The sequence below is a fragment of the Phoxinus phoxinus genome (genome assembly GCF_949152265.1).
Source record: "Phoxinus phoxinus genome assembly, chromosome: 5".
NCBI lineage: Eukaryota > Metazoa > Chordata > Actinopteri > Cypriniformes > Leuciscidae > Phoxinus > Phoxinus phoxinus.
The window spans coordinates 12,144,777-12,266,672 of record NC_136880.1 but is presented as its reverse complement, the minus strand read 5'-3'; the positions used below and the strand labels follow the sequence as shown (position 1 = coordinate 12,266,672).

General features: G+C 41.0%; 6 protein-coding genes across 7 annotated transcripts; 4 read left to right on the top strand and 2 right to left on the bottom strand.

The window, feature by feature from the left end:
• The first annotated feature begins 301 nt into the window (after positions 1-301).
• LOC306998197 (uncharacterized protein) lies at positions 302-12,884 on the top strand. The gene is made up of 2 exons (XM_079612073.1): positions 302-712; positions 8,292-12,884. Exons 1-2 carry the CDS (start codon positions 592-594, stop codon positions 9,524-9,526), a joined length of 1,356 nt encoding a protein of 451 aa, XP_079468199.1. The 5' UTR covers positions 302-591; the 3' UTR covers positions 9,527-12,884.
• Positions 12,885-19,761: 6,877 nt separating this feature from the next.
• LOC306998830 (uncharacterized protein) lies at positions 19,762-21,655 on the top strand. Its single transcript, XM_079613174.1, has 2 exons — positions 19,762-20,269; positions 20,402-21,655. The coding sequence occupies exons 1-2, from the start codon at positions 19,894-19,896 to the stop codon at positions 21,397-21,399; spliced, it is 1,374 nt and encodes a 457-aa protein (XP_079469300.1). The 5' UTR covers positions 19,762-19,893; the 3' UTR covers positions 21,400-21,655.
• A 948-nt stretch (positions 21,656-22,603) lies between these two features.
• On the bottom strand, positions 22,604-24,696 carry LOC306998954 (uncharacterized protein; the record flags this gene model as incomplete). Its single annotated transcript, XM_079613353.1, has 2 exons — positions 24,259-24,696; positions 22,604-23,413 (listed from the first exon to the last, which is right to left on the bottom strand). The coding sequence occupies exons 1-2, from the start codon at positions 24,679-24,681 to the stop codon at positions 22,604-22,606; spliced, it is 1,233 nt and encodes a 410-aa protein (XP_079469479.1). The 5' UTR covers positions 24,682-24,696.
• Positions 24,697-43,879: 19,183 nt separating this feature from the next.
• On the top strand, positions 43,880-45,522 carry LOC306998910 (uncharacterized protein). The gene is made up of 4 exons (XM_079613312.1): positions 43,880-44,200; positions 44,329-44,589; positions 44,699-44,791; positions 45,161-45,522. The coding sequence occupies exons 1-4, from the start codon at positions 44,071-44,073 to the stop codon at positions 45,421-45,423; spliced, it is 747 nt and encodes a 248-aa protein (XP_079469438.1). The 5' UTR covers positions 43,880-44,070; the 3' UTR covers positions 45,424-45,522.
• Positions 45,523-47,716: 2,194 nt separating this feature from the next.
• LOC306998261 (uncharacterized protein) lies at positions 47,717-49,715 on the bottom strand. The gene is made up of 2 exons (XM_079612183.1): positions 49,334-49,715; positions 47,717-48,732 (listed from the first exon to the last, which is right to left on the bottom strand). Exons 1-2 carry the CDS (start codon positions 49,642-49,644, stop codon positions 47,835-47,837), a joined length of 1,209 nt encoding a protein of 402 aa, XP_079468309.1. The 5' UTR covers positions 49,645-49,715; the 3' UTR covers positions 47,717-47,834.
• Positions 49,716-66,494: 16,779 nt separating this feature from the next.
• On the top strand, positions 66,495-82,737 carry LOC306999128 (uncharacterized protein). Of its 2 annotated transcripts, XR_013797740.1 has the most exons (4): positions 66,495-66,678; positions 78,890-80,254; positions 80,577-81,746; positions 82,211-82,737. XR_013797740.1 is itself a non-coding variant. In XM_079613611.1 (2 exons), the coding sequence occupies exons 1-2, from the start codon at positions 66,627-66,629 to the stop codon at positions 80,152-80,154; spliced, it is 1,317 nt and encodes a 438-aa protein (XP_079469737.1). In that variant the 5' UTR covers positions 66,548-66,626; the 3' UTR covers positions 80,155-80,270. The 2 variants fall into 2 exon arrangements, 1 of the variants encoding a protein (XP_079469737.1); XM_079613611.1 differs by lacking the exons at positions 80,577-81,746; positions 82,211-82,737 and having other exon boundaries at positions 66,548-66,678; positions 78,890-80,270.
• The last annotated feature ends 39,159 nt before the right edge of the window (positions 82,738-121,896 follow it).

Sequence of the window (121,896 nt, the reverse complement as noted above, 5' to 3'; positions counted from 1 at the left end):
TTCCCTCTGCTTGTTAATGTTTTTGTTTTCTTATTAATTTATTATTATTTAACATTAGCTAATTTTTTTAGATTAAATAAAAATTTATTTTATTTTCATTCGTTTTCTTAATTTGTTTATTTTGCTTGTGTTTACCCTTTTTGTGTATTTGTTTCTCTTGTCTGATGTGAACATAAAAAAGAAAGAAAGAAAGAAAATTATATATATATATATAAAACATGGCGCTACTAACTTTCCGGTTGGCCTACGTCATCACGCCTTCTTCTTCTTCTTCTCACTCCAGTCTCCAGGTCAGTAGGCAGCGATAAAGCAACAAACACTGAAACTCGAGAAGAAGAAACGCCGTTGCCATCTTGTTGCGCTAGCGTTATCTTCAGTGAGTGTATCGCTCAACAACAGCGCACTTTATAGTGGACAGCAGCAGTAAAAATATATCTTACCACGCCTGACTTTGGATATTCTCAGAAAGACGCGTGTATCCAGTGAATAGTTGCAGTTATGCGAATCGGATAACAATATCTCATATATTACTGTTGCTCTGAACGTGAAGACCCGCGTTTGAACAGGCCCAAATAACTCAAGCTTTATTAAATGATGTCTTCGACACACACCATTGTAAAGATGGACTTTATAAAAGAGGAGATTGAAGAAGTGACGATTCCAGAGCCATGGCAAGGGAAAATTGAGCAAACAGAAACAGACGAACAAAGAGGTTTGCTTCTTCATTATTTACTGCGTCCGGTAATAAAGCTTCACTGCTAGTTTTGGTGGCTGTGAAATAACAGTTTTGTGCCAGGTCTGACGGCAATAATTACATAATTGATCGAGAAAGTACCATGTGATTCAGTAAAATCAATTTCTAAAGGCACACGATAGGATTTGGCGGAAAACATATCATCTAATAAAAAATAATAATAATTGACCGTTCATGAGAGTAACGTTAGCAGTTCTCGGCGACGCGCCTAGGAAAAGCCCCACGCGCACCATTTTGATCAAATAAGATTAATGAACCTGCTGAAAAAAAAAGACAATAGAAACCCTTATAGAATTTGTTATTGGTTTAATGGTTATAATGGGAATTTGGTTTAGATGGAAACTGTAATAGTCCATGTGTGTCTCTGCTGGTTATTTTTTGCCTTCTGTTGGTGGCATGTAAAAAACAACAACGAAAAAAAAAAAACCCATTAAATCCTAATGGAATATGGCCCAAAACACACAACAGGACGAGGGTCTTCTTCTTCTTCTTGTTGTAGGATTCCGGCAGTGTAGACTGGCAGTCACACCGCCCTCCACAGGTCAAAGTTTGAACTAAACTCTTAAATGCAGTCGGTGTCATGCAAGAACTGAAGAACCGCCTCGGAGATCAGTTTATGCCTCGTCACTGTGTCCAGACAAAGATACAAACGAAAAAGCCTTAACTCCAAGTCCTGCCATTTTAACAAAGAATACATGTATTTCTCCCCTATACGTTCTGCATTCTGGGAAAACATGTCCTACTGTCAGTGTCTCAAGACTCCCACATTAACACAAGCTAGACACATGCTTTCCTACAATGCACAAATAATAATGTAAGTTAACCCACATTGCCCCAACCTCAATCCACACATTTATCTGAGTAGTAAATATTCCTACTGGAATATTGCCCAAAACACACAACCTTTGGTTGCCAGGTATGGAGTTTCTTTTGTGTCTTTTTTATTCAATCAAACATACTGTGTTTACGGTTGCACTAATCGATATTCCACCAAGGGGCTTAAAGATTGTGTAGGTAAGAATTGTCTAAAGAACTTTTTTTCAAATTGGCTTAAACTGTCTTTATATACCAATACATAATTCAAATGTAAGTACTTTGAAAAAGAAAGTATAAAAATTGAATGACTCTAGTGTATTTAATCTTCAAAAAACACAGCTCATTAATTCCTACCGGGACGAAAGTGATTGGCTTGCGCGACTGTCACTCTCCGTCGCCATGACTACCGCCGCTATTACTGGCTCTGCGCGCAGTCGCGCACCCGTTTTTAGGTGGGAGTGAATGGAATTAATGAGCTGTGTTTATTGAAGATTAAATACACTAGAGCCACTCAGTTTTTTATACTCTCTATTTCAGAGTACTTGCATTTTAATTATGTATTGGTATATAAAGACAGTTTAAACAAATTTGAATAAAAGTTTTTTTAGACAATTCTGACCTACCCTACCTTTAAGTTTTATAGGATTCCGACAGGATCACGGCCGTTTCAGTAGAACCGGCAGCGCCTGTGGCTGCAGGCGATTAAACGTGTCGATTGGAGCGAAAGACATAATAAAAAATGCTCGCGTCTGCAGCACCCACTTGACACTCTGCTGATTCTCGCCATACTTCCGTTGCCAATATGCGCGCGCATACGTTGCTACGTCATCATTGTGTACAAACAGTAAAAGGGTCTATACACAAAGGTAACTCCATAGCCCGGTCTGTGTAACTAACAAAACCGGACCAAAGAAGTGTCGCCCCGCCCACACCCAATTTCACTGGTTTATAATACAGCAATCTTATTGGCGTAGCCGCTTGAGGCGTGAGCATGCGCATTGCTTTATGCGAGTCTATGAATGATCTACTGCAGTAGAAATGTTTGGCCGTACTACAGAAATATGTAAGCAATAATGTGCGAGAGGCTGTATCGTGAGTAAGTCACGGCTGAAGGGCGTTGTTAGGCACGACGCAAAGCGGATTAGGCGGTTTATTTTTCATAAACTTTCATGAAGTAAAATCACTAAAAGCCTTCCGCTGGAAATAATAGTCCCTGACCGTAAACAGCAACACAAGTTACATTATTTTGCCAATAGATGGCGCAAAAACGGTCTCTGTACACTGAAAAAAAAACAATAAGTAAAATTTACTTAGCCTAATTTTTCTTTGGCAATATAATAATAATTTTCTTTTCACACGCATATTTTTAAAGTAAGTTTTCACATATGAAATTAAGTAAACTCTACTTAACTAAGTTCAGTGAAAGTAATGAAGAAAGGAAGTAATTTTAACTTGGCTAGTAAAAGGTTGAGTAATGTCTATTTATTTGAAGTTTCCTTTGCAATACATTTCACTCAGACAATATAACATTGAAATAAACCACACTTTTAAAGTGTATGCTTTACTTAGAAACATCAAAGTATTTAATACAATAGATATAATGTGTGTGGTACCATATCTATATTTCAGAAGTTATGTGTGTGTGAACGCAGAGACCTCAATACTTGGTAGACAATACACAATGACGGTAACATTTGATAGATCGTTTTTGTGTTTGAATGTGTCATTTTGATTAGAAAATTTCCTCCAAATGTCACAAAATGGGTCCAATTTGGTTAATTTGCAAAAAAAAGAAAAGAAAGGCCAATCCAAAAGTAGCCCAAACCAAGCCCGGTGAGTCCCTATGGTATCAAAACTCAACATACACTGTTGTTGTTCTAAAGTTTGGGATCAGTAAGATGTTGTTAAAAGACGTATCTTATGCTCACCAAGGGTGCATTTATTTGATTAAAAATACAACAATTCATGTAACCATGGTGAAAGTTTTTGATCCACTTCCAATGTTGACTATCTTAAAATATAATTTATTCCTGTGATGCAACGCTGAATTTTCAGCATCATTACTCCAGTCTTCAGTGTCACATGATCGTTCAGAAATCATTTTAATACTGATGTGATGCTCATGAAACATTCCTGATTATCAATGTTGAAAACAGTTACAGCCTATAATGTAAAAAAAAAAGGATTCTTTGATGAATGGAAAGTTCTTTTGAATATTCACAACTGTTTTCAACATTTATAATATGGAAAAAAAAATCAGATAATCATATTAGACGGATTTCTGAAGGATCATGTGACCCTGAAGACTGGAGTAATGATGCTGAAAATTCAGCTTTTATCACAGGAATAAATTATATTTTCCTATATTCGCAACAGTTATTCTAAATTGTCATATTTCACAATATTACTGTTGTTTTTTGTATTTTTAATCAAATAACTGCAGCCTTCTTTTAAAGTCAGCGTGAACCGGAAGTTGCAAACGACTTTTCTCCAGTGTTGTGACGTATTTCCCAGTGAAAGGGAATATTGAACAGAGGGTTTTACTTCAGCGCTCCTCCTCTCCATCTCTGCTCATAGCAGACTAACGGTTAGGTCAAGGTTAAGCGTTTTCAATACAAGCTGTCAATCCGACGTCATCAGAAAAGGAACGAGGACCACAATGGAAATAAGTCCTGGACTTTATTGTGTTTTTATCCTCGATTGTATTTGATGCCTTTGATTTTTTATTTTATTTTAATTTTTTTATGTTTCATGTGTAAGGTCTTTTGGATACAATTAAATAAATCAAATCAAATCAAAAACGCCATTCCAGACCTGAAGTAACTTTTCAGACTTTGATTAAAGATTACCACGGATTTTTTTTTTCTTTGTATTAACTTGCACAGATTAATTGTTCACCACAAGACTAGTAATATGCGCTAACAAAGTAAATAGGGTACATTTTTATTTAATGTCGACTTTAAAAACATTCAAAATCTTACCGATCCGATTAATCCCATACCTAAAATACATAGGCCTACCTTTCAGTCACTGTTATGTGTTATAAATCATTTAATCTTGAAAATCACTAGGGCTGATCCGAATACCATTTTTTGAGCTTCGAAGCTTCGGTGGTAATGAGCATTGAATATTCGAAGCTTCGGAGAGAGGGGGCTAAATATATTATCTCTAATAAAAGCAAGAATCTCTATGTGTCTGTCTGTTTGTTTGCATTTTGATTATTTTGAGAACCTTTCATCCAAACAAATTCACAAGGGAGTGCAGTGTCATATTTGGTGCAATATAGATAGACCAGACACATTTAGAATTAATTAACTTTTAATAAACACAGAACAGCGCGAGGAAGCGCGCGCATCGGCATCACATATGAGGGCTTAATAACGCCCCGAGTATGGAGACTTCACTAATGATATAAAACACACACACACACAGATCTGTTATCTTAAGAAATATTTTTAATAAGGTAGTCTATATTTTTTATCACAACAAATTACCGACACAGGGTAGATTAGATTTAAATTAAAAATTATTAAATTGAAATAAAGAGAAACGAAATAGAAATAAAGATAAACTAAATTTAAATATAGAAAAACGAAAAATAACTAAATAAACTGTAACAAAGAACATGGTAGCAGCAAATAATAACAATTTCAAGCATCACACATTAAAATTAACAGTTTAATTAAAATAAAATAAATTCCCTTTTATCGAATAAAACAAACACACAGTAGGGTAGATTTAAATAAAGAGAAATGAAATTTCAATAAATTAAAACGAAATTCAAATAAAGAAAAACATAATAATGACCAAACTGTAATAAATAAAGAACGGTTGAACAACCATTTTAAGCACCACACATTTTGATTATTGAACTGTTTAAATAAAATAAAATTACCTTATAGAATAGCCTAAAAAAAACTGTGAACAGAACAAGGTTTTAAATTAGGCTATTAATGCGGCTGGCGCGCAGCTCACTTTTCAATAAACAGAAAAAGTCAAACTTTCAAATAAATCACAATAAGGACAGGTTGCAGACAGTCTATCTACCTACACTCTCTTCAAGTTGTGTGCGAGGAAGATGAGTTTGTCCACATTTTCAGGTAAAAGCGAACTTCGGGTCTTATTCACGACGTAGCCAGCTTTTGAAAAAATCCGCTCTGATGGAGTTGAAGTGGCCGGAACGCAAAGGAGATGTTTGGCTGCAAATGCCAGTTTAGGGTAGCGATCCATGTTTTGTTTCCACCAAGCAAGTGGGCCCGACTGTACTTTAGTAGTGTCTTTCAAATATTGCTCCATCTCGTTCTTAGCGCTGTCTCCATGTTCTTCTTCCTCTTCGTCATCATCGGACTGCATCAGCATTGAAATCTCCCGCTGTTTTGTTTTTTTTGGTGGCGGCTCGGCAGTCTCCTCTTCTCCATGGCTTGCTGACAGCTCTTCCATCTCTGGAACGGTCTGTTGCTGCTGGTGCAGATGTTCAGCCAGGCGGACAACCTTAAAACCCAATAGCATTTTCTAGTCAGATCTAGCGTAGCGTTATGCACAAAATAAAGTAGCCTAATGTGGTAATAATATAATAATAATCTATTTACATTTAAATTATTTATTAATTTAAATATAAAATATCAGTCTAACCTCAATGTAGACCAGGTCCTTCTTCTCGTTCGTGAGAAATTTAAGGTGCTTGAATCGCTGGTCTAGTGCCGAGGAAAGGAGATCGATGCTGCCGGGTTCCAAACTTAACAGTTGCCATCTGCTGTCGATCTCCGTGACGAGGGTTTTCTTCATTTCTCTGATGGCAGGGCTGTCATCCTCCTCAGGTGACAGGTGGCGTTTCTTCAGGTTGAAGAGCATTGGCACTGTTGCAGACACCGATAAGTTTGCCTCCTGTGAAAGTTCAGTTAGTGTTATTAGGGGCCCAAGTACTTCTGCTGTCTCCTGTGCCAGTTTCCACTGGTCTGCGGTCAAATCAAGGGTGCGATCTCCTTTCTTTGTGATGCTGGGATCTGACAAAACAGCTGTCACTGGCCATCGTTGCTCCACCAGTCGTTTGAGCATTTCACAGGTAGAGTTCCACCGTGTAGCGACATCTTGAATTAGTTTGTGCTCTTCCACATTCTGCTGCGTTTGTTTCTCTTTCAAAGTAGCTGTCGCTTTTGCACTTTTTTTGAAGTGTCCTACGAGATTCCTGGCAGCCGCAACTGTGCGACGTATTCTGTCCTGTTTTAGAGCTGCATTTATGCACAGCTGTAGCGTGTGTCCTGAGCAGCAGACCCCTTGAACGTTGCCCCATTTCTCCGGCTCTTTCTTCAGCATATCGGTGCACAGCTTCATATTGCTGGCATTGTTGTGAACAAAGGCTACTCGCTTATAATTTGGAATAGCGAAGGCGTCTGCCGCATCTCCAAGCTGTTGTGCAATGTTGATTCCAGTATGGCTTTGCTCAAATGCTTTGGTTTCCAAAACAAAGTCAGAGAGTTCCCACTCCTGATTGATAAAGTGACAGGTGACAGCCATGTACGCCTCCATACTAACCGATGTCCAAATGTCCATTGTGAAACTCAACGCTGTTGATGTAGCAATGATAGCAGAAATTTGGCCTCGCAGATCGCTGTACTTTAGAGACAGGGCGTTTGAAATACTGGAGCGGTTTGGGACAGTGTAGTCGGGGCTCCATCTTCTTAATTAATTGTCTAAAGCCTTTGCCTTGAACTACGTTGATGGGTCTCATATCCATTGCGATGAACTCTACTATGGCGTCTGTTATTTCTCTCTTTCTTTTTTCCGTTATTGGTTTTCGGAACTGTAGAAGCTGCTGTGAAGTTTTTGGTGTGGTTGAGGATGTTGATTGCTGCGAACGCGATACTTGGGGATGTACCTATATAGACAAATTATTATTAGGCTGGGTATTTTTTGCAAGTGACATTAATTATAAGAAAAGTAAGTGCACATTTTTATCACGTGTAAAATGGCGGATAAAAGCAGCGCATGGAAGCCTATACTTACAGAACTCAGGTGATTCTTCAAGCTTGATGTGCTGTTATGGTAGGCCAGTTTCAAATCGCATATTTGACACACTGCCTTTGTTTTGTCCTCACTTAATTTAAAGTTCTCCCACACAGATGAAGTCTTCAGCATTTTTGTCTTCTTTTCGCTGTGACGGTAGTAATGAAATTCAACATGTACGGGCGCATCGCTGCGTCGCGCATGACGTGACATGACGCGACATGACCTGATGTCCCAGTAAAATCTCTAAGTCTCCTATATTTTGAATTTGCAGTAGATTGATTTAGATTGATAATAATAACAGGTAAAAAAAGATTATAAGAGAGTATTATATTTTGAACACATTCAAGCGCAAATGCGTTTTGAGGGGGATGCCAGGTAGTGCAAAAAAAAAAAAAAACGAATATTCGATTTTCAACTTTTCAAATCGAATGCCAATCCACCGAACGAATATTCGAATATTCGGGTTCAGCCCTAAAAATCACTAGTAGTAATCAATAACAGTCGGTTTACAAGGAGCTCAAAGGCCCTTTCTCACAGAATTGCATTTTACGTGCCTCACTGTTAAAAGTAAAGTAGTGACCGGTGGATATTACTCTTGCACGTCAGATTCTGTCGTTTTCTTGTACTGAGCATTGAATATTCCTTAATTTTATTTCCCTTATCTTGACAATCATCAGTTTGTGATTTTAACCGTTTCTTCTTATGTCCACATTAGGGCTGACAGAAGTGAAAGAGGAAAGTGAAGAGACGCATGTGGACGAGAAACATCAGAATGAGCAGCCTCAGATTGTCCTCACTGGACAGCAGGTGTTAAGTTGCTCCGAGTCTGGGAGAAGGTTTGGGCACAAAAGATCTCACAGAAGTGGATTTTTCTTCTCCTGTCTCGAATGCAAGAGGAACTTTGAGTCGAAAGAGCACCTGATGGATCACTTCAGGACTCACTCTGGAGAAAATTGCTCCGAGACTACAGCAAACGTGTTTCCAGTGCGACCTGGAGCTCAAAAATCTGTCAATATGCCCTTCACCTGCCAACAGTGTCAGAAAAACTTTTTGTGTAAGGAACACCTGATGGAGCACTACAGACTTCACACTGTAGATAAGCCTTTCCCATGTGACCAGTGTGGGAAGAGTTTCATTCACAAGCAAAGCCTTAAGAATCACTTAAGAGTTCACACTGGCTTGAGGCCGTACGTATGCCAGCTGTGCGGGAAGAGTTACATCCATAAAGATAATCTTACCGATCACATGAGGATTCACACGGGAGAGAAGCCTTTTGCGTGTGATCAGTGTGGGAAGAGTTTCACACACAAAGGTAGCCTTCTGCATCACATGAAAATTCACACCGGACTGAAGCCTTTCACTTGCCGTCAGTGTGGAAGGCATTTCACACACAAAGGAAACCTGAAGATTCACATAAGACTTCACACCGGAGAGAGACCTTTCATATGCCCTCAGTGCGGGAAGAGCTTCATCTATCATGGAAACCTCGTAGGTCACATGAAAAAGCATTCAGGAGAGAAGTTATACCACTGTTCTCAGTGTGGAAAGAGCTTCATTGAGGCTCGACATCTCCAGAAGCACGAGAAAACTCATGAGACCGTGAGGCCCTTTGTTTGCTCTGAGTGTGGCAGAGGTTTTCTATGGCTCCACAATTTTAAGGAGCACCAGAAAATCCACACCGGCGAGAAACCTCACGTGTGCTTCGACTGCGGCAAAGCCTTTACGAGAATCATATACTTGAAAAGGCACCAAAGAATTCACACCGGCGAGAAACCTTACAAGTGCGCGCAATGTGGGTTGTGTTTCACGGTGTCTGATTCCCTGAAAGCCCACGAGCGAGTGCACACCGGAGAGAAGCCGTACAAGTGCCCGTCGTGCGAGAAGTGCTTCGGCCGGTTGAGTACTCTGCTGACTCATAAGAAAAAGCATTGTCCAAATTTGTCAAAGTAAAGGTTGTGATTTGTTTGCAGGGATGCTTTTTTTATTATTATTATTTTTGGGGACTAGCAGTATCTATATCTGCATTAATATGCTTAAACACATACTTTATCATATTTGTTGTAAGGTGATGCATGGAAAGAATGGTGTTGGAAGCTTTAATAGTTGGTTTCCGAAAAACTGGGAACTTTCTCACAAACCTGAGACTTTCCTAGTTGTTATTTGCTGTACATTTTCTTCTCTGCTGTAGCGCTCAAAACTCTCGTAATCGCTGTCCTTGGGAGTATGGCATGTCACACCAGGTTTGGCATCAGAGATGTCACGAATGTCATTGGTTCTCGCATGTCTCGTAAAATAATGGCACAGCTGGTGTGTTTTTAAAAACAATGGATTAACTATTTCTTCAATCCTTGTGCTGAAAATCATTTAGCTAATTTGGTGTTCCCGGTCAAAAGTGACTTTGGAATTGCCTGCAAATTTGGTCATTAAAGGTTGTATCAGCGATTGTGGGTGACGTCACTTCTGTTTGAGTTTGAAGCGAGATCCCAAACAAACCAAGTTAGCTCGCCCCTCCCTCCCGTTTCGTGCATCATGAAAAAAAACGATCATGCACGCGCATTTCTTAGCTAGAGCTACCCAAGTTTAGTCTCATATTATTTCAAGAAGGATATATTCACACACCGTTCACATCCAAACAAGTCAGCACTAGCAGCTACTCACCTGTCCAGAAGAAACAGTGCAACCTCGACGTCCGATTTAAAAAAAAATAATATATTTTTTAACTTTAATTTCTTTCCACCGTTCAAAAGCCTTCCCGATAACTATACGTGTCTTGGAATAAACACGATGGTATTCCCTCGCCCTAATCCTCCTCCTCTTCCTCTTGGGGATTGAGCCATGTTCAATTTCTCTTGTTGATAGACGCTGGCTTCCTCTTCAGCTCCGACTTCGCGTGCAGCCGTCACCGTGCACGAGCGCAAAACCTCACAACACCAGCCCCTGTCAGTGATTGGTTGGAACACTGTTTATTTTGGTTTTGAGGGGTTGGTGAAACCATTTGTTTTTGTGTGCAGATCTCAGAGCCTAGGCTGCCAACAGAGATGTGTTTTTTTGACAGCTTGCTTATATGGGGCGGGCAGCCAGCTAGCGGATCGTTAGGAAAGATTAGATGATGTGATCATTTATGTTTGGGCCTGAAATCGGCGATACAACCGTTAAAGTATTTTTTTTTTTTTTTTGGATCTGATTGATTCACAACTTTGGATGGAAACATAGCTAGTGATCTGCCCTCATGCAGTTTTTTTTTGTTTTTTTTAATACTCTTGAGTGAACTTTTTCATTCAAAAATTGAGGTCAGATCATTGAGCCCTATGATCAGTGGCTGTGTTTACACTGGCACAACAAATCTGATCTTTTACTCACATCTGACACAGATCGGAATTGGTTGCCCAAGTAAACAACAAAATCCGCATGAGATCCGATTTTTTCTCGTCCGATCTGAGCCACTTCCATGGTTTTCCATGGTTTATGGTTTTAAATCAGATACATATCCGATATCTGGACATCCGACTCGCTTCTAAACACGCATATCCGATTCCCCTTTGAATTCCAAGCCAATACAAGGCTAGGACGACACGTTTATTCACAAAGATAACTTTTTAATGTTCATTATGAGGCAGACGTGCCTGTATGAGCACGCTCGCAGCTTCTTATTGAGGTGGAAACTTTATATTTATCTTTGTGAAGAAGAAAAATTGCGCGAACACTTCAGGAGCTGGTTTTCAACCTCTGCCCGTGACTTTTATAAACAAAACAGCTTCACTACTAAAAGCTACATTATTTATATTGGGCTTCTTTATTTCACTTTATTTCTTTCTAGATCTGTGCTGTAGACAAATGAAAAAATTATCCGGACTATCTGTTTCGTCAGATTTTGCGCTGCACAACATTCACGAGTCATTTCGTCATTTATCTTGTCCATGCTTAGCCTGGGTTTCCCCATGCTGCCTTTATTCACGCTGCTAGGCAGTTTGTTTATATCTATGGATCCAACATGGCAGCAGACGCGAAGTTACCTTTCGATGCAGCCTTAGATACTGTTCCAGCCTGGTAATTCGGGAGGAGCAACGCTGGCAGGATCTTGATTGCTCTGACTCCTGTGCGACTGTCACCCCTAATAACGCTAACCTCTCGGATAAACTCGATGTTTTGTTTTGGTAAAAACATGTCTGTAGAGTGTCCATATATACCTTCTACCCTCATGTTTGTCTTGCACAAATGGCAATAGTCGCTGAACGCCATCATGTACACATAAATCTATGACCCATCGTCTTCTTCCTCGTCGAATTTCTGTCGCTCTACATACGTCATCTGGTATAATTTAAACGACTGGCTATGAGCTACGTACAGGCGCATTTGATAGACATTCGTAGCGCCCAATAAACGGCTCTGGGCATTCGTAAACCACGCCTCAAATACGAGAAAATGAACATGTGGTTCCCAGACCACGTCTCAATGAGACGAGGTCTGACGTTAGGCAGGCTAGTCCATGCTGGCAAACTGTTATATCGTGCAAAAGTTAATTTACTTCAGGAATTCAACTTAAAAGGTGAAACTAATATATAATATAGACTCATTACATTTATTTGTTATAATTTTGATGATTATGGTTTACAGCTTATGAAAACCTTTTCACAATATACTAATTTTAAATTTGGGGTTTCCTTAAGCTGTAAGCCATAATCATCAAAATGATAACAAATAAAGGCTTGAAATATCTCACTTTGCATGTAATGAGTCTCTATAATATATTAGTTTCACCCTTTAAGTTGAATTACTGAAATAAATGAACTTTTGCACGATATTCAAAATTTTCGAGTTTCACCTGTAATCATGACCACCCGACATGAACTATGTAAATAATTTTTAATATCACGGCCATTCAAAACCAGGGTCTACCATGTGTGGATAGTAAAACGATCACCGCAAATCATGTTGGGGGGTAATTAATGTAAACGCAGATATCAGATGCTAGTCCTGTCTAAAGTGAGTGCAAACAGTCGGGCCGAAAGATCGGATCTGTGCATCAAGACTTGCAGAGTAAATGCAGCCAGTCAGATCCAAAGAAATACAGAACATGTACTAATTGAAAGAAATGGTTCAAAATGAACACAACATATTACTAATAAAATAGGGTTGTTTTGGGCATACTAGTATTCACACTGTTGGATAACAAAGATCAGTCAAGCCCAGATGTGTGTGACTTTATGTTTGGATAGGGTGCATTAATAACATTATTTAGGTGTATTATAACCCAGGCCACAAATATGTAGTGTGCAAACTGTACATAATGAAGTTAATAGAAATAAAAAGAAGCAAAATCATCTTGTGTGTGTTTGTAATATTTATGAAACAGTGGGTGTGAAATAGTTGTGTATACTCTTTTTGATTATAAATCATAGGTTTTTGGTAATTATTTTGCAAACTTATATTGTGTATATTATTTTGCAAACTTATCAAAATGTGTAACTGATTTTTTTTCAGGCAAGATAAAACTTGAAATGATTTATTGCACCAAAAGTTACTAAGGAGATAACATGTACATATAATAATTTGAGGAAGGGGAGAAGGAAAAATTACAGGGAAAACAAATATTTATTCATATTTTATTCAAAGAATGCTGATTGTGAATGAAAATAAGTCACTTATCACCTAGATTCATTTCTTTGTGAACTGATACTAATATTTCACTGGAAACTGCATCAAATGCATTATTTTACATTTCATATGCTTTTATGCCATAACACTTTCATTGTATGGGATACATTTTTTATATTTATTTATTACCCATATGAATGTGGGTTATGAATTTGCCAAAGCTAAAGGATGTGCCCTGAAATGGACATGGACAATAAAATAAACAACCTCCTCCATAGTAGTTTAGTGGTAACATAATGCAATAGTAATCAATAATAATGCTATATAGTTATCCAAAAGGCCATTTAAAATTTTTGTTTATAATATAGACATTTAATAAAAATATTAGACATACCTGTCTTTGAATCGTGGGTCTAAAAGAGTGGCAACTGCATACACGGGTTTCTGTGCAACGTCATCACGTAGATGCGCGCGCATCTAAGAGGCAGAAAGCAACAGTCTTTACGGCTATATCTAGCAGAAGCAGAGATGACGCGGAGCTGTTGTGCTGTAAACTAGCCTAAATGCATAGGGTATGTCATGTTTTTATGATTCGCAAACTTAGTTGGACAATTTCATACTAGTCAACTAACTAACTTTTTACATAATGTTATATTAATATGCAAATGAAACACAAGCAAAGAGATTCAACTCTGAAATTGCAGTTTATTATTGAGTCAACAAGAATTTACAAACAATGCGAAATCTACGTTAATTACAATGTTCTTTTACAGAACTCAGCATAACATATAGCGGTCTTGCCTCTTGGATGCGCGCGCATCCGGTATTGTTTGTATACAAGAAACCTGTGTATACAGGGCTCATTCTCGATGGTCTTGAGTCTTTTCTGGACAGCCTCAAGAAGGGTTGTTTTCATGGTTTTTATACCCGTGTCCCCCTCGTTGTCCCGAGCAAGCAGGCGTTTCTGCACTGTGACTGAGGGGATGACTTCAGCTGCAGAAGAGGTGGAGGAGCTAATCTGTCTGGTCAGTTCTTCAAATGGTGCCAGAACAGTGATTATTTTCTCCAGTAAAGCCCACTGGTTGGCCGTAAGGGTCACTGGCAGGTCGTGGTCATCTCCATATGCTGAAATTGACCGCTTCTGCTCCAGTAAACTCGACCATATATTAGGTACTGTTCCACCACGTTGCTACGTCTTGGTGCAGACGTTTGGTGGGCATTTGGAGATATTTTTGAATATCCTCCAGACGTGTAGTAGCCAGTGTTGAGTGTTTGAAATGCCCGACTATCTTCCTACCATTCGCCAGTGCATCACTCACACTTCTCTGTGACAGTAGCCCTTACAGAAAAACACATGAATTTCACATGTGCAAAAACATGATTTTTCACATGTGAAATTTAACATGTTAAAAGCACATGTGAAATATGTGGATCACATGTGGATTACGTGGGAAATGTGTGCTTTTGGAACATTTACACATGTGAAGCTCATGTGATCACATGTGAAACAAATGTAAAATTCCCATGTGAAACCCATGAGATCACATTGGAATAACATTTGAAACCCATAAACAATCTATGTTAAACCTACACCCCATGTAAACCTTTAACTTCCAGTGAAACCCATGTAAAAATCTTTAAGCAATATACCACAGAAAACAGTAGGCCTACCATGTTCTTCTGTAGGACCTATAGCCATGTTTCCCAACATTACAACAAATAATTCAAATTGAGCTTTTTATTTCATTGTAAAATTTGCAATACAAATTAATTTTTAAAACAAACAAAGCAAAACCAAAGTAAAAATAATCATAAAAGGGCATGTGTGTATTGTCTCAGTCCTCTGTGTGTCCTTCAGCAGGCATCCTGTTTTGGGATAGAAAAACAATCAAAGATTAGGGCAGTGCAAACACAAGTCTATCCTGATAGAGTAAAATTTTACTGATAAAGTAACATTTTCTTTCTTTTCTTTCTAATGTCTTAGATCTCTCAGTGGTTATAATGTCAAGTTATGGGGTCCACCTCCTTCAAGTCCCAAAAATGTGCATGCATCCTTCACAAAAGTAATCAATTAATTTTATCGTAAAAATATACATATTTAAAACTCTATAAATGAAAATAACTGGCTTCCGGCAACGGTCGACGCACGTTCACAGGAGATGGATGCCGGCGTATGACGTAGGACAAACGCGACAGCGCAATAAAATATATATATTTAGAGTTTTGTTTTGCTCTGCTCTCTGGCTGCGCTGTATATTATATGTATATTTTTACGACAAAACCGCACGGATTACCCTCAGAAGGCTTTCGTTTATCCCCCTGGAGCCGGATGGATTACTTTTGTGATGCATGCACATTTTTGGGACTTGAAGGAGGTGGACCCCATAACTTGACATTATAACCACTGAGAGATCTAAGACATTTTTAAAAATAACTGAAAATGTGTTCGTCTGAAAAATGATTGACAAATACATCTCGAACGGGTTGAGGGTGGTGGTGGATCAGACCACATGGGGATCACACTTGAATGTTGGATTATCTGAAGATTACCTTTCTGCTCGTCGTCTCAGATCTTTCAGTTTCTGTGCCATGCAGACCTTGATCTCAGTGTCTCCGGTGCCTTGGTGTGTCTTTTTGACATGGTCTGTAAGAAATTAGATCGATTACATTAAAATTTGAAAACAAGTTACAGATCACGGTTCTATTGTTGTTTTCAATGATGAGTACATATCTGTTTTAACCTCTCAAAAAAAGTTTTTTAGGGTTTCATGACAAATGAATGAACCCATTAAAGAGCTGATACAATAATATTTTGTTCAACGCAAAATAAATATTCAGACATGCTTACCAATTACTAGCTGCACCTTTTGTAGGTCAAGGCTCTTTCTTTTTTCACCGACAACTCCCTTTTTCCCGGTGACAGAGCATGTTGCCATCTCCTCGAAAGAGAAGATGAGGTCCATAAGGGATCTGGTCAGCTTTTTGTAACCCTCACATCTTAGAGAGCATGATCTAAAGCAACTGGGTTCATCTAGTTAGTCACAGACTTGTTCTGCAAAGCAAAAATAAAATAGAATACATTCACAGACTTGTCAACATTGTGTTAAATTAAAAATTAAAATTAATTATATTATTATAATTATTATTAATATTAAAATTAAAATAATCACCCAAAAATCTCAATTTTGTCATCACTTACTCACCCTCAAGCTGTTCCAAACCTCTTGTGTTTAACAGATGAAAAAAAATTTAAACAGGTTTGTAACAACTTGAGGGTGAATTTTTGGGTGCACATTTCTTGAAATTACCACCACAAAATCAGTCATTTTGATCACCAAACTCACTAGGAGTAAAGGATTTTTTTTTTGCAAAAAAATTACAGTACTGGTGGAACTGTAAAATCGAAATGGGTTAAAAGTTACTGCAATGGCTCCCCTTACCCTCTTGCATTTGAAAGTTTAATCTTCGCAAACGCCTTATCCTTGGTTTTTACCCTCTCCTCAAGCTCCTTTACGTCATTTTTGTAGTCTCTCTATCAGTGTAGAAAGAGGAAAAGTGTACAAGAGATAGAAAATGGAGAAAGTCTTAAATGAAAAAACTTCCAAGTAGTGCTGGACAACTTTCTAGATTGTGGAAGTCCTTGCCCTCTGAGATTAGGAATGCACAATCCCTTAGTGTTTTTAAATCGCCCCTTAAAACGTACTTTTTTAGGGCAGCTTTTATGTGATTCATGTGATTACTTTGTTCTTTGGCTTTTTATTTATACTGTTTTTATGGCCTGCACTGTTATGTGTATCTTTTATTCATTTTCATGCAAAGTGCTTTGAGATGCAACTGTTAAAGGCGCTATATAAAGTCAGGGGTCAAGAGTAGGGCTGGACCTGAATATTTGAATATTATGAGATTTTTATGGAGTAACTCCTGTAAAACACGGCTTCGCAGGGCTTATTGCTTTAATTTAGTGTGCCTCCTCTATTTTAAAACCTATAATAATCAGTTAATTATATTTAACTAAATTAAAATAAAAGGCCGTTGAACAGAAAGAGACTAGATGAACGTGTTTGGACAACATATCTGCACCTGATGTTGAGGAGCCTCATCTTCCTCATCGGAGTGAGTAACGTTAGGCCAATCTTCCTCAATGTCAATTGTAGTCTGACAAAACAGCAAGTGTGTTGCAAAGACATAAGAGAATTAACGTTACAACTTACTTAAGACAAGGGTAATAGAAAGGAGGCGAAATTAGAGAAATTGCGAATTAAGGTTTAACATTTTAGAATTAACTAGTATAGAGGCCATATCTCTCAATGATAGTGTAACATACCTTTGGTTTTGATGGAGTCACCATTTTGTGCGTCTCTATCCACTGATGCTCAGCCTTTTTTATTTCCCTAAGGCTATCTATATTCAAACAAAGCAAACGTGTTGAGCAGAATCTTGAACATATTAAAAACCGTGAGGAAAATAACGAATAAAAAGCACGTAATGTTAAGTATTTCTTATTACATGGCTAGGTTGAATTCTAATGTAGAATGCGAAGTATAACAGACCGTTGCCATGAAAAACAGAGCGTTGCCATGGACGCAGGATTCTAACCGTAGAGACGGTTAGGGACTATTTTCTTTAGCGGAAGCAATATAAATTGTTTTTAAATCAATAAACTCCTTTTTAAATTAATATTTTGTGTCAAATTATTGATTTATTTAGTAGGTAGCCATGTAATAAGCGGGATAATGTGTGTATATATATATATATATATACAATGTATATGTAATGAATCTACAAAATCGATGTCTGAAGCTATAAGTAACAATGAACTGGGCATCATTGACCATAAAAATGATAGCGACCATAAAAATGTATTTATTGATATAAATATTAATTGATTCACTTACCGTTTACTACGAGAATTTGGGCCGGAAAAGCTTTCCAGCCGCATTTAGGTGGCTTTACTCCAACCTCTCCGTTTTCCACCAGGCCAATCATCTTTGGGCCATTTAACATTTTTTTGTCCTTCACATATTTATCTAAGCCTACACTTACTTGGTTTTCTTTCACCCATTTTACGAGAACATACATGGCTGCAGATTTCTTTACTTTTATCTCTTATAGCCTACTATCTCTAGTACGTACGTTTCTACTTTGATTTGCCTCAGCAACGGGCAGCAAAAAAGAGCGCCAATCGTAGCCAATCAGAACAGTCGAATAAAAAACTCGTCATTTTTGTCGTTTGGCGCTCCCACACACACTGAAGGAAGAGTTGAAGGACTTTAAAATGGAGCCGTCTGAGAAAAGAAGCAGGTACGTTAACGTTAAATATATATATCTGTAACGTGAAGTCCTGTGAAGTCCTGAAGTCCTGGTCTTACGTGATGTTTAGGGTGATCTCTCAGAGCCAAGACAGAAGACACGAGTTGTGCTTATGAAGCTAAATATAAAGTTGTTTTTATCAAATGTTTTTTCAGCAACCCAGTGGGCACGCTGTGGATGACAGTGATGAGGAAGAGTGGAGACTGAATGATGAACCTGAAGTAGGTTAACTCACTACTTTTTTATCCATATCTAACTCTTATAATAATTGAGATTAAGCTCCGCTTTAAATCGAGTAAGAAATTGAGGAGGGGACAGAAAAGCAGAAAGCCAGAAGACCAAATTTCAAATCCTGGCCACAGGATGTGTAAAGCACCAGTGATTGTTGGTTCTGATATGAGTTATTTGTAAAATAAATGTCAATATATAATTTTTAGTCTTTGTGCTCCCTTAATTTTTAGTGGGTGCTCCTAAATTTTTGCTGGTGCTCCTAACTTTTTGAAGTTTTAACTTAAACTGAAGACCGCTGTGATGGCCCCGATGCAGCCACACATCAGTGACTGGTGATGTTGCGCACGCACATACCTACAAACACCCATTACTCATATGTTCTTGTAATTTATCCTGCACATTCTTTAGTATTTTATTCTCTCAAAAGTTTCTGTTTATATATTTATTTGGCAATAAGACTTAGACACTGTTTATTTATCATTAAGATATTTATTTGAGTTGCAGTACATCCCTGACTGGTTGAAGTGCACACAATCTAGTTGGTGTTGTGCAGTACACACATTTATTAATATTGCTTTCTTTGAGTCCAAGTTACCGCTGTGTTGCTGAAGAGTGGATGACTGGAGCTTTGGATGGTGATCGGCTGGTTCCGTTTGTGGTCCGCACGAATTAAGGGCCGGCATGCCGCTTCACCTGCTATTTTAGTTCCGCTTGCCGCTACCAACCAGCAGATTAACTGTGGGGGGGTTCTCGAATGGTTGTGTTGGTATTTTCCTTTCCTAATTGCTTGTTCTTTTTCCAAGATTGATTATTTGTGTTAGAATATGCACTTAATTATAGTGTAAATGTTTAACTAGCTTTGGGATTGATTTTGTCGTTGTATTAGTGAAGTTGTTGTTTTTGTCTTCCCTTATGTGTTATTGTGGACTAGTCCATTTGTATAAATGTGTCCTTGATGTTTAGCTGGGCAGATCAGTTCAGTTTGTCTTTACATGTACTCAGTTGTTTGAGTTTAGTTTGTTCTGTTGATCTCTTTTATAGACAAGTTTCCTGAGTGAAATAGGCGGGCCGCCATTAGCCTTTCACTCTGCCAACGACTTCCGGTTGTGTCTGCCAAGCACTTCCGGTTAGCGAGTTAGCGTCTTTTACTGTCTTTGGTTAGCGTTCAGAAAAAGTAAACTATGGATGGTGTTACACGACGACACGGCTCCGGGACATATTGTGCTGTTCGCGGTTGTAACAACTCGTGGCGATTGCTGAATGTTTGGTCGGAAGGAGAATGTTTCGACCATCAACCATCTACAAGGCGCCAATGTGGATGTGCTCCCCCGTATGCGTTGTATGAGAAGCCGAAACCAGATGTTGAATCTCGGAAGTGGCTAGCGGCTTTGAAGTTGAAGAATCCGCCCAAAAGACTGTTTGTTTGTTCTTATCACTTCATTGACAAAAAGCCCACAGAGGAAAACCCTTTCCCGGAACTTTGGTTGGGATACGAGCGACCTCCCCAGCAAAAGAGGCGTAAACTCGACAGAAACACAAGTGACACGCAATCGGATGGTAAGTGTATCTTGATATTTTTCTGGTTAGCTAAAGTTTGCAGCATAAGTTCGACTGTTGATATAGCCTATGTGTCTCTGTCCTGTGTAAGTAGGGTATAAACATTTATAGTTGATGCTGTTTGTCTTTTAGAAGTGTGCATCGAGCCGAAGTTTAAAGATGCTGCAACACAATGGGAGGACCTAACAAAAACTGACCACAGCTACGCGGCAAAGTTGGACCAGGTGAACAAATCGACGCAGACTGGGGGTCATGCTGTGGCTGATGATATGCTCCTGGATGATGATACCTCGCTGCTGTACACAGGACTGCGTCTATTATATTTTTTTACTTTGGTGAAAACGATGTTGCCATTTAGTAAACCATCATGTAGTATTCCTGTTGTTGACCAAATACTGATGACCCTCATGAAACTGAAACTGAACCTTGTGTTAGGGGATGTGGCAAAGCGCTTTAAAGTGTCTAAAGGTGAAGTAAGTAAGGTGATTGCTCACTGGATTGATAAATTGGGTGAGCAGCTTGAACCCATGGTTGCCTGGCTGCCAAGAAGTGTTATTCGTGCTAACATGCCACCATCCTTTAAAAAGAACCACCCCCAGACCACTTGCATCATCGATTGTGCTGAGACGGCTATTCAGAGAGCTACTAACCTTAACTGTAGGAGTGCCACTTTCAGTCATTACAAGGGAACCAATACTGCCAAATACCTTGTTGCTGTGTCACCTCATGGGCTGATAATGTTTATATCAGAGGCCTATGCTGGTAAAAGCAGTGATAAGTTCATCACTATAAACAGTGGGTTTCTGGAGGCCCTAAGGCCTGGTGATGAGGTAATGGCTGACAGGGGTTTCACGATTCGAGATGTACTACATGAAAGGAAGGTGAAATTGAATATTCCTGCCTTTACCCACAAGCGTGGTCAATTGACCAATGAGGAGGTAACGCGCACTAGACGAGTGGCCAATGTCCGTATACATGTGGAGAGGGCAATCCGAAGACTTAAAGTCTTCAAAATTCTGTCCCAAACTGTCCCCATCTCCATGGCCCCGAGGTTGGATAAGATTCTTATCATATGTGCTGCTTTAGCAAACATGAGGTCCAGACTCATCCGACTGCCACATGAGGTGTAAGTCCCTATGAAAAGTAAAACCTGGGTTACCTGCAGGCTTTTTTTTTTTAATTTTACATATTCCTTTTTATATATATATGGTAATACTTTATTTTAAGGATCAGAAATTAGACACTAATTAATGACTAATAACTGCATTTGTAAGTAACTAGTTATGTACTTGTATGCCTTTACAAGCTATTTATAAGGCCTTTATTGGCTGTTGTCTATTTCTGCTAGTAAGACAGTGTTTCTCTGCTAATTTAAATGTCTGTTGAAATGCCCATTCTATATTTATTTCATACTTATAAGCTACAACAGCCAATAAAGGCCTTATAAATAGCTTGTATATATATATATAAAAATTTCAGCTAGAAAAACCTTGTGTAAATGTATTATTGTACCCTTTCTGGTGTTGTGATTGATAAGCCAAAACAGAGTTTTAACTAAGAAAAACTTGTGTGAGTGCTATTCTTTTTCTTGTATTGTAAATATTGACACATGACAATAAATTTGTTTTTTGAGAAAAAATGAATACATTTTATTTACCCCATTTTCATAACAAAGGGACAATTTCATTAAGTTTAATTAATAACAAATAATTATATACAAGTTTTATAACAATTTTTATAATTAAATAAAAACAAAGTAAATACAGGAAAAAATCTCAAAATATTACAAAAAGAAAAAGACTGGAATAAAATAATACATAAAATAAATAAATAAAGATAAATGATAAGTGACTGATATAAAAATAAATAAGAGAATTAATTTAAAATTAATTAAATAAATCAGTTTGATAAAAAATAAATAAAAGCTAGAAAGGATGTGTCACCAATTTGTGACAACAGGGGACAAGGGGTTAAAAAAGGAATGACTAATCAACCCAGTACACATAAGCAGGTCATGCTGATTTGACAACATTCATGTATCTGGAGCACAACTCCAGCCTTCCATCATCGAAGTCATCGACAACTTTTGGCAACATGTGGGTGAAATAGAAGGAGTGCAGCCTTGAGATATGCCCCTCAACAAAGGTTTGGTTGTAGAGCACGTTGAGCTGCAGACATTCAGTGTTACTCCAAATCACCAACAAGGCTTGCCGTAGGCCTGTGCAGTGCATGCCCAGTTGCACCTGCATGTAATATCCCTTTGGCCCATTGAAGGACAGATGGAAGTCCCCTGTGGGCATGCGTTTGATCTCACTGCTTTTAGCAGCAAGTGCTTCAGTAAAGGGACTGGTTTTTGACTAAGACAGGGCACTTGATCTCCAGTAGTGTGTCTCTGTTCATGACACCATCCGGACTCGCAGCAAGCCATGGCTCACTCGGGCAAACCACCAAACCTTTCACATCGATGTCATGACCTTGGTCTTGCAGGTATTGCCTGGCGTGCTCTTCACCCTCTGCTCCTTGCCGGGTTGCCGCGTTACCGTGAAAGGTAGGATGGAGGTGTTCAGACAAGAATTTGTCTGGTGCTGTGGTAGCCCGAACTGGCACATTCTTGGCTGTGCTTGCTGTTATCCGTACCCGTCGCATGTCATGCCACAGTTGTTCCCTGCTCTGTTCTTTTGTGTGCTGCTCAATGTACATAAATTGGGTTGTGGTCATGTCAATGTATGTGGTGTAGAATGCCCTACATTTCTCACATTCAAGTTGTGTGTTGTGATCACCATGATGTAGGGGCAGTGGAGCTTTTGATGTCTCGGCAGACTGAGCAGGGAGGCTGGTGTTAAAAGTGAGCTGCATTAGTCCACTGCCAGGTGCAGTAAAAAGTGCCGCTATTGGTGTGGAGAGACAGTAATTTTGCCATTCTTCCAGTGTCTCATGGACTTTTACCTTGCGACTAGGTGTAGAGACTATGCTGGAGGAGGATGCCTGTGATGCTGGTTGGTATAGATTATTTCTGCTGTGTCTTCGGAAAGACACATCTCTGATTTTTTGCTGCCCAGTATTGCTTTTTGTCCCGGCATTCCAGCAATTCTGCACATCAGTGCAGGCAAGCCCTGTCTTCCCTTGCCTCACAGCATTTTCTACCTGCAGACAGATAGAAACAAAATCACACACTTTTTAAATAATGGTTTGAGCATCACAGCACAATTGACTTCTTTTAGAGACAACATTTTGTAAATCAAAATAACAAGGGTATGATGAAGGTAGAGCGTTTTTGTTACTTTTCAAAACAATTATTGAGCTGGGCCTGCAGCCATCAACATCAATGTTTAACCCCTTAATGCCTGAATTTATTTAGACTTATATAAAAAAAATCTGGAAAAATATGAAAAGAATAAAAGAATATATAATTAAATATTAAATAAATAAATAACATTTAATAAAGTGATAAATGATAAGTGAGTAATATAAATTTTTTTTTAAAAGCAAATAAATAAAATAAACAAGTTTGATAAAAATAAATAAAATAAACAAAAGCCAGAACGGTTTAAAAGTATCGTTCCTAGTGTTTGTTTTATATTGGTCTGTGATTGGTTCACACACCAACCGCATTATATATCATTAGATAGGCTAAAGTAACATTTCTCTGTTTTGCGGTAAAATGCTATAGATTTGCACTCAAATACGGAAGGCTTATCATTCGCGGAAGTCAACAGTCTACTCATTATTACGCAGACGAATGTCAGCTTTTTCATAGAAAAAAAAGTAAGTTAATACCTTTGTCCATTCCGAAGCTAATAATAGATATGTCAGGGGTGCGCACTTTGACGCTCTAGCGTCAGTCGACTTTAAAGGGTTAAAGCATGCTTTTAGTGCAGGCAGGCTAGAGGGGATTACTTTTTATTTTTATTAGTCTTCGTGTTCTGTTATAGATTAACACACGGATACATACAAACATCTTAATACAAGCATAAGATAGGCTAACGTACCTTCCAAAGCACGGCGGCTGCATGGCTACAGGAACGTCCAGGTCCGGCGATACAGGTACAGCCTGCAGTCTCCACATCTCCCGTCTTGGTAACCAAAACCCAGGCGTTATGCGCTGAATTATTAACGGACTGGCTTGGTTGAACATCGGCCTTTAGATAAATTAAACTGCCCATATCGTGTAAAAGTACACAGCCCACTTTGTCGGAATGGAGGTACTGAAACGCCTCTGAGCTTTTCAGGTTATTAATTGCATTCCCATCCACCGCCATGGAATCAATAAAATAAGAAAAAATCTTGGATGTTGTGATGCTGGGCCATATCGACATGTTGTCCGCCCATGATGTTACCTTACTTGGATGCGGAATGGTCAAAACACCATTTTTAACCAGATTTTCGGTTGAATGTTGCCATTCCAAAGCCATGTTTACACCACTACTCCGAACACTACCGGAAGTTCTTGGCAGAAACAGGAAGTAAACCGGAAGTGCCCGGGAAACTTGTCTATAGGCCTAACATTTGTTTTGATAATTTGGACTTTTGTTTCCTTTTTTTTTGTTGAAACTTTTTGGATATGATTTTTGACATTCAGTAAAGAATATATTTTTTGGGAACCTATTTCTCTGGCCCTCATTCCTTGACTGCTTGGTCCCTCACAACCGCATAGACTGAAATGGGTTCAAAAGAACATTTCATATAGCCCTAGAAAGAGGGTGGGAGTGTGCCTGCTCTTGCAGTCAAAATGGCAAATGGCTCGAACATATCTCCTACATTTTAACCACAAGTGCTATAACTTATTGGGATCCTGTTTTTTGTTCAAGGTTAATGATGACATGATGAGGTCCCCACTGTACAAAGGTACATTGGTTACTCTTGGACAAACCGTTCTACTTCTAATGGCCTTTGCTGGAACTGTGGGATTGACGCAAGATGGTTTGCAAACACTTCTGCAAATGTTGATTCTTATTCTACCACAAGATAGCCACTTGCCAGCCACAAAATACCTGTTAAAAACTTTTCAAAACAGGGAAATATGATTTTTATCTTTATTGCCCCAACTGCTGTTGTGTTTTGGAAAATAATGAATGCAAGACGTGCAATCAGTTCTTTGACAAAACCAAACTAATGAAAAACGGTAACTTCTTTTTTACATTGCCGCTTATCGGCCAACTTAAACATGTCCTAGAGACTTTGAATCTTGGAGAGTCATTAAACTACAAAAATACCAGGCCAAGGAACTCTGACACAATTTCAGATGTTATGGATGGGAAATTGTATGAACAAATGTGCAAAAACTCAAATTTAAACAAAGATTACTCTTTTAGCTTTACTTTTAACTCTGATGGTGTACCTATTTTCAAATCCTTCTCTTTTTCTATCTGGCCCTTGTTGTGCTACATAAATGAGCTCCCACCTACTAAAAGGAAAAATAACAGGTTTTTAACAGGACTATGGTTTGGTGTGAAAAAACCAACCATCTCCACATTTTTTAGACCAGTGAAATGAAAACTCTTGGTTCAGCAGGTTTTGAGTGGTGTTTAAAGGGAAAGATTATAAAATCTTATGTATATGATATCATTTGTTCATGTGATAGTGTAGCTCGGGCTATGATACAAAATATCAAACAATGTAATGGGAAATTTGGCTGCAACTGGTGTCTACATCCAGGGGAAAGAGTTGAGAAAGGTAAAGGATATGTTCAAGTATATATTTATATGGAGGAAGTGACCGAACGCTCTCACAAAGATACGGTTGAATGTGGAAGAAATGTAGTGGTTGGTGAAACCTTTGGTGTGACAGGACCCACACCTATGATGTTGCTCCTTTTTTTGACATTGTCTCTGGATTTATTGTTGACTCCATGCATTGCATTGATTTAGGCGTGATGAGACAGCTGTCTACCCAGTGGTTCGACAGTTCTTACTATAGAGAGCCCTGGTATATAGGAACAAGAATCAGTGAGATAGATAGTAAGATGGAACATTTTCAACCTCCATCTAACATCACAAGAATGCCTAGATCTATCATAACCAGAGCCTACTGGAAAGCCTCCGAATGGCGAGCTTTTCTCTTGTTTTATGCTCCCATTGTTTTGAAATCTGTTCTTCCAGGTAGATTTTTTGAGCACTTCTTCCTTTTGTGTAAAGCAGTTTTTGTCTTGCAAACAACATCCATTTCACAGCTGGAGCTCTTTTATGCATCTCAACACCTGAATGAGTTTGTGCAGAATTTTGAGACCTTGTATGGTAGATCACATATGACATACAATGTTCACATTCTTCTTCATCTTAGTGACAGTGTCAGAAACTGGGGGCCCTTATGGTGTTATTAGTGCATATAGTTTTGAAGGGTGCAATGGATTTCTGCTGAAACTATACAATGGCACACAATCTGTACCCTTACAGATAGTTAAATATTTTCTCTTACTAAAACAAGTAGAGTGCATTGGCAAGATTGTGATGATAAATGCTCACCCTAGAGTGAAGCAGCTGTTTGACACAGTGTTTGATGGCTATAATACAACTAAACATGCAAGAAGAGTAAACGGCACTGTGTTTTTTGGACATGGTTGCTTTAGAGCTCTTGATCTATATGAAAGGGATGCTATTGAGCAACATCTCAGATACCCTGTCAGAGACCAAGCTATGTTTTACCACAAAGCTGTAGTTAACTCTCAAATATTTCTGAGCATTAATTACAGAAGAAAACTTAAAGGTATAGCGGAGGATTTTCTTTTTCCGGGTGGGTAGCCTATACTATTAGTCCACCTAAGTGTCAATCATTCTGGTGATATGTTTACGTAAGGCCGTCGTACATGCTTGTCCCTATGTTTTCGCTTTCTGCGCGTGCACACTTTCAGGTGTACTATGTGTGATGAGTTACGGTTTCAGCCATTCCTTTGAAAATGGCTGAGGGTCGAAAGAGAAAAAATGTATACGAAGTGTATGATAAAAAGATACACTTGTACTGTGCTTTATTCATTCAGCTAAATGAAAAAATGTAAAAAGAGAAAGGCCGCAGAATATAGAAACGAGACAATATTTCACACGCTGACGTGCCCTAAAAGCACAGGTTGGGCTTCCCACTGATGCCGCAGTTGCGAAGATTCTACTAGACAGGTAAAGTTTGTCATGCTATTTGGAGAAATCCATTTAAAATCACTGCTAGTAAAAGTTAATGTAAGCTATGATTAGCGATGCTAGCCCTGGCACAAGTAGGGAGCAAATAGAGTGTTGCGCATGTGCATTTTTTAAAAAATTGGAGAGGGCGGGTCTTTTCTAAAATTAGGAAAGATCCTCCGCTAGACTTTTAAAAGGGATAACAATCTGGTCAGGATATCTGATGGCAGTGTTTTCCAGATAGCAGGGCTCTACGCTAACTTTTTTCCCAAGGAGTACATGTGCTCCTAAATGAGAAAATTTAGGAGCACACAAAGAAATTTAGGAGCACAGTACAAAAAAGTTTTTTTATTTTATTCGTTTATTAAACAAATGAACAAATTTCATGCATATACTGTGTGTGCAAAATTGGTATATCAGATGCAAAGGATATCAGTTGTCCAGTTGCCGTCTGGAACGCTTGGAGGTCAGCCAGCGGTTCACAGCAGGAGTGGGATCGAACTCCTCGACAGAAGGCCCCTCCAGGCTGATCCTCATCAGGTCTTCGGTGGTGGAGACCCCAAGGCAGCTTCTTGATGAAGTCTTAATGCGATTCTGCGCAGAGAAAACAATTAAGTTATACAAAAGTCTTTCTGAAAAACTAAATTCTATCTCCATTGCGAATATGATTCAACTTTAGTGCTGCAACTAATAATTATTTCGATTATTTCAAATGATTATTATATCTGTTGATTAAGTTAGAAAAATAAAGTTGCTATAAATGAAAGCATAGATTGTGTTCGAGTTGCAGTGTTTTACACGGTAAAAGCCCAACACAGATATGAAGTTGTAGCGAAGTGATTGTTAGCAACGTAAATTTACTTCATTTACTTAATAACGTTAACGTTACCCCGGAGACAAAGTTTTATAATTATTGCAGCAATATTCAACTTTACACAATAATAAAGCCTATAAAGAGAAACAACTTACCTATGGCATGGGAGTGTTCAAGGGTCTGTTGTCCGACCAGGAGATTGACTGGCTTCCCATCCTCCAACAAGCGAACATAAACAATCTCGCATTCCGTGTTGGATATATCAGTGTCTCCGTCTATTAGAACGGCTAGATACTTTGCGGCTTTAAGCTTCGCTGACAGGCCCTCTCTCATTATGTCAGCAATTTGACCGATCATCTCCGCACATCTTACATCATTGTCGTATGTGGGATTAATGTCAACTCCGTTTTTGTGGTGGAGTCTGATAAGCGGCCCAAATTTGACAAAAGGTTCCTCTTCTTTCGCAATAAAATATGCAATGTTTATCTTTTTTTTCAGCTGCCTCCTCTTCTCCTCCTCAGATAGCAGCACTTGCCTTTTCAAGGCTGCTGACACCGTGCTCGATGGTTTCTCCTGTCTCAACAGGTACAGGTCTCTACACTGAATATGCCGCCGCGAGATGTTATGTTTCGTTACGCTATCTTTTTTCAAATGTGGATTTCCTGACACGAACGACGAGTTGCCAGCCTGTTTCTGCCCTCTACAATATTTGCAGAACATGAGGTTGTTCTCGAAATCCAGCCATGGGAAAATGTTAAACCAATTGACATTAAATGTATATGATCTCTCTCTGCCGGCTCCAGTGGACGCTGAAGTGACAGCGCTAGTCACCGTAGGTTTGCTAAAGTTGTTCTCAGCTTCAGGTAAATCTTGTGAAGAAACCTCGTTAAAGTTAGTTGAACCTTCCATATCCCCCTCACCTGATTCCTCTTTCTCCTCATCTCTTTTTCGCTTAAAATAAAAACTTATGTTCTTCATTTTTAACTATTGTACCAATATTTTCTTTCCAGTTTTTACCTCACTTGACTCTCTCACTTAAAATCCAGCAGTTCCCGCACATTCCCACACTATTTTAGTGATTGGCTCATTGGTTGCGAATCGTCGCTCTCATTTGCATAAAGTTAAGCGCGCCATCATGCTATTTTCACACATACTGTCTATGTGTTCACATCGCGCAGTCGCGACGCTGTCACGTCCTCTTGCTCTTTTATATACTGTCTATGTTGCTCAGTTCCATGTGAAATCAATGGGATGCTTTGCTTCATCACGCTGTTGTTCAGTGTATTGAGAACAGCCCGTCACTCGCACACTGTGCTCGTAAATTATTTTTCAAGTTCGCACATAACTATTTTTAGGCGCAAATGCGAGTGAAACACTCGCACTGTAGAGCCCTGGATAGTCTCTTTTGCCAATGTTGTGAGTCACACTGGCTGTGAACAGGCATTATGTCTAGTGAGAAAGTGTGTGTCAAAACCAAGATTGTTTCTTCAAGGCTACTATGGTGAATCTAGGTGCCAGATTAAGCATGTAATGTCAATACCATCAGAATTTGGTGATTTGATTGCTCTGGACAAATGCCAACTTTGTATAGAAAAGAAAGCGGTTGTGTAGTTTTTTGCTTGATGCCAAACACTTTTGAGCGATATTAACATCTGAGAATGCCTGGTTACAAGTGTCAGCCTACGGGGCAAAAGCCCATATACAGTCGTGCTCAGAATTGATGGCACCCCTGGTAAATATGATCAAAAATGGATGTAAAAAATCCTTTTAATCTTTCATTTAAAAAAATTTGGCAAAAATGTAACCTTTCATTGAAGTAAAATAATTGAAAGTGGGGGAAATCACATTATAAAATAAATGTTTTTCTCCAAAACACGTTGGCCTCAATTATTGGTACCCCTAGAACTTTTTATGAAATATCTCTGAAGTATATTCCCACTAATATTTACCTTTTTTTTACGATGACTGGGAGGGGACATGTTCGCTTCACTTAGTTTTGTCGTGAATGAGTCGAAAGCTATCGTGTAAAGGGAGCGTGCGCAGCGTGTTAAAGCTATCGCCCCAGTTTCTACACGTCTAGCTCCTTTTATCAGGAACAAATGGCCATAACCTGCAAATAGACATAACATTTTGTCCATGGTAAATGACGGGATTTCATTCATGGTTATTATATTTGACAAATTATATCTTATCTAGTCATTTTAACTCTTGAAATGTCTTTAAATGGCAAATTAGACCAGTAACTGTCACGGTAGACGTTTTCTCTGTTCCTTCTAGTCTCGTGTTTATGTTGTGGTGTGAGCGCGTGGTTGTGTGAGCGTGAATGTTGACATTACCTGATCCGCTCCAGCTGTCCACCATCATCACTTCACCAGCTGCGGGCAATCTCACCACTCTACATATACTCACTGCTTATCTCCTCTCATTGTTAGATGTTGTTCGTGTTCCGGTGTCCTGTTCCTGCCGTGTTCCTGTCTTCGCGTTTCGTGTTGGATTACCTGTCTTCTCACCGTCACCTCACCATCGCACATCTTCACGGATCCTGACCATCTAGTCCCTGCGTCACGTATTCCACCTGCTTGTACTGTCACCCTGTCGCAATAAACGTCGCCTGCTACTGTTTCCTGTTTCAGTCTCCAGTGATTATGACAGTAACATAGTTTTACATTCGACAAAAAGTGTATTGATTGACCCTTTAAAAGGTTTTTTAACAGGTAAAAAGGACTTCTAGCTGTCAAATATAACCATCATGATAATTCTTACATGACATGTAAAATGACTAAATAAGATATATTCTGTCAAATATAATAACCATGAATGAAATCACTTCATTTACCACGGACAAAATGTTATGTCTATTTGCAGGTTATGGCCATTTGTTCCTGATAAAAGAAGCTAGACGTGTAGAAACTGGGGCGATAGCTTTAACATGCTGTGCGTTCTCCTTTACACGATGCTTTCGGCTCATTCAAGCCATGGCCACGAGAAAAATATATAGTTCCCTCAACATATGATCTCGATTCTCGATGCCACGACTTTACCTTGCGTGACCACGACATAAATAATGTTGTTACAACAAAAAGATCTCGTAGCCACGATTAATTATCACATTGTTCCCACGACTTAATATGACGTTCCCACAAATTAATATCTCGTGACAACGAGTTTATGTTGTGGCCACGACAAAACTAAGTGAACCGAATATGTCCCCTCACGTTCACTGTATTTTTTAGCACACCAGGGAGACTAGGAACATTAAATTGTCTAGCTATTACTTCTTATTTCACAGGAGATTAAATATGAGGAAACACAAAGGCCAAATTCCCTTAATCATCCATCACAATGAGTAAAACCAAAGATCTCCTGTCAGGTGTTCTCCAAACTCATCAGGCATTACAGGAGAAAACTCTTATTAAAACTCATTTATCTTGGCAAAAGGAGATTGCAAAAGGTATTTAATAAAAGGGTACCAATAATTGTGGCCAACGTGTTTTGGAGAAAAACATTTATTTCATAATGTGATTTCCCCCCACTTTCAATTATTTTACTTCAATGAAAGGTTAGATTCTGCCAATTTTTTTAATGAAAGATCAAAAGGTTAAACAATGCAGATTTTTTTTTTACAGCCATTTTTGCTCATATTTACCAGGGGTGCCATCAATTCTGAGCACGACTGTATGTAACATTGCCCCATGTTGATTGCGGTTTACTTATATATATATATATATATATATGTTTTGTTTTGTTTACTTTTATATATTATACAGTGTAACAAGAGTCTAACAGAGTCTTCTGTCTAACAGAGTTAGTTTTAATAAATACTTATACCAGTATATGGATGGGTGAAAGATTATTATTTGACATGCATATTGATAATGTGTTGAAGAGGCTTAGGCCAAAATTAGGTTTCTTTTATCGTTTAAAAAAGTGTTTTCCATATGAGGCCCGAAAGAAAATAGTAGAGAGTGCATTATTATCTATAATCGATTACGGTGATCTTTTAAATATGCATGCAGCTACATCTCTACTTAGAAAATTAGATTCTGTGTATCACGCAGCGTTAGGATTTGTTTCTGGTGCAGTCACGGACGCATCATTGCATTTTATATGATTATTGAGCTTGGTTATCTTTACATCAAAGGAGAAAGCTACATATGTACTTATTTATTGCAAAAGCTCTTCTAGGTAAATTACCCTCTATATATCAAATCTTCTAATTTATTACACAAAATAGTTATCGCACTAGATCCGGTTCTCATATTCGGCTAAAAGTTCCAAGGGTATTGTCAGAATCTGGTAAATGTGCTTTTTCTTTTTAAGCTCCTTGATTTTGGATTGAATTGTAAAATATACTTAACCTAGATGCACTTCCAACTCTGAGCACTTTTAAATATCTCTTGCACAATGTTCTAAAAGAAACTTGTAATTGTTTTTCTTGATTTGCTACTATAGCTAGCTATATTTAGTTCTTAAATGTGTATATTGTGGTATTGTCATTTTGTGATCCTTTTGTGTGAAACTTTATGTGCTGCCGTCTTGACCTGGGCCCGTATCTCTAAAGAATTTTTGTGCAAAAAGTGGCTCCTAGCGGCCAAATTCTAAGAAAATTCTCAGTCATGACGTTTTCTTAGAATTTCCCCTAAAAGTGACATGAAAATCCCAGTTAATATAAAAGCTATTCCTCAAGATTTCTAGCGCTTAAAAGGGCTCCTAAGGCGAGATCTGAGAGCAGGGAAGAGGACTTTTAGTGGCTTAGGAGTTTCCCTAAGCAGCTGCACACAATGGCCAACAGAGGAGGCAGGAGAGATGTCCTGCAAACACTGGACAATCACAGACATTGATAAAAGCTGAGCCGTGTTACCCTCGTTAACACCACACTGAGTTGTAACGTTGCAATTTCTACTTCATTAAGGACAGCCCCTTGAAATAGGCCATCTTGTTTTCAATGGGGTCCATATGGGAGTGAAAGTACAAAATATGCCAGCTAGGATATTAATATGAGCAAATAAGACACGAATCATTATTTAAACAGGGTGTAATGAGCTTAAGTTTTCACATATTTTAGATTCTAATGTTAGGCTATAACGTCTCGGTTACGTATGTAACCCTCGTTCCCTGAGTACAGGGAACGGAGACGTACGTCGGGTTCCCCTGACGAATTGGGATCACGCTAGGGAGCCTATTACCTTCGAGAAACTAACAAAAAGCCAATGAACATTGGCATGCAACATTTGCATTCCGCGGACCCGCCCGTCAGCGCGGGTATAAAAGCCGGAAGTAAACATTGCATCATCGCTTTTCGCTGAGGAGCCGAAGTAACGGACCCCTGCGAAGGTGCAGCCACATGGCAAAGGGACGTACGTCTCCGTTCCCTGTACTCAGGGAACGAGGGTTACATACGTAACCGAGACGTTCCCTTTCGTCCAGGGAACTCCGACGTACGTCGGGTTCCCCTGACGAATTGGGATCCCTAATAAAACGCCATGGTGCTGGCCCCTTCCAGTGCCCAGCTAAGCCGCCTTACAGCAGTTTCAATAAATTTCGGGGGCTGCTAGGAATCCACTGCTGTTCCGCAAGACCCACACAGAGGACATTGGATAACACTGGGAAGCGTGCCTCAACCCCCGGGGGGGGGAGGCACACTACGGAAAACCAGGATGCCTGAACTGGCCTGGAATACTCATATGAATTCACATAGTGAACATATGGAGTCCCTGAGATGGTCCCAACCATTGGAATTGGGAGCGCATACAACAAGGACGACGGCGCGAGTCCGTCGGGGAAGACACGGCTGGACTGCACGTGGCAAAAACCGGTACTCAAGACCACTGAACACCCAGTCTGCTACGACTCTTGCTAGAGGAGCAAACCTGGCGCCGGGCGGTCCGCTACGCCGGGCGCCGGGGGGGTGATGGAGGAGCTCAACGAGGTTACCACTTAGGGGCCAGCGGAGCGGAAGAGACGCACTTATCTGATTACAGAGTGGCGCGCAGCAAGCCGACACAACCTATTCCCTCGACCCACTGGACGAAGCCAGAACCCGGGAGGAAACCGGTTCCACACGGAGGTTATAGAACCTAGCAAACGTGTTAGGTGTCGCCCAGCCCCCAGCTCTACAAATGTCTGTCAGCGAGGCGCCTTGAGCCAACGCCCAGGAAGCGGCAACACCTCTAGTTGAGTGAGCGCGCAACCTGGGGGGACAAGGCTCACCCTGAGCCTCATAGGCTCGGGTGATGGCATCCACTATCCAGTGGGCTAACCTCTGCTTGGAGACGGCCTTCCCCTTCTGCCGGCCTCCGTAACAGACAAGGAGCTGGTCTGAGGTCCTGAAGCTTTGCGTTCTGTCAACGTAACACCGCAAGGAGCGGACGGGACAGAGAAAAGCTAGGGCTGGGTCTGCCTCCTCCTGGGGCAGCGCTTGCAGGTTCACTACCTGATCTCTAAACGGAGTGGTAGGAACCTTGGGCACATATCCGGGGCGGGGTCTCAGTGTTACGTGGGACAGGCCCGGCCCGAACTCTAGGCACGATTCGTCGACCGAAAATGCTTGCAGATCCCCGACCCTTTTAAAAGAAGCCAATGCTAACAGGAGCGCTGTCTTAATAGACAGGATATCAAGCTCTACTGCCAGCAAAGGCTCAAAGGGAGGACTCTGGAGAGCTCTCAGTACCAGAGTCAAGTCCCAAGGGGGTACAGAGTGTACAGGGCGAGGAGGGTTTAACCTCCTAGCACCCTTCAGGAATCTGATGACCAGGTCGTGCTTTCCCACCGACTTATCGTCAACTGCATCGTGATGCGCCGCAATGGCAGCGACATACACTTTGAGGGTTGAAGGGGACAGCCTACGCTCCAACCCATCTTGCAGAAAAGAAAGCACAACACCGATCGGGCAAGTTCGGGGGTCCTCCTGACGGGAGGAGCACCAAGCGACGAACAGGTTCCACTTCAACGCATAGAGGCGCCTCGTAGAGGGGGCTCTAGCGGAAGCGATAGTGTCTACCACTGCCTGTGGCAGACCACTCAGAACCTCCGCGTCCCGTCCAGGGACCAGACATGGAGTTTCCAGAGGTCCGGACGCGGGTGCCGTAGAGTGCCCCGTCTCTGAGAAAGTAGATCCTTCCTCAGAGGAATCGGCCAAGGAGGGGCTGTCGAGAGGAGCATGAGTTCTGGGAACCAAGTCCTGGTGGGCCAGTACGGCGCCACTAGCAAGACCTGCTGCTCTTCCTCCCTGACCTTGCACAGAGTCTGCGCAAGAAGGCTCACTGGGGGGAACGTATATTTGCGTAGGCCCCGGGGCCAGCTGTGAGCCAGGGCGTCCGTGCCGAGGGTCCCCTCGGACAGGGAGTAAAACCACTGGCAATGGGTCGTGTCCGGAGAGGCGAACAGGTCGACCTGTGCTGCTCCGAAGACACTCCAAATCAGCTGGACCGCCTGGGGATGGAGTCGCCATTCTCCGGGCAGGGGGGTGAACCGTGAAAGCTCGTCGGCCACACGGTTGAGAGCCCCCGGCACGTAAGCGGCATGAAGCGACCTCAGATGCTTCTGACTCCATAGGAGGAGGTGGGAGGCGAGTCGCGACATACGACGGGAGCGTAGACCACCTTGACGGTTGATGTACGCAACGGTCGCAGTGTTGTCCGTACGGACCAGTACGTGCTTGTGTCTGAGAACCCCTACGAGGCGACACAGAGCTAGACGTACTGCTTGCAACTCCAGGCAGTTGATGTGCCAATGCAGCTGGGGCCCCGTCCACAGACCCGAGACTGCATGCCCTTTGTACGTGGCCCCCCACCCCGTGGCCGAGGCATCTGTGAAAACCACAGCATGCCTGGAAACCTGGAACAGGGGCACTCCAGCCCGAAGGAACGCAGGGTCCGACCACGGGGAGAAGGTTTGGCGGCAGTGCGGGGTCACTTGGACCCGGAACGTGCCACTCTGCCACGCCCACCTGGGGACTCGATCGTGAAGCCAGCGCTGTAGCGGTCTCATATGTAACAGGCCGAGCGGTGTAATTGCCGCTGCGGCCGCCATATGCCCCAGGAGCCTCTGAAATTGTTTCAGTGGAACCGCTGTCCTGCCTCGAAAAGACCTGAGGCAGGTGAGCACTGACTGGACGCGCTCCTCTGTGAGGCGCGCAGTCTGGGCGACCGAGTCCAGCTCCATACCGAGATAAGAGATCCTCTGCGTGGGGCAGAGTTTGCTCTTGTCCCAGTTGACCTGAAGACCCAACTGACTGAGATGCCGGAGCACCATGTCCCTGTGTTCGCACAGAACCTCCCGAGAGTGAGCTATAATGAGCCAGTCGTCGAGGTAATTGAGGATGCGAACGCCTTGCTCTCTCATGGGAGCAATGGCCGCCTCCGCGACTTTCGTGAAGACACGGGGGGACAGGGCCAGCCCGAAGGGCAGGACTCTGTACTGATACGCTCGACCCTCGAACGCAAACCGCAGGAACGGTCTGTGTCGAGGAAGTATCGAGACGTGAAAGTAAGCGTCCTTCAGGTCGATTGCTGCAAACCAATCCCGGGGACGGATGCATTCGAAAATGCGCTTCTGCGTGAGCATCTTGAAAGGGAGTTTGTGCAGGGCCCGATTCAAGGAACGCAGGTCCAGGATTGGTCGTAACCCACCGCTTTTCTTGGGTACAATGAAGTAGGGGCTGTAAAACCCGGACCTCATCTCGGCAAGAGGGACCGGCTCGATCGCGTCCTTCGCCAGCAGGACATCGATCTCTTTCCGCAGGACAGGGGCATCCTCTGACCGCACACGGGTGAAGAGAATGCCCCTGTACCTGGGAGGCCGGCGGGCAAACTGAATCGCGTAGCCGAGCCGAATGGTGCGGAGGATCCACCGGGACGGAGCTGGAAGCGCTAGCCAGGCCTCCAAGAACCGAGCGAGTAGACCCACCCGAACCACCGGCGTACCCGCGGAGGGGCAGCAGGGCGGGGGACAGGGACCCGGCTCCAGCGACGACATGGCGACCGCGAGTGGGGTCTGGGCGCAGGTACTGACACCTACCTGTCCACTCCGGGGGGCAGACGGCAGAGAGGGTTCTTCGTGTACCCTCTGCTGCGGGCTGCCCCGTGGCGAGGGGAGGGGGAGAGACGAGGAACGAGGCCCTGACTCCTCGCAACCCCGTCTCTGCGCCTCCGTGGCCAGCCGTGGGCCGGGGCGACGCGGAGGGTTCCGCGAGGCCGCTACCCACAGGCTGGGGAGAGGGGAGCGGGGGCCGTGTCGCACTGAGACGACACGTGCTGCCGCTGCGACCCTCTCGCACGGGGGAGACTGCGTGCCCGACAGTCTCGGCCGTGGGTGACCTGGAAACGGATGCGGAAACTGCTCTTTTAATGAGGAAGTGGGTACCACTGACTGTGTCAGTGGCGGAACACAAACAAACCAAGGATTCTCCACCCGGCCCTCCCCCGGGGGAAGGAGGCGGATCGGAACCGCCTCCCGAAGAGCAGCAGCATCCAGTTCCAGGTCGCCCGCATCAGGAACGACGTCCACCTCTCTTCTTCCTGGAAGGTGCAGGTGGCGTCGGAGCGGGCTGGGCCGCCCTCTTACGGCCCGACCTCCGTCCCCCAGGCTGAGACTGCTGGCCTGGAGGGGGAGCGGCCGCCGGAGGACGACCTCGGCGACGAGCGGCCGGAGGCTGTGCAGCAACAGGAGTTGGGCCAGCAGCGGCTCTCCTCCTGTGCAGGACATGCCGCATAGCTTCCGACTGCTTCTGGGCGGCGGAAAACTCTTGGGCTAAGTTATCCACCACCTCGCCGAAGAGGCCCCCATGGGACACGGGAAAGTCGAGAAGTTTGTTCCTCTCGACTTCCCGCATATCCGCAAGGGTAAGCCACAGGTGGCGCTCCTGGACCACAAGCGTGGACATCGCCCGACCCAGCGAACGTGCGGTAACCTTCGTCGCCCGTAGAGCGAAGTTGGTCGCCGCACGCAGCTCCTGCAGCAAGGCTGGGTCGGGACCACCCCCCTGCAGGTCATGGAGTGCTTTGGCCTGGTGGACCTGAAGCAGAGCCATGGCATGCAGAGCGGAGGCGGCGTCTCCACACGCCTTATAGGCCTCCCCGGTTAGACCCGAGGAGAACCTACAGGCGCGGGAGGGGAGTGAAGGGGCACCCCGCCATGTGGAAGCGGTCTTCGGACACAGCTGCATCGCGATAGACCGCTCCACTGTGGGGATTCCCTTGTACCCGTGCGCCGCCCCGCTGTCAAGGGTGGTGAAGAGGGAGGGGCGAGGAGGCCCCCGTCGGTATGCCAGAGGCGCCGACCAGGACTTCCTCAACTCCTCATGCACTTCAGGGAAGAAGGGCACTGGAGCGGTACGCGGGGCATCCGCACGTACCGCAGCAGGCCAATCATCAAGCCGCGAATGTGAGGGCCCGGGCGGAGGGTTCCACTCGAGTCCCACATTCGCGGCCGCCCTTTCGAGCATAGCAACCACCTCAGGATCAGCGTCAGCTGCAGCCACCACACCCGAAGGGGGTAGACCCGCTGACTCCTCACCCGAAGATGATTGCTCCCCTTCCGATGCCGCGATATACATCTGGTCCTCCGGGGGCGCTCCAAAGGAAACAACCGGAACCGTGCGGGACGGCCCCGGAAGTTCCGCCGGAAGCGCCGCTGGCAGCGAGCTACTAGAGGAGTGGGAAGCTCGCGAAGATATTTCACCACACGAGACATTCCGCACTGTAACCCTCATACGCTCATCAACGGGAATGACCGAAGTAGCCGCCTGTCGAACTGAGCCGACAGACGAACTAGACCGGGCATTATCCGAAGGGACTCCCCCATATTTCAGGGATCTCAGTCTCGAGCGGAGCGTCGCGATGGCCATGCTCCCACAGAGAGAGCATGACTCATCCAACAACGCTGCCTCAGCATGCTTTAAGCCCAAACATGCGAGACAGTGTTGATGGCCGTCATCCGGAGGGAGAAGTCTACCGCATCCAGAAACGCACGGGTGAGTCGACATCCTGAAAAGGACGCGAAACACCCGCCAGCTCTTTTAGAAAGAAAAGAGAGAGAGAGAGAACGCGCCGAAGCGCCGAGGGACCACCGCAGCAGACAGACGGGGGAAACTGCAACCCTTTGCTGCTTTGAAGGCGAAGATCGCTGCACCGCGCTGTCACACCGGCGATTCTGCTCTCCAGGTAAGCTGTTGTTTCTCCAAAAGGCTTAGGCAGGCACAGTATAACTGAGGCTCCGAAGCGAAAGGCGATGATGCAATGTTTACTTCCGGCTTTTATACCCGCGCTGACGGGCGGGTCCGCGGAATGCAAATGTTGCATGCCAATGTTCATTGGCTTTTTGTTAGTTTCTCGAAGGTAATAGGCTCCCTAGCGTGATCCCAATTCGTCAGGGGAACCCGACGTACGTCGGAGTTCCCTGGACGAAAGGGAACCCCTACAGCTTATTATTCATTTTCCAGATATTTTCTTGAATGTGAAATATTATTTACAATTACAGTCTGCATAAGATTAGAGTGTATAATTATGTTTATTGATTTGAGGGTACATCCTTTGCTCATTATCACCAAACGTTCATTTTCATCAAACTTGTAGGATCAACCAATCACGGCTTTTGAAATGATGACTCATACCTAGCAACGGGGTCAACCACACCTCCCCACTAAGATAGGATTTTCCATCCATTTCTTGCTCAGAGTTCACTGAAAATGTTCTGGAATCACTTCTAAGCTAAAACTCCTGGCAAGGAATTTTTAGGTAAAGTTAGGAGCTCTCTGAGAGGATTCTCAGAATCTTTAGGGATACGGGCTCAGGTTTCTCTGGGAGAAGAGATAGTAATATCTCAATGTGATTCTCCTGTAGTGTTGCAATCCTGAATAGTTCTTCAATACATATTGTATAACTAAGAAGAATCTGCATCTGGTCAATATTTTTACTTTGGTCAATAGCTCATTCTGTTAAAATAAAGATTTTAAAAAGCCTACCACATGTGGTGTATGTATTGCTTTTATACAGACTCATACATTCAAAACAATAATACATTTTTAAAAGATTTTGTGCTTTGTCAGTACTACAGACTGCATATCTGAAGCTCAGCTTATGGGGATGAATGAAACATCAACATCATCAGTAAGTTGATGTGTTTGGGCATTTGGCCATTAACATATAACATTTGAATGTGTTGTTGGGGAATTTGGCTATTAACTTGTAACCTATTAATTATGAACGAGATTCAAAAGATCCGAGTCAGTAACTTCACATTACAATAAAGCTGAAAATGTGTTTTCCACATGTGCCACTGCTCCATTATCTTCACGTCCTGAAACTCTGTTCACATGTGCAGAAACTCTGTTCACATGTGCTGAAACTGTGTTCACATGTGCTGAAACTCTGTTCACATGTGCTGAAACTTTGTTCACATGTGGGGACGTTCACATGTGGTGAAAACGTGATCACATGTGGAGAACATGTGATCACATGTGGAAAACATGTGATCACATGTGAAATTCATGTGTTTTTCTGTAAGGGAGTAGACCTTCATGCACCACCAGTTGGAGAGTGTGGGCGAAGCATCCCAAACTTGGTAAATCAATCTCGTCTGTGGCTTTCTTCATGTTGCTAGTGTTTTCGCGCAAAACAACATGAACGTTGTGCCAGTATGTGACCCTCGGAACTTGTTGGCGTGCATCACCGCACTTCGAGGGGTAAATGTTGACTCTCTGTCCACCCAGTGTGATGTTAAACTTAGGAAAGACATGGGGCACACGTCAGAGCTCCAAATGTCCGTGGTAAAGCTGATTACATGCACGTCTTTCAACATACACAAAATGTACAGTTCGTCCTTTTTCCCCTTAGCTTTGGTAAATATGTCGTGCTCTTTAGCATGATGCGTCTTCAAATGTTTTATTAAAGCGATCGTTCACTTTAAAATGAAAATTATGTCATCATATAATCACCCTCAAGTTGTTTCAAACCTGTATGAATTTCTTTCTTCTGCTGAACACAAAGGAAGATATTTTGAAGAATGTCGTAACCAGACAGTTAACTGGTCCCATTGACTGCCATAGTATTTTTTTCCTACTATGGCAGTCAATGGGACCTGGTAACTGTTTGGTTACTGACATTCTTCAAAATATCTTCATTTGTGTTCAGCAGAAGAAAGAAATTCATACAGGTTTGAAACAACTTGAGGGTGAGTATATTTGCATTATTTCAACTCCGCAAAATAATGTAGAATTCATAGACAATTGGAAAAGTTTTTGGGGCAAACCTGACCTGTTGAAAAGAGATGGTATTCATCCCTCCTGGGATGGTGCTGCTCTTCTCTCTAGTAATTTGGCTCATAGTCTTAGAGATAAAACATGACAATGTGGGGCTCAGGTCCGGAAGCAGAAAGACTGGCTTAACCGACCGTCTGCTAGCGGCCTCACGTCACCAAGGTCAGATAAATCCCATCACATATAGACTCTTTCACCTAGATATCATCATATAGAGACTGTGTCTGTTCCCCGAATTTGGAAATCCAAAACATGTTCAAATCTATCTAAGGTTAAACATTTAATTGATGTTCAACAAATAGAAAACAGATATAATACGGATGAGCAAATGATAAAGCTTGGGTTGCTGAATATTCGATCTCTTCAAAAGCGCTAATAGTTAATGATATGATTTCAGATTATAATCTAGATGTGCTGTGTTTGACAGAAACCTGGCTAAAACCAAACGATTACATTGCTTTAAATGAGTCAACCCCACAAGATTACGGTTATAAACATGAACCTCGTCTGAAACGCAAAGGAGGAGGTTTTGCTTTAAAATAGTAATATTTTCAAAACCACTAAGAAATCTAGCTTTAAATATAATTCTTTTGAAGTGTTGGTGCTTAATGTAAAAATAAATAGTGTAAACGATAAATCACGTTTGAAAATTCTGCTGGCTATTGTATACAGGCCACCAGGGCACCATACAGACTTTATCAAAGAATTTGCGGACTTTCTGTCAGAATTAGTATTGGCTGCAGATAAAGTACTAATTGTTGGTGATTTTAATATACACATAGATAATGAAAAAGATGCATTGGGATTGGCATTTAAAGACATTGTAAACTCAATTGGAGTTAGACAACATGTGTCAGCACCTACTCATTGCCGTAATCATACCCTAGATCTAATACTATCACATGGAATAGATGTTGATGCCGTTGAAATACTGCAGCAGAGCGATGACATCTCAGATCATTATCTAGTCTCATGTAAATTACATTTAGCCAAGGCTGCAAAGCCGACTCCGTGTTATAAATATGTTAGACCGATCACTTCTGCCACTAAAGATTGCTTTATCAATAATCTTCCTAATCAGTTTCATCATCTCAGTATCCCGGATAGCTTAGAAGAACTTGATATTGCAACAGAAACTTTTAACTCTCTCTTTTCCAGCACTTTAGACACAGTTGCTCGGCTGCGCTTAAAGAAGATTAAAGAACATAGTCCAACGCCGTGGCACAACGAGCACACTCAGGCCCTTAAGAGAGCAGCCAGAAAAATGGAGCGCAACTGGAAGAAAACAAAACTAGAGGTATTTCGGATTTCATGGAAAGAGAGCTCGATTGCTTACAGAGAGGCTTTAAAAGCTGCTAGATCTGCTTATTTTTCAAACCTATTAGAAGAAAATAAACATAATCCCAGGTATTTATTTGAAACAGTGGCTAAACTAACGAAAAAGAAAGCTTCAAGCCCAGAAGTTTCCAAGCAACACAGCAGTAATGACTTTATGAACTTCTTCACTTATAAGATCGATAATATCAGGGACAAAATTATAACTATGCAACCGTCTAATACAGTATCGCATCAGGAAGTGCATTGTAGTCTCCCTGAGGGCAAATTTGATTCATTCACTGCTATAGGAGAGGAAGAATTTTGCAAACTCGTCAAATCATCTAAATCGACAACGTGTATGTTAGACCCTATACCGACTAAGCTGCTGAAAGAGATGCTTCCAGATGTCATAGATCCTCTTCTTAATATCTTTAATTCATCTTTGTCTCTAGGATACATACCAAAAACCTTTAAGCTAGCTATGATTAAACCGCTTGTTAAAAAAACGCAACTTGATCCTACAAAATTAGTCAATTACAGGCCGATCTCAAATCTGCCTTTTCTGTCAAAGATATCAGAAAAAGCTGTATCCTCACAACTGTGTGAAATGATATCTGCGAGGATTTTCAGTCCGGATTTAGACTGTACCATAGTACCGAGACAGCTCTCGTTAAAGTCACAAATGATTTGCTCTTATCATCCGATCGTGGTTGTGGTTGTATCTCTCTATTAGTATTACTTGATCTTAGTACTGCATTTGACACCATTGACCACAACATCCTTTTAAATAGACTCGAATGTTATGTTGGCATTAGTGGAATTGCACTAGCATAGTTTAAATCATACTTATCTGACCGTTATCAGTTTGTAGCAGTAAATGAAGAGATGTCTTATTGATCACAAGTTCAGTATGGTGTACCACAAGGCTCAGTACTAGGACCGCTACTGTTCACTCCATACATGCTACCATTAGGAGATATCATTAGGAAACATGGAATTAGCTTTCACTGTTATGCTGCGTTCACACCAAGCGCGAATATGCGTCAGGCGCGAGTGATTTCAATGTTAAGTCAATGGTAAGGCGCGTTTACGCGCGTCTGGAGTTCTTGCGGCGCGAATTGAGCGTTTGGCGCGATACGCGCGTTAAGCGCGAATTGTGCTTTTTGTGCATTCACGCGTTTGACGCGAATTCGCGTCTGCCGCCCGAGTTGAAAAATCTGAACTTCTGCGTCAAATTCGCGCCGCGTTAACCAATCAGGAGCCTGCTTGATGTTGTGGCGGCAGGCCCGCCCAGAGTCATTCATTCAAAATGGAGGAACGTATAATTTTAGCTGTGAGCAGTCGGCCGGAGTTGTACGACACGACTTCGTATATATACAGAGACAGAAATAAAAAGGACCTCGCTTGGAAGAGTGTCGGTGAGGAGATTGGGCAACCTGGTAAGTTGTAAATAAGTTACACATTTCACTTTTGAGTCACGTACAACGGCCTTCCCGCCGTTTTTTAAAACTATTTTCCCCCTAATCTACAGCTACTTTTCGCTAAACAAGATAATGTGTTTATTCAGAGGACATGTGCAGGAAAAAATGGAAGAGCCTCAGGGACACGTACCTGAAGGAGAGGAGGAAGGAGATGGATAAGAGGAGTGGGTCAGCAGCAGGGTCGGTGAAGAAGTGGAAGTACTCACTGATCCTGGGATTCCTCGACCCCTTCGTTACCCCACGGGAGACCACCAGTAACATGGGGGGGGTCAAGGCCCAGGTCATTGAGTACAACCACCCCAGGGACCAGGGAGAGGGAGAGGCGGAAGTAGGGGATACGGAAACAGGTGAGTTTTCAATTAAGCCAGTTTACAAGGCATGTGCTGTCATTGTTTACAGATGAAGAGTATAATGTAATCTCTCTATGATTATTAACATGTAATATTGTCTTGACAGAGCCTACTGATGAAGAGGCTGATCTGAGATCCCCTGCCGCTTCTCCTGTCTCCTCAGTCCCTGGTCCTTCGCTCCCTGCTGCTGCACCCACAGGTGTGTGAACATGTCACGTGCAGAAAACATCAGTACAGTATACACTCATAGCTTTAACATTCACTAATAATCATTGTATTTGTAAATGCAGACTAAATTCTATTGCAATGTATGCAACCAATCATCTGCATGCTTTTTAATTACTGTTCATTTGCATGTTTATGTTCCTGATGTTTATATGTCTGAAGTATAACTTTATGTAAAATGTTAAAGCAAGTTCAAAATAATTTCACACTTGTATTTAAGCACTGGCTGTGTCACTCACACAGGCACAGATATTATTCTCCCAATATCTAGACAATTGTGTTATTTCAATTATCATCTTTCTGTCTTCTCATTGCACTGTGTGTTGTATTTTTGATTTCACAGGCCAACAGAGGAGGAGAGGCACTCGGCGGCCGCGTGATGGTACGTCGGAGGTGGAGCAGACGCTGCTCGAGCTCCTGAGGCGTCCTCCAGCTCCACCTCCACCACTACCACCACCACCGTCTGCTGACGAGCACTTCCTCCTCAGCCTTCTGCCTTTTCTGCAGAGCATGCCGCCTCAAACAAAAGAAATGGTTAAATTTCAAATTTATAAATTGGCGATGGAAAACAGCACCGTTGTGCTAAATTTGGAACTAAATAATTAAATAAATTAATTAAATAAATAGAGGCCGCAGGCTCTGCAGGAAACGCAGAATGCCCTCCTTCCTCTTCTCCTTTGTTCCCTGAGGCTTTTCCACCTTCCAAGCGAGGTCTTTTTTATTTCTGTCTCTATGTAAATAGTTTGTACATATAGTATTTTTTTTAAGTTTATATTTTTATTTATAATCAAATTATTTTATGTTTGGCCTGAATAAATTATTTTGAAATATGACAATGCCTAGTGTGGTTCTAATGCACAACATATACATCATCAACACATCATAACTTGATTTTAATATATGACACATTCATTTTGTATTGAATGCTATTTATTCCATATCTAAATCTTAATTATATGAAACATTATTATAGTGTAGTGTGTCTACTACACTATACTGTCACTATACACTATAGTGTAGTGTGTCTACTACACTATAATAACAGAACAATAATAATTATAATAGTGTGTATACTTTAGTGTGTCTGGACAGTGTTGTGTGAGGAAAACAAAGAAATCACAGGACAGGTTAAATACTTTGGGAGGCTGGCTCCATTTATCAGCAAAACAAAAATAAATCACAGATTTTACAGTAATAACCTGAACAAAGAAATGGCACAGACCTATAGAATTATTATCGTGGAAAACCGTTGAAAAAGTTATTGACTCAGGGTCTAAAATTATTAAATGTGCATGTTGTGGTGGACCTGACAGCCTGGAACTGGGCCAGCAGGAGTAGAGCAGACAGATAGACCAGACATGACCTGCAAAACAGAGAGGAGGCAGAACAAAACAACATACAAACCAATAATCAACATATTGCATTTAATAATAAAAAAATATATATATATATCAGTGGCGGGCCGTGCATTTCACACCTAGGCCTTCAGTGATTTCCAACCTGAATTAATAACGAAAAACAGTGAAATTCCTGTTTTTATTTTGCACCGGCAGTTATAGGGTTAATGCGGTGAGTTCGGGAAAGGCCGGGTAGAGAGAAACGAGCGAGTACGTTCGGCTTTAAAGTGTAGGCTACAGTGGTTCTTGCGTTCTGATTATAAATTCAGAAAAGGAAACTCCCTTGTCTTGTCCTTCAATGGTTACAATAGTATTAATGTTTGAAAAAAGAAGTTGCTTCGATCATAAATTTACAAGAAAAATTAGGAAGAAAATATTATGCACGGACAAAAACGGGGGCAAAAAATGCATTATACTCACCAAAACTACTGCCTATTTTTTTAATACAAAATCCATTCTAATTTCTTTCCTCAAAAAGACTTAAATTACTTGGATGTACAGGTTGTCTGTGCGTTTCAGTCCAAACAACCTTTTCTATTGCCATCGAGGCTATAAAGTGCTGAAAGTCGAGTCTGTCCCGACGTATTTCTGGCATAAGTTTTAATTGGCTTTAGTGCTGCAAGTGTCTGCTCGACAGAAGCAGTAAACCGGGAAAACACCGCAAAACATGACGATGTGTAACGTTACAGCCGACACAAGCTCTCACACAGATTTTTTAACGATATCAATGAGATCAGCGGGACTTTTGGCTTCAAAATCAGCCCTGTCATACATTACAGTCAGTTCTGTTTTTACCCGGACAGATCGATAGAGATCCGTGACTCTGCGTAAGCTGAATAAAGCTGAATAAGGGATTTTTTCCGGTAGGTTTTAACCTGCTGGTGGTCGAGGAAGGAAAGAAACATTAATTTGTGGGTAGAAAAACTATTAAATCTACAGGAATATATTTTAGTTTACACAGTTCGCTACAGATGCGGTTAGCTAGCTCTGACTACCAGTAATAATAGTACACGCTCTGACCATCCAATCAAAGGGCGTGAAAATGCTTACGTTATTGTATGCCTGCTAGATGGCCCCGGTGCAGTCAACTCGAAATCTGATTGGCTTATTAAATCTGACCGATTATCTGATTGGTTAAAGCAACAGTTTCATTGCCATTCATTTTAAGCTACAGGCGCCCGCACTATCGATTCTGAAGGCCTCGAGGCAGATATATTTGACCCTGGCAACACATAATGGCTGAAATATGATTGGATAAAAGCGCTAAAATAAATATACACTACACTACTGGAAGCAGCGCAACCAAGAGAAAAGCTATGACATTACGAGAATGGACTATTGGGAATCATGTAATACTCATTCATAAAATATATATATTAAAGTTCAAGTCAGTGATTCTGATAATGTTTAGGCCAGCAGAGAAGGCCTTGCTGGCCCTGACGGCCCACCACTGATATATATATACACATGTGTGTGTGTGTGTGTATATATATATATATATATATATATATATATAAATAATGGAGGTAAAACTCTTTTAAGATAGTCATGCTCTTTATAGGTTTGTGGGTGGCTCTTAAAAGAGCCGTTGTGGGGAAGTCATGAGGAGGACTTCAAACACTACTCTGTCGGCTGCCATGCTACCGCTCCCTCCGCCGAGAAGTGTGCCATGAAGGCATCCCTCACTCGGACTGCCTCTCTGGAGGAGTTGTTTGCCGCAACCCGACCCAGACCTGGCAGCGGCTCCTCTCCAGCTTGTCCCGCGCCCCTCACAGCAGGTGCCTCTCTCCCCTCCGAACACCTCATGAAATTGTGGAGAAGACACGTCGCCTTCACACACTTCTCCGCAACTTCAGGGTGGACCTCGATGAGCCGCCGGTACATCCTCCATTGTGAGGAGAGGATGCCAAAGGCGTTCTCCACCACCAGCCTGGCTCTGGAGAGACGGTAATTGAAGACACGTCTCTCCGGAGGAAGGCTGCGTCCAGGGAAGGGCCGCATGAGGTTCCTCCGCAGCGGGAACGCCTCATCAGCCACGAAGACATGGGGCTGGGGTCCTCTGTCTTCAGCACCAGGTATATGCTGGTCAGGAGGCAGGTGAAGTGTGCCAGCCTGGAGAGCCTGTCCAAAGGCGGAGTTCGCCAGAATCCCACCGTCACTGGTCCTGCCGTACCCCCCAACATCGATCACCCGGAAGCGATACTTCGCATCCACAACTGCAAGCAGAACGATGGAGAACGTTCCCTTGTAGTTGTGGAACTGGGATCCTGAGTTTGGGGGTGCCTTCATCACCACATGCTTCCCATCCACCGCTCCAACGCACAGAGGGAAGTTCCATCGCTCCTGGAATCCCTCTGCGATGGACCTCCAGTCATCGGTGGTGGGCACAGCCATGTAGTCCTCCACAAGGCAGTCCCAGATGGCAGTCACTACCTGGGCGACGATCTGGCATACTGTGGAGACACCAACCCTGTAGCTGGACGCTATCGTCCTGAACGAGTCCCCAGTGGCAAGAAACCTAGAAAACATTTTTATAAATATTATTAAAAGTACACTTGTAGTTACATATTCAACTATACAATCAACAGGTATACTATTAAATGGTTTATGGTATATTAAAATGCCAATAATCACTGTGTTTATACAGAGAAACATGACACTGAATATTTTAATTTCTAGGTTAATGTCTAGGTTATAGCTAACTCAGTATCACTAGTAAGATCACTGTGTTTATACAGAGAATCATGACACTTTCTAGGTTAATGTCTAGGTTATAGCTAACTCAGTATCACTAGAAAGATCACTGTGTTTATACAGAGACACGACAGTATCACGTCTGCCAATAGAATTTTAATTTCTAGGTTGATGTCTAGGTTATAGCTAACTCAGTATCACTAGAAAGATCACTGTATTACAGAGACACGACAGTATCACGTCTGCCAATATAATATTTTAATTTCTAGGTTGATGTCTAACTTAACGTTAGGTTATAGCAGTTAACGGAGTAACTTACGTTATCACTAGAAAGAGCGCCAACAGTGGTATCCGTACCACAGTTTAAAAAAAATATTGATAGCATAGCAAATACTGTATTTAAAATAGCATATACATTTACTAACCGAAGACAGATGGACAGGCGCTCCGCAGCTGGGATAGAGCGCCTGTAGTTGGTGTCCTGGAGGGTGATCCTCGCTCCGATGCGGGACAGCAGGTCATCAAACTGGGCGCGGGACAGGCGGAAGTACCGCTGAAACCGGCCGTCATCCAGCCGCAGCTCCTGGAGCAAATGGTGAAATTCGCCAAACTGGGTTCGCCTCCGAAGGGTCTGGTGGACCCAAATACGGCGACGATGATCCCTACGCCGCTGTTCTGCTCTCCAGAGTAAATACAGTGCGGTGACTCTCTCGGTAAATGATCGCTCATCAGACATCTTGTAAAAAGATGGCCGCCAGCGGGTCTCGAAACTGACTTTCGCCTCTTGACGCGCGTGACGCGCGTAAATTTCGCTTCAAACTTTTTTTTTTACGCGCGTCAATTCCGCTCTTGACGCGCAAATGAACACAAAGTGGTCACGCGAATAACCAGACGCGGCAGGCGCGAATTTTGACGCATATTCGCGTTTGGTGTGAACGCAGCATAATGCCGACAATACTCAATACTCTTTGACCTAGCATTTACATAATGCATTATAGACTTCTATAACTCAATGCTTGGCTGCATAGATTAGGTCAGCCGGAACTGGGAACACTTCGCTTAAATCCTGATGTACTCGTTACATCATAAGAAGAATGGCATCTACGCTAATTTTAGTGTCTTTGTTTATCCCAAGGTTTTCCCGCAGCCTGGCGGATCCAGGCCGTATTCAGATCTGACGAAGGACCTTCGCCTGGACCCGATGACAACGCAGTGCTGAAGTGCCAACTAGCCTCTCCCTATGGAGGATCCCTTTACCACTCTACAGATAAAGCATTGTGGAAACTTTGCGTATCTACCCCGGATAAAATTAAATTAAATTCTGTATCAAATTTATAGGCAGGACAAGTAGTTTGTTTAGGCTTGGTTTGTAGAGAATTACAAACATGCGCACATATATTCAAACGCACATAACCATATAATTAATTCTTGATGCGCACGTGAGCGCCATCTGCGTTTCTCACAGGTTCACGTTTAAAGTCTGTTTAGAGAGAACGGTGTCGTCTTAGCGGCCCCTAATTTAACAACAAATTATCCTTTCGACGGAAGTGAATTAATCAAAACTAACTTTAGCTGGAAAATAACTTTATTCAAGAACCGATATAAAGCCAAAACAATCTCTGTTACCTTAAATTATACGTTTATCTCTGTAAAGCAGCTTTGAAACAATCTACATGGTTAAAAGCGCTATATAAATGAAGATGACTTGACTTGACTAGTGTCAACCCAAACCAAAAGATATGGGACTTCCTGCTTAGAATGACGCAAAGTTAAGATTTTTACATCATTATAAGCAGAAACTGAAACACTGAAATCCGTATTTCTCCCGTCTCAGTGGAAAATGAAGGAATAATGCATGACCAGTCAAAAATATGACTGGGTTTCTAACAATACAAAGCTTAATGCAAATGGGTGAAGTGCCCCTTTAACGGTCATCAGCATCAGCATCGTATCAAATTCTCTATTTGTTTAGGCCCCTGTGGGTTGTTCTAAACAGCAGTGAATGATGCAATGCTGCCACTCTCTTTTAAAGAAATGCTGTGCTCACCATCGTTTTGGTTCTTTTTATATTCTTCATAACACTGACAGAAAGGATGGAAAGAATAAATAGAAAATAAATAAACAATTTATATGCTGCTATGTAATGTTTTTTTTTGGGGAAGATTGTTCCAATACTGGTCCTGAATGTGTTAATAGTTAGTTTTTTGTGGAGAAAACTAAAAATGCTCAGCTGCAAAAACATGTTCTGAAGCACAAAAAAAGTAAACTAAATGAAATTATGTAATATTATTATATGAAAAAAAAAAAAGTATATCATTAGTTGATATATATCGTGACCGGCGTCCGGCAGGGATGCATTCTATCGCCATTCTTCTTCTTGATCGTGGTCGACTTTGTCATGGCGAAGGAGATGGACGGACCCGTTATGGGATCCCATGGATTGACCAATCACGTCTGACCGACCTGGATTTTGCTGACGATCCTCGGAGACGAGGATATCCCTTGGACATATGACCTCCTCTTTTTGGGAATCGGACAAAGTTTGGTTGAGGATCAGTGGAGACAAGACCGAGCTCATGTAGGTCCACTTTCTACCAACACCGGCCATGATCCCGATCCATCTAGGACAGCGGCAGCTGGAAGACGTCACCCAGTTCACTTACCTTGGGAGCCTAATTAAAAATGATGGTGACTCTGAGGCGGATGCGATCTGTCGAATTGGCAAGGCATCAGCAGTGTTCTTCCGCCTGCGGCCCATCTGGACATCGAGTACCATCAGCCTGACCATCAAACTGTGTCTGTACGCAACCATCGTCCGTCACATTTAAGGTTGACGTATTTCATCAGCGGTGTCTACGGCGTATCCTTGGAATTAGCTATCACATCACCAACGTGGAAGTCCTCAGACGGAGTAAAATGTGCAGACTGAGCATCATCATCTCCGAACGGAGACTACGATTGGCAGGCCATGTTCTGCAAATGGACCGGCACCGGATTACGAGGCGGGCCATGTATTAGGAACCGGCAGATGCCAAGCTTGGACGTGGACGACCTAAGACCAACTGGAGATCCACGTTCAAAGACGACTTGAAGCGACTCGGCATCAGCTGGGTGGAAGCCGAGGACCGTGCGTCTGATCGTGCGGAGTGGAGTGCTCTCGTTGCCTTATATGCTAGACACCATGAGCAGGACACAATTTGAACACTGTATATAAATATATATGATCATAATTTGTCCTCCTGCAGATAGAGGAGTAAAGTGCACAGTGTGCTGGAGTGTCCTGATGAAAGAGAATCTTTTTACATAAAAATAAATAAATAGACAAATCTCAGAAAGTTACAAGTGTATGTTTTGCAGAGGTAAGAGGGGAATGTCATTAGTTAATAATAATTTTTGTTTTGGTCTGTTCCTTATAATGTATGACTTCAGAACTGTTGGTAGATTCCACAAATTGTTGATGTATAGAGGATTATGTATCCCAGTACAAGTTTAGTTGTACACCCATTTTAATGTTTTCTATAGATGTAATAATTATTCCTCCTGAAATTAGAATGGCATTGCTGTTTATGCTGTGAAGGAAACAACATTTTCGAACATCTACAAAAAGTGGAAGTAAAAAATAAAATAAAAATCAAAGGGTAAAAAAAGAAAGGCAAGTGATGCATCAGATATTTCCTTTGAATAATCCCACAGGCGACATTAAAGGCATCAATGTTTGTGGACGCTTAGTCCTCACTGGTGAGAGAAAGTCACCGTATGTTGTCACAAAAGAAGAAATTCAGCGCAGAATAGAAGGAAAGAATATGTCCTCTAATGTTATCAGAGATCTACTAGGAGTAAGTTCATTTTTAAATTGATAAGGTCTATATATTAGGTTATCAGTTGTTTTTTATATTTGTTTTCATCTCTCTATTAGTTTTATTTTAGTTCTAATGCACTACTATTAATATTTCTTAAGGGGCGCAAAAAAAATCTGCCTGAATTAGTCCTCAATCTTCCCAAGAAAATGAAGAGTAAGACAAGCATTTTTAGTGCACTAACAGAGGGAGATGCTTCAGACATAAGCACTGTAAAAAAAGCCTGTGTCAAAATATCAGTCTAAAGTTGGTACGTAAAGCCATAATGCTTTGTTTTTAAAATAGGGATATTAGTTTGTCTGTAATGCTTGTCTGTAATGTCTTGCAAAATAGTAAAACGGCCAATTTCAAATGTTTACGTGCTTTCTTCATTCTCTATTTTGTTCGCTGAGGTGGAGCTGTGATAAAATATTGTTCTTGTAAACTTTCCAGCATTTCAGTAATAAAAGTGTACATCATACGTACGGTGCTCGGCAGTGATAAAAAATTGTTTAAACAGTGAAGTTTGAAATGATCTCTTCTTGTAAACTTAGAGATGTGGATTCGGGTGGCAATTAAATCACCACACGACCTTAGTGTTCGTCAAAAAACAGTAGGTAATTTGGCCGAGGATTTTTATGCGGGTGGTGGGAGAAAAACACTGACATTCTGGATTTGGACGGCAATAAAATCACAGACTAACCCCTATAAATTGAAAATATTATACGACCCCATGAGAAACAAATTAAGTTAAATGAACATACATTTTAGTAAAGATAACTTGAAAATGTAAGTTATTATCTTTCAACTAAACTTTGCAAGTCCAGGTTACTTGAAATAAGAGTCAAAGCAAAAAGATAACTAAAAAATGTAAGTTGAGTGAACAATTTTAGTTTTTTTACAGTGTATAGATGTTGCTACTTGGAGCCCCGTCCTCTCAGTATGCAAAATGGCACTAAAGTACACTGCTGAGGAGACCCTGGAATACCTGCTTAGGTCAAGTGACGAAGAAGAAAATGCTGCCTCAGACAAGGCAGTGGATGATACCTCTGAAGAAGAGGATTGTACTGAGGTTGAGCCAGATTTGGAGTCAAGAGGAGGAAGATTTGAATGAGGAAGGCCCTGTAACCTTCACATCGAGGAATGGAGAAATACTGTGGAGTTTATCTCCTCCTCCACAAACACAAGGGAGAGCACGGGCAGATGAGGTCCTCAGGAAAACCACTGGACCAACCAGGTATGCGTGTACACAAGTGGAGGACATTAGGTCAGCATTTTAATAATTTTTTACAAAGTCCATTCAAAACATTCTGCTAGAGATGACCAATTTAGAGGGGCGAAGAGTGTATGGAAATGAGTGGAATGATATTGTGCTGGAAGAAATGCAAGCATTTGTTGGCCTTCTCATTCTTGCTGGTGTTTGCAAATCCAACAATGAGGCAAAAAGAATCTTGTGGGATAGTGAGATCAACATGACATGTGAGAAGACAAAATGACAATCTGGCACCTACTGTATATGAGACATTGGGGGAAATGGGTGGAGAGACTGCCTCTGATGTTCAATCCTGATGTCAATGTGACTGTGGATGAGTGCCTGGTTTCATTCAAGGGGCGATGCTCTTTCAGGCAATACATCCCAAGCAAGCCTGGAAAATATGGCATCAAGATCTGGGCTGCCTGTGATGCCAAAACAAGCTACTGCTGGAATATGCAGATATATACAGGCAATGACACATGACAAGAAGAATGCTTGGAACAGTGCGCAGGAACAAGCCGGAGCTTCCAATCACCTTGACAAATTCAAGAGGCAGGGCTCGATTTTCATCGTTGCTTTCACTGAGACACATACCATCGTGTCATACTGTCCTAAAAAGAACAAAAATGTGCTTCTCATGAACACCATCCACAAAGATCCAGCAATCAGCGAGCGAGAGGACAGGAAGCCTCAAATGATTTTGGATTACAATAAAACCAAAAGCGGAGTGGACTCTCTTGACAAGGTATTTGCTACTTTGTATTTATTATTATTATTATTGTTTATGATTGTAATTGTTAACTTCTATTCTAAGCTAAATAGCACATAACGTGAATTGAACTGTCACTAGATGACAGCAGATATACTAAATTTGTGTGTATGCAATATTCCAGAATGTTGCAACATATTCATGTGGGAGGAAGACGACTCGCTGGCCGATGGCACTCTTCTATAACATGATTGATGTGTCTGCCTACAATGCATTCGTGCTATGGAAGGAAATTGATCCCATATGAAAACAAAGTGCCCCAAACTGCAAGAGGAGTTTTTTTTCCTGGAGGAGAGCACTGGTGTCCCCGTATGTAAAATCAAGGCAGTATGGCCCACGCACACCAAGCTCTCTAATTCTCATCAGAAAACTGCAGGAAGATGATGAAGAACCCACCACAGCAGATCCCTCCACGGCAGACCACCCCACTGCAGGTTCTTCATTGGCTAGTTCCTCAGCCAAGAGGAAAAGATGCCTAAGATGTCTCCCGAGGGATGTCAAGACCACTTGTGTTTGCAAGAAATGCAATAATCACATTTGCAAAAGACACTGCATTGTGGAGCTGTTTCGTTGTGTGAGTGAGCCCTTCTTCACATGGGTGGAGCTGTTGTTTAATAGACTATGTGCACGTTAGCATATGCTACTTCCGGCTGCGAAACCGATAGGGGGTGTCTAGTTTCCGGTAGCCTGATGGACGACGTAGAGAATGTATATTTCTCCAGATATCTTGGACATTTGCCGAATATTACAGTCGATGATGTTCATCGACTGGTTAGTGATTTTTATCCAGCTCCCCAGAGCAAGAGAGAAGGGGTTTAAATATTAAATCTCTCAGTATTTGCAAAATTTTGAAGGTAACGTTAAGTAACAACAACATCCATGCTACCTACTCAAGCTATGCTATCTGGTAACTGTTATGTTATTCAAATTCAAATTTATTTATAAAGCACTGAATAAAACAACACAGTTGACCATAGTGCTGTACAAGCAGTAAAACAGTAAGCAGAGAAAAAACTGCATATCCATATATCTAAATAGGTAATATAAAACTTCATAAAACATTCAAAAACATATATTATAAAAAGGAAATAAATGACACTAGTACCCTTCACACTTATCTTGATCGAACGCTATCATAAAAAAAATATGTTTTCAGATGGCTTTTAAACTGACTGAGTGTATAGGAAGGTCCCTGATATATAGGTAAACTGTTCCATAATTTAGGGCCTGCGACCGCAAACGCGCGATCCCCTCTAGACTTCATCTTAGACCGAGGAACAACAAGACGTTTCTGAAATTGTGATCGTAATGATCTCATTGACTTTTATTCCTGGATTAGATCAGCAATATAAGATGGGGCTAAACCATGTAGAGATTTAAATACAAATAACAGAATTTTAAAATGAATATCTCTCTATACATTATAAAAGTCGAAATCATGCATAAGATAGTGCATTTTCCCGAACAGTTTGTGTTAGCCATTGTTTTGTTTATGATGTTCGGAGGCTATGTTGTTGACAACCACTCCTACACATGTCATACAGGGAGTAAAGGTATCCGACGTTGGTTCGTTCGTTATCAAGTTAGGCTGTTTTCACACATATTTCTAGACAGATCTCCCTTTCAAAATAGGTTCTAACCCCAGGGGCTTCTCCTGGTTAAAGGGTATAATATAATAATAATAAATAACTAGTAGCCTAAAAACTTTCGCCTAGTTGTCATGGATACGCAACGCTCCACTCTGTAAAGCGACTGCTTGGGTGCGGTGACAAAAAGCAGATGTGACTATGAATCTCCCCCCGGCGGTACATAGTGGCACGCAGCAATGGTGGTTATTACCACCGACTGCCCTTTGAAAAGTGAATCGGGTTTTTTTATGTTTTAGGTCCATTGCGAACTATTAAACTAACTTAAAGCTGCAGTCCGGCACTTTTTTGGGTTTAAAAATATCAAAAAAGACATTTTTGGAAAAAAACGTAACCAGCCAGTGTTCAAAACGATCTGCTTGCCTTACCTCGATTCAAAACGGTAAGCTTGTAATAATGATTTTAATTCCAGTGGTACTGGTGGATTTCCGCGGGAATTTCGAGCATGTCTTTGCGTCATTACGTCACTTCTGTACACATAGAGAATGAGTCCCCGGCTAGTCGGCTATATAGCGTGTGTGGATGATGGTGGAGATTTAACTTAGCAGTTGGTATGGCGGATCCCGAAAGTTTAAAGCGACAATCACCAGTGACAACTGGAGATTCACCAGTTGTAAAACCCAAAGACTTCGGACTTCAGAGTGGCTACAGAAAAAATATATTTTTCACGTTTTGATGTGATATAAGCAATCGTTAGATTTAATCAGCATAGCCTACTGCAATGCTTCCCCCCACCCCCCGAATTTGGTCAGAACAAACGTGAATGTTACTTACTTGTTCAGATTACATTTTCCGATGAAAATTCTAATGTTGACACTTTCAAAAAGTATACTCTGAGATTGCTGATGACAGTAACGTTACAGTATCCACAGCGACGCGGCAGCCTCAATACATTGTGTTCATCCGCGCTGTTTCATGCCGATTTACTACCCACGCACAGTTAATAATTCCGCGAATAACTGCAATTGCAGATTTCTAACAGAGATGGCGACAAAGAGGAAAAACGACGGACTGCAGCTTTAACGCAGGTCCACTGATGTAAACAAGACGGCAACCGGAAACGAAGTACCCAATTTCTGTCCTCAAGCCGGAAGTTAGCATTTTTCTCGTGCACAGAGCGAATTCAGTTATATTTCCTTGTGGAAAGATGTCGCTGTGTGCTGCATAGTGGCTGATGCAGATAAAGAGCCAAATAAACTAAAGCTTCACTGCTGTGACGACCACGATCTTGGTGTCCTCCTCATTCATCGATCGCATAAACACAACGCAGAGACATTTGGGGGAGCACACCGACGAAGAGGGTTACATATATATAGTATGTAATTGTATTATATAATTATAATATACTATAGAATATAGTATAAATATTAATATTGTATATAGTTACTATAGTAGTTTCACTTATTTCATTTTCTGTAGTTTGTTCATTATTGCTGTTTCCTTTTTTACTGTACACTGTTTTGTTTCGGGTCACTGACTTTTACACGAAATAGACATTTTCATTAATTTTGTTTTACATAAAGTGTTATAATTGAATGAATTGCATTTTATTGAACACATTTTGAATAAAAAAAAATGGGTAACAAAATGCGGTCTCTATTTTAACACAATGTTTAGGTTTGACTAATCATAATGCAAAAACTAACACTTTAAATCAATATTTCTAACAAAAAAAATATAAAGCCGGTGTGGCTTTACACAACTACCTAACCCACACTGATGCAGCAAATCCAGGATACATACCATCCACCTTGACAGAAAGCCCCACCGCAAATGGAGACATCCAGCCAGGGGAATGGAGGCCGCATGTGGCAGGCGAGACTAATCTTCTTGAGGCAACGCAGCTGTCTGCCGGAAGAGCATCACGGGTTGCACTCAACACACGGCACAATCTGATGACATTTTCCCAAACACCAGCAGGACTTGTGCCATGGCAATACAACGTAGTTAGGAGGGGTCTCCAGAACATTTAAATGAATGTACAGTTCACAAACCCTCCTTTTAGCTGCCCTCCACTTACAGTGCATGCATAATTATTTGAATGTGCAGACTCAGAGGAAGACCGCGAGTGCTTAGGGTGCCATTTGGGACAGGGCCGAACACTAGCTTTAGAGAGCAGCCGTCTCTGTGTGGAAATGGTCACGCGGTATTTTGATGTCATACACCGATCAGTCTGTGCAGCGCCACACGTCGAACCTACTGATTCATTCATTACTACAGTCACTAGCCACCACCTACTGGTGCTTTAGTGTAAGTTAAAAGTATGTGTGGCGAGCATGACGAGGTTGAGGGCCGTGGGAGGACGGCGCGAGGCCGGTGGCGTGATTGATAATGAGCGACAGTCTCGTCTCGTATGGACTTATGTTATGTTTTGTTTCTGTTTTGTTCAGCCAGCAGTCGTCCACAAGGGGCTGCTGGCTTATACTTTCATTTTTTGTATTTGTTTATTTATTTATTAAAATATGTGAATGTTTGCCGGTTCCAGCCTCCTCCTTCCCATAACAACATACCAGCTGAAATTACTCCATTACAGTATCGTTGCATTTTTTATTTGTATATTCAAACATTTCAGTATAGTTAAAAAATATTTAAAACATTAATCTTATAACATTATTTATTGCAGTTGTAAATTCACATTGTAAATTATTTAGTTTGATTCTTATTCTAATTTAATTAAATTACAATTGCAGTAATATGGTAAGGGAATTATTTGCTTTAATAAAAAAAAAAAATTGCCTGGGGAGTAAATATCACAAATATACTTATTTAAATTTGCAAATAAGCTGATAGAAAACTGATGATATTATTATTTCAGAATCAATTATATTTACCCCACAAAAAATGTATGTATTCCTGGACAAGTAGTGACAAGTAATTTTTGTGAATGACTGATTTATTTGTCCAAAGGACAAGTACAAGACCAGGGTTAATGCCAAGCCCTGGTTTATACTTTTTAAAATATAATTGTATTAATCACAATAGCTTCAGAAGACTTTTCTTCATGCTGCTATTAATTGTCATTCAATGAAAGTATTATATTCCTACTCCAGTGTATGGCAAATTAGTTTAATTAGAAAAGTTTAGCAGAATTTCAAATTTATGATAATCATATGAAATGTTCTACTTTTTCTAATTTTTGTTGTGCTGTAAAAGTGTACAGTTATATAATTAAAAGTGTGTACTTATAATTCACATGGTTGTGTTAATAAAAACAAGAAAGAAGACATTTTAATGTTCTTGGAATGTTACAAATAAACGTTCTTGTAATACAACGTAAATGTTGTATTGTTAATAACATTTTGGGGTAAAGAATGTTGCAGGAAATTTATGCTAACCTTAAGATAACGCTCCAGTAACGTTAAGCAAACTAGACATTTCCACGTTTTTAGAACATTTCAAATCAACGTTCCCACAACCAAAATGGAATGTTTGGAAAACGTTCTCAGAACATAACTTTGTTAGCTGGGATCCATGTTCTCCGTGACATTTCAGAAAAATAACTGAACGCCATACACAATGGAAACTGCAGCTTACACTGAGCTATAACTCCATATTTGTCATGAGTTTGTTGTCTACTTTATGAATAAAATGGTGATTCGGGACACCAGTAACTGGAAATTATGCAGAATTACAATAACCCCCAACCAAACCCTAACCATTACTCTATAGTAAGTAAGTACATAGATAATAATATTACTTCATAATAATTTTACTCAGTACCTATCTGAGTACAAACCAGGCACGGCGTTATGGGTACTTTTCAACAGGCCCACCCAAAACTTTGCTTAAAATTTTTTTTTTCCCCATATATTCTAATTTTGTCAAATTATAAAAAATCGCCAATAAGCTCATAATTTGAGCTAAAATAGTCTAAATGTTTCGTTTTAAAAATAATTAAAAAAAGCTGGTTATGTCTATTTTGATGTTTCTGCGCAAGTTCAGCAGACAGTGGTTAGGGTTTGTTCCGATCAGAGCATGTGAGCGGAGAGCGCATCTCTGAATATTCCGCTCCGCTCGTTCGCTCTCCGCAGGGTCGCTCGCTCAACCCAGCATGGCCTGCGAAAATATGTGGAATAAGGCCTCTGACAAAAAAAAAAAAAATTCTAGTCGACTAGTAGTTGTTCATTTAAGCCATTAGTCGACAAATCGCCCCTTTATATTAATTTAAGGGAACCAGGGCGAATAGACGTCATTACATTACTTTCGTGACCAACTGACGGGGTCGAAACATGAGCAGTCTTAAGTTCAAAGTGAAATAATACTGAAGTCTTTCTACATTTTTACAAAATACCCCTGGTATTGATAAACCACACTTGTGAGTGACTGACCACGGCAAGAATATATCTCTGTCTAAAACATTAAGCTTCCATATAGCCAGGATAATAAGCGTTCGTTAGCCACGCGGAAGCTTGCCACAAAGAACCGATAAAAGTAATCAATATGAATGTGTCTAAAATAGCAAGGAGACATTTAATTGTTTATTAATAAACTAGTGTTTTCTGTGTCGCTGCTAAGATGAAGTTGACGATGCGGATTCGCCATGAACACCAGAGAGAAATGCACATTTCATATGGATTAGGGCTACATAATCAGAGAGTAGGCTAGCCTATTTATTTATTTATTTTTCGTTTAAAAGTAGACATTTCAAGCTTTCTATAATTATAATAGATAGGCTATTTCTCAAATCTGTGAGGCACAAGCTGAGTTTCGGCGCCCTCCAGTTCACGTAGTCTACAATGCAAGTGATCGTGTCAGCGCAATACACTGTCTGCTATATATTTGCTTCTTATTTATTAAATACAGGCAATTGGTTGATAAAACATTGATCAAAATTAGCCCCCGCCGCATTCCAGCGCTTATCGTTAGCTTGTGAAAGTGTGAAAATAATTTCCAGTAAAGGACAATGTTGCAACAGTCGTTGTTTAGGTACCTTAAACGCGCACGTACAGTCTCTGAGTCATCGCTGCAACCAGGAGATGAAGGAGAGCTGAGATCCACATCGCTTAGCACATCTTCGTCTCTGCCACCGCAGGATGCTAGTGCGACTAGCGCAGCTAGCGCGAACCGTTGCTAGGAGGGCGTCAGCGCCTCTGCCTCTCAGCGCCTCTGCCTCTCAGCGCCTCCACATCGCGAGTGGATGATAGCCCTGTGGATCTGTCTTCCGTGGATGAGCCCGCAACTCAACCAGTGCTAAAGTATCCGGTCACAGTGATAGGTGAGAAAGCAAGGAGTTTCTCCACAAACTGGTATAGCAGATACAATTTCATTGAGTACAGCATTAGGAAGGATGCAGTCTTCTGTAAGATGTGCAGGCACTTTGGTGAGCGGGGCAGGGAGGAGAAGTTTAGCCAGACTGGATACCGGGACTGGAAGCACCTCAATCACGCTAGTTTAAAGCACCAGATTAGCAAATCGCACACATTTGCTCTGGATAAATTTAACAATTACAGGCTGTCAATGTCTGAGCGCGGCTCTGTCATCCATCAACTGAACAACACAGATGGTAGACAAGGGTGAAATCATAGAGAGGAATCGGGAGCACATCAAAGTCATTCTGGACGTTCTGATCACTTGTGCCAAACAAGAAGTACCCCTGCGTGGCAACCGGGAGAATGATGAGGTAAAAAACGCAGGTAATTTCCTGGAATTTTATAGACTTGTCTGCAGGCATGACAAAGCAACTCAAGAGCGACTAGATGCGATCCCTAGCAATGCAAAGATGCTCAGTCACGAAATTCAGAATGACCTGTTGGATGCTGCGTGCACTCTCCTGTTGCGACGGATTAAACGTGAACTGCATGAGGGATCTTTATATGCTATTTTAGCAGACGAGTGTAAGGATATATCTAAAAAGCAGCTGGTGGCCGTTTGCTTTAGGTATGTGCACATGGGGACTGTGCGAGAACGCGCTGTTGGCCTCGTAGCCACAGACAACATGACTGCTTATGCGATAGCACAGAAAATATTAGAAGTTGTCGCACCTTTTGAACTAGACCCTAGCCTTTGCGTTGGTTTTGGGTTTGATGGTGCATCAGTAATGGCTGGGCATAAGGGGGGTGTCCAAGCCATCCTAGAGGGCACCTTTCAAAACGCCATCTACGTGCACTGTCACTCTCATAGGTTAAACCTCGTCCTGTCAGCTGTGGGCTGGACATCGCTGGATGCTTCTACTTTTTTTGACACTCTCAACACCTTGCACACCTTCATGTGCGGCAGCGAACGTCATGCCCGTTTCCTTAATGCGCAAAGAGAGATGCGGCCAGATCAGAGGTCATTGGAATTGGAGCGAGGGTGTGACACCAGGTGGGATTCAAGATCGGCCGCAGTGACAAAAGTTTTCACTCTGTATGATGTTATCGTTGAGGTGCTGGCACAGTATGCGGAAGAGGGGGGGCAGAGTGAGATTGAAGCACATTCACTCCTTCAGCAGATCAGAACAAAAAAGTTCATATTCCTCCTTGTACTTTTCAAACAGTTGTTCAGTAAATCAGACTTCACGTCTAAAAGCCTCCAGTCCATCGACACATCAGTGACAGACACTGTTGATTTGATCGAGAACCTCAAACAAGAACTGACAGACATTCGCTCCGGTGACTTTGCATTCTCAAATATGTTGGCAACAACAAATAAGATGATGGAGGATCATGACGTCGAGAACTGGGATGTACTCAGTTTGCCCCGCTCAAGAAAGCTCCCAGGCCGATTTGAGGGAAGTATTGTCACATCCACGTTGGGGAAATCAACAAGGGTGAGGAGTGATAGTGACCTGCGCAACATTTCCCACACGCTAATAGACTGCCAGCTTAATGAACTGAACACTCGATTCCACAGTGACACCTATGGCCTCATGGCATCTGCGGCATTGTCCCCTAGCCTTGATAGAAATGATACCACCTTGGCCACTATAGCGAAGTCTCTCAATGACACAGGGAAGCGGTTCCACGTAACCATATCAGAGTCGGAGCTCGAAGTGTTTGTGAAACTCATAGAGAGGAAAAAAAAAGAGGAGAACATCTCAAAAGTCTTGTTGAAGTGATGGACATATGCAATGAGGACGTTTTCCAGAATATCCATGCTTTCTTAAAAGCTCTGATAACACTGCCAATGACATCCTGTACAGTTGAACGCGTCTTTTCCAGTGTCAACCGGATTAAAACACCAAATAGGAGCACCATGCTTACTTCTCGCCTCATGTCCCTTTGTCTGTTGACATTTGAGAGAGAGCTTACAGTAACTCTCGACTTCGATGAAATCATTGACATTTTCAAGAGCAAACCCCGCCGACTACTCCTGTAATTTCGGAAAGATATTGTAACGGAAAGTTGAGATGTGACCCAGAGAAAAAAATAACATTAGGCGTCGAGGGAAAGATGCACGACAGACGAGAGATGGCGTAGTAGACTATTTCCCCAGTGTTTAGTAAAATTACTCAAACGTCACACACTCGTCCGCATACACGAGGATCAAGTGAGGAAAAAGTACAAATATAAAATGAAATAAAAGAAAGAGTACAATGGTCAGTGGAGCGGTTCTTCTCCTCACCTTAAAATCTATTACTGACACGCACATGCGCAGTTCTCATTTTACCTCAGATTAACATAAAAGCACAAAGTGACCGTTAGTAGCATGCCTTTTCCTACTGCTCTGTTAAACAATTAGATTTGCAATGAATATTCTTCTCATACTCTCTCTTCTTCCCTTATCTTCACGTTTGGCAATCTTTTAAGCCTGTCTGTTAGCGCAAAAATATGAGTGTCTTTTAGCCTACTCAGTTGTTATTTTTTAGCCTGATAAGTTAATGGCTTCTGAAATGTTTTTGTTGTTGTTGTTTTTCTGCAATGCAGATAACTTTGTTGATATTGTGATATTGTATAGGTTACATTTTAATGCATCTTCTCTGTATAATAAGTCAGTCTGTTGTTAATGAAATCGAAAATAAATAAATGGACAGATGACGTTGTTAATGAACAAGTTCTGTTCCCGAGTATTGGTTGAAACTGTCGGGCAGTGTTGTTGATCTGTAATGTATTGTTGAAAACTTAAAACAATTAAGAAGTATTGTGAAATATTCGGCCTCATGTTATACGAGCTAACTAAACTATTTTTTGGGGAAATATTACATTCCTGACCTCTTTTACAATCTAAATATATGCTATTATAGTTTAGATTATTTTTTATAATATCCCATGAGTCCTGATAAATGCAATTTCAACTATTTCTGAAGTGCTTCATTTATAAAGAACACCGCTTTTTCTTTTATCGGGAAACACAGACCAGGTGATGCGCAGAGGAGATTCCAAAGCGCTCTTCTTGATCAGAACCAAGCAGGGGTGCGTTTCCCGAAAGCATCGTTAGTCAACTATGGTCGCAAGTTCCGCCGTTATCAGCATAGTTTAACGATTTGGTGTTTCTCGAAACCATCGTTCCAATGAACGTTCGCAAACAGCATCGCAAACTTGTGTGGTTGGAACGACAGCTCTCGAGCTGTGGTTTGAAGCATAGTTTCTAGTTTACATGAGATATAGACTGAATAAATCCTTATCTTTAGCAAAATAAGCAAGCTGACATTCAGTACAACCCGTGTTATTTATTTAGAATTCATACAAATGTAATTTACGTCTTTTAGTTTGTCAAGAGATTTAAAACACCGTTTTTGAAGACTGCGCATGTGCGAACGTGCTCTACTATGTAAGAACGAGCCAAATATTGAGTCTGGTAATAAAGCAAAATAACTGAGAAAAATTAGAAATGGTCTTCAGATGCCATGTCTGTAACTTATATGACAAAATCTAGCGTTAATTCGATCTCAAACAGATTAATTAAAATAATTTATTAGTCCACCACGTGCGAGACGTCATAAACCAACGTGGTTGAACGATACTTTGCGACATATGGTTTCGGGAAACAGTCGTGACGAGCTAGTTGATTTCTCCAACGATGCATCGTACTATGGTATTTAAGCAGTGAGCTATATAGTTGTACGGGAAACGCACCCCTGAGCGATCGCGGATAGGTCCGTCCTATGCACCGAAACTTTTTAACAATGCTACAAAATATTTAAAGAACATCAAGCTATTAAAATCTATATCATGTATACGTACAGATAATATAACAGTATATTAGTCAGTAATTTTTATTTCGGTTTAACAGTGATTGGATAACGTTTTTAATTTAAGGCCCACCCACAATTGGTCTGGCCCATCCAAAACTTGAATCCTGGCGCCGTGCCTGGTACAAACTATGTCACCTTAAAATAAAGTGTAACTAATAATAATAATTATTATTATTTTGGTGCATCACTATGTATTACAATTGGATTTTTCCCCTCTGCAGAGTTCGGTCGTTATCAGATGGCACTTGGTTGAGTAAGTGTATGTTTGTAACAGGTCCAGATTCAATGCTGTTACTCTTAAGCCAACAAACATTTTACAAAAGTAGTAGAGATATCTTGACAGAAACATTGGTCATAAAATATTTTTTGTATTCTTTTAACCAATTACATTATTCATTTAACAACGTCATTTGAATGCTGTCACTGGCACGAACATCCTGCATAATATAATAGGCTATGCAATATATAATGTCTTAATGTTGCGCTGGCTTTGTCATTCTTAATTTAAAATGTTAATTTAACAATCTCCATTTCTGAAAATTCCAGGTTGCAATGGTCACGCAGGTTTGTTTTATGCAGTAAACTCATGGCCTCGAGAAAACATGTAATGCGTTTCCATCAACTTAAAGGGGTTTTTGGCCACGACATATTACCACATTAACAGAAGTTCATGAAAGTTTACAATTTATCTATCTACCAAGATTTATAGAAATTACTCAGCTTTCACAGCAGTCTTTTAAAAAATATTTAAGATTGTTTAAAATACTATACTAAAAAAATAACAGGTTAAGTAGGATATAGCCTACAGATTTAATTTTAAGAAGCAGGATTGAAGAGTATTTATATGTAGTTTTTTTTCCTTTATTTCCCACGAACATCAATACTCCACACTCCATTCCAGTAACAAACTAATTTGCCAACAAAACAAAAAGCCCTCCATTCAGCAAGGTGGCGCCAATCTGCAATTAACTCAAATAAGTCGACAAAGAAGAAGAACAACAACAACATACAAGCTCCGAAGCACAGATACACGTTTAGTAAAGGTTTCTAAATTTTACGGAGCATCAATGAAACATCAGGAAATTTAGTATAAGTAGCTCATGAACATGAGTGAGGCAGAACCCTGCAGGGTGAACACTGAGAAACAAAGAGGTTGGTGATCATTATTGAGTCTCCATTCAAGCTGCTGGTAACATAAAACACATCCGTAAGATCCGTTCACCTATTTCTATTTTTTTTATTTAAAAAAATAAATAAAAATCTGTGACCTGTGAAATAACATTAAAAAATGTACAGCTAATCGTTTTGCTAACTTTCACCAGATAAACTGTTCAAAATGTAATACCAGCTAAAGTAGCCACTATTAACAATATGACCAGTGGACATTAAATATTCATAAAGCCTATGACAATGTAAATGACCTCATCGCGTCGCATGTGATTTAACTTAAAAAGGTGACCGACAATTTGCTGTGAACCTAGATAACATTGGTGTATAATAATTGTTTAAAGTATTAAAATAGCTATAATAAAATAAAGAATGGTGAAAAACAGAGACAGTTGACTGAATTCGGTCAATGCTGCTTCGTCACGAAAGTTTGTCTTGTTGTCCATTAAAACATTTAAATGTTGCGAGTCTACAAATAACAAACTTGAGTAGCCTATGTAACAAATTACATACTTCCGCTCAATTTTCATTTCCCTTCAGTACTACGTCTGGGCTTGCGGTATATTCTTGGGTTCCCTTTCGAAGGGAACTCGACAATACGTCATCGACGCTTTGGGGAACGCCTCAGGCGTGACAGGTGTCTGAAATCACAATCAAATCACGGCAATCACATTGACCGGCGACAGCCCGTGAATCATTACGTGAATGATTAACGTGCGACCTGGAAGTATATAAGGGCGCCTTGCAAACATGACAAATCATCTTTTCGTCTTCAGGGACTGTTTTGTCTGTAACCGCTTTTGAAAATCAGGTATTTATGAAATGCACTGAGAAGGCTGAGTGTTTTCAACTGTGCTTTTTCTGTCTGGAGGAAGAGCGCGCACAGGCAGTTCTTGAGGGAACTGCCTGTACAATTGCGAGCGTTTTTCTTTGAGAACGCTCCGATCTCGTCTGACCCTCTCCTTGAGAGAAGAGGGCTCAGCATCTGGGTGGAAAAAAAAAAAAAAAAGGGATCCCAGATGAAGCCCGCCGATCGCCTTGAGAGGGGTATAATCCTCTCAAGCGATGCGGCGGCTGACGAGATTAAGCAGTGAGTGCTTTTCCGGACAAACAGGAGATGGCTGATGAGGTTGGTGATAATCAATCTTCTCAGCCACCCTGCCCCGTGTATGCTGAACTGGTGGTTTTATGGTAACGTTGGGGGAAAATCGCTCACTATGAGAGCGTTTTTTCCTCAGTCATAAAACCACTAGCTCAGGTGAGCCTTTCATTTCTTCCCGATCTCATACTGAGATCGAGAGGACATGGAAGAACCCATACTCTGCCCGTGTCCACCGACATCAGCGGGCTAGTCTCACTGATGTTGAGGTGATAGGAGAGCATGGGTATGTGTCGATGCCGCCCATTGACGAGACGTTTGCAACTATCTCGTGTCTGGACAGGCGTCTACACTGAGAGCTCAAACCCTGCCAGTTGAATGGCAGAGCATACACGCCAGCGGGTCAGGCCGGTGCTACCCTGCACATCATGGTGGTGTTGCAGGTACACCAGGCCAATCTGCTGGGGGATCTCGTCCAGGGGGTGGGGCCCCTGAGGCGGTTACTGAGCTGCGCCACGGAGTGAACCTGGCCGACATCGGGGAGAAGAGAGAAAGAAGAGAAAAAATCTTTCTCCTCGATTCGCCCTCGCCCTCTGAGCTTTTTGGCACCTCCGTGTAGGCGGTGGCTGGAAAGTTCAGAGAGGCGAGGGCGCGCTCAGCTGTATTAGGACAAATACATACCGCTGAGATCCGTATCCACACCCAGACAGACGGGAGGGCCTGGCCCATCATGGTCCGGGGACCTTAGACAGGGCCAGAGAGCCAGTGTCGCCTCTCGGGCGCCTCCTCCGTGGAGGAGTAGATCGCTGTAGAGGTGCAACTCCCGCAAGAAGAGGGATCTGAGGGAGGTGATCCAGCACGATTGCACACAGCATTGGCATGGATCACCTCCCCCTGAGGGCGTGATTATATCTTAGCCCTCTCCTCTCTTCCCCGACTCCCCAGACACTTTCTACATCAGGCCTGAGGCTGGGCTCATGGTTAGAACAATGTTCTGTTGGCCTGCCTCTGCTTGGTTAGGAGAGTGCCTCTTTCAGGCATGTATAGGTGGTAGACCCCATGTTCATAAAGAACTGTCTGGTAAGTCTTCACTTCGCACGCCGCAGGTGAGCTGAGTGGTCTTCTTTAAGAGTAATTTGTGTGCAACTAACACTAAAATTTATCTCTCTACAGACCTCGTTCCCTGTATAGAGCTATGGGGTCATGTAAGGTACATTTTTGGATTATTAGGGCCCTGAAGTCCCCCTTTAGGTGGCTAGAACGACTATCTTAGCCCTCGGGCTGTTAGCCACCTCAGGGTAGAGTAGTTGGTCTCCCTCCCATAGGATTTTCATCTTGGAGTATAGACTGACGCTAGTGCTTCAGATAGATCTTATGTCCGGTCCATGGGACCGTCTGACTTCCTTCCTGAGTACATCGCCCCCTTGAGCTCTGTTTGGGTTTTCATTGGGCTGAGCGATTCTGCAGCCAGTTGTATGAAATAATAACTATTTTTCTAGTAAGGCTGTGGCTCCTCCGAGCCCTCAGGTAGATCTATGCTTGCAGGCTGGCCCTCACCAGGGCCGCCTCTGTAGCTGGCCTAGGCTGTGCCAGGGATAGTGGAGGCGCTCTGCTTAAGCATTTCTGCCTCTGAGCCTTCACTGTGTGAATTTAGGTTCCTAGCATCCCTGTATGACAGCCTCCTCCAATGGGAGTCGTTAGGCCAAGGCCCGCCCCCTTCTCTGCATTCTGGGGCGACAAGTGTAATGCAGCGTGGTGCAGAGGCATGGTTTATAAAGATCCTGGGTTAGGCCTCAAATAGGCCTCCCCGGTACAATGTGTCTTTATTGAGCAGGGTTAGGCCGCCTTTCGCCTCACGAAGAGGCTGGGTCTGTCTGCCCGACCCTGCCGTGCAGAACTAGCATACGGATATGGGCTGCCAGTATAGGCTTTACTCACCTCGCTGAGCTACTGCTCAAGCGTCGGGTTGTAGGTGGTTGGCTCACAAACAAGCCCCACTCCCCTAGGTTGGGCACAGATACTTTTTCTGTCACCCCTAGAGCCACTGGCGGGCCCGCACCCTGGTAAACCTCAGGGTGAGGTGGAGAGTATTCCCCTGTGATACAGGGCAGGTCTGAGTCCTTCACTTTCAGTTCTGTATTATCCTACCTCGCACCACTATGGCTCGGGTTGAGCGGAAAGTTCTAGCCTTCACTTCTTTTTTGGTCGAAGTACGCTCCCCTGAAGCCAGAGCATTGCCATGAGCTGACGCCCATGCTTACAGATGGTAGGCCCCTGGCTCTGGGGCCTCCATTGAGGCAGAGTGGCGTATGTTGTACTCCCCTTGCTCAAAGGGTGCTAGCGCTTTTGCTGAGTACACTGCCATGGGCAATGTGATTAGGTACCAGAATGCTGTAGGCGCTGTGTAAACAGCTTATCTGCCAACGAGGGCTGCGCCATTAGGTAGTAGGCCTCAGCAGGCCTCCTGTATGGGCAGCCCCCAAGTGGGCGCTGTAGGCCAGCTCACTTCAAAAAAGTGTTGCTGGCCTTGGTGGTTCGGGCAGTTGACTCACTGATGGGTAGTAGGCCCTAAACAGGCCTCCTCGGAAGTGAGTCCCAACATTGTGGGACTTACTTGTTGGTGTGGTATGATTCCCAACAGTGTACCTTTGGAGCAGATTGACTTGCTGTCAGCTAGTAGGCCCAACCAGGCCTCCCTGATAGGCGAGTCCCCAGTGGGCTGGCCTTAGCAGGCCGCCTTCGAACCGTCACCCAGATTCAGGGCTCGTAGCTACCAGTTGTTTAAGATTACTTTCAGGTAGTAGGCCTCCTCAGGCCTCCCTGAAGGTGAATTCCCACTTACGGTGGCTATCAGGTAGTAGGCCTTACCAGGCCTCCCTGTAGGCAAGCCCAAAGGACAGGCAACTGGACAGCTAGCCTGACCTACTATCAGGTAGTAGGCCTCACCGGGCCTCCCTGAAGGCATGTTCTCACATAATGTGATTATCAGGTGGTAGGCCGCTAACCGGGCCTCCCTGAATGTGAGCTCCCAAGTATCGTGGCTGTCAGGTAGTAGGCCTCACCAGGCCTCCCTGAAGGTAGTTCCCACATACTGTGGTTATCAGGTTACAGGCCTCACCAGGCCTTCCTGGTCATGAGCTCCCACATGCTGGGGTTATCAGGTAGTAGGCCTCACCAGGCCTCCCTGAAGGTGAGTTCCCTCATACTGTGGTTATCAGGTTACAGGCCTCACCAGGCCTTCCTGGTTATGAGTCTCCACATGTCAGGTTACGGGCCTCACTCGGCCTTCCTGAATGTGGGCTCCCACATATTGTGGTTATTAGGTTACAGGCCTCATCCGGCCTTCCTGGTTTTGAGCTCCCACACACTGTGGTCGCTAGGTTACAGGCCTCACCAGGCCTTCCTGGTCATGAGAGCTCCCACATACTGGGGTTATCAGGTGACAGGCCTCACCAGGCCTTCCTGGTTATGAGCTCCCACATACTGTGGTTATCAGGTTACAGGCCTCACCAGGCCTTCCTGGTTATGAGCTCCCACATACTGTGGTTATCAGGTTACAGGCCTCACTAGGCCTTCCTGGTCATGAGAGCTCCCACATACTGGAGTTATCAGGTTACAGGCCTCACCAGGCCTTCCTGGTTATGAGCTCCCACATACTGGGGTTATCAGGTTACAGGCCTCACCAGGCCTTCCTGGTTATGAGCTCCCACATACTGTGGTTATCAGGTTACAGGCCTCACCAGGCCTTCCTGGTTATGAGCTCCCACATACTGTGGTTATCAGGTAGTAGGCCTCCAGGCCTCCCTGTGAGTGGTTCCCCAACCATGCTGGGTTCTGGAAGCTAGTGGCCGCCTGCTATCAGTTCAGCTGGCCTTATTAGGCCGTTGCTAAAAGCGAGCTCGTGCCCTGGCTCAACTAAAGTGTTCATCCTCTGCTTCTGGTTCCCTCCGGGAACTTCTTACTCTGCCTACAGCCTGGTTCCTACCAGTCGGTCCATTGCTCCCCTCACTAAGGGTCTCTATGAGTGTTTGGACTCCTGAGTCTGGTCAGACGGTCGTAGGCCTCTCGTGAGGCCTCCCAATTAGATCAGCCCCTAGGCCTTCACAGGCCTCCTCAGTGTTTCAAACACAAACACTGGGTAGATCCGTGGATCGAGTAGAGAAACTCCCCTCTCTAGCAAGGGTTTAAAGCACTATGCTGAGTCATACTCTCCGGGATATCCAGTCTCTGAGATCCGGGCTGAGGGTTCACTGCCAGCTTCGCAGTCCCTCGGGTTGGATGCCTTACCTAAGGCAAATGTCCAGAGGCTCTGTCTCCAGACAGACAGGAATTTGGCCAGACTGAAGTGTCCGACGTAGTGACACCAGGTCAGGCCGTCCTGGTGGCATTTCGGGTGGTATATTCCCCCGAATAGTGACTGGCTGGGGTTCCCTCGGGTTCCCTAGCCACATTCCCTAGAAGGGACCCCTTCTAAATTGAAGTTGTGGTCCTAGGCCTTTGAGCAGGCCCAGGTAGGCCTTCGGATTACATATTTGGAGTTCCTCCTGTTAGGCTTATAGCTTGGGCTATGACCGTAGGGAATGCTGTCACTGACAGCCCAGTGTGACCTGAGGGTGAGTGGTTCTTGCATTTCATTTGAATTTGCTGGTTCTGACAGTTGTCACTGCCTCCTGGCATGCACTCCCCTCAGCATGGCGGAGTGGGTATTTCGTTCCCCAAAGCGTCGATGACGTATTGTCGAGTTCCCTTCGAAAGGGAACGTCTCAGGTTACAACTGTAACCTTTGTTCCCTGAGAACAGGGAACGAGACAATACGTCTCCCTGCCATGCCTCGGGGCCTGCCTACCAAACAGTCCCTTCAGACGAAGGATGATTTGTCATGTTTGCAAGGCGCCCTTATATACTTCCAGGTCGCACGTTAATCATTCACGTAATGATTCACGGGCTGTCGCCGGTCAATGTGATTGCCGTGATTTGATTGTGATTTCAGACACCTGTCACGCCTGAGGCGTTCCCCAAAGCGTCGATGACGTATTGTCTCGTTCCCTGTTCTCAGGGAACAAAGGTTACAGTTGTAACCTGAGACGTTTTTTCTCCAGTCAATTTTTTACCGGTCCAACCAGCGAACAGAGGGAGTGGCTGAGAACGATGACGTTGAGGTCGTGCGCTAGTTTGAGTTGACATACGTCACGAGACTCACGACCAAACGTTAGCGATTGGTTATGGCAGATCCAGAGTTGCTCTGGGCAGATCCAATAGTTTTAAACTTCAACAGAGTATCCGCCTTCAAGGAAGTTAACAATGGAGAGTGGCCAGACTCTCTGTACATGAAATGTACGAGAGTCTGATAGGACCAGGCTATGAAAATTTAATTTTTAATGTGAATTATGAAATTGTTTTAACATGACAATGTTTGGTCATCCTTGAAATATTATCCCTATTTATAGAAGTAAAGATTTCAAGATATAGGAAAACTCGCACTTATTTAAAAATAAAAAAGACTTAAAAATACCATTGTAACCAGTAGGTGGCTGCAGAGGAGCACTTATTGGATTAATAGCTATGTCCACTCCATAATATATTTTTCAATCGTTTGCTTTTGAATTAATATTTAGACATCATTAATGCTAATAATTAAAGTAAATTGTATCTACATTATAATAAAACTGCACATTGTAATTTCTGTAGGGTAAGTATATTTATTACCAAGGCATTTGTCAGTAATACAGTAAAATGCGGGAACATGTGAATAACTGCGTTGCATGTTGATTTAAGGTGTGCCCCTTCATTTTCTGCTTGAGCTCTCAAAATGTTCAGTAAGTGGCTAGAAATGCTCCTAGAACATTTTTTTAGTCTGGAGTCCTGAAGTGATATTCAGAGATAATATTAAGTTAATAAAATTTAATTATTATTGTGATTTTACAAAGCCATTTAATTATTTGTTGGAGTGTAGTGACCAGGTATTTATATCTTTAGCATCTGATTTTACTTTTTAAGGCAGAAAAATTATCATACAAGTATATGAATGAATGAATGAATTCAATAAAATTACTATTCACAATGTAGTTTTCAGCCATTTTTTTAAATCAATGGCTTATTAAATGTTGGTTTAAATCAAGAATTTACATGGTTGTATTTATTAACATTAATAATTACAGGGAATATATGGTGAATACTGGATTTCTTTTATTTCAATTACATCTAAAAAATAAAATAGAAATACAAGTGAAGTAAAAGTAGTAAATTCATAAACAACAAAAGAACACGTTCGAACGATTTGTGATTGAATAACAACAGTCACATTTTATATTAATACAAAATTAATCATCAAATTTCCATTGAGTTCACTGAGAATTTTCATTTAAAATATCAACACTAGGCCTATATAATAACTAGAACTACTAAACCAATTAGGTTTGAGGTTTAACAAAAATGTAATGTTTTAATCTTGAAATGTTAGTTCAGCATGGTTTAGGTGTTCATACAAAAGCAGTCGCAGTCTGCATGTTTTAGCCGTTTCTGATTGAAAACAGTTCACCACATGTTCCAGTTTGTGCTTCTTTGGCTGCGTTTACACTTGGCATTAACATGCGACCTGTATCCGGATGTTGTCCACATACACATTGAAAACACAAAACGCGCTTCTGATGGGAATGTTATCCGATCAGCGTGTCCTGGTCCAGAGGTAGTCGAGGACGCATTGTGATCGGATCTCAGTGTGATGTAAACGCAATCCAGCCGGCGTGTCTGCATTCACAGGTGGACGTCATACATAAATCCCCGCCCAGTCTCCCCACGTGCTGTCAGACAATAATGGCCAGGCGCAGTTTAGACAATAAATTAAACTTATTTGAACCTTACAATAAACGTCAATATTTTAAACAGTTTATTTAGACTTACATGATACTGTGTGTCATTTTTCATTTTAATTGTGCAACATTATCTGATCGTATTTTGTATGATCAACTGTTCTTCATTCAAAAAACGTAATTTGATCTAAGACTGGAGGTGCACAGGAAAGTAAAGTGAGTGAGTGAAAGCAATTGGAACATTGCTTAATATGTATAATCTTTACTCTTAATTTGGTGTCGTGCCTAGGGCTGCAACTAACGATTATTTTAATAATCGATTAATCTGTCGATAATTCTTTCGATTAATCGGATAAAAATAAAAAAGCATTCATTTCCAACCCTTTATTCAAAAACAGAACTGACAGTGCAAATTCACAGTGCAAAAAAATCTTCAGAAAGTGCACAAACAGGTTGCTCCTTGAACATCCCTGAGCTGTTAAAGTAATAATTTTTTTTTTATTGACTAACACAAAAAACATACACATGTGCTTTACATCTGCCAAATATATAGGACTTTTTTTTTAAATAAAGTGCACAAAAAGATGTATATTTTTGTTTAAGGGACCTGAGCTGTCAGAACAATAAATTGTTTTTAAAAAATAAAGAAAAATACAAATCAGAAAACTTAACAGGATTTGTTTAAACGTCAGAACTTGTTCTCCACACTACACTCACAGACGCACACACTCACTAAAAAATACAATGGATTGTCCACCTCGTATGGTGTGTATTTTGCAGCTCATCCTTTCCGAGCATATAGTGAAGTTTCTCTACTAGTTTCTCATTTAGACTTAGAGTAAAGAATAAAAAATTCAGTGCTACTCGGACACACTCGGTCTCTCTTGCGCGTGCCGACACACTCGCGCGCAAACACACGTGTCTCAAGCGCAGTGTCGCTCGCGGAGTTCGCTTCGCTTTTGTCCAGTCCGGCGCATCATAGCTCTGTGCTCAACTAAACATTTTTTTTTTTTTTTTTAATGCACATCTCCGCGTCGCGCGACACAATAAATCGATAATGAAATTTGTTGCCAACTATTTTGATAATCGATTTTTATCGATCCGTTGTTGCAGCCCTAGACCTAATTTAAATATGATGCAAAAACTGAAATCCGATCGGTTATCCAGATACAGAGGCTACTTAATATGAACAAATGTAAACACACCGTGTCCTGATTGGCTAATGATCCGATCTGCTTGATTGCATCACGGTGATTGCATGTTAATGCCAAGTGTAAACGCAGCCTTTGACAAAATTGATGTACAGACTTTCAGCTGTTTGCAATGAGTAAATCAAACAAAAGTGAAAATAGTGAAAAGAAAAAAAAGTGAACACAACAAATAGGCTTTCTCTAAATTAAACTGAAAATTCAACTTTTAATGACTTCTGCAGTCTCAAAATTATTCAACCCCTTTATATCAACCATCTTTAGTACTTAGTAGAACACACTTTTGCTGTTATGACCTGCTGTAAACTAGATGTATAACCAGACACCAGCTTCTGGCAGCATTTCTGATTAATCTAAGCCTATTCCTCGAGAGCAATGGCCTCCAGTTCAGTAATGTTCTTGGGTTTGCGTGCCTAAACCACCGCCTTTAAATCCCACCAGTTTTTCTATGGGGTTCAAGGTGACTGTGATCTGTTGTGCACTTGTGAGGGATTCTATTCATGGGGTTGAATCATTTTGAGACTGCAGAAGTCATTAAAAGTTACATTTTCAGTTTAATTTGGGGAAACCACTTAAAACATTTGTTGTGTTGGGCTATTTCAATTACTTTAGTTTGATTCGCTCATTGCAAACAGCTGAAAATATAAAAATTTTGCCAATAATATTGATTTGCAATGGGGGTTGAATAATTGTGATTACAACTGTAGGTCTTACCAACATGATCTCATGAAAATGCATATCGATAGCACGAATTGTATTATTGTATAATTTATATGCAAAACATTTTTTTTATGTGCATATGATACTACGGGTGGGCGGTATGACCAAAATTCGATTTTTACGGTATGATTGATTTTATTTCACGGTAACGATATATGTAAGGGATAACGTACAGCGAGGCGGTTGTTATAGCGACATACAACACCGACAGGCTGATCGGGAGCCCGACGCGAAGCGGAGGAACAAATGTTGAAACAAATTACTTGTGCTACCGCTGCTAGTGGGCACATTAGCTCTACATAATTTGCACATCACGTTTTTCTGGTCGTTGTCAGATTTTGCAAACCCAAACCATGTCCATACAACAGATGTCGCACCTCTTTTAATAACAAGTTGCTCCTCCTGCTCGGGATTGCTTTGTGGGTCCTCCTCATGTGCTCAATCACCTTTCTCCATGTTTCAAACATGCAAACTCGCAGCTTCTTGATCAGTCTCATGTGGAGCCGCAGCGTCCCGTTTCAGTATCACGCACGTTGCACGTGAGTTAACCACGCCCACTTATTTGCATGTCGGTGTATACACGGAATAAAAAAATCTGTTACGGTTGACATTTTCTTCCGCGGTAACGATATATACCGTCATAACGCCCAGCCCTATATGATACTGTAAACCCCTTGGGTAGGATTAGTGGTGTGGAATACTTGCGTATTACACGCCACAAAGTGTGTATCATATGCACGCGAAAAAAATATTTTTCCGTGTATAAATTGCACGATAAATACAATCCGTGCTATAGATACGCACTTTCATGAGATTGGGCTGGTCATACGTAAGCACTTCTTATCAATTTATGTGTCTGGACTAGGGCTGTCACATTTGAGAAAAATAAAATTCGAACGGATATCAAATACCAAGCTATGTATTCGAATATATTCGAATATCAACCCCCCTCCACGAAAAACAAAACAAAACAAAAAACGTAACGGAGATTCAATCACAACTTTACTAACATGAACAGGACTCCCAAAATTACACTTATAGGACTCATATCCTTGCAAATAAACCTTGCCTTTACACGTGCATCTGGCAATTGGTGCCGACCAGTTGTGCAGGAAAGTATGCAGTCATACGATGTTGGACGCCTGGCGATGCTCTGGCCGTCTGCTGCGTTTCTGGGGCTGTTTACACCTGGCCACTTCATGCGTTTTCTCAGATCGGATAGCTATCTTTTTTTATCAAAACGATTCCATTTACACCTGGTTCACATAGGCCTAAATGTGTTTCTGCAAAACGGATATAAATCCGATCTTCAATTCCCGCGCTATATATGGATTTAATGTCACCGAAAGCAACAGATATGAGCTGCATTTTATTGATCATCAGCTAACATTTCAAAATCAAAGACTGCAATAAGAGAGAGCAGCAGCCCTGGTAAGAATTTCGTTTCTTTACTTTTAATGAAGATTATTAGGCTATTATTGTGTGTTAAAGCGCCTGCGACTTACTTTCACTTTGATTTGCGATAGTTTGCACGTTGGCTTGACGCTTGATGAATAGATCATCTGCGGTGATGCGTGTTGCAGCGCGCCGTCATATCTGACAATAATATACAGCCTGTAACACGCTTTCAAAAACAAACGGTCTAATCATAAACTGTAAAAAATGAGCTAGACATGGCACTTTAAAAACCGGATAGTTTATTTGTAGTTCGATTACGGATATTTCACGTCATGTTCGAATGCATATTCGAATATCGAATAAAAAGTGACAGCCCTAGTCTGGACTACACACAATTGAAGACAACAGGTGAGAAATTCTAGTAGTTTTCAGTAGACTTTTCAGCTGCAGATTTTCAGTCAAAAGTTTGACATTCTCAAGGTCCAAGTACAAGTGTTCTTGCCCGACACTTTTGACTGTGCAAAGAATAGAAATAAGAGAAGACAGCCTGTATAATTTTTACACTTCAGAATTATACTTCAGATAGAGGGTTTAACTATCACACGCCTTTTTTGTATATTTTTTTGTGACGTATCCTTTCTCCGTGGAACTAAGCAACTCTTCTCATCGCGACAGGGAAGTCAACAACTCTGGATGGTCAATTTCTTTGCAATCCTTGATCTGTTCCCTTAGTTGGAGATTTTACCTTTTGCATCGCCAGTAAACAAGAAAAAGTGAGGTTACGCTACAGATTAAAATATAGAAGTGCCTGTACTGTGAAGTGCCAGTACTACTGGCCCATTTTAAGCACTAATTAACATGAAAATTAAAACTATAGAATTAATTTGTCAGTTACTCTTATTTCATTCTGTATGACATTTATCTCTTGAATAAAATTTTGACATTTAATGTGTTCACTTTAGGTCTGATGGAGGTGAAAGAGGAATGTCAGGAAATAAATGAAGCGGAGGAGAAACATCAGTATCCGGAACCTCGGAATTTTAAACCTGAAGAAAAATCTTTGACTTTTGTGAATTATTATTTTACATTTTTGAAAAAAAGATCTCAAAGAAAAGAGGTACAACATTCTTTTACATGCAATCAGTGTGGAAAGAGTTTCCTTCATAAACAACTCCTCGTTGACCACATACGAATTCACTTGGGGTTGGAGCCCTTCACATGTGATCAGTGTGGAGAGAGTTTTGTGCGTAAAGCACTCTTGAATGATCACATGAGAATCCACACTGGACAGAACCCTTTCGCATGCCTTCAATGTGGAAAGAGTTTCTCTAATGAGGGAGACCTTAAGCTTCACAAGGAAATTCATGTTGGAGCGAAACCTTACAGCTGTGATCAGTGTGGAAAGAGTTTCAGACGTAAAGGACTTCTCAATGATCACATGAGAGTTCACACAGGAGAAAAACCTTATTTATGCGAGCAGTGTGGAAAGAGTTTCATTCGTAAAGCACTCCTAAATGATCACATGCGAAGTCACACTGGAGATAAGCCTTACAGATGCTCTCAATGTGGGAAGGGTTTCTCACTTAGAGGAAACCTTAATTATCACATGAGAATTCACACCGGAGAGAAGCCTTACAAATGTGATCAATGCGGGAAGAGTTTCACATTTAAAGGAAAACTTAAACATCACTACAGAATTCACACTGGAGCGACACCTTTCACATGCAAGCAGTGTGGGAAGAATTTCGCACAGTCAGACAGCCTTACGTATCATCTGCGCTCTCATGCTGGAATAAAGCCATTTAAATGTGATCAGTGCGGTGAAGCATTTGTTTTGGGATCACGTTTAAAACAACACATGAACGTTCATGCAAATGAGAGGCCTTACATTTGTTCTGTTTGTGGAAAGACTTTTTCACGTCTGGACTGTTTTAAAATGCACCATAAAGTTCATACTGGAGTGAAATCTCATGTGTGCTCTGAGTGTGGGAATAGCTTTGGCAGAGCCGGCGACTTGAAAATTCACCAAAGAATCCATACTGGAGAAAAACCGCACAAGTGTTCACATTGTGACAAGAGTTTCAATCAGTCAGGGCAGCTGAAAATACATGAGCGAGTGCACACTGGAGAGAAGCCATACCAGTGCCCTTCATGTGGAAAGAGTTTCAGGTCATTAAGTGCTCGACAGATTCATGTAAAGAAGCATTGTCCGAAATTGTCAAAGTGAGCTATCTGATCTACAACAATGAGCAGATGATGAGCGAAGATGAGCAGTTTCATTCAACGAATATTTGCTTTAAAAATCTGTATTGGTGAATATTATGCTTATTTAACAAATATTAGTGGGGCAAAACTAATCTAGGTCATACTGATATTTCCACGGTGTCATCTATTGCGGTTTCCCACATTTTCTCCTAAAGTTTTATTGCACTAAATTGTTTTAATGTTTCTCTGGTCTGAAACATCCATCTCAAGTCTTGCAGTCTTCACTAATGGGCTGATGAGCAAATTGGGTCTCAAAATTGCAGTGTTGGGAAAATGTGACTACTTATGACGTCTGAATATCCTTAATTATAGGGTCTTAAAATTACGCGCACACACACACATAATATTTGCCCAAGTCACCTTTATTTATATAGCGCTTTTTACAATACAGATTGTATCAAAGCAGCTTCACAGTGATAACATGAAAATAATAATAAAAAAATTTGCATCATCGTCCACCTTTAAGGCAGATCTATAATATTGTTGAATATTAAATGTCCCCAACTAAGCAAGCCAGAAGGTAAGGCAACAGCGTCAAGGAACCAAAACTCCATCAGGTGACAGAATGGAGAAAAAAACCTTGGGAGAACCCAGGCTCAGTCGGGGGCCAGTTCTCCTCTGGCCAATGAGTGAACAGTGTATGATTATGATTCAGGAGCATTACAGGTCAGAAGTTCAGAATGAATCAGAGTATTTGTCCAGTTCCGGTTGGTTGAAGTCGGAGTGGAGAGGAGGAGAGACTGGTTGACACTTCAGGTCAGCGGTGTCGTCGTGTCCTGGCGCTGGTCCTTCATCAGATCTGGATACGGCCTGGTTCCGGTGGACAGCGGTAAACCTCGGGATAGACAGATAGACTAATATTAGCGTAGACGCCAGAGATGGGGACAAATCACACATGGTCAAGTCCAAGCAAGTCTCAAGTCTTAACCATCAAGTCTCGAGTCAAGTCTCAAGTCACAGTTCAGATAAATCAAGTCAAGTCAAGGGTTCACCCTAAGCAAGTCAAGTCAAGTCCTGATAAGTTTCAAGTCAAGTCACAGTTCTAAAATAAATAGAGGTAAAAAAAAATTGATACATATTTATTTTTGCACAGAAAAGATGAACTTGTATACATATTATTTATCTTATTCATTATACATTTGCTATACATGAATAATATGCATATCTGTGCTACATTAATATTTGAAAATAAAATAGTGTTGTTTACACATAACGTTTAAAGTCTAATGCTACTTCTCTCTGACGAGTGTCTATTACGAGTCACGCAGGCACTGTGCTCCTCCAAGCGTACCGTAGTGATTCAGGATAAGACAAAAACATGGTTTGGAAAATGGATTCATGATGTACCCGTTCATTATATAAATTATGTTCATTTTGAACACAAAAAGTTACGGACTGCAGCAGTTACGGATACCACGGCGTTCTGTTGCGCACGCACAAATTTAACCGTGCACTCGCACACATGCGACCACAACAAATTCTAACTCGCACATTGTCAAAAAATGCGCAATCTGGAACCCTGTAGTGATCACATCGGCGCCTCCATGTTAGCCTGTAATTGTCACAGCCACGCCCTCATCATCACTCACTCCATCCTCACTCGCTCCACCCACTCCTTCACTTTCCCCTGAGTTCTAATCACCTTCACCTGGCCTCTTCATCAGTCACACCCTTTATATACCACTCTCACTCACCAGTCATGATCTGGTCTCGTCAATTACAACTGATATATAGACTCACCTACGCTACTCACCTCAGAGCTATCGCTACTTACCTTCCGTGTTCCGTGGATCCGATCTGCTATCTTCAGCCATCCATCTACCATCCATTGGGAACCCTCGCGAACCCTTTCGCCAGCATCTACAACCAAGAGACTTTGATTACCATTCAGTTAAGTCCAAGTGAACTCTATCTGCTATTGAACTTCTCACCATTGCATCCCGGATCTGTTTGCACCTTGCTTCAATAAACTTCGTTTCAAACTTACCACCTGTCTGCTTCCGTTGTATCCGTGACAGTAATGCAGTAGCCTATGGTAAGCGCAATGCTTTTTAGTTTCCACACGCAGTCCACAAACACTTGAAAATACACACATTTAATACAGACATTATAGCCTACATCATGTAATATAGAGCGGCCCGCTCATTTTAAGATGCCCATCAACATTAAAATTCAGGGTACGCCACTGTTATAGTCAAATTCCCCAATAGGCTACATCTTTTTACGAGACGTATCAGTAATGATAATGGTCACATTTCTAATAAGAAAAAAACATAATAAAATTTATTTGTTACATTAGTAATTGTTATAGATCTTAGTGAAACGGACTATAAAGAGATTACCTTTCCTTGTGGTTCTTGAAATGTCGAATGAAATTTGACGTTGTGGTTGTCGTGTCGCATTTTTGTGTTGCATATTTTGCATCTGGCAAATATTTTTTTATTGGCACGGTCCAGTTCAAAGCCAAACGAGACTATTTCTGGAGCTTGACTACTGTCTGTCATGTTTGGCGCGGTTTAAATTGTGCAGCGTTAAGGCACAGACGCTGATTAGTGGTGCTGACGTCACAATATATATATTTTTTTTTTATTAATTTTATTGCTGTTTGTTTATTATAAGTTCAAGTCATTGTCGAGTCTTCCACTTCAAGTCAAGTCTCAAGTAACTTGTTCTCAAGTCAAAGACAAGTCAAGTCATTTTCATACTTTAATCAAGCAAGTCGCAAGTCCTGAAAATTGTGACTCGAGTCAGACTCGAGTCAAGTCATGTGACTCGAGTCCCCCACCTCTGGTAGACGCCATCCTTCTTATGATGTACCAAGTACATCAGGATTTACGGGAAGTGTTCCCGGTCCCGGCTGTTCTAAACTATGCAGCCTAACATTGAATTATATAAGTCTATAATGTGTTGTGTATGCTAGGTCAAAGAGATGTGTTTTTAGTCTAGATTTGAACTGACAGAGTGTGTCTTCTTCCCGGACAATGTTAGGAAGACTGTTCCAAAGTTTTGGTGCTAAATAGGAAAAGGATCTACCGCCAGCAGTCGATTTTGATATTCTAGGTATTATTAACTGGCCGGAATGTTGAGATCGCAATAGACGTGAAGGACTATAATGCGTTAAGAGCTTGCTCAAGTACTGCGGAGCTAAACCATTTAGTGCTTTGTAAGTGATCAGCAATATTTTAAAATGTATACGATGTATAAATACAATGATAATAGTGTTGCTCGAACCACATGACCAGATGTGGTAACAATTCCGTGTTCTCCGAGCTGTCTCAGGTCTGACAACATTCTAGAAAACACTGTGTCCTGACCAAAGTAATTGAAGTCTGACTCTTTGCACAACAGTACTAACTGCATATTGTCAATACTGGAACGATGGAATGCCTCAAAGTCAGTGTGATACTCCAGTATACTCCAACAAGCTTATGTTTTTTTCTTGATGACCCAAGTGGGTTGACCACTTCAAAAGCGTCCTGATACAAGATCAGTTTTAAGATTGTCACCTGCTTACAGAAATAGCTCGTTGGATTTAAAGACTGAGCCATCACAAATATCCATTAAGATGCCATCAGAAACAAGACGATTATGAGACTCAACACACCCTTGCCCACACAACAGGATCTTTTAGAATAGTTCAGGCAGGGGTATGTATTGTGCATAACAGTCTCTTCTATGTTCATTGGTGCCCAAGTAAACATTTTGTGGCTGCACATAGACAAAGTTCTTCTGAAAATACTGGCTTCTGGTATATTGAGTAGAAAGATGACAGCTACATGCAGCATGTAAATCAGTTTCCTGTAGACTCTGAAAAATGTTCATATTTACTCTTAGTGTCTCTTTAATCTTGTCTTTCGTGACCATTCAAACCATTTATCTCTGCAGCAATCATTTGAGTTGTTGATGATGGAACAAGATATTTTGCCTGAAGTTGCGTGAAAAACAGGCATAGATTTCTCATGTACAAAATAAGACCTAATATCAGTAACCTGAGACTGATTATCACGTTGGTCAATTTCAGTTTGATTGAGATCAATTTGAGAAGATGGCTCAGAGTGTGTGACTAGAATTAGCATCAGTTTAATTTTTATGTGTTCTTGAAACATGGGATGTAAATGACGACTTCACTTTAAATGCCTTGTTACAATTGGTGAATGCTTACTCAAATGTACCTTGAGGTGTGCAATAAGATCTCTCAGATCAATGCATTGCTTCTTACAATTTACATCCTCACATACAAATGACTTTTGTGTGTCAGCAAACTGTGAAACATGGCTGTTGTGGGAACGATAGACACAAGCTTTTAAAGAAGTGGTTAAAAGATCAAAGATACTTTTCAGGTACATACCACATGAGTGGTATGTAAACTTTTGCATAACATATGCCATTGTAACCCACTCATAGCCTCAAGCTAAGTTTGCATGTGTGAGATGTGACATACTAAAGGCTGTGGTTGTTGTAGTCGTCGTCTAGACACGATGTGTTCTGAAGAGTGATAAGTAGGCCTAGTTAATATCTTCACCTGCAGTGAGGCAAAAAAGCACATGTAATTAGTCTATGCAAGTTGAAATGCAGCAGCAAATTAGCACAACAATAAATGCCTTATCATTGCGTGAAAATCGTTGATTAACCAAGTAATGTATGTTTAGTCTAAAATACTAACACGATGTACATAGCCAAAATTTGATCATTTATGAAACCACCATCAATAAACAGTTCTAGCATTATCTCTAGAATTAGACGATCTATATTGTGTTTCTTACCTTCGTATCCACTTGGTAAAATACAAAAGAAACGAGTGGAAAAGTCTAGATTGTCGAAGCAAAAACCGCGGCCGCTCTCCCTTGCAGAAGATGAGTTGCACGTGTGTTTCGGCCAGTGGTGTGAACTAGCGCCGGCGCAGCGGCAGATTCACCACTGACTGAATTAGAATTATACTGAAAAAAAAAAACGTTAAGATTAATAAGTTACAATGTTTTGATCTAGAAAGTTTTCCACATTTTAGAAATTGTTTAAGTAAACGTTTGATATTTTCCTTATATTAAGTCAAATGTATAGCTCTTTAAACAAGTTACAGATTATTTTACCAACCCTGTTCACACTAAAGGCATCTCTATAGCACGCAGTGTGTTTATCGTGCAATTTATACGCGAAAATTTGTTTTTACGTGCAAAGGATACGCACGGGTAGATTAGGGTAGGGGTGTGGGGTGTGTGTGTGTCACGGGGTGACAAATAATCCCCGGAACTAATCCCATCAGAGAAGTGTTCCCGCCGGGACACTTTTAGTGTAACACTGTCCCCGGGCTTGTGTGTGTGTCTGCCGTCATGACAACTAAATGGCAGATTGGCAACAGGTGCGGGGACTTCACTTTGAGTGCCTGATTGAGGTGGCGCCAGTGTTTGGAGAGGATAAAACACAAGAGAAAGAGAAGGCTGTGTGTTCTCCCTCCGCGTTGTGTGGTTGTTTCTTTGTCTTCCCCCGGCGATCTGGTGTGGTTCTCTCCCGTTGGGAAATGTTTGTGGAGTGTTGCAGCTGAAGGACCATCGTGAAAGAAGAGGAGTGTTGCTTGTGGGATCCGAGGGCAGTTTTGAAGAGTGGAATTCGTCGTCTGGACTGGGAAAGAGTGAGATGAGTGATTGACAAATTGAATCTCATAACCGCATGTTTTCTACACTAAATTGGATACTGGTTTGAAGTGCTTGGATCACGTTGTATACATCGCACTGAGTGAAATATACTGATTCCTTGTCGATCTCTAGCCTCCCCCTCGGCCATTGAAACCAGCGAAGTGAAGCCGCTTGTAGTGGTGAGGAAATTATTCACCGCATCTGTCCCAACTCTGACTATCATCGGCTCTTCAGATCGAGACCTCTGGGTGAGTGTTGGCCTTACTTTGCACTTGAAGAGTGGATTTGTAGTGCTGAAATTGACGTTTCCCATCACGTTGCATGTTTGGAATTGGACTGTCGTGTGTGTGTGGAAGATTTACCTTTTATCGCCGTGCACTCCCCATGTGTTATGCTGGTCTACCGTCCATCACAAGAGTCTAGCAAGATCGATTGCAGTCACCTGTTGGATGTCAGAAGGAAAAGCCCCCGTGTGCACACTACACGTGAGAACTGGTTACCTCTGCTTGAAGTTTGTATGCTGTCTGTCCCAGTGAAAGCCCGGCTCAGCTTGTGACTCTGTCCCCTGCAACACACGTGAGAACTGTTTACCTCTGCTTGAAGTTTATGCTGTCTGTCCCAGTGAGAGCCCTGCTCAGCTTATGACTTTGTCTCCTGCCACCCCTGTGAGAGCTGTTCACCTCTATTCGAAGTGTTGATTCCGTCTGTTCCAGTGAACGTCGCTCAGCTTGTGACTTTGTCCCCTGCAACACACGTGAGAACTGTTTACCTCTGCTTGAAGTTTGTGTGCTGTCTGCTCCAGTGAAAGCCCTGCTCAGCTTATGACTCTGTCTCCTACCACCAATGTGAGAGCTGTTCACCTCTATTTGAAGTGTTGATTCCGTCTGTTCCAGCGAACGTCGCTCAGCTTGTGACTTTGTCCCCTGCAACACACGTGAGAACTGTTTACCTCTGCTTGAAGTTTGTGTGCTGTCTGCCCCAGTGAAAGCCCTGCTCAGCTTATGACTCTGTCTCCTACCACCAACGTGAGAGCTGTTCACCTCTATTTGAAGCGTCGACTCCGTCTGTTCCAGTGAACGCCCGCTCAGCTTGTGACTTTGTCCCCTGCAACACACGTGAGAACTGTTTACCTCTGCTTGAAGTTTGAATGCTGTCTGTCCCAGTGAAAGCCCTGTTCAGCTATTGACTCTGTCTCCTGCCACCCATGTGAGAGCTATTCACCTCTATTTGAAGTGTTGATTCTGTCTGTGCCAGCCAAAGCCCCGCTCCGCTTGCGACTTGAGGCTGCTGTAGCCCTGAAACCCACCTGTATGGTGCGAAGTGCCCACCCTTTACAACTCCTGTGAGCCCTGATCCACCTACTCCCCTGCGATACTCACCTGTGATACTCACCTGTTCAGCGAGTTGGCACCAGAGCCAGAATGAAGTAAGCCTGACTCATTTACTTACCTGCGATACCCACCTGTTTAGTACCTACCAATGGGAGTTGGCACCAGTGCCAGAAGGAAGTAAGCCTGACCCCCCACTCACCTGTGATACCCACCTGTTCAGTACCTACCACTGCGAGTTGGCACCAGCGCCAGAAGGAAGTGAGCCTGACCCCCCACTTGCCTTGGATTCCTGGGAAGAGGAAGGAAGAGGAATTTTAGATTAGGATTTTCAAATTGTTTTTATATTTAATAAAGCCTGTCATTCTTTTTATTCCTGCCTCCTGCCTCCTCCTTTGACACGCTCCTCAGGGTGATCCTGGTCTAGGGGTGGGTGCAGTCTGGCTTGGCCCACCTCGACCTGTGACATGTGTATTATAAGTTTGGTTAGGATTAGTGGTGTGTGGTGCGTGTGTATTTCACGCGATGAAGTGCGTATCAAATGCACATGAAAAATGCGTATCATATGCACGTAACAACTAATTTTCGCGCATAAATTGCACGATAAACACATTGCGTGCTATAGAGACGTATTTTCATGAGATCAGGCTGATTTTACAGAGAAAATTGTAAACGGAGATCAGAAAATCTTTACAAACTCGAATTTTCCAAAAACCACCATCCACATTCAAAAACACACTCATTTGACTCAATAATCTTAAAGTATATTGGTTATTATGTTGTCTAATCTGAATTTGATATGTAAATAGAAATGATGTGGTAATACGTGTATGAGAGTGAGGCATTGCACTGAGGCACATACTGACACATCTGAAACTAGCAAAAAAAAAAACTGTACATGGAGAAAATAGGGTATTTATATATAGGGTGGAAAACACACACATTCAATCCTATGGATATCCTCGGTTTGGCAAATGTGCATGTCTTTGTACTATGGAAATCAGAGTCCCTGGAAAAAAACATAAGGGTATGTAAACAACACCTGTAAAGGACCAGTGTGGAAGCTTGGTCGTTAAAGCCGTGTTCCCGACTGCCTCTGTAGTCCCATTTAGCCACTTGTTAGCAACTGCCTTTTTCAGTTACAGAAAATCACGAGTAGGGTAATACTAATGATTTTTTGTGTCATAGAATAAAATGTGAAAGTGAATTTATGTCATCCACTTAAATCCACAAAAACCCATTCAAAAAACCCATTTACTTCGGGACGAGTGCTAAAATGCTAACGTACTTTGCATGTTGGCCTAGAAAGTGATGTCATACCTGCACCACTCTTTACATGTGCCATTTAAGTACCATTACTACAGTGTTGAAATGCAATAATGCAAGCAAACTGCACAATTATTGTTAAATTTACCTTGCTGGTCAGACCCGAGGCCAACAGGGTTTATGATGGATTCATGAGGTTTTACTATTTATTTTTTTATGTTTTAAATTAATTTATGAAGCTACTGTAAACTTTATCATTACTTATTATATTGTTATATTATAATGCTATCATATTTTGTGAAGGCATTAGCTTACTTCATTGACAATGTCACTGCTAAATAACCAATTATTGTGGTGTTCCACAATGTTTCTCACTGACATACCCCTAACTCTTAAAGATCGGGGCTTAAAGAAAATCCCAAGCTTCCTACTCATATTTTCTTCATTGTGGTGGCGTTCATGTGCGTTTTAACTCGTGAATACGATCTTTATGACATGACTTGAATGCACCAATAGCTCTAGCTGAGGGACAATATATACAAACGAAACCTACCAATTCACAAAATTAACGGAATGCATAGCTGATATAAAAAATTGGATGACTAGTAATTTCCTACTACTAAATTCAGAAAAAACAGAGATTCTAATTATTGGACAAAAAACTTCCACACGTAATAACCTAGAGTACTGTCTAACACTTGATGGCTGCTCTGTTAAGTCTTCGTCGTCGGTTAGGAACCTGGGTGTGCTCTTTGATACCAATCTTTCATTTGAAAATCATGTCTCTACTATCTGTAAAACCGCATTTTTCCATCTTAAAAATATATCTAAATTACGTCATATGCTCTCAATGAATAATGCAGAACAATTAGTTCATGCGTTTATGACCTCAAGGCTAGATTATTGTAATGCTCTACTGGGTGGTTGCCCTGCACGCTTAATAAACAAACTACAGCTAGTTCAAAACGCAGCAGCTCGAGTTCTTACTAGAACCAGGAAGTATGACCATATTAGCCCCGTTCTGTCAAAACTGCATTGGCTGCCTATTAAACATCGTATAAATTTTAAAATATTGCTGATCACTTACAAAGCACTAAATGTACTAAATCCTGATGTACTTGGTACATCATAAGAAGGATGGCGTCTACGCTAATATTAGTCTCTCTGTCTATCCCGAGGTTTACCGCTGTCCACCGGAACCAGGCCGTATCCAGATCTGATGAAGGACCAGTGCCAGGACACGACGACGCCGCTGACCTGAAGTGTCAACCAGTCTCTCCTCCTCTCCACTCCGACTTCAACCAACCGGAACTGGACAAATACTCTGATTCATTCTGAACTTTATACACTGTTCACTCATTGGCCAGAGGAGAACTGGCCCCCGACTGAGCCTGGGTTCTCCCAAGGTTTTTTTCTCCATTCTGTCACCTGATGGAGTTTTGGTTCCTTGCCGCTGTTGCCTTACCTTCTGGCTTGCTTAGTTGGGGACATTTAATATTCAACAATATTATAGATCTGCCTTAAAGGTGGATGATGATGAAATAGTTTTTTTGTATTATTTTCATGTAATCACTGTGAAGCTGCTTTGATACAATCTGTATTGTAAAAAGCGCTATATAAATAAAGGTGACTTGACTTGACTTGACAAACACTCTTTGCTAAAATACATTACAGACTGTCACAGTGAGAAGTTCTTTGTCCTGTATCAATGCTAAAGGCCTAACCACTGCAGTCAACATCTTGGAGTATCCATGCTGTTAAATAAAAGTCTGTAGACAAGGGTTAGAGTTAGGATTAACTAGGGGTGGGAATCTTTTACCATCTCACGATTCAATTCGATTCCGATTCTTGAGGCCACGATTCGATTCAAAATCGATTTTCGATTCAAAAAGATTTTCGATTCAAAACGATTCGATTTTAACCATAATGATTTCTAATCGGGTTTCTGATCATGATCTACTCTCATCTGCTTTGCTATACAGAATGACAAACGGAGACATTAAAGTGTCTTTTTCACATTTATTAAGTTCAATTCTCAGGGAAGTGCCTTTTATCAAAAACATTGTCTTGCTACTCATTAGTAGCTAGCTATAAAATAAGTTGGAACAAAAATAAAGTGCTTCTTCATAATACAAAATAGTTGAAAACAGATGCATTTCCCAGGAAAGTTGCAGTTTACCACAAATATCATGTAGAACACAACCGGTGAAGACAAAAAACATCTATATTTCCCAGTCTGTACTGGCCTCACTAAACGTATATGTATTTAGCTATCCAGCGCGTATAAACAGCCAGGTGAGGTGAACAAAGAAAAGAGATGATGCTTTATCTCGAGGTCCTTTTTCTCCTCTCCTTTATTTTACACACAGCAGTGCAAAAACAAGCTGAAAAACTGTAAACACAAATAAAAGTACCTATTAACTCAAATTGCCTTCTTCAATAATTTCCAAAACCAAATACAACACATACATAGTTTTCTACTGACCCATCCGGCACATGACCGACCTTCAACGTTGAAATATGGTTGAAATTATGTCAGTTGTTGTTTCAACGTTGAAACAACGTTGATATAACGTTTAATGCTAAATGATTGAAAACCAACTGGTACATGACCAACCTTCAACGTTGAAATAAGTTTGAAATAATGACAGTTGTTGTTTCAACGTTGAAACAACGTTGATATAACGTTTAATGCTAAATGGTTGAAAACCTACAGGTACATGACCAACCTTCAACGTGGAAATGAGTTTGAAATAATGACAGTTGTTGTTTCAACGTTGAAACAACGTTGATATAACGTTTAATGCTAAATGGTTGAAAACCTACTGGTACATGCCCAACCTTCAACGTTGGAATAAGATTGAAATAATGACAGTTGTTGTTTCAACGTTGAAACAACGTTGATATAACGTTTAATGCTAAATGGTTGAAAACCTACTGGTACATGACCAACCTTCAACGTTGAAATAAGTTTGAAATAATGATAGTTGTTGTTTCAACGTTGAAACAACAATGATATAACATTTAATGCTAAATGGTTGAAAACCTACTGGTACATGACCAACCTTCAACGTTGAAATATGGTTGAAATAATGACAGTTGTTGTTTCAATTTTGAAACTACGTTGAAATGCTAAATGGTTGAAAAAGGGAAGTAAAAACACTTATAAATCAAATTTTTTAAACTGATTTTTTTTTTTACAAGATCTATATACATTTATATGTTAAATCAATTAATGTATGTACAGAATAAACTATTTCTGCCTTTTAAATTATTATTAAGATCATTATTATTATTTTTACATTTTTATCATGAACCTTAAATATTATCAACAGCATTGCGCTGCTTTACCACACTGAAACTATTCTTATTGGTTATTTAACCTTATTTGCTTTGTTCATGATTGGTTAAAAACCTGTTAACCTTCACCAGAGCGAGGACGCTCTGAAGCGTTTTTTTTTTTAAATAGTTCAAAGTTACTATCAGATTTAATGTTATTACCTTGACAAACTATACATCATTAAAAATATATAAGTCTCACGTTTCAGTATTTGACCACTATTGTATTCTGAGTAACTTATAGTGACAGTTATGTCTTAATTTGTGTCAGGATTTATGTAATGAAAAAATTAGTCGATACCTTTAATATGAATTATGAGCGTCAGCTGCTCCATTCAGAAAAAAACTCCGGTGCTGTTGTCTTGAGAACGCGTGACAAAACAACGTTCCTCAGGGCTTTTGGCTCAAAAATGTGCAGATTTGGAGAAATATTGATATATTATCATAGGTTTACATCATATTTCTATAGACAGGAATAATATTTATTGAATTTATATCCAAATGCGTCGATGTATACATAAAGAGCGCTGGATACTCTGATGTACTGTGTTTTCAATCCATACAGCAGACTGAGGGCGCCATTTGCACAGTTTTTTCCAAATATGAAAGCTCACGAAGAAGAAATAACCTGTGACCTTCCAGGACGTCACTGACATAAACACAGCTAACGTTAGCTTTCAGAGATCGCTATAACATGCAGATAAAGATGTTTTGAAGACAATAAACATGATTGCAATGATATTTGATTTACCTGTGTTCTTCGAGCCATGTCAGGTATTTTTATAATAATAGATTATATGTATAATGTAATGCTAATCGGTATAGACTTTACAATAGTGCAGAATAATATCAAATCATATATTTTCTGTCTGATTTTCTTTTCTGAAGCCAAATAAGCTCATAGAAGATTATTTAAAACACTCGACTTGCACTATAAAGTAAGTTTGGAGCACAAAAAGGGTTTTAATCTCATAAATTGTCGTGTATTGATGGTGTGCTAAGCTAACATGCTAGCTAGCTCTCTAGTTGCACCTGCCATCTAGCTGTTATTTTTTATGATTTTTTTTCTAAATCGGAATGCTTACTGAAATATTTCTTTATTTAAGAAAGGCATTTGATACAGTTTCAAATGTGAAGTGAAGATTATGAAAGAAATTAGGGGGTGAAACACCGTGATTAGCCAGTCGTTAGCGATTATAATGGAGACAAAGGAAAATAATATTTATGGCCATAAGCAGGCTGGAAAGGTGTAAATGTGTGCAGGAGAGACTGACACTGAATGGGGCTCGTTTGCACCACAAAACAATAGAGACAATAGACTGAATAGATGCTAATAGATGACAATAAACACAAGTTTGCATTTTAGAGTCAATTCAAAATAAAGTCATTTGAGATGATCTTGAAAAACATTTAACAAAATACAGAGTTTTAGACTTATCACCTTCAAATTTTAAATATAACATGGTCAGACATGTGTCTTTAGCTGGAGTGCATTTCTAGAGTGCTGACGGTCAACTTCAATTTAATTTTCATGAAGATGTTTCATAAAAATAAATTTCTAATAACTTACACAACTTTGAAGCTATTCATAATTTTTTTTTCATTATGACAATAATTCATTCTACATTTCCAATAAAGTGCCAGGTGTCAGCTTTCAAATGAGACCGTACTTGAGCTTTTAGGACAAAGGGTCAATTAATTGAATCTTTTTTAGGTTGGGTATGCTATTTCTGGGGATTTTTCAAAAGTGGCGCTGAAGGCTAACAGGTTAATCTGTCTGTCATTCATGAAACTGGCCAATGAAACTGCGCGCGCCATTTTAAGTTTGAAAATATGACCGTTACCCTGACCGTCTTTCTGATCGATGTCATTTGAAGCGAGACTGGCCAACGGAAGAGCGGGATCAAAAAGGTAAGTCTGATTTCACAAATATACGCAAGGTCATGAGTTAAACGCATTATGTCAGTGCTTGGAGAATTGTAAATGCAGTATTTTGAATGAATTTACTATCTCGATATTCAGGGAAGGCTTTTCCACATTTGTGTCGCGGAGGCCTAACGTACGTTTACAGATGTCGATTGAGGCCTAACGTTACTCGTGCCGCTTCAGTGTCGTTTTGTGCTTTTGCGGTTGCTACGTCGATTTTGAGAGAGAAGACATTATACGTGTGCACACAGATAAAAAAAATTCAGGAAACAAAGTGTAACTTTACATAAGCTAATTTTTCCGTTTAACAGTCGTTGTCATTACTGTCCATTCACGGTAATATCGTGAGATTGGAAGCGAGACTGGCCAAGGGAAAGAGCATGAAAGAGATGGGCGATATGGAAAACAATATCCAATCGAGTTTTTTATTTTATTTTTTAAATATGATTCACAATATTATCACGATTCTTTTCATGTTAGTTTTACTGTTTTGCAAGTTGTCTGAGCAAATAATAGTTTAATTAGACTAATGTTGGGCGATATGCTTTCATAACATCCTATCGTCAGAATTATATCGTCTTTAACAACTATAGAGACATCAGAGGCAGTGGTAATTTCCAGAAAATAACCTATTCATTGCAAATAACTGAACCTACACTGATAAAAATACTAATTTTACAAGAAAATTACAATTGGCATTTAGAGGCTTCTGCATCTGACCTCTTCATATATATATATATATATATATATATATATATATATATATATATATATATATATATGTGTGTGTGTGTGTGTGTTTCCCACAGGATTTTGTGATACTTGTGGTGGCATGTAACGTCACAGAACCATTTACATATTTATGATGACATTTTTATTCTGTTGTGATACATACAACAAGTATAAATAGTAAACACGACCCATTAATATAGGCTACATTGTGTTAACCAGGAATCACTCTTAATATACTCAAATCCTGATTTATAGGCTATAATCGTGGCATTGTCTGATAAAATAAATATACATCTAACTCACACTAAAAACTTAAATTAAGAACAAAGATACACATACACAACTTAATAGGCCTATACAAAAAAAAAAAAAACAGTGCTTTTATTTTTTCAGCTACAGGTGTATTTAACAGCATTGAAGAAAGTAATTAAATGAACAAATATGAAAATAAAACACAACATCGACTTCACTGTATAAATTTTACATTGATTCTTATTAAAGCGACTATTAAAGTTCTCAGTCAAGAGTGAGTGAGATGCTCTTTGTATTTTGTTGTTTTATTTACAGGGATAGTTCTCCCAAAAACCCATTTTAAACCCGAATAAGTCTCCCTACACATTGCTTTCCGACCAGTCATCGCGTGCCGTCACACACACATTCACTCGCACGCACAGACACACACACACACACTCACTGTCCCTCGCTCACTCACTCGCTCACTCTCACGTGCACACACACACACACGCTCACTGGCGCACACACACACTCACTGTTGCACTCACTCACGTCTCGCCTCGCTCACATATTCAACCCGTCGTGGAGGACCGTTAAAGAATTAAACATGCTATAGTCTTTCTGTCGTGAAGCATCGCAGACGCGACGTAGGTTGTCGCCCACTATGACACACTATACGAGATGAAACGATCGAATCTTGCGTCCCGACGCCCGTTGTCGTTATTACGAATCTCCACGACACCCATACGTCAAACGGATCGTGCCAAAATCGTGTATTCTGAACCAGGCAGGTAATAAACGTTTGACCTATCACTCAAAGAACCTATTATAGCACTAAGACATGGGAACAGTATAGTTAACAATCACATTTATCGCAAGTCATATCGTCATCGCAATATTAAACAATGTTATCGCACATCGCAGCTTTTCCTCATAACGTGCAGCCCTAATTTCTAACATTTATGTGTTTACAATTCTCAAAATTTACTTTACACAGACTTTAACAAAACTAGAAGTAATTAAATTTTAATCGACCGTTTTTTACCGTCCCATTCCCACTGTGGGAAAGTTTAATCAGCCCAAAATATTATAGGCCTATATATTTTTAGACAATTATCGAAATAGTTTTATATGTGTCCTGTACTTTCTAGTTATGACATTTGAAGTTCATACTTTTATTTTATTTTATAGATGGCGTACCATAAAAAATGGAGACGGCAAAATGCAGAATTGCCGTGTTTTGTGGAAATGGAAAACCCAATTCGGTGAGGGATTTCATGTCGGAATTTCTTGAAGAGCTCACTAGGATTCAGCATGATGGAATTTCATTCAAAGGTGAAACCTCAAATGTCAAGGTCAATGCTTTCATCTGTGATGCTCCAGCGAGAGCTTTTTTAAAGTGCATAAAGGGCCACAATGCGTACAACAGTTGCGAGCGATGCACTGTTAAAGGAAATTACGTGAGCCACAGGTTGGTCTACAATTACCAACCACAAGAGAAGATTTTGTCGAGAACAGAAGAAGAATTCAGTAGTTTGTCCTACCCTTTCCACCAAAATGGACTCTCACCCCTTGTAGATGCAGGCTTGTCATGCATACAATCTTTTGTCTTGGATTACATGCATCTGGTCTGTCTAGGGGTGGTAAGACGCTTACTTGTCTTCTTGAAACAGGGTCCCAGAGAGTGCAAAATTTCGCAGAGGCAAATTCGAGAGATTTCATCCAAGTTCGAGTCTCTCAACGGAAAACTCCCAAGGGAATTTGCCAGACAGCCACGTTCTCTTGCTTCTCTTGAAAGGTGGAAAGCAACCGAATTCCGGCAATTCTTACTCTATACTGGACCTGTTGTTCTCCGTGATGTGTTGCCTGACAGCTTCTACCACCACTTTCTAACACTGACCGTTGCCATGTCCATACTGTTGGACGCTGATGATGACACGAGGAAGGCATATACATCCTATGCTGAAGAGCTGCTGATGCACTTTTATAAAACATCTACTAAACTCTACAGCCCTGTCTTTCCGTCGTACAATGTGCATTCTCTTATCCACTTGGCAGAAGACGTTAGTCATTTTGGAACGTCTTTAAACGAGATCTGTGCTTTTCCATTCGAAAACCATCTGCACAAACTAAAGAAGAGTGTCAGGAATGCAACAAATCCAATTTCACAGCTTTACAAGAGAATCAATCACTGAGATGGATAATGCCAAAGTTCACAGTATACCAGCACCCCACCGGGCATCTGTGTCTACAAAAACGAAGGACTCCTGTTTTATGGTTAAAGATGGCTTTGCATTTGTCAAGGAAAAGAGATCTGATCAAGTGTGTGTGTGTGACTTGTTCCACCTTGACAGTTTAGAGAGTTTATTTGACAGTCCATGTGATTCCAAGCTCATAAACATAGCCCGTCTAAAGGATGAAAGAAGACCGGGGAAAAGAAAGCTCATTGAGCAGAAGGAACTGAATAAGAAAGTGGTTTGTCTTCCCTATGGGAATGGATTCGTTCTTATACCGATGCTTCATGGCAGTGAAAGACACTAAGAGCTGGGGACCACAAATCTGTGACATGGTAATTGTTTTTTTCCAAACAAATTTTCTGCTTTAAGGGTTGCATCTATATTGGTGTGCAGGGGTTCCCAACCAGTGGATCATGACCCAATACCAGGCTGCAACCATGAAAAAGGTTTAGGCTATGTGTGATGCCATTGGATTATTTGTGCGGTTCCCCTTTAAGAGCCAATGTCAAGATTTACATAGGGCATATTTTTAGAAAACATCAGTTTTGTACTTTCAGGTAGGGCTGGGAAATATATCGCATGACATTGTTTTGCGCATCTCGTCAGTAAAGCCGGTTCCTTGATTAGTAGTAAATCGCCATCACCTGCTTTCAGATGGAGCGGCATTTACTACACAGAGCCGTAGTTCACTGACAAGCTGAGCCATATCGCATTATCACGGACGTATCGCCTGCGATAATGCGATATGGCTCAGCTTGTCAGTGAACTACAATGTCATGTGATATATTGCCCAGCCCTACTTTCAGGTTCATTCATTAATAACATGAGTGTGAAAAAAAAAACATTGCTTGAAAGTTGCTTAGTGGAGGAGCAGATATTTACAATAGGGATGTAATTTGACAGTGTTATGTAATTTATGTAAAATAAGTTATAGTTTTAATCGCAATCGCCTGCCGCCGTGCCCCACCAGCCTATTGGCCCTTTTCCACTGCGTGGTACAACTCTGCTCAGCACGTCTCGGTTTGTGTTTCCACTGACACTGTTAAAAATAGGTGCGTTTGTTCAAACAAAAGTTGTTCGTTGTCCTTCGATGGCTGTGCTGATTTAAATCTAGCGAGTCTGGTGTTTTGTGTCGCAAGTTCAATAGTGACAAGTCTCTTCGGCCAATCAGTGATGAGCAAAGTTTACACGCCACATTTTGGTAACAGCAGGGCTCCAGACTAACTTTTTTCACTAGGTGTCGAAAGTGAAAAAACAATAGCCCCCAACTGAAAATTTTAGGGGCACAATCAGAATATTTAGGAGCACACACCGTAAATCAACATACTAACCAAATATTCATATTTCTACTAATTTCCAGTGTATTACTAATAAATACTTTTTATAATAGATGCAGAAATTACAATGCCTTTGCGCTCTGATTTAACATTAGCCTCTTGTCTTCTAAAAGCAACCGGCAGTTGATTTATTAACATGTCACCGCATACTCTATGCTTGAGGCTAAGATTGTGTTTAACTAGCGTATTGCGTTTAAACTGTGAACTGTGACTTTTTTTTTTTATAAACATTGTGAAACTGTGTCCTGTTCTAATTAATCATGCTGTTATCCCGGATTGTTTTTGTGTTGTACAGTAGAAGACCAGAACGATGTGGGCCAGAGCTGTTTGGAGGGAAGGTAATGCTGAAATGGAGGATGTTATACCATCCTGTTGGATGAAGAATGGTTTTGTGTTATGGCCTGAGCAAGGAGAAAAAAAAGCCATCAAAACCTTAAAACAACCTGAAGATGGATGGATGACATTTCCTCTCTTAAAAGTTAAATTTCAGTCAGGTATGTAATCTTGTGTGTCAATGCCTGGTGAATGTGCAATGGCGCTTTAAAAAAATTAGTGCCGTTAATATGATTTTGCGTTAACGCGTTAACTTTGACAGCACTAGTCCACACATAAACTATTAGCTTTACTTTATCAGCTCCCACGCTTCTGACACATGAGCGCGACAGCAAACAACTTTGAGACTCTTTGGTGGCTTTTTTTCCCGTTATGGCTAAATACCTTGGCTATCGTTCAGTTGGAAGATGTTGCCCATACGTCCCCGCGAGCGCGAGTTCTGACTTTCCTGGCGCAGTATCGCCTCTCTTGGCAGAGAAACAGCGCTTTCGGTTGGCTATAAAGACTCTTCAATAAATAATTTGGAAAATACGGGGCTGTATATAGAATACAGAATATCTTCTTTTTTCCTTGCTCTACATCCCGTCTCCATCTCTGACGCTCACTCTCTAGATATTTTTGCTTCCTCTCAGTATCAGCATCCCGACGTGCACGGCATCGCCGTTGTCTCTCAGCTGCGCTTAACGGAGCCATGATGGAGACAGATCTATCTGCAAATGTTATAAAATGTAACATTCTTCATTAAACACTGTGAGTGACTGAGAGAGTGACAGAGAGTGAGATAGTGAGTGAGTGAGTGAGTGAGTGAGTGAAAGAGATAATGAGTAATAAGTGTGTGAGTGATATAGTGAGTGAGTGAATGAACAAAACAGGGTTAAGTTAACAAAAATAAATGATTAGTCTATAATAGAATCCTTGATTTCATACATCCTCACATTCAAATGGGAAGCAGAACCATGACAGGGTGGTAAATTTCAGCCCAAAATGGCCGCAGATCTCCCATGTGGTCAAGTTCCTCACCCAGCATACATGCATTCTATCTTAAATATACTTTTCTTTGCATTAATAATGTAAAAAATAAAAATCAGTTTTCCCTCTTCTATTTTGCATGACGGGGTGGTTGGTTTGAGCTTGACAGAACCTGCCTAACATGAAAAATCAACAAATAAAGAATGTAGAGGAATGTCAGGACTTGCCTGCTTTTGTTCTTGGCGGCTACAAGGCTCCAATGATGTCACTTCCGCTTTGTGATGTCATTTAAAGCAACAGTACATTATTTATAGATAAAACAAGTTAGTGTGACGGGGTGGTAAGTCAAACTGAGGGACGCACACAAATAACAAACTATTTACAAAAAATAAGGTTTATTTTTATTAAAGTATATCTTATGTGAAAAGGGACACACATATTGATCCTGAAAATAATGTTTTTAAAAAATACATAACTTATTTGGTGATATTTTAGATGCAAATGTGATGTTGGTCAACACGGACATGTAAAATTGGCTATGAACTAATAAAAAAATATTAAAATAGTATGTTATTCTTTAAGAATAGTATTTTTATAATATATCATGTTAACAAGAACACTTGAATGAATAACTTTAAGCTTTGTAAACACATTTTGGGACATTTTTGTGCCTTATGCATCTCATCAAACGTTGTGGACCCAAATGGCACCCGTTTCGTAGAATGACTCTTATACACTGCCAAGCAGACGCTATTTTGCAGAAACAAGTCTACTTGCAATGTATGACCGAGTTGCAAAACACGTTCATGAGCTCATGTCCACAGACAGACAAACTTTAAGTTTTACCACAGACATTTGGAGCTCAGACGTTAGCCCAACGAGCATGCTTAGCTTAACAGCGCAGTGGATTGACTCTGATTTTAAACGGCAAAACATTTTGCTTCACTCACGGGAGTTTGTTGGGTCACACACCGCAGCAGCGATATCTGATGCTTTGTCTACAATGTGTGACACTTGGCACATTGAGAAATCTAATGTGCATCTGATTGTCCGAGATAATGCACGGAACATGTTTAAGGCAATGGAGGACAGTGGACTGAACAGCATACCATGCATGGCACACGCTTCAGTTGGCTGTGAATAAAGGAGTGCTGAGTCAGCGCAGCATTTCTGAAATAACAGCAATCGAGAGAAAGATTGTGTGACACTTTAAACATTCTTCGCTTGCTTATTCCTGACTGCAAGATTTGCAAAAACAGCTTGGGATGCCACCCAAACGTCTCCAGCAAGATGTAGCTACTCGCTGGAATAGTACGTACTACATGTTGCAAAGTCTACTTGAGCAGAAGCCGGTCATAGCTGCCTATATGACAGATTACGATCTGCCCGCTACTTTGAGTGCACACCAGTGGATGCTAATGGAAAACAGTGTCTCTTCTCGCCCCATTCGAACAGATGACCAAGGAAATAAGCTCGGCTAAAGCCTCGGCTGCAGAGGTTATTCCTGTGATAGCAGCACTGAAGCGTCTGCTGGAAAAAGAGGTGGAAACAGATCACGGTGTAAAAACAGCTAAAAAGACTCTTTTGGAGGCTGTTAACAAGCGCTTTCAAGACACTGAGTCCAACCCTCTCTACTGTATTACAACTATACTAGACCTGCGCTTTAAAGAACATTACTTCGACGAAGAGAAAAAGCAGCGAGTGCGTGAAATGACACAAAAAGAGCTGACGGAGATTGAAACATCTGGTGAAGGAAGAGACTCGACGGGGAGCACATCGCAAACGGTGCCCGAGAAACGGTTACGTACAAGTGAGGAGGCGTACACTTCTGTTTGACGAAATTTTACAGGAAAGCACCCCAATTCGTAGCGGTTATAAGAAATGATGGTCTGTTCCCAACAACTTTCCACTCCAATATATATATATATATATATCAAAATGTTCCTTCACTTACAAGAGTTTAATTATCATATAGAGACAATTACATTCAATCTCAGTAATATGTAAATAGTATCACAGAGGGCAACCAACAACCATCTTGATTACAGGGACTTCAAATAGCTTGTCACCTTAAACATTTGACCGTTCTGTTTTAACAGAAGATCAAAGATGTGATCACTTCAGATAGATTGTATCACCAAAACCTTTTGCTGTTCTGATTTCATTTACATTAAGAGTTGACCATTTGGGTTGATTACATCCTGAACAAATGGTAATCAATTGTAGAATGGGAATGGGTGTCTCAACTTCATTAACATACAGACCACAGCTGTTACAATAAGAGCAACTTCATTTACATTAAGAGTGGTAAACTGTAACAGGATAAAAGGTTTGAGATTTGGATGTTCTGGGTTCATTCTGACGCCGGTGAACCCAAGGTGTTTCGTGTACCTTGCCACTGCTATGCTGTAATAAACTTCATTTTTGAGATCTTCGACGTCCACATAATTTTTTCTTACACGGTGTTGAAACAAGCCAGGCGCACAACAAATAGAGACGTATCTAGCTGAACAACCCATTGCCAGAAGCGACAATCCTCTGGACTACTGGCACGCAAACAAAGACCGCTTTCCATTGCTTGCACGGATTGCACGCAGGTATTTATCTGCCCCAAACACCAGCACAGACAGTGAGAGACTATTCAGTGCAGCATCTCATGTTCTTAATGAGAAGAGGAACCGTCTTTCTTGTCAAAAAGATGAACAACTTTTGTTCTTAAAGAGAAACCTGACACGTTTCCTTAAATAAACAGCAGTCAAATTTTCTGTGTATATAGTTACATTAAAATTTGCGTAGTACTGAACAACTGTGTTTCCTAAGGCTACATAGGCTTAAATGTTGTTCCCTTTCGAGGGAACTCGAACTGCGTCGGTGACGACACTAGGGGAACGCCCTTCAGCGTAGCGCGTCTGAATTTATGAATGAAACTGAATCCAATCCTATTGACGTTGCGTGATGACGTAGCGTGTGACGGCATAAGCGGATGTACACAAAACGCCGGCACACTTTTTGCTATTCAGCAAGCGCTCTTGTGTGTGTTGAAGCTAGCGAATCCTTTGTAAATTGTATTTCATCTCATCATGGCAAGCGAACAGTTTACTAAATGTGTGTTCCCATGCCCACGCTTTCTCACGGCTGGGGATACACACGAAATGTGTGTGTCTTGTCTGGGAAGGCAGCACGCTCAAGCAGCTCTCGAGGGGGGCTGCTTGCGCTCACTGTGAGTCAATGTCAGTGAGAGTGCTGCATTCTCGGTTGGCTTTGTTTTCTGAGGATGGCCAAATGCGTTCTCCCCGCGGTTCAGGTCCCGCATCTGCCGAGGCAATTTTGTTGGCCATTACTTCTCTGAGGAGGGTAGGAGATCTCCAGGCGCTCTCTATTTCCAATGGGTGCTTGGCGTTTGCTCCAGGCAACATTAAGGCCATCTTACACCCCAGGTCCGGCTATTTGCCCAAGGTGCCATCTAATGTGGCACGGCCTATGGTTCTGCAGGCATTTCATCCTCCACCTCACGTGACGGCGGATGAGGAGAGACTTCATCTGCTTTGCCCTGTCAGAGCACTGCAGTGTTATATCCAGAGGTCCTCCTCATGGCGGAAGTCAGACCAGTTGCCCCAGAAGGGGCTTCCCGCCTCTAAACAGACCATCAGCAACTGGATCGTTCAGACTATTTCAGGTGCGCAATTTGCCTTCACCTATGGCCGTGAGGGCTCACTCCACCAGAGGCATGGCGTCCTCTAGAGCCCTCCTTACAGGGGTTTCTATACACGACATATGTGAGGCGGCTGGCTGGGCCACTCCGCACACATTCATGAGGTTTACAGTCTGGACCTTCCCTCTACACCCGATGCACGAGTGCTTTCGTCCTAAGTTGTGCCTGAAGACAGCTTCACACTAGGATGAGCGGGGTTCGTTGTGGTATAGTGGGTATCTCCTTCCCCTAGTGTCGTCACCGACGCAGTTCGAGTTCCCTCGAAAGGGAACGTCTCGGGTTACGTATGTAACCCTTGTTCCCTGAGAAAGGGAACGAGACACTGCGTCGGTTCGCCACACCTCACCCCGCCTGGAGCACTTGCTTCATAGCAAAAGCTGACATTTCTGTGTGCCGGCGTGCTTTTGTGTACATCCACTTATGCCGTCACACGCTACGTCATCACGCAACGCCAATAGAGCATCACAGTCCCGCCCACAGCCGGTGCCGGAAGTAAAAATTCAATACAATTTCTCCATAGACATTTGGGGTATAAGCCATAAAAACGTAACCATACATGGTAGACTTAAAACCAGCAACGGCTGTACTAAGCGATTGTATATGCTCATATAAACGCCAAAAGTTCATGGGGCACTAACCTTGATTTGAGATAAATGCCTTTTATTCGCGATGTCTTGGATAAGTACTTCATTACCCACAATCCTAAACAATCCCACAATCCCACAGTGATGCATCTGATTGGTGGATGTCGTGTAAACCCCGCGAAGGTCAGAGCGTTGCCATGGAAGCAGGATTCTAACAGTAGAGAGGAGACCAGAGCCCGTCTACATTCTCTGGTAGAGATTTGAACGGACTGTTTTCTTTAGCGGAAGCCATATAAATAGTTTTTAAATCAATACATTCCTTTTTAAATTAATATTTTGTGTCAAATTATTTATTTATTTGGTAGGTAGCCATGTAATAAGCGGGATAATGTATAGCGAGTTGGTTGTTATAGCGAATACAACTCCCTTCAGGCTCCGCTTCGGGCTCATAATCCGCCTTTCGCGAGTTGTATTCGCTATAACAACCTTTACATTATCCCTTACTTATCGTTCACTTTAGATAGGCTACTGTAGCCTTCATATGGTATGAGTCATATCAAGCATTTTATGATGCCACTGTCAAAACAATATTAAGCCTAGGCATACCTCTTCATGCATTTACTGAACATTTGTGTAGTAATTCATGGCAAGTTAATAAACTGAATATGACGGTCCAAGAGCAGACCATGCACCGGTCCATGCATCAGACCGGTGGCGCTGTGCACTTTCTGGTTTGCTGACCATCACTTTTTAATTTTCACTTGTTGTGGATATTAAGAAAATACATTAAATGTTATTACAATTAAGGATGAACTATAACATCATGAAAATGAGCATGGACTAACGTTACACACTGACTGAACACACGTGTGTTGATGACTGAGCTGCACCATGTTGCTAACGCTATCGTTAAGCGCTTTCACACACGCACACAATATATTATTATTTTTATTTACACGATTATTACTGAAATAACTGCTATTAACTACACATTTACTATATAAAATTCACTCAAAAGGCTCTTTCGCGGTTGGCTTCAGTCGACTTCAGTGAGGCGCGGTGGTTTATGGGATGAGTAGTTCCTTCGCTCGGAAATGAAAATATGTACACAGTCTTGTACCTTTGCCTTTTTTTGGATTTTCTCTTCGTTTTTTTACTCGAAATGATCTGTTGTATGCTTATGAGTTCAGCCATAGCTGGTTATCCTCAGACATGCTCTAAAACTCTTTAGATACGGATTTTTCCAAAAGTCAATGGGAGAAATGAATGGGAAATTTACTTCCGGCACCAGAGCTCTCTCGGGCTGTGGGCGGGACTGTGATGCTCTATAGGATTGGATTTAGTTTCATTCATAAATTCAGACGCGGTACGCTGAAGGGCGTTCCCCTAGTGTCGTCACCGACGCAGTGTCTCGGTTACATACATAACCCGAGACGTTTACAGTTTGAGTTTGGATTAAGTTCTTTTGCTGTTATTGCACTGTTGTTTTTCATTGTTTTGCACAGAAATTTTGTTTACTAATGGAACATAGGAGGATATGTAGCGCTCCAACCAAAAAAGTATCCTTTTGTTATGACTCCATTTACTTCAGGTGCGTTGAGCCAAGCGAATGATAGGAGTAGAGAGAGTGGCTAGCCGCACACTGATCCACTTGAGACAAAATGTCTACGAAAACATAATTTTATTAATAAAGTGCAAAGTGCAGGTGAATTTAAAAAAAGACAAGGCGAGTTTCAGTGCTCACTTGACAAACAAGATTCACCCTTTTTGAACAAGTCAGTAATTGAGATCAGTCAGCTGAATCCAATTATCACAGATAAGTGATTTGAATACAATTATCTCAGGTGAGTAATTACCTCAGTAATCACTTAAGCAGAATTCACAGCTGATTTTAACAACATTTAGCAGGAAATATGAGACATACAACTACAGAGAATAATCAGATTTTACAAAAAGCATGACAGTTCAAGTTCTTCATTCATACCCTCAGGAAATAAGGATTTAAGTTCAAAAATCCAAAAAATAAGAATTGTTCTTGTATTTTTAAATCCACATATTGTCCACTTAGTAATGATATCAAAACCATCATTAAGAAACATTGGCATATTATTCAAAGTGATCCTCAACTATTGAATGTATTTAATGATCAACCACTTTGTGTCTTTTCCAGGAGCTCTAATTTGAGGGACAAACTTGTTCATGCTGATACCAATAATCTCATCTCCAACCACTCTTGTCAATGCCCAGGGTAATTTCCCATGTCACAACTGTTCCTCTTGTACTAAGTATGTTAAATGCAAATAATTTACACATCCTCGTTAGGGTTGGGCATCGTTTTGATTTGAACGATTCTGATTCCGATTCTTCCTTTCGATTTCGGTTCTTTTCGATTCCGATTCTTTGAGGGGCGGAGTCATTTTATTTTGATCCGAATGTTCCAATACATATAAATAAAACATCTCCAGTTAACTAGCAGAGCATTCATGTCGTTCGTTTGATAAATAAGAGACGATCTAGCACTGAAATGTGCGATCATTGGCGCGGATACAGTGTTTTCTCTTCTGGCTCGCGCACACCGCACTGTCTTCACTCGGACGCGCGCTTCAATTCGTTGAGGAGACTCTCTATTCGTTCCGGTCAAATCACAAAATATAATGCACACAAACGTGTCCCTGCTTGATATACAACCACTGATGACGAGCATAATCGGTTTTGATGAGAAAAAAATAACTATACGAGTGCGGTATAGAACCCAGAACATCTGAGACACAAGTTCAACCACTGGACCATTAAGGTACACGTTAAATAAGTGCAGCGGATTTAAGCATTTATTCATACAATAATTATTGGCACTGACAACATGTATTACATCTCATTAAACGACAACTTAAACCCCATGTACTATTTAAATCGATTGTTGGACTTAATGTTATTGTACATATATGTGATTTAGCATTGTATTACCAACCCCCACCCCACCTGTCCCACCCACTTTTTAAAACAAAGTTACGCCACTGGACACTCCTTGTTAATTTGTACACCATGCAGTTTGTCAAGTGTTGCACTGTGGAGTGCCGACTCAGGCTTTTTTAAAGTGAAATAAAGCCACACTTTTGAGCGCCGCTTACCGTGCTCCAAGGCTGCAACAGAACAAGCGGGCGCGGCAAGCACTTTCGAAAAATCCGGTGGCCACTATGGAAACCAAAACTTGCGCGGAACCGATGATCGGAATCGAATTTTTTTTTTTTCTAAACGATTCCAATGGCATCGTTATTTTTTAAACGGTTCCAAGTTGGAACCGGTTCTCGATGCCCAACCCTAATCCTCGTACACTAAAAACATATAAGATCAGACAATTGATTACCTGTAAAAGCACAAGAAACTACACGCACAAGAATGATTGAACACACTAGTGCTATCAGAAGACAGGATGATACATCCTCAATTTCTTGTCATTTTAAGGCCTTGTCCACACGAACACAGGTATTTTTATAACCGTTACTTTTTTTACGCGGTTCGCCCGTTCGTCCACACGGAAACGCAGTATCAGGTCACTGAAACCGAACATTTTTGAAAACCCCTGCCAGGGTGAGGATTTTCAGAAACGCCGGTTGCAGTGTTGTCGTGTAGACAGTAAAACCGGAGTTTTTGCCTTGCGACGTCAAAGTGTGCGCCGTTATCCGCTGTGTTTGACGTCAGATTTTGCGCCGCTGACGGCTTCTGATTGGCCAACGTGGCTTTACGGTTAGGGTTATATCGCCGCCTGCTGGTGTGGAATGCTCTTGACGGCGCTTGATAGCGTGTTTTTGCGTTTTCATGTAGACGGAGATTTTTTCAAAAACGCATGAGGAAAAACTCCTCATTATAAAAATACCCGTGTTCGTGTGGACATGGCCTAAAGGCGGGCGTACACGGTGCGATTTTTTGCTGTTTTACGAGCTCGCAGATTATTTTTTCACTCGGGAGAAATCGAGTGTAAATCGGTGATGCTCGCATGGTCGCGGCTCGCAGCGTGTGAGAGGAATTACGAGCCGAGCCGAGCACGTTATGAGCACCTCCCCGACCTCCCGATCATTTTTAAACATGTTTAAAAAATTCGGGGAGTCGGCCCGATTTTCACCAGTGTATAGGCTGTCCCCTATTGCCAAATCATACACAACCGCCTCACAGGCTAGATCGATGGGGCTATACCTCAGTGGCAGCAACCACACAGCGTGCGCATACACTGTCACACACACACACACACACACACACACACACACACACACACACACACACACACACACACACTCTCTCTCTCTCATGTTTTTATGTTGAACGGAATGGCTACTGTCACAGTATCTGCATTTGCACACACATTTCTGTCATTTTTCTATCTGAAGCTATTGCCTGAAACATTGAAAGCTCTCACAGAGACTGTGTTTAACCGCCAGCTCGGGATAAAATTTGTGCAGGACAGTCGTGCCGTGTACCAGCTGCTTTGACGCGATTATCAGTTTAACTGACTCGTAACGTGTGCAATATCTCACGACCTCCCGAGTGTCCGAACTCGCACCGTGTACGCCCGCCTTAAGTCTGCAAACCACTCTTTGGCTGACATGAAGTTCCTGGGCATCGAGAGGATCCTCCCCCACAGGAGAGGTGGAGATAGAGACAGAAAATTACTCCAAAGGGAGGATTTTTGAACTTAAATCCTTATTTCCTGAGGGTATGAATGAAGAACTTGAACTGTCATGCTTTTTGTAAAATCTGATTATTCTCTGTAGTTGTATGTCTCATATTTCCTGCTAAATGTTGTTAAAATCAGCTGTGAATTCTGCTTAAGTGATTAATGAGGTAATTACTTATGGCGTTATTTTCCTGTCAAATGTCGAGAGCGCATTATTGTAGCGCGAAAGTACATTAATATAATGCGCGAGCGCGAATCTCTCTACTCGCGCACGAAATATGATGCGCGAGCGCGAATATCTCTGCTCGCGCGCGGAATATAATGTACCGAGCGCGAATCCCGCGCGCGCGCTCTCAGATACACGCTGCTCTTGTAAGAATGATCTCTGGGCTCGCTCAGAGAATATGCCTGCACTTAAAACCTGTTCAGTGCCATCGCGAATCTCTCCTCTTCGCTTAAAGTAAGCGTGTATGTGCTTAGACTGTGACCCGTGCGTTCGCGCATGCCTAAGTACTCTTCTCTTCCATTTCTTTCTCTTTGCTCTTGGCATAAACGCTGTCAAAACGGCAACAACTAATCATAAATAGGCTTCAACGGCTGACCAATGAAAACGCGACATCGTACATGGAATCTTATTGGTTGATATTGAACCGCACATGGAATAAGTTCAATCAAGACAAGCCGAGATGGATCCGCCGAATCGACGAGTTTTATTTGTTTTGATGTTAAATATGTCAAATGTGTCTTAGAAATGTAGGGAAGAGGGCGATTGGATTATTTTACATATAAATGACCTAGACTGTCAACCACATTGTTCACACTACAGGTGCCATGCCCATTGAAAGTGAGATTTTTGAGCCAAATAGATTTGAAAGCCGATTCCAAAAGGCAAAAATAATATTTTACGTCTGATAATTAACACATTGTCTCGTGCAATCACACCAGTTAATAACCATTAAGTACGTAGCGAGATCAACTGCTAAATTCAAATCTGAACAAATATTTGGGGGGAATCTAAGATAAGACTCTAAAGGTATTTGAAGATACCTTTTCTAGACGTGTTCCCCGAACTATACCTTATTGTTGCTTAAAGGGAAAAATTAAAATTAAACCCAAAATTAAAATGATTAAAGTCATAATTTACTCCCACTCAAGTAGTTTCAAACCAGTATGAATTTCTTTGATCTGTTGAACACAAAGGAATATATTTATACATATACATATAAGAATGTAAGTAGCCTAACTAACGTAAGTACCCCACCACCACGTAGCTACTACTAGTAGAATAGAAAAAAATATGTGTATGAAATATGACAAGAGTTGAGCGCTCTGGTTCAGTGCAAAAGCACATTTGAATTTAGCAGTGAATCTTTGCATAATTTATTCTTTGCCATAATCCTAATTGAACACTGGGTGTGTTAGCCTACAGCTTCAGAATTATATTCGTATATATCACAGTGAAGGTATCCTATAGCTAAGAGTGGTCCAGACCAACCTTACTAACGAATGTTAGTAAAATGTTATAAAGTTATACTTAAATAAGAACGTTTCGGGGAAACACGTATTAACGTTAGATATAGCTTTAGCTAAGGTATAATTTAAAGAAGGTTTCGGGAAATCCAGCCCTGTAACATTTCCTTTCAGATAATTTTAGAGTCTGGAGTACCAATTTTTACAAAACATATTGTGCAGATAGACAGTCTAGGTCATTCATTTATGTAAAATAATCCAATCGCCCTCTTCCCAGATATTTCTAAGATACATGTGACATATTTAACATTAAAACAAATAAAACTCGTCGATTCGGCGGATCCATCTCGGCTTGTCTTGATTGAACTTATTCCATGTGCGGTTCAATATCAACCAATAAGATTCCATGTACGATGTCGCGTTTTCATTGGTCAGCCGTTGAAGCCTATTTATGATTAGTTGTTGCCGTTTTGACAGCGTTTATGCCAAGAGCAAAGAGAAAGAAATGGAAGAGAAGAGTAGGGGAGCGCGGGGCACAACCTAACGCGGGGTTAAATGTAACACGGACCTTTTACGTAGTTACTCAGGGTCACGCGGGTTGTGTTTACGCTCTTTTTCTCTCGCTGCCAGAAGACGGTCTCCCGTGGATTTGTGAAAAGTTTTGGTAATATTTTGTGAAGATACGGGACAAAGAGTGTTTTGACACCATCTAAGTATTTTTTTTCATCATACGTATTTTTCTGTTTCTGAGTTGTGTGTGTACGTCACCAAATCTAACTTTATATTGCCTTAATCACTGTCTTGTTGGCTAAAACATGGCACCATTTTGAAACATGTCAGCAACTCCTAGCAACTGTTAGCTAGGTTTAAAATATTTTTTACACAGCGGGGTTAGTTGTAGCACAGTGTTACAACTAAGCCGCCAAGTGTTCACAATATTGTAGGCTATGGGATTTGTTTACTATATTGATCACTTGTTTATTTATTAAAAATATTGCCTGTTTTCATGTAATAAACACTTTAAAATGTGATTTTAAGCTTGTTTTTATTATTATTACTGTTACTATTAATAATAATAATAATTTTGCATGCAAAACTGTTCAGCCCTTTCCTATATCTCTATCCATGATATTGATCCATAATAGAAGGATGATTGGATGAGGGATGGATGTATGGATATTTATCTATACAGATGTACAAACAATATCAAACTATACAGATAAAATAGTACTGAATTATGTGTGTTACACACAAGTGTTACAACTAACCCCTCTGTCTGTTACAACTAACCCCGCATATGGGGTAAGTTGTAACATTTGCACTTCTGTCACTTTCAGTGCAACTGTACGAAAATGGAAGGTCCTAGAAAAAAACTTTAAGTGTTAATTTGTAGCAGAGATGTGTATGTTTCTTGTGTAAAAAAAAGATTACTCTAACCTAATTATTTTTTAAATAATTGAGCCAAAACCAAAATGCGTTAGGTTGTGCCCCGCTCTCCCCTACTTAGGCATGCGCGAACGCACGGGTCACAGTCTAAGCACATACACGCTTACTTTAAGCGAAGAGGAGAGATTCGCGATGGCACTGAACAGGTTTTAAGTGCAGGCATATTCTCTGAGCGAGCCCAGAGATCATTCTTACAAGAGCAGCGTGTATCTGAGAGCGCGCGCGCGGGATTCGCGCTCGGTACATTATATTCCGCGCGCGAGCAGAGATATTCGCGCTCGCGCATCATATTTTGTGCGCGAGCAGAGAGATTCGCGCTCGCGCATTATATTAATGTACTTTCGCGCTACAATAATGCGCTCTCGACATTTGACAGGAAAATAACGCCATAATTACTCACCTGAGATAATTGTATTCAAATCACTTATCTGTGATAATTGGATTCAGCTGACTGATCTCAATTACTGACTTGTTCAAAAACGGTGAATCTTGTTTGTCAAGTGAGCACTGAGGAAAGCATGTGCTGAAACGTTTGCTCGCCTTGTCTGTTTTTAAATTCACCTGCACTTTATTAATAAAATTATGTTTTCGTAGACATTTTGTCTCAAGTGGATCAGTGTGCGGCTAGCCACTCTTTCTACTCCTTTGCACAGAAATTTAAAATGCAAGTAAATAATTGTTTACATGCAGCAGCAGAATAGAGGCCCACTGCCATTTTGTGATTTTGTGTGCAGTTATTCAGATAATTGTGGATTGTTTTTCCCCCCACAAAAGTTAAACTATTTTATTTAATGGAAGAAAACATGAAGAATAATATTATTTATTTATTCTTAAAAATATTGTAGGTTTTGTTATGTAACTGTTAGTGTTAGAGTTAGTGTAAAAGTTTGATGATTATTCTATTGGTTTGTGATTTTTCATTTCAGATCCATTCAAAATTAAGCAATATAAATATATATTAAAGTTTTTAAAAGAAGCCATTTTCGGCTTCAGTTTCGGTTTTCGGCCAAGTGCATCCTAAAATTCTCGGTATCGGTTTCAGCCCAGAATTTTCATTTCGGTGCATCACTAATATATATATATATTGTGCATCGTGTACATCTAGGATGGCACGAGGGTGAGTAAATTATTGCATACATTTCCTTTTTGGGTGACCTATTCCTTTAACAATAAACAAACAATCAATCACCACCAGTATTAGTTTAACAACGCCTAGAGTTAAAATACACATTCATGTATATATTAAAGAAAAAATGTCTACTTTGTCCCTCATCTTGACAATTAACTCTCATCTCTCCAGATGCGCTGAATGATTATATCTGTTTTGGTATTTGTTATAAAATCACACCAACTCAGTCCTGTTACTGCAAGCAGTCCCTGAACTTGCCAGTAGTATTTGTGGCTTTCCTTTACCTTTGCTTGACCTGAGAAATGTCATCAACGTCAGGGCATTTTACCTCCACAAGTCCAAAGGGAGGGTTCTCAGTAGGGTCATAGACTCTGCCATCAGGGCTTGTGCCGCGCATCAGGATGTACAAAAAACCCACACTGTAAAACATTGACATTCATCATACAAGAGTACTGAAATAGCACTTCAGGCTCAAGATCCAGTCCACGCTTCATTGCAGAAGTCTGACGAACCCCTTTGATGATTTGGGCAGCTAGTGCCTGGCTGGTCGACTCTCCTCTGACATGACACACCTCGCGAAATCCACTTGATGTAATGCTTGGTGTACGCATTTGGTTCCATAGAGCAGACTGTGACTGGTCCTGTGTGTCTTTTTCAATTATTGTGCTTAGTTCTTGAGTGACTGCCAAGCTTTCTAAGAACAACATATCATGGAAATTCGGGACAAATTTAAATCTTCCTTCAAATTTGTACGTTTGACGTGGAGGCTATGCTTCAGCAGGTTGGGTCGCAGTCCCAAGCTATTGTCTATGCCATCAAACAGTACACAAGAGCTGACGAGGCTGTGCCCAGATTAATTAATCAAAGTAGTGTAAGCTGCTTTCGAAAGGCCCTATACTCCCACTTTGAAAAAAATGTAGTAATTGTGGAACCTGTACATTTTTACTGTACCTACTGCCATTCATTGTGTACTTGTAACGCTGGATGATGTGCGGTGCCATCCCCCAAATACGAATTGTTACAAGAGGAGATTTCTACACCTGTTAAATGTAGAAAAGTAACCCCAGAGGAGCAAGGGTTAATTAGAGATCTTTTGGAGAAATACAGGGGAAATTTTGTTTTGGAGAACACAGTCGTACACCATGAAAACAGCCTGCACTGGATTTGGCACTGATCTTATCAATTCAGTTCTAGAACTTAGCACTGAAATATTTGTCTTCACTATTATGCAGAATCTCCCCCTGTTTAATAAACAACATGCCCAAGAAATTCTGAGGATAATTCATGAGGTATGTGGTGACTAGGGGTGTGCAAAGCAGCCGCTATTTGTATCTGTATTTGTTGAGGGGGGGAAAGTATTTGTATTTGTATTCGAGTAAAATTCAAAATAGGCGTAAAAATCGTAATCGTAAAAAAAAAAATTCCGTTACACTTCTAATTTACGTTATGTGTAAGTATTCTTTAATTATATCCATTATAATAATTATGGATATGCAATATTGGTTGATGTTTTTTTCCATAAATCCAGCAATGAAACAAGGAATGTTATTGATAATAAAATAACATAACAGCCATTACCTCATCCATGGTTAAACCAACAACTAATAAAATACCATTGTGAACATTATGAAGCCTTCAGCCTACATCTTGCTGTCTGCAAAATACATACTAAAACGTACCATATAACTCCCACACGTGCATACGATTCGACACAACTAAGCAAGCATTTTTAAACTTTTTACCGAATGTTAACGTTACTCTGTCAACAGCTTATTGTCTAAATTACCGCGCTAAACAGCTGACGTTACGTAAACAAAGCGAGCATGAGAGCACCGACTGCAGACGTCAATAATGCAGCGTAATGGAATAATCTCCCGATTAAGCTTCACGAAAGTTATAAACTGCCTCAGGAACCCAGTTAAGGTACAAACATCTATTCAACAAAAATAATGATGAGTTGAGTGTTTTTTCGCTCAGCCGAGCGCTCTCTGTTGCTGTGTGGAGCAGCCTGTGTCCGTCACTCACTCACTCATCCGGGCGTGCACTGTGGTCTCATGAGGAAACGCAGCTTTTTGATATAAAGTTTTTCTTGTTCCCGAATACAAATATTTTTTAAGTATTTGTTCAAAATAAGTATTTGTAAAAAACACGTTATTTGTGCCTTTCCGAATACCGTATAAGGGTTCGGCTCCACCCCTAGTGGTGACTTTGAGTACTTTGTGTCTGCTGCGCCTCAGGATAGTTTTTTGCTACCAGATGTGAATTACACAGGCTACTTTGATGGATGGGGAGTGTGATCATGTGCTAACACCACACAGCAGCTCTGAATCTGGATTGTCTGTGCTCAGAGTAGATATGGAAGTCATGTAAAAATGTTAAATAACTAGCATAACTGTGCTCAAGTCTGAAAATGTTTTAACACCTGTGAAATGACTGCATTTAACTAAAGTTTCTGAGACATATTTCTCAAAGGCTCATCAATATTATTTTATTTTAACTTAAATACTCCCGCCTTGTGACCTTCAGTTCTAAATCAGTGTTCTCCACCAGCTCCCTCAGCACTCCAATAGACTGACTTATTCTGGCTGCCGACTGCTCATTCAGGCTGGCTCCAAGACCTTTCAGGAATGATTTTAGAAAGTATCAAAGAGATGTTCCAGGTGTAAATCGAGGGGGATGTTTCTTCCCTTCCCGCCTCGATCATTCCAAAAACGGTTCCATGTGACACTGTGAGCCATGCAGGGGGATAGTGTAGCGTTGACCTGCCAGGTGAGGAGGAATGTGCTGTACGCATAGTGTGTGTGTCCATAAGCTTTGTAAAAAAGCAAGGCAACTTTGTACAGCCTCATTAATCTACCACCATCACCTTCTTTAATGGCATCCAGTACGTTAAGTAGGAGAAAGCCAAAACTTAGTCTTGCCATGGTGTGCTCTTTTATGTGGTCACGCTGGTCTTGGGCATCGACTCTGAAGGCAACACAAGGTTATATTTATTCTTCTCATGATAAATAACGTGATGGAAAATTTACTGAACATACCATCACAAATTCCCCAAAGCATGCTAAGCTGGTATATGTACTGAAACACCTCCCCAGGAAAAGCCTTGCTGAATTCATGATGGCACGAGTGCGTTTTCCCATCCCCAAACAAAGAACAATAATTCATGAAGTATACAGACATGTCCATGTTGACTGGATTTGGAAAGTCATAGAACACTATGAAAAACATTGGTTAACTATTTAAATAATGGTGGTCATCACATACACAATACTGTAATGGCAGTGCAGGCAATACTTTTGAAATACAGAACAGAAGTTATGATGCAATTCATCAAAAACTATTTTCACATTGTGATATCATGTTATTATTTTTTTAAGAGCTGTACCTCCACTTGGTCATATTCACATAGAGTGTTCCATGATCTTTTGCAGATGGAGCATTGTAGAATATCCGATAGTGTATCTAAATGAATATAGAAACATATGATAAGAAGAAAATATTCCTTACCACAAAACATCAGAGCAGTGTTTTGATTGCACAAACAGTTCAATAAACACTGAGATTACCCATTCCAAACAGAGAAAACACAAACAGTGTTGGGTTAGCACATCTATGGAGCGTTGTGCCATTTCACCAGTGTAGTCATGGGGCATGTGATGCGCCACAATGTCCGAGAATGGTTTCAACACTGATAAGTACTTTGTTAACATTCTGCTCCCAATGACAATGAACTCTCTTCACATGTATGTCTGAGTTACTGTACAAGATCAGGAAGAGATTTCCCAAGGTCATACTCCAGGAGGTCTTGAATCGGTTTGTTGTTATTGAAGTGGTATGTGGGGATCCTGTCTTGTATGGCAATGTGATGTATCCAATGTATGCTTTGATTCTTGTGGATGGTGGACTGGTGGTGAGTGCGGATGAAGAAGTCCAGATTATCAAATATGATTACGTATTTAGGTGGTGGAGTTGACTGTGTGTCTGGTATCAAAGACGTTTCTCCAGCAGACTGGACCTCATTGCTGCTTTGAGTCACCTTCTCTGTTTTGATTAATGCAATAAACACAAGAAAATAATAACCCTTTATGTATTAAATGTATTGTTTCTATGTGTGTTTTCTTTGTAATATGGACCATTATTTACGTGTCTGAAATAAATAAATATATATTAATGACATAACCTAGGTGTATAAGATTGTGTGCGTTTGTTTGCTCACCTGATAACTGAAGGTCTTCCATGCTGCGAAAGATCTCGTTGAGTGCCATCTAGTCAAGTCACCTTCATTTATATAGCGCTTTTAACAGCCGCTAACACCGTTCTAACAGAAAACCCTTAACGTGCTCCGGCCTTAAGGGCCTGAGTGTGCTCGTTGTGCCACGGCGTTGGACTATAATCTTCTTCAAGCGTAAAGGAGCAACTATGTCTAAAGTGCTGGAAAAGAGAGAGTTAAAAGTTTCTGTTGCAATATCAAGTTCTTCTAAGCTATCCAGGATGCTGAGATGATGAAACTGATTAGGAAGATTATTGATAAAGCAATCTTTAGTGGCAGAAGTGATGGGTCTAACATATTTGTAACACGGAGTCGGCTTTGCAGCCTTGGCTAAATGTAATTTACATGAGACTAGACAATGATCTGAGATGTCATCGCTCTGCTGCAGAATTTCAACGGCATCAACATCTATTCCCTGTGATAATATTAAATCAAGAGTATGATTACGACAATGAGTTAAGTCCTGACACGTGTTGTCTAACTCCAATTGACACTTCGCAGGGAGCTTGATTGACAGGTGATCTGACCAATTATACTTCTCCATCCGCCATTTTGTCCGACAAAGCAGTCAAGAGAGTTAGTAGATTAACATGGGAGGATTTGAACTTGAAAAACGGAGTGTACTGATTGTACCTCATGATGATATGGATGCTACTGAATACATGGACAATGACAATGATTTTGAGGAAATGGACTGTCACAATGATCTGGAGGATACCAATGAGCTACAGCCTAGGACTGATGAAATCCATCCACTTAGTAGGAATGAGCTTTTGACAAACTTTAAAGAAAATCTCTTCAGCTTTATTCTTAAATGTAGAGAAAAAAAATCACATTCAACACTGTCCAGCAGGAAATAGTGAATGACATACATTTTTTATTTTGTTATTTTAAAGAGAATTACGACTCTTTTATTACGTACCTTCTTAAAAAAAATGGGTTCAACATTTTAGAATGTCCTGAAATAAGAGAGATGGTACAGTCAAGGGATTTTTTTGAAGAAGCTTCCAAAATTGTTAGCCCTCCATATATTTTGAAAGAACATTGTAAATCTAAGCTTCGGCTGGTCGAACCGGTACATCATATTTTGAGGTCACCTAGTGGACACAAAATAGGCACATATTCATATGTACCCATCACTGAGGCTTTAAGTAACTATTCCTCACATGAGGATATATTTGATGAAATTCAAGCAAACAACTATTTAGACAGAGATCCAGATTATTTAAGTGACTACCCGGATGGTACATATTTCAAGGAACATCCCTTCTTTAACGTGAATGAAGACGAATTTGAAGTTGTCAACCCCTTAGGTTCAAAGAAAACCAAGCACAAGCTTTGCACTTTTTATTATACTGTAGGCAATGTTAAACATCACTCAAAACTGAAGCACATTCATCTGGCTTTATTAGTACGACAAACTTTTGTTAAACGCTGTGGTTTAGCGACCGTCTTAAAACCGATGTTAGACGATCTTAAAAAAACTTTAAAGTGAAGAGTTCATGGTAACTGTAGGTGGGATTGAGCAGACTATTCACGCTACACTAGCAACATTTTCAGCAGACAATCTTTCAGCACATATGTTAGCTGGGTTTACAATGTCATTAAACTCTGCTAGAATTTGTTGCTATTGCATGGCAACCCACAACGAAATAAAAGAGAAATTCAGAGAGAGATTTTGTTTTAAGAACCCCAGAGGTACACCAGTACCATCAATGTATGGTGTAAACCCGGGGTCACCAACCTTTTTGAAACTGAGAGCTACTTCATGGGTACTGAGTCATACGAAGGGCTACCAGTTGTGAGGGTACTACCCTAGTGACAAGCCGTTGTACCCCTGAAGGTACAAATTTTGCAAATTTTTTCTGACAGTGTTATGTACTCTTTACATCATAAGCAGAATGGCATCTACGCTTAATGTTAGTCTTTCCATTTATTCCGAGGTTTACTGAAGTCAGCCGGATCCGGGCCATATCCAGATCAGACGGTGGACCTGTGCCTGGACACGACCACAACGCATCCTTGAAGTGCCAGCCTCATCGGCCCTGTGAAGGCCTCATGGACACCTACTCAAACTCGTCTCCATACCGGCGTGATGACTCCGACCTCCTACCAGATGGAACTGGATAAATAGAGTGAATGTTCTGATCCAATCTGACTTCTGACCTGTAATGTTGCCTGAATCATAATCATACACTGTTCATTCGTTGGCCAGATGAGAACTGGCCCCCAACTGAGCCTGGTTTCTCCCAAGTTTTTTTTTCCCTCCATTCTGTCACTGATGGAGTTTTGGTTCCTTGCCACTGTTTGCCTTGGCTTTTGGCTTGCTTAGTTGGGGACATTTAATATTCAACAATATTATTGCTCTGCCTTACTTCAGGTGGACGATGACGTAAACTTCTTCTAGAAACAAACTTCTTGTATTATTTCCATGTTATCACTGTGAAGCTGCTTTGATACAATCTGTATTGTAAAAAGCGCTATATAAATAAAGGCGACTTGACTTGAGAAAACCATACAATTTGATTTACTAACAGATAACTTAAAACCCCATGTTATGGACCATCTTTCCACCTCTGTTATTGCTTTTTGAAAGACTTCTGTTATATATTTTATATTTCTTATAAAGAGAAACCCCTTTTCCATAATGTACCATAATCTGCGTAAAAAGCAGCTCCAATTCCTAATTCTATTCCATTAGAAATATCGTTAATCATAATGTTAAAAATTATTGGACTAATTACACTTCCCTGCGGTACTCCACTCTATTGATTACTCTATTGTATGATTCTGACACTTAATGTTCCACCTGAACTTTAAATGATCTCTTACTAAAAAACTGCTGTATCCAGTTAAAGGATAATTCCGGTATTTAACACCTTGAGTCTATATTGTAGTTTGTTTTGGATGAACAAGAGTGGTGGACAACATTTTTTTGACAATGGTTCCTCTCTCTAGTTTTTGATTATAATAGAATTAGCCATGGACTCATTTAACATTGGAGTCAATGGGCATGTCCGAAAATGTCATTAAAACAACCTTTAACATTAGTTTTCAAAACTGTGCAACTCACCGAGTGATTAGTGATGTTAGTTGATGTTCCAGAAACAAAAAGTGTTACGAAATACAGTTTCTGTCTTGTTTTATTCGTCATTTTGTAAAATCCCATTGAATTCTGTTAAAGGACTGAGTGCTCGTTAATATAAATGCGCTACCGGAAACGGAAAGAGGGCTGTTTACATTTGGTCGATGTAGTCTTTTTGCTCGCTTCCGTTTCTCATAAGGCTAGCGAGCAGAGCAACTGTGAGAGTTTTTGACCGCACGAATTCTAACCATATTGAAAGACGTGACCACAGACCAGTGCAATATGAAGTTGAACTCGACTGTGACCGTGAGTGTCCCGCGAGACATAAGCATCGGTTATCGCCATCAAGTGGTCGGGAGTGTGCTAACGCTTCAGATTCAAATATTGAGCGGAAGTTACACGGTTGTGAAGTGTCTGAAAAAATAGTTCCACTATAGCAAAATAAACGGATTGGAATCATATATTGCGACGATATATTGTTTATAATCATCAATGAACACCACTAACCACTCAGTGAGTTTAACAGTTTTGTAAACGAACATTATTGGCTGTTTTAATGACATTTTCGGACATGCCCATTGACTCCAATGTTAAATGGGTCCATGGCCAATTCTATTATAGTCAAAAACTCGAGAGGAGAACCATTGTCAAAAAAATGTTGTCCACCACTCGTTCATCCAAAACAAACTAAAATATAGACTCAAGGTGTTAAATACCGGAATTATCCTTTAAACATCATTCCTTGTACCCCCTTTTTTTGTAACTTGATTAATAATCCTTCTTCCCACACTGTATCATAAGCTTTTTGAATGTCAAAGTGTACTGTTATCATATTCTCTTTTAAGACAAATGCCTTTTCTATGTCATTACTAATCTTTGTTAATGTGTCCATTGTTGATCTTCCCTTTCTAAAACCACACTGATATTGAGGTAATCATGTTATTATGCTAAATGATGTTAGAGCTATTGGTCTATAACTTTAAGCGTTTGGATATTTTCCCGGCTTTATTATTGGAAGTACAAGTGCACTTTTCCAGTTCATTGGCCTCTTTCCTTCTTTCCATATTCTATTAAATGGTTTAAGTATGTTTTCCCGTTTGAACATGATATAACATATTTGGTCTTCTCCCAGTGTTGTATTGTTACATTCATTAATTGCTCTATTTAGTTCATTTATGTCAAACTCCACACCTAGTGTGTTTTCCATTAATATCTTTCTAAAATGTCTTGTATTTTTGTATAATATTCCTCATCCATATTCAAAGTGCATACTTCAGAAAATGTCTTACCAATTAAATTGGCTTTATCATTTTATTTTTTAATTCTAAACCATTTTATACCATCACTGGGATGTTTGCATATTTTCCCTTACCACCCATTTTCTTTATCATATTGCATACTTCACTTAAACTAGTCTCTCGCCCAATCGTTGTGCAATATTTCCTCCAATATTCTCTTTTCGCTGTTTTAATTGTTCTACAACTTGCTTTTAGTCTCTGGTATTCTAATACATTTCCCATTTTAAGACTTTTCTTTAATGTTTTGAATGCTTGATTTCTTATTTTATTTGTCTTTATCAAAAAGTTGATATTGAGCTCTATATTGGTCATCATGCATAATGTCATCCCCCATTATATATATATATATATATATATATATATATATATATATATATATATATATATATATATATATATATATATAAATAGGGTATATGTCGAACGGTGCATGACGAAACCGGAAACCTGGTCTCATCGCATCCGCTTGTCATAGAAAGTGTTAACAGCCGTATGAACTGACGCCGATATTTATGGAATTTTAAGGTAATCAGCTAACCTACCTATCTCACTTTGTTATTGGCGTTTTATTCTATTTAAATATCTTAACGTTAGTGTGAAGATTTTTTTTTTTTTTTACTTTTAAATATCGATCTTCACATGCGAGGGACATTGGTTATGATCATCTTTGCTCGCTCCTTTTAAGTTATCTTGAGTAAAACAGTAAAAAA

Coding starts and splice junctions, on each gene's coding strand:
- LOC306998197 (XM_079612073.1), top strand. CDS start 592: ATGATGTCTTCGACACACACCATTGTAAAGATGGACTTTATAAAAGAG. Junction 713..8,291: donor AGAAACAGACGAACAAAGAG/GTTTGCTTCTTC, acceptor TGTCCACATTAG/GGCTGACAGAAGTGAAAGAG.
- LOC306998830 (XM_079613174.1), top strand. CDS start 19,894: ATGGATGGTGTTACACGACGACACGGCTCCGGGACATATTGTGCTGTT. Junction 20,270..20,401: donor AAGTGACACGCAATCGGATG/GTAAGTGTATCT, acceptor TTTGTCTTTTAG/AAGTGTGCATCGAGCCGAAG.
- LOC306998910 (XM_079613312.1), top strand. CDS start 44,071: ATGGAGGAACGTATAATTTTAGCTGTGAGCAGTCGGCCGGAGTTGTAC. Junction 44,590..44,698: donor AGTAGGGGATACGGAAACAG/GTGAGTTTTCAA, acceptor TTGTCTTGACAG/AGCCTACTGATGAAGAGGCT. Junction 44,792..45,160: donor CCCTGCTGCTGCACCCACAG/GTGTGTGAACAT, acceptor TTGATTTCACAG/GCCAACAGAGGAGGAGAGGC.
- LOC306998261 (XM_079612183.1), bottom strand. CDS start 49,644: ATGTCTGATGAGCGATCATTTACCGAGAGAGTCACCGCACTGTATTTA. Junction 48,733..49,333: donor CGCCTGTCCATCTGTCTTCG/GTTAGTAAATGT, acceptor AATGTTTTCTAG/GTTTCTTGCCACTGGGGACT.
- LOC306999128 (XM_079613611.1), top strand. CDS start 66,627: ATGAACATGAGTGAGGCAGAACCCTGCAGGGTGAACACTGAGAAACAA. Junction 66,679..78,889: donor GAACACTGAGAAACAAAGAG/GTTGGTGATCAT, acceptor TGTTCACTTTAG/GTCTGATGGAGGTGAAAGAG.